This window comes from Ylistrum balloti, unplaced genomic scaffold, assembly GCF_031769215.1.
Source record: "Ylistrum balloti isolate Yb309-2 unplaced genomic scaffold, AGI_CSIRO_Ybal_v1 Utg370416, whole genome shotgun sequence".
Taxonomy (NCBI): domain Eukaryota; kingdom Metazoa; phylum Mollusca; class Bivalvia; order Pectinida; family Pectinidae; genus Ylistrum; species Ylistrum balloti.
The window spans coordinates 1,166,704-1,310,882 of record NW_026782282.1 but is presented as its reverse complement, the minus strand read 5'-3'; the positions used below and the strand labels follow the sequence as shown (position 1 = coordinate 1,310,882).

Here is a 144,179-nt window from a genome sequence, read left to right as displayed (position 1 = left end):
AATTTAAATCAAACTCCATTGAAGATAAAAACTGCATACGTAACGGGGAGAAAATAGTCCATGCTTGTTTTGTGTGCGATAACACATTTGTATACTTCTAATATATACGAGTTACCTCCCCTGTGACATTAGAAGCTGACAACATTCTTGAATACTTTTCTGTTAGCACAATAATCAGCCTCGAGATCTGCCGTTAAAAGACAATCAAGGTCTGCTGTTTGAAGGGGTATGACTCTTGTTTTAAATTGGTCCCTGGTTATGATTAGATCTGACACCGAATGTAAAAAAAAAGTTTTCTAACAGTTGCGATCGTAGCCTTTCGTTAAAGTCTTCCTTGATGCCCTGAGTGTATAAATCTATCTCTGTATTTGTATGACACAAATGAATTAGATTTCCTTATTCAGTGTATCTATGACTTGAAGAGGCGCTGACATTTTTCATGACTTAACTTACATAACCACAAACGAATATGTTGTGATCAACTCTAGACCCTAAAACAGCAAGGTGAGACATTAATACATATATACAATGTATCTATTTTTCATATTTATCTATTTTTCTGTCCGCTTCGAAGAGTAAAATTTAAAGAGATTGTTGATGATAATTTCGATGACGATAATCTTGGCAATGATAGGGAATGTGATGATTTTTAGTGTGTATGATGATGATGATGATGATGATGATGATGATGATGATGATGATGATGATGATGCTGCTGTTGCTGCTGCTGCTGCTGCTGCTGCTGATGATGATGATGATGATGATGATGATGATGATGATGATGATGATGATGATGATGATGATGATGATGATGATGATGATGATGATGATTGAGCGATTGAGTGAGCCTATAAGTGAATCCATATGATTTACTGTTATGTTTGTCATGTGTGGTTTGAAAAATAATAAAAAAAAATACAAAGAAAAAAATTTAAAACGGGTTAACTACATGTAATATATTATGGTGGACAATAAAGCATTAATGACTACGCCCACGACAATATTTCTAGCAGCAAATGATAAAATTGGTGATATCATTTTAATATTTGTATATAGCTGGCATGTCTCCCCATATTTAAACCGTAATATTATATGAAATCATTGATGATTCACTGCATAAAACACAACTCATAGACAAACTACTATCATCATAGACTGTTTGTACTTCTAGCAGTCAAAATAATATTCGTCCAACGACAAAGGGAACAGAAACAGGTTGGAATAATTTTATTAAGTATTAGTGAAATTTCAAGTCTAACAAGAAAATGACAATTTTTCACCGAAAAGCATTTTGGAACCACTTTGCTATAATAACCACGAGTTCTGGTTAGGTTCGGCCGTACAGCTGGTATGCACCCGATGAAGGAACGCGGGAAACTCGGGAGGTCGAGATGGCAGTTACGATTCTGACCAAGAGTAATAAACGGCATAACATCCAAACATTTTCGAGAACTCGGCAGTTTTATTACGATTTGCATTGCTGAGGGTATTATTATAGAGAAAAGGTATACCGATATAGCTCACACTGGCTATATTCGTCCAGTCGGCTTTTTGACATTCTCGCAATATATGTTCATTACACACCATGACTTGCCATTCATGTTTAGGATTATTTGTCGTGTTGCCTACTGTTACGCGACCTTAAATATCTAATTTGTCCGGACTTGTATCGCCGGACATAAAACCACAATAAAGCACACGACTTTAAGTCTAGACCAATCTTGGAGCGAAGTGGCTTGTACCATATGATCCGATCTTGATTAGATCTTGTACCGGAACTTGTGACCTGCGCACTCGTACAAAACCTGATTCAGTTTCAACTTGATAAATAATATATGAAAACCTGTTTTGTTCCAAGCGTCGTTGAACTGTTTTCATAGTATGTTAGTGGGACCCATTATCGTGCATGTAATTGATGTAATTAAAGGATGAATTGTCGCCGTAGGATGTTGATAAATCGTTTCATCTTTAAGTATCGACTTGCAACATATATCTTCGAAGTGTTATTCAGCTAAGATACAACCGAATGTTTTGGATTCGTCGAGTGAATTGCTATCGCCAATCTATTGAAAATTACCTTTTTCAGATTGTTTTTGTCATAATTTGTTTTTGTCGTCACGTGATACAAACATGAAATCAAACTTAAGAAAACTGCAATAGGATTTTACATTATCATTCATTAGTTTCATTTTTTTTTATTTCACTGAAAACAACATACGCTAGCGTTTTCCATATTACATGCATTTATTTTCATAATTCACAGATAACGAACTAAGTGAGGTATACCACACGAAAGCTATTAAAATACCGATAAACACCAGCGATAATTTCTCAATTGTGCTTAAATTTTCAAAGCAAAGTTTTAAAAATCCATCTTTAATAATTGGTGCTGATTTATTTTCTCGTGAAAATGTAACAATATATTTGTACGTATTTTGTTTACACAGGTAATTTGAAAAAGAAATATTTTTGTGCGACACAAGATAAGACATGTTTGATACTCGTTAGTCTGCCTGCTGGTTCCGTTTTGTATACATTGTTTATCTTTGAGAACGTGACATTACTTACTTGGCTTGATCAATGTTTACACGACGAGGGTCGTAGAGGAGGGAAGATTCTTCTGGAACACCTGGTTTTAAATTATCTTTGCCGGATATCTAACATCTTGGTTGGTACCCGCTTCATAAAAATGATACTTTATGAACATGTGTACTCTTTCTTGTTTTTACTTTCCTGTTGATGGATCAAACAGTTTTCAAATCATGAAAGCTACACTGGTAGACCTTGTAAAATAATTCAGTCGAAATCTTCCATCGGCGTTAATATGACTCCGGTAGTTTACACTTTATACTAGAACCTCAAGGTCAAGATGCAATTAAATATCAAGAAATGTATTGAATATTACAACTGTGTAAGTCTTTTCTTCTCGACATTGGTAAAGGAAACAGGACATCACTAAACTACTTGTTTAATTTGAGATTTCCTATTTTGAACTTCCTATTTCTTGATAGTCCAACCTGGGTTTGCCTACTAACGGCACTTACATGTCGCTGCTGTTTCGATAATTTTGTTCGACACAATTTAAGTTGAAAATAAATTTTCTTGTGCCTTATTTAGCTTGGAATGACTATCCTTCCGTCTTTTGGCTATTTTGTTCGATCTCTATTTTCTACGTGTGTGTCGCAGATCAAATTTGGGTGACTTTAACCAACATTTGAACCTTTGATATACATCAAAGAAAAAAATAGTCAGTGTCCTATATTTTACAAAAATGATCACAATAACTACATACTTTGGATATGGGTTCTCCTAGGTAAGAAAGTGTGTCGCGTATCAAAAGTAGGTTACTCTGACCCACATTTTGACCTTTGACCTTTATAGAATAAAAAAAGGTTTGTTCGGGTTCTATCTACTACACTACTACTCACAGGAACTTCAAATTTGGTATATGGATTCACCGTGGTGAGATGATGGAAAATACTCCTCTTTTCTGGGTATTTTTATCCATAATATCTGGGTGTTTTTATCCTTCTATAATTAATTTTTTCACTCTGTTCAGAATTAAACCCTATTCTAAGCTGAAGTGCACGCCTTCTTGTATAAACGTTTTCTTTTCAAATGCTTTTATGTTTTGGTTTTGACAATCCTGTCGTGAAAAAGTTTGTCCTGTTTCACATTTTTCTTCCGGCCATTCTTCATTTCTTTAACTGCTTTTATGCATTCTGTTTTGATATGTGTTGTAATCTGCGGCCCCGATTATTGATATAAGATATATTTACTTGTGGAAAGGGGCGTTTTGAAAATTCAAAGATTTAAAATATACAGTGTAAATACCCTATTGATCCCGTTGATCGTTCAGTGACAAGCTACTGCAAGGAGACTCCGCCTCACTCTTGACCTTTGCTGTTGAAATGGCAGTAAACCTAGTAGACAAAAGACACGAATGAAGCTTTGAGTAACACTAACTAAAAGCCGAAACGGGATACATCGAACAGTGCGCTGGTACGTCTGGGCGGGTACAGACTTTTCAAAGGACGTATACCACAGTACCTGAGCCTGTCGTTTTCATTATTCCGATCATTGATCCGATGGGAGTTTATCGAGTCACAGATCTTTCTCTTAAGTACATATTTTACTAGTGGAAGAAAAATTTATTCGGTATTTTTGGAGTAGGTAAAGGGCATATATATATATTTTTTTCGTTGTGTTTCTTTATTCGTTCAATAATCATTATTTTGGGGCTGGCTTGGAATCGCAAGTATATGTTTCGGATTAACAGGAGATCTGACTTGCAGTTCATTTGTGATGAAACGAAGCAGGCTTGACATTTCCTATGCGTTCGGAAGGGAGAGTACTTCATTGTCCAGACTGCGGTAGACCAATTGATCGTCTCGGGACTATGTGTAGTTTAAACTGCTGATAAGGCAGACGGGATAGGAACATACGATGCAGTATTAAGTAAGTAATGTGTTGGTCAGATTTGACCACTACAGGCGGGGCCGGACGGTCTGTAGATTGGCCGGAATTTATGTCCACCAAGATTAGATTCCAAATCAGTCCTATCACGGTCGCTAGATCGCCAAATTTGGACAAATGTCTTGGTATTGATCCGCAGCCTCTAACATGTTAGTTATTTAATAAACGCCAACACTCTCATCGCCTCGGGTACTCCTCTATTCCATCTGACTTTTTTCCTGTGACCCTTTTCAATTCATTTAGCGACGGATTTAGCACCGATAGAGCCGGATGAAATCTACACGGAGAATGAAATGTTTATTTCGCTATAGATTGTACGTTAGTAAAGAATTTACGATAAAAGTTGATTAGCTGATTACGTTTGCCTGCTTCGGCTTCCCCTCTGATTTATCACTATTAATTAGATCTGACCATGTGTAAATAAACATGCAGATGATATTCCTTTCACCATAAGGTGTTGGTAGGTCTGTGTGTGTTACACAGATGTGGCACAGCTAAAAATCTATAAATAAAGCTGTTTATAGTTGTTAACGAAGAGAAATGGTCCCGTAATCCATCAGCGCGCGGACTTAGCGTCGTAAAAACACGGATTATCAACAAGTTCACACACTTATAGACAATAATAAGGTTCTCTAACGGGAGACAAAGGACACTCCCAAGCTATTGACAGAAATGCCTATTGTGAACAGTGATACACTTAAGCCGTATGTGAATTCCTTATTTCATCGCAAATCGTTAATTCAAAAATCGCAAAACATTTTATTTTGTATCAAGAAAATAATTTTGAAAGTTGTTACGGATAAATTGGAAAATTTGTAACATTTCTTTCAACATTTTCCCTTTTTCCTCAACTTTGAATCTTGAATTTGAATGGGTACGCCAAAATAAAGCCATACATTCATAAAATTCAAGTATATAGCAGACAACGGGCTGGAAGTTACAGCTAGATTTCAAAGTAGGTTTAAACAAACTAAACAATATTTAACCCAGAATAAACATTATCGCACTCTCGAACTGTAATGTCTTTGTACCTCTTATAAACACTGAATATATCCAAGTTAATGAAAGATGCACGGACATGACCATACACATAACTGGGAACGCTTGACCGCAGGATTTTTTTTTATGTTTTTCTCTTTACTGTATGCATGCTATTTTACCGCCTTTGTCAACGGTATCATAATATAAAAATTGATCTATTGGCAATTAAAGCATGCATATCGTCACTAGAATAATGCATATCATACAATTATATTCCTTTCTTGACAAGATATCTATAATTGACGACGTAAAAATGTCAACCAGTCTTGTAACTCGGCTACAATGTAACCGTAACGAGGTTTTCATCTGTTCGATCAGCTGACAAAATAACAGATAATTCTGGAATTACTAGTATTCCATGTGTGAACACGCCTGGAAATTCAATAGGGACATGACAAGTGGAAGTGTTTTTGATAATCCAAATACAATCCAATTTTCAGGAGAAAAAAAACTCCAAATAACGTAAAGGAAATACTTGCATTCCGTCATAATTTCAGCTTCTGTGAATATGGAATCCGTTTTGTTATAAGGTAATGAGTATTCAGTGTACACGTGATACTTGGCTTAGTGTGTATGAGCGAAATTTATTTTGATTTTCCCATAGTTTCTAATTTGTATTTAACAATCAGTCGCAGAAAAGAGATTATCTCATGTCGGAAAGCATGCTAGTTTTATATCGGGACATTTTATCACGAAAAGTACAGCAAATCCATACATATATATATTTTAAAATTTTAGACCAATTGTTTTAGAGGTTATTTTTCAATGAACTTTCCAGGTGGCGTAGGAATATACCATGTGTCATCATAAAAACTTGACTTATTTCTCCTTGCTCCAAGAACTATTTGTCCAAAAATAATAAAAATATATCAACTTGTTAACATAATCACATTCCAAGCTCAAATTAGTAGGACAAAATATGAACAAACGAAATATTTACACGGAGACTCCTTAAAAAGTGCAGGAAGAATAAGACCAGGGCCCGTATTCATGAAACCGTTCTCATGCTCAAGAACGAATTTTGTGCTCAAACCTTGTGCCTTGTTTTTGTTAAAAATTAATAAACACAGCTCATTTTGCCAAAGATTAAAAAAAAAATATTTGAAAGGACTTCAAGTCAAAGTTATATACACTGTTTATATTTGACATTTGTATAATTTTATATGATTTAGGCGAATTATAAAAAAGTTTACTTGAGCAAAAAACCTATGCTTGAGCTTGAGAATGGTTTCATGAATACTGGCCCAGGTGTTCCGGAATAGTAAGTGTCTTCAAAGTATGGCTAAATTTCTGTCAGTTTTAAGTTTAACAAATGCTCCTTCCATTTCGGAAGCGCAAAAGAGAGATGAAACTTCACCTGCATTTATCCATCGTCTTGTTGCTTTCAAAGAAATTCTCGTCACCAGCTGTTACTCTCCGCCGAGCTTGACACTGTTTCATTCTATTTATTGGATGAAATTGGTCGTACATATCATAAGGAATTCTATTTCATAAATTACATTGTGTTTCAGATATATGTTTTAATCATGAAGTAGAAAAGGAAAAATGGACATGCATGAGTCGACTAGTTCGATAATAGACTTGCACGAGTCCCGTTTTGTAAAATCTTCAGAGAAAAACTGCAAACTCAAGCTAGATATAAAAACAAGGATTAAATAACATTATGTTGAGGTTTATACCTAATTAAACTCATTACAACGTAGTTCAATCCTCAAAATAATTTATGTTATTGTGACATGGATAAAGGAAAATTAATATTACGCCTTCCAAATAGCATTATATATCTTTTAACCATCTACAGGTACACCTGAAGTAACTTTAAAGGTTCGATAACTGTTTACTTCGAATGAATAGATAAACCTCTACTAACTGCCATTACCATTCGCGCTGATGATCGTTAAACACGGTCGCCGTAACAGTATTTAGGTACATTGCTGACGATAAAACAGCCATTTTCTATTTCTATAGCAAGATCATGTGTAAAAGAACCCAAACTTAATGACACTTCACCGCCATTACCTTCTTCCTCTCCCCCACTTCTTCGTCAACTCTCCACTCACCGCCATTCGTTTTACTGTCATCCTCTCCCCCACGTCTTCGTCAACTCTCCACTCACCGCCATTCGTTTTACTGTCAACCTCTCCCCAACGTCTTCGTCAACTCTCCACTCACCGCCATTCGTTTTACTGTCAACCTCTCCCCCACGTCTTCGTCAACTCTCCACTCACCGCCATTCGTTTTACTGTCATCATCTACCCCACGCTTTCGTCAACCCTTTACTTACCGCCATTCATTTCACTGTCAACCACTCCCCTACGTTTTCGTCAACTCTCCACTCACCGCCATTCGTTTTACTGTCATCCTCTCCCCCACGCTTTCGTCAACCCTTTACTTACCGCCATTCATTTCACTGTCAACCACTCCCCCACGCTTTCGTCAACCCTTTACTTACCGCCATTCATTTCATTGTCAACCACTCCCCCATACTTTCGTCATCTCTTCACTCACCGCCATTCGTTTTACTGTCAACCTCTCCCCTACGTCTTCGTCAACTCTCCACTCACCGCCATTCGTTTTACTGTCAACCTCTCCCCTACGTCTTCGTCAACTCTCCTCTCACCACCATTCGTTTTACGGTCATCCTCTGCCCCACGTCTTCCTCAACTCTTCACTTACCGTAGTAAGATGGAGACGGCATTTATAAAACTTTCAAAGGTCGGTATTGATAAGATATTAAAAACATATTATCTTCTATGATATTCTAAATATCATATGTATTATATTACATATTCATGCACATAGATGAATGTTAGATTATCGTGATCAATAAACACATCGTGTTTAGGTTAATAACACCAATACCTCATTGAAAAGCGTACATTAAGAAGAAGCCATATGTACAAGGTGAAGCTGAACCAATCATGGCTGATAAAACAGACATTGCAGTAGAAAATCCAAGTCTATACTCACTGCTCGTTTTTTGTGTTAAGAATTCACATCGTAAGCCTACGCAGACTGATTTTATGTACAAATCATTACCATTGGGTGTGGGAAAGTATAATGGGCTGACAAACCACTGTCTGGTCGGCAGAGGACTAAACCATAAGACCCGGCTACATTGAAGTCTCACTTTCTTACCTCCGCGTCAACATACTGTCATCAGGGGAGGTAACTTAAACAAATGTTTAAAATATGCATCGATTCATCTAGACCGCTTTGATTCAATAGATTTTTTCAATGTTTTGTATTACTCAACTGAGTCATTGAAACAATTCTTTTGTCTCAAAATAGACATTCTATTGCAGAAGGATTTCAAATATTTACTATATCAAGTGTACATCGTAATAAAGTGCTCTTTCGTGTGATAAACAAACTATGTAGGGCATGTTTTAGGGATGTTTTGCATGTTACAGAGCAGTTGAAATATTAAAAACACTCATCCCTACGCATACAAGTTTAATTATGACCGATTCACCTCGTCTTGTACATTCTTCTATTTACATATACTAATATATAAACAAAAGTCAGAATTTTTTTATCCGAATTTCCTAACTGCACATTAAAGAATAAATCCTTTATTTATTTATTTATCAAATAAATGCTCTCTTTGTTTGATCTATCTGTGTATGTCAATAACTTTTATTTTACATTGTTATGTGAATGTTAGTCTATTTCCTACCAAGGATTCATTCAGTATCTTTCTTTGACCACTATTCTTAATTAATTGTCCCATTTTTCTCTGACTTTCCACCGGTCAATAGTTAAGTGTGGATAATTGTATTTAATATAAGCAATACTTATTTCACCTGTCAACTTAAGCAGTTACTATGCGATCATTTAAAGCCCCAATATACGTAACATTCACCAAAAATTTAGTGTTGAATCACACATAATTATTGAGATATTCTCTAAGATGTAGTTAAAATTAAGTTATTCAAACAATAGTTACCATGACTTTGTGCATAAAGTATTGATTTATGAGCAGTTGAAACTCGCTCTTTGTAAACACACCTCCATTTTGAACACGCCGCCATCGAAATTACGGTTGTTGCCGAACCACGTCGGAAAGTTCATGACCTGATCTCGTGAGAGTTGAGGTTTCTACTTATAGAGGAAGCACATGCAGATATGTCTATGGTAAGGTTTTATTTACAAACATTGTTTGGGAAGTCATGTCGTAGACTTGAGGTATTCCTGTGATAAACATTCAGTTTTTGGGAAATTATTAGAAGGAATAATTAGTTTAGAAACGATACGACGCACAATTATAACGTAAGAATTCAGAACTGGCCAGATGTATGATTAGAAAAAGGAAGCAACTGGTGAACGTCTGTACTGTGTCTGCCTTGTTTACACACGCGGAATATGCGCATGCGCAATGTCATCGCTACGAGCGGTAATGTATGAATTATTGTGGGTCCCACATTGTTTATTTTCCGATTTTTTCAATTCTTATTTAAATTGAAAACAGTCAGTTTTATTTTCTTTAATTAAAGGAAAGTATTTGTTTTGTTACATATATTACGGGGAAAATAAGATAAAGTTTGTTTTTTTTTATAGTGATTTTTATGTATATTGGGGCTTTAAGATAGCAGAAACATAAGAAACGATATGAGGGAACATTTCCATCACTGATTTTTTTTAACACTTCATAATTTATTTCATTTGTATAATTATTGCATAATTCTTCCTATTAAAGTCTTATCGACATTTTTCCTTTAATCCGAAAAAGAAGTTGCACTTATACATGCAATTACTGTCTCTTTCTTTTTGTTCCTGTAAAAAAGATAAGGTCAATATCATGAATAATTTGTTATATTATGGAATTAAGTATAGAGATAGCACATACGGGGAATGCAATTGATTTTTTTTTGCCTTATTAGATATTATACTGCACTGTTAGAGACTATAATTGACAAAAAGTACTGCTTAAGGCTATATATGGCTTCAAAATGTTGATTAGTTGTTAAAAAAAAACCTATCGTTTATCGTTTGGCAAAATGTGTGTGAATTGAAAGCAGGCGATAACTTTCAGTAGATGATAGTAAATGCAAATTAAATTCTTTCTCAACAATTTTAATGTCCTATTTTATTTCTTATTGTGTTGGCTTATAGATGTAATACGTTTAGACAATATGCTGTAAGGCTAATTCGAACAGGACATGAAACCATGCCTTATAAATATTTTAGATGTAACAGAGGTATCATCTCTTGTGCGTGTCTACTTTACTGTGGGTACCAGGTGGGCAAGTCGCGGGGATGCTGCGTTTGGCAAAAGACAATTCTTTTTATCTCATTAAGAAGCTGGAACTCTGCTAATTGGATGCTGAAACTGAACCACTAAGGACACAAGCATCAGTAGGAATGTGTGAGAGAAGTTCTTTTATTTGGTGTTTTATTAGCTATTACAGCTTGTGCTGACCGTCCAGTAAATGGCCTAAGTATATCATGCCAAGTAGTGACCCATGATGGACTTCCATGCCTTCAGTAATTGTAAAGCAGGAACACCCGATCGTTCCCTGGAATGGATGATTTACCTGAAAAATTATCGCCTAGAACTGAAGTTCCCATACAATTACACCATCGATTTCCCGCAGTAAGACCTGGGCCTCATTGGTATTCACTTCTAGTAATGGGCCTCGCGCACAACTTACTATACATACGAGGTTGCTAACGAAGCCAGTCAAATTCTGCTCCCTTTACGCATGGGAAGCGACCGCCAGAGCAGAGATATGCAGGCACATGATCATACGTTCATGTATGTCTAGTTTTTTTCATAACTTTAACTATCGGTGGTCGTTATTCATCAAATTGGACGATGTTGACACCATACATCACATTTTCTTACACACGTCAGATATATTGGCAAGGGACTTTAGCAATTTTTTAAGTTTTTATTTGAAGCTGTATTTTTATTCTCATTTTAAGGTGAGGCATGGATAGACTTGCTTTAAACTCAATTTCATCTTACTCGATTTAATTTGTATGCTGCCTAGCCAAAGTCGAATCAAAAATCTTTGAATGAGAGAATATTCCGGTCTCTATCCGTCTTATCGGCACGTGTATAATTAGATTACGTGGCAAGTTTAGGGTCGTTACACGAGAGGCGAGCGGGTGGAGTATTCCTGTGTGTGCGAGGAATAACTTGGCCAAAATCCGGGAATATGTTACCTTTGGGCTAGCCACAGACCAGCATGCCCGCAGGCAGTCCAACGTCCGATAAATACGTGGTATATACCGTGGATACGGAGGATAGTAGTTCCGGACTGGAGGACGGACAAATAGTTTTCCGTGATCCGGATGGTATCAATGGGCTTAAAAGGATGCCGCTCCGTTCCCTGTCATCCGACTCTTGGGGGACATATTGGTCTAAAAGAGAAAAATGTTGCTGTTTGTGGAACGTCTTTCTAATCCTTGTCGTCATCTGTCTAGCTGTCGTCTTCATCGTCATGCATAAGACACTGACAAGTCAGCAATCAGAACGAGATAATTCCAGTATCGTACAGACCGCTTCCGGACAACCGGACGTTACGGACAAAAACGTTACTCCGGCACCTCTTGCCCCAAGAGAAACGGTAAGTCACCTCTAATTTCATTTATAAGAAATTCAATCAAATCAAATAAAAAGATGAATCATTTAATTTGATAACAATGCCGATTTAAAGTACAAAGTAGCAAGACTGCCAGGATATATGCAGATGAGTTGGCTTTCGCGACGAAACTGAAAGAATATTCAATTTGAGTACTGCTTTTTCCTATCCTTCTGTTATGTTCTTCACTGACGTTCCAACAAATGTACCATATATCTGTCTGAGTTACGCCCGAGAGAAATTCTGTTTGAGACGTTATACATTGCAGTTGTATTCCATATATCGATCTTTGAAATTACAAACATTTGATTATACACTTATATATGTTAAACTGTCAAAAATTACGACACGAGCCTGTCAGTTGCCTTTCAAATATTGCCAATTTTCTGTTCCGACGTGTTCATATAGCTGCTTCGTAAAGTTAGAAAGTCTTAAATTTCAGATCCATTTAAATGTTTGAAAATAGAAAAAAAAGACGACATTTACGAATAGATAAGTGAAACATGATACAAGCCAGGGATTTGAATATATATGTTTTGTGCACATTGTTTCTTTAAATGGTTGTTATGATGCAGATAAAAGACTTAATTTCATTACAAAGACGTGTATTTATGTCAGTTTGGAAACAATTACAGTTACCTGAAGAACAGTTTATGGTAAATACAAAGAATTTAGGCTAGAACGTAGAAAGTCCTAAACACGAATTTTTAGCACAAATTATGTGTTTTTAGAGACAATTATCTAAGTCTCATTTTCTTCTCCTTTACCGCATTTCCATAACCTAATTCAAACTTAATTAATACAAAGGTTATGTCTTCAACTTTCAATGAATAAGAATTTACATATATTCTCCTCTTAATAGTTTAATCTAAACTCACTTAGACAGGTGATTACTTGTATAATTTAACGAGGCTGCTGAAGTTGCTTTATAAGCAACATGACGCATGCCAACTGCCACATACTTCCTGCCAAGTCTTATAGGCTAATGGAAATACGGCTGCAACAAGAATGAAAATGAGTAGACTAATTATGGTCCGTATGGGGCTTTGGATATTATGTGTGAACCATTTTAATGGCCGACTCTAAGTTAGGATGAAACAGCAATTAAAACAATGCATTTTCATTAACATTTGAATGTCACATCTTTTAAGAAATTAAATGTGCATGTTTCGCAGGTCGTTTTACGCCATCTTCCTTCTTGATTTTGTTATATATTATAAGGCATAATGAGACTTATTTTGGATGGTGAATTCTTTCTCTGACCTTCAGGCCTAATCTTATTTAAAAGATTTTTGTCGGACGTTTCGGAGGTGTCACAGAAGCCATCAACATCCCTAAACCAATGTCGCTAACATTCCTAACCATTACGACCATCGTACAATATCCCACTTGATCGATGGGGCTTTTCCCTATTTAAGATCGGGCGAAGGTATAATTCTCTTTAACACAGAGCGGAAATGTTGTAATTACACATTCAGGTATTTGTCCATTGTTTGAAACCATTTATCATGTTGATGGGCGACTGAAAACACTATGCTTTGTTAGTTCTGCTGGTGAGAATCAAATGAATTATTGTTGCGCTTTAGCGTATCACAAAACTGTTATTATTTCTATTGAAAACTTGAAGTTATGACAAAAACGAATTTGTACGTATATGTTAAACGGGATACCTTAGGAAAAAAACGAAACTGATATTATTTCTTTTGAAAAAAAAAAGTGATATCGTTTATCATTGGAGTTATAACAAAAACCAGTTCGCGCATATATGTTAAACGGGATATCATAGAAAAAAATGAGTGGAAATACATTCCTGACAATAAAAATCGTTACTTAGCGTTTTGACGAACTTTGAGTTAGAAGTTATACTTTGTGTAATGAATCAATTACCACTGAATCAAATTTCTATAAAATAATGAAACAAACTCGAGTTAAATCACATGTTTTTAATATGAATTCATTAATAGACCAAGTCAGGAATCTGCATCATACAACCTCGTGATTCATCAATCACTCTTCCATAAATACTAGGGTTCAAAAAAAAGTGTGGTAAGGATACAAATCTAAATGACATGATAAAAGTGTGGGCGTGGTTGTCCCGATTTGACAGTTTTCAACACACAACAACTGTAAGAAAAATATTACCAATTTGTCAGATTTGTCAATCATTTCAATTTTTTCTTCTGAGGGGTTTAAAGATATTCTTCCAAATCCATAAAAAAATTTATTGAAGATTCAACGGACTCATTTACATTAAGTAAGATTTTTTCTAAACATGCTGATGACAGATGTATTTATATTAAGTCATGATTGTACCAAAACACACAAGATCATATATCATCTCGATACATTTAGAAACATATACAGTAAGGTATGAATGACTCATTCTGATTAAGGATTGCAGAATACTACACTTAAATTTTCGATTAGGGTTTGTCACAAATGATATGTCTTTAAACAATCCGTATTCAACGTGTTTAGTTTACAGCATTGGGAAAAACACTACAGATTAACCCAAAACACACCATGTGTACTGATCCTGAACATATACAGAGTACATAAATAACATGCTTTTTCATGCAAACTCCAAATACAGATGTTCTCACTTTACGAAAACACAAACTAAACATAGCATATGTTTTATAAAAAAAAATACAAAACACAGATACTACGCCTTTTTGCAAACACATATTATATACATCACATCTTCTGTAAAAATGCTACACCAGATAGTCACTCTATTTTATTACATTTTTGGCCTCAAAAATATTAGTATGATAAAAAAATACATTATCATTGCAATGATGAAACGTATTCTTGTTTAAGAGAATGAATTAATTGCCATCATCATTTATATATGTATGTTTTTATTTTTGGCCAATCAGAACGTTGCTTTTTCTTCACTGTATTGAAATCTGCTAAATTTCTTTTTGGAGACGGATGCAGTGAATATTAAATAAGGCCGAGCGAATATTTCGTTTACGAGTGCAATCGGGAACCCATTAAATATCCTTAATATGTCATATTTTGTTTAAAAATACAAATATATATATTAAGTTGTTTTTTTTATACAAACACGAATCAATAATATATTATTATATTTTCGAGACAACGAATGACTTTTCCTTGCTTTACAATTGCAGGGATTGAAAAATGGCTTCGACCCAACCGAAATTTCGACTCTATGAAATTCGGGTCATCCGAATTAAAGTACAAAGATATAGAAGGGAAAAAATCGGGACTTAAAAAATAATTCGACTCAAACAGAATTTCTACTCCAGCGATTTCGAGACAACAAGTTTCAACTGTAGTTTGTCTTACTAACACAAACAATAAACAGAATGTCTTTTATGAAAACATAAAACATACATAAAACATATTAATATATGCTTAAATACTTGCACGCAAAAGTGATAGTATGTCATAATACACATATCTAACAGATCGTTCTGAAAAGACACATCAACATTGCCATACTTACATGTGTCAAGAGAGGATATATCTGGGTATTAAAAGGTTATACATGTCTTAATTCTAAAGACAACAGTGGTACTTTATGTCTAAAAACAAATTTACTAATTACGATATGTCTTAATACAGGATTGATAGAATTTTGTAATACAATGGCACGTTACATACAACACACACTCAAAATCATTGAAGTATATACGGTACCGTGGTTAATTGTAGATATCAAAGCGGAATGGTTTTCCATCGGTTAATAAGTACTGAGCATTATCCGTTTATGTAAATCTATGGGTTTTTTCCTGTTAAAAATGTATACGAAATACATTTCCATGTGTTAGAACATATAACGACCTTGGATGTTTCTTCTGTAGATTATTGTACGATAAAACTGCTCTAATTTGCATATCAATGGCGTGTAGAGAAACCATCGATTTAAACACGATAGCGTAACATGGGTTTCGGTCTATGTCTCACTTCTTTTTTTTTTTATTTAGAGAACACTTTAAAAACAGGATTAGATAGTTTCAAAGAAGTACTATTAATGATATTCATTGGTTTTGTACAGTCTCCGAATTCAGTCTTAGTTTTGGATCTTTTAAATTCTTAACTAGTCTGTAACAGATTATAGGAAATTCAAAACTGTATGTATGCCAGATTGTACGAAATCCCTTTTCCCATCAGGATATCGTAGATAACTACTTACTTATACTAAATTGAGAGAACAGCGCAAGGAAATCAATAAAATAAGGAATCAGGCGAATAAAAGAAAACACGGATACCCGATTATGTGTTCCGGAAAAGTTGTATCTCTGCTTCATATTGGTCCTATCCTCCACTCTAATTTAGGTCAAATCCTATTTTGTCTTGTTCTCGTAATGAATGTCAAACGATTTTCGTTAATAATTCAAGTAAAGTCTGTTCCAAATTATAATTGAAATGTTATTGGAAATTTAAACCCTCATTAATTATCGTCAATATGTTTTATTTTTGTGTTTCCGATACCAATGCATGCTCAGTTTTATAGTGATGCAATTTCACCTGACTAATTGCTCAGGCTTACATCCTTGTATTGCTTTTGCAGTATTGCAGAGCTAAGTAGGGATAATTAAAACGATATTAACGTACCACACAAATTGGTGCGCGGTGACGTGTTAAACCATTTCCTAGATAGAAGCAAATGTAATTGCGTTACACGAAGCCATGAAATCGAATTTGGTCAACAACAGCATCTTACCCTTACAAAAATAGCACCTTCTTTAGTTATGGCTTGTGAAATCGCCAAACTGCTGACGTAACGGTATTGGCAGGCTATATGTGTAAGTTTTGGACACTCTTAGGACAATGTATTGGCTCTCTGTATTTGCATCTTGTTTCGTGCACGTGACTTACATATGTGAGAGGATTGCACAAAAGACCGACACACAAATGACTGGCACATTTCTATACAAATTCAGAATAATTCCATGTAGTGAATTTCACTGCATGATACAGTTGTTTCGTACTTCTAGAAGTATTCAATGTTGCCAATAGCCAAACTCGTAGGTATTTAATTGGAGGCTGAGGAAGCATGGCCATAGTTGGTGGCACCAAGAAGGCGACTGTTGGTAATCAAACTTTGTATGTACTTAGTAGGTAAATATTGGTGTTATCAAGGAGGCGACTGTTGGTAATCAAACTTTGTAGGTACCTAGTAGGCAAATATTGGTGGTATCAACTAGGCGACTGTTGGTAATCAAACATTGTAGATACCTAGTAGGCAAATATTGGTGGTATCAAGGGGGCGGCTGTGGGTAATCCAACTTTGTAGGTACCTAGTGGGCAAATATTGGTAGTATCAAGGGGGCGGTTGTGGGTAATCCAACTTTGTAGGTACCTAGTAGGCAAATATCGGTGGTACCGAGGAGATTACTGTTGTTAATCAAACTTTGTAGGTACCTAATAGGCAAATATTGGTGGTACCAAGAGAGCGGCTGTTGGTAATGCAACTTTGTAGGTACCTAGTAGGCAAATATTGGTGGTACCAAAGGGGCGACTGTTGGTAATCCAACTTTGTAGGTACCTAGTAGGCAAATATTGGTAGTATCAAGGGGCGGCTGTGGGTAATCAAACATTGTAGGTACCTACTAGGCAAATATTGGTAGTATCAAGGGGGTGGCTGTGGGTAATCCAACTTTGTAGGTACCTAGTAGGCAAATATCGGTGGTACCGAGGAGATTACTGTTGTTAATCAAACTTTGTAGGTACCTAATAGGCAAATATTGGTGGTACCAAGAGGGCGGCTGTTGGTAATGCAACTTTGTAGGTACCTAGTAGGCAAATATTGGTGGTACCAAGGGGGCGACTGTTGGTAATCCAACTTTGTAGGTACCTAGTAGGCAAATATTGGTAGTATCAAGGGGGCGGTTGTGGGTAATCAAACTTTGTAGGTACCTAGTAGGCAAATATTGGTGGTACCAAGGAGGCGACTGTTGGTAATCTGTTGGTAATCCAACTTTGGTAATCAAACATGGTACCTAGTAGGCAAATATTGGTGGAATGAAGGAGGCGGCTGTTGGTAATCTAGCTATGTAGGTACCTAGTAGGCAAATATTGGTGGAATGAAGGAGGCGGCTGTTGGTAATCTAGCTATGTAGGTACCTAGTAGGCAAATATTGGTGGTATCAAGGGGGCGGCTGTTGGTAATCAAACATTGTAGGTACCTAGTAGGCAAATATTGGTGGAATGAAGGAGGCGGCTGTTGGTAATCAAACTTGATAGGTACCTAGTAGGCAAATATTGGTGGTATCAAGGAGGCGGCTGTGGGTAATCAAACATTGTAGGTACCTAGTAGGCAAATATTGGTGGAATGAAGAGGGCGGCTGTTGGTAATCCAACTTTTGTAGGTACCTAGTAGGTAAATATTGGTGGTACCAAGGGGGCAACTGTTGGTAATCTAGCTATATTAGGTACCTAATAGGCAAATATTGGTGGTACCAAGGGGGCAACTGTTGGTAATCTAGCTATATTAGGTACCTAGTAGGCAAATATTGGTGGAATGAAGGAGGCGGCTGTTGGTAATCTAACTATAGTAGGTACTTTGTAGGCAAATATTGGTGGTACCAAGGGGGCGACTGTTGGTAATCCAACTTTGTAGGTACCTAGTGGGCAAATATTGGTAGTATCAAGGGGGCGGCTGTTGGTAATCCAACTTTGTAGGTACCTAGTAGGCAAATATCGGTGGTACCGAGGAGATTACTGTTGGTAATCAAACTTTGTAGGTACCTAGTAGGCAAAAATTGGTGGTACCAAGGAGGCGACTGTTGGTAATGTGTAGGTACCTAGTAGGCAAATATTGGTGGTACAAGGAGGCTGTTGGTAATCAAACTTGTAGGTACCTAGTAGGCAAATATTGGTGGTATTGTTGTAGTAATCAAGTAGGTACCTAGTAGGCAAATATTGGTGGTAATCGGCTGTTGGTAATCTAGCTATAGTAGGTACTTTGTAGGCAAATATTGGTGGTACCGAGCGGCGACTGTTGGTGATCAAACATTGTAAGTACCTAGTAGGCAAATATTGGTGGTACCAAGGAGGCGGCTGTTGTTAATCAAACTTGATAGGTACCTAGTAGGCAAATATTGGTGGTACCAAGGAGGCGGCTGTGAGTAATCAAACATTGTAGGTACCTAGTAGGCAAATATTGGTAGTATCAAGGGGCGGCTGTGGGTAATCCAATTTTGTAGGTACCTAGTAGGCAAATATTGGTGGTATCAAGGGGGCGGCTGTTGTTAATCAAACTTTGTAGGTACCTAGTAGGCAAATATTGGTGGTACCAAGGAGGCGGCTGTTGGTAATCAAACTTGATAGGTACCTAGTAGGCAAATATTGGTGGTGGTACCAAGGAGGCGACTGTTGATAATCAAACTTTGTAGGTACCTAGTAGGCAAATATTGGTGGTACCAAGGAGGCGGCTGTTGGTAATCAAACTTGATAGGTACCTAGTAGGCAAATATTGGTGGTATCAAGGAGGCGGCTGTGGGTAATCAAACATTGTAGGTACCTAGTAGGCAAATATTGGTGGAATGAAGGAGGCGGCTGTTGGTAATCTAGCTATGTAGGTACCTAGTAGGCAAATATTGGTGGAATGAAGGAGGCGGCTGTTGGTAATCTAGCTATGTAGGTACCTAGTCGGCAAATATTGGTTGTATCAAGGGGGCGGCTGTTGGTAATCAAAAACTTTGTAGGTACCTAATAGGCAAATATATTGGTGGTAATCAATGTAGGGCAAATATTGGTGGAATGAAGGAGGCTTTTGGTAATCAACTTTGTAGGTACCTAGTAGGCAAATATTGGTAGTATGAAGGGGGCGGCTGTGGGTAATCCAACTTTGTAGGTACCTAGTAGGCAAATATTGGTAGTATGAAGGGGGCGGCTGTGGGTAATCCAACTTTGTAGGTACCTAGTAGGCAAATATCGGTGGTACCGAGGAGATTACTGTTGTTAATCAAACTTTGTAGGTACCTAGTAGGCAAATATTGGTGGTACCAAGGAGGCGGCTGTGAGTAATCAAACATAGTAGGTACCTAGTAGGCAAATATCGGTGGTACCGAGGAGATTACTGTTGGTAATGCAACTTTGTAGGTACCTAGTAGGCAAAAATTGGTGGTACCAAGGGGACGACTGTTGGTAATCTAACTATAGTAGGTACTTTGTAGGCAAATATTGGTGGTACCAAGGAGGCGACTGTTGGTAATCGAACTTTGTAGGTATCTAGTAGGCAAATATTGGTGGTACCAAGGAGGCGACTGTTGGTGATCAAACATTGTAGGTACCTAGTAGGCAAATATTGGTGGTACCAAGGAGGCGGCTGTTGGTAATCAAACATGATAGGTACCTAGTAGGCAAATATTGGTGGTATCAAGGAGGCGGCTGTGGGTAATCAAACATTGTAGGTACCTAGTAGGCAAATATTGGTGGAATGAAGGAGGCGGCTGTTGGTAATCTAGCTATGTAGGTACCTAGTAGGCAAATATTGGTGGTATCAAGGGGGCGGCTGTTGTTAATCAAACTTTGTAGGTACCTAATAGGCAAATATTGGTGGTACCAAGAGGGCGGCTGTTGGTAATGCAACTTTGTAGGTACCTAGTAGGCAAATATTGGTGGTACCAAGGGGGCGACTGTTGGTAATCCAACTTTGTAGGTACCTAGTAGGCAAATATTGGTAGTATCAAGGGGGCGGTTGTGGGTAATCCAACTTTGTAGGTACCTAGTAGGCAAATATCGGTGGTACCGAGGAGATTACTGTTGTTAATCAAACTTTGTAGGTACCTAATAGGCAAATATTGGTGGTACCAAGAGGGCGGCTGTTGGTAATCAAACATTGTAGGTACCTACTAGGCAAATATTGGTGGTACCTAAGGCAAATATCTGGTTGGTAATGCAACTTTGGGTACCTAGATTGGTGGTACTGTTGGTAATCAACTTTGTAGGTACCTAGTAGGCAAATATTGGTAGTATGAAGGGGGCGGCTGTGGGTAATCCAATTTTGTAGGTACCTAGTAGGCAAATATTGGTGGTATCAAGGGGGCGGCTGTTGTTAATCCAACTTTGTAGGTACCTGGTAGGCAAATATTGGTTGTACCAACGGGGCAACTGTTGGTAATCTAGCTATAGTAGGTACCTTGTAGACAACTATTGGTGGTATCAAGGGGGCGGCTGTGGGTAATCAAACATTGTAGGTACCTACTAGGCAAATATTGGTAGTATCAAGGGGGCGGCTGTGGGTAATCCAACTTTTGTAGGTACCTAGTAGGCAAATATTGGTGGTATCAAGGGGGCGGCTGTTGGTAATCAAACTTTGTATGTACTTAGTAGGCAAATATTGGTGGTACCAAGGGGGCGACTGTTGGTAATCAAACTTTGTAGGTACCTAGTAGGCAAATATTGGTGGTATCAACTAGGCGAATGTTGGTAATCAAACATTGTAGGTACCTAGTAGGCAAATATTGGTGGTACCTTTGTAGGAGGCGGCTGTTGGTAATCCAACTTTGTAGGTACCTAGTAGGCAAATATCGGTGGTACCGAGGAGATTACTGTTGGTAATCAAACTTCGTAGGTACCTAGTAGGCAAAAATTGGTGGTAACAAGGGGGCGACTGTTGGTAATCTAGCTATAGTAGGTACTTTGTAGGCAAATATTGGTGGTACCAAGCGGCGACTGTTGGTGATCAAACATTGTAGGTACCTAGTATGCAAATATTGGTGGTACCAAGGAGGTGACTGTGGGTAACCAAACATTGTAGGTACCTAGTAGGCAAATATTGGTGGAATGAAGGAGGCGGCTGTTGGTAATCTAGCTATGTAGGTACCTTGTAGGCAAATATTGGTGGAATCAAGGAGGCGGCTGTTGGTAATCAAGCATTGTTGGTGCACAGTAGGCAAATATTGGTGGTATCAAGGAGGCTGTTGGTAATCTAGCTGTTAGTAGTACCTAGTAGGCAAATATTGGTGGTTTCAAGGAGGCGGCTGTTGGTAATCAAGCATTGTTGGTGCACAGTAGGCAAATATTGGTGGTATGAAGGGGCGACTGTTGGTAATCAAACTTTATAGGTACATAGTAGGCAAATATTGGTGGTATGAAGGGGCGACTGTTGGTAATCAAACTTTATAGGTACATAATATGCAAATATTGGTGGTACCAAAAGGGCAACTGTTGATAATCAAACTTTGTAGGTACCTAGTAGGCAAATATTGGTCGTACCAAGGAGGCGGCTGTTAGTAATCAAACAGTGAAGGTACCTAGTAGGCAAATATTGGTGGTTTCAAGGAGGCGGCTGTTGGTAATCAAACATTGTAGGTACTTAGTAGGCAAATGTTGGTGGTACCAAGGGGGCGACTCTTTGTAATCTAACATTGTAGGTACCAAGTAGGCAAATATTGGTGGTACCAAGGGGGCGACTGTTGGTAATCAAACTTTGTAGGTACCTAGTAGGAGACTGAGGACCCATAATTTGTGGTTCGTCGACCTCATACTTATTTAATTTGAATGATTTCAAAATAGCATCAAGTACAGGAATTGGAAGGTAAGCAGTCTGGTATATTGAATAGTAACGTTGCCATGGAAACTATGTGACTAACTATGTCCTGATAACTCTTTATTATCATCAAAAGTATGAAAGAAATCACATTTTAGGTATTTAGCTTGTTCCATACCAATGGCTCCCAATGGTCCACAATGGTTCCCACTGGTTCAACTTGATGTTAAAAGTTAGTAATTGAGTTCTTTGGACCTTTATGTTCCCGTAGTTGATTAAATAATGTTTACTACTTTGATGTTTACAAACACAATAAGCCTGAAATATTCAATGTTTTTTTTATATGTTGATTTTTTTTTATTGACTAGTAAACTAATTAACTACCTGAAAAAGAATATTGAACGAGATGGTGTGTAAATGTCCAAGTTTCATCTAAAACACAACTGATTAAATATTCCAAACGATTTTGACTACAACGGACAAAACTACACTGTATTACAGACAACTAGAAGAAACATGGTAACTTAGACGATACGAATTTCATGGTTTTACTGTCAACGTCAAGTTCATGGTTGTTATATATATATACGTTTTCTTCTTTTTTTGCTTTTTATTTTTGTTTTCGTTTTTTTTTTTTCTTTTTTTTTTGAAAATCTTCTTGTTGTAGGTTCATTTAGTTATGACTTTTCATCAAACTTCACACATTTGTCAATCTATTTTAGCGAGTCGATCAAGATATTATTTAGCTACAATGTTTATATTTTGTAATGATAATGTTTGAACGTTCCATTAAGAACATTTTCGTAATTTTTTATAATGAGTAAGGAGTAGAAAATGAAAGATATCAAACTCATTTTAACTATGAAAAATGACACAGAACCAACAAAACAAACCATCTGATAACTAAGGACTTCTAAACAAAAGGTGACAAGTAAATAAAATACTACAGTGTTATTGGTTAGTTAATTTCATACTGTTAATGTCCATGTTCTAAGTTGGTACAAATATCTGTCCGCATACGAGATGTTGTGACATAATACCTCAAAGATGGACAAACATACATAGCCAACCGAGAGTAGTGGCAATAACTGTCTTGTTAAGAAAGAACTCTTTTTAACAAATGAAATGTAACATTCAGTTGCTTCTTTATTGTCCTTGTTTCAATGTTCTCGAAATCTCGAGAGAAAAGAACATGTGACATAGGCCGGTTGGTTTTGGAAGTTAATACTTGATATAAAGAATTGTTTTTTTATTATATAACATGATCATTAACACAAAATGATTTGGCTGATTCAAAAGGTGGTATACTGATTTTAACAAAATATTAACAAAAAATATTTTATACAATATTTCAAAACAACTAGTAAGGCAAACAAGATATTGGCGATAACCACCATGAATTTGATACAATTCTACAATTACTAGACACAACCAAACAGACTTATTTAAAAAAACACAAAACTCATTGAGAAGCTAGTAATTTCTACAATCAAAACAGACTAATTAAAAAACACAAAACTCATTGGGAAGCTGCTAATTTCTACAATCAAAACAGACTAATTAAAAAACACAAAACTCATTGAGAAACTGCTAATTTCTACAATCAAAACAGACTAATTAAAAAACACAAAACTCATTGAGAAACTGCTAATTTCTACAATCAAAACAGACTAATTAAAAAACACAAAACTCATTGAGAAACTGCTAATTTCTACAATCAAAACAGACTAATTAAAAAACACAAAACTCATTGAGAAGCTAGTAATTTCTACAATCAAAACAGACTAATTAAAAAACACAAAACTCATTGGGAAACTGCTAATTTCTACAAACAATAAGATCAACAAAACATGGACGACAACACAGAAAGATTTTGATACAATTCCACAATTGTTAGGCCCAACAAAACAGACTGATTAACACCAAGACTCATTGAGAAGCTGATACAATATATCACAGATTTAATAATACAAAGGAGTTGATACAAATCTGGAATGTAGACTTAATTCAAGTCTTGGAGGTACAAAATATTTAAAGTAACCTACTAGACTGACTTAAACGCCATTAGAATCTACCAGGTAATACAAAACTATTACATAAGGTATGCACTAAATTGATTATACAAATAAGAATACCTTTTATTTTTGATAAATTATAAAGTTTTTGACGGTATATTATCAAATTTCAATCATTAATTTAATGTCGTTAAAACAAAAAAATTAAAGTTGTAAGTAAAACTTCCAAAGGTAAAAAGAACTAATCTTATGAATAGTTGTCTCGACTGGACAATGATTAGGTAACAAAAATGATTACAAGGTCATGATTCAGTAGACAGGATTCAACTATGATATTTAGTATTACAGAAATATACACCATGGAATTACGTATCACCAAATGATGTCCATTTCACGATGTTACATAATGTGACTTGAAGGGAAAGAGACAAACAATCTCGTTGCTGATGTATGAGATTAAGCGAGGGATTCAAACGCAACAGTGATGCATAAAGATCAAATGTATTCGCTGGAACTACACCCACATGCGTGATTTAATCGTTTAATTTCTATACAAGGGGGATTGTCCTTGAATCAGATTAGTTAACATTGATGGGAGAGACGAGATTTCTCGAAATGTCCTGCTGCTGTCCTCACAAGATAAACACTTTCGCACTGTCGAGACGCCTTGTACTTGGACTCTCTGTGAACCGCTGGCCGCGATATATGGCCAAGTACCTGATGACGCTCGCTAAGAAACGACTCCCATAAGAAATGGATGGAAACGGCCTAGCGCTTCATACAAGTACATTAACATGGCAAAAGAGAAGTACACAAACGCTGGCTCGATTTTATGTAACTCTGTTTCTAGTGTAGACCATAAAAACATTTTAAGTTGGCCATTGCAAATTTAGGTATATTGTATCCGTGTTTTCTCCGAGACAATAATTAAGTATTTGTGAATTGCTTTTCATTTTCTTTCATACGTAAAGTTTTCGGATATTATGGTCGAACATGAAAAGCTGTGTATATCTGGCTTGGCGTTGCCTGTTGCGCCGATATTACGGGTAGAAGTGGAGTATATAAGAAATGGTGGCCCCAGGGGACTAGAGGTTCGTGCTCGGACAGACAAACACGCACTCCGCGGGCGGACGCGTAATTGATCGGGGCCGGAGGTCAGACGAATGATACATATATGGCATAGTAATGTTTGTTTAACTTGTATAATGTTCAATAAATACATAGATTTGTTAAGAGTTCTTTGTTTCTTCTAGATTGATCATGTTTGATGACATCGGATCCTATGGAATTGAAACAATGAATTTTCGATAATAAATTATTCTGCTTTGTCTTTTTACCACAAGATGACAAAAAACACTCACCGGAGACAGTGAAGTAATAAAATGCGAGTGTTACTCCTATTGCTGTTCGGAAAACACCTCCTGGTGCCATTCGGAAACCCGAATGATACATCTTAATCATTTTAGAAAAATGAACGATAGAGGAAAATGAATTCCAGTAAACTCGAGTGTTATTGGACGATGTAACTATCAAATTCCGATCTGATACATTTGGAATTTAATTATAGACATGTGGTGTGTTTCCTTTACAATTTTAACATCATAGTTAATTAAATATAATTTTACTGTTTTATATGTCATTCTTTCACACATTATGGAAATTATTTGATGCCTTGATGGTATTTTGATAATTTTTTTTATTGAATATTAAAATAGTTTCGCAAGTATGACAAAGTACAGATTTTTTTTCATTTATTTTGAGCCAAGACAAAATGTTATCAGTGTATCAAATGTAAAAGCATTGAGTTACTTACTGTGACCCTTCCATCTGATGTATATTTGTGAATTCACATGTTTTCACATTACCGAATGTGTTCCCATATTATCACGTTACTGTCTACACTCTTTTCGAAACATTTTTTCACATAAAAAATATCGTTATCAGCATTAAGAAACCGTAATGTTTTGTTGGCTTTTTATGAAGTTTTTAAAAAGATTAATGTCCGTCACGACATTTTTTATTTCACGTATAAAAAGCATACATACTGCTTTTAAAAGCCCGACCAACACAAAAGACCTTGCTTGTTATACACAGTGTACGTATAAACGTACACCTCTCTACGTTTGGGGAAAACGACTGACAATCGACCCTGAAAATACAGAAAGGTTCAAGATGTTTGAAATCATAAGACGAAACAAACGTCGCATTATTCATGGCGTCAAAACGATTGATTCACCGGTCTGGGACGTTTTAGTCCCATTAGAATCACAGAATTTTGTGCGTTTTTACCAGTAGTTGTCACGGGGTGACGCATTTATTGTCGAGTATTATATCAACATACATACGAATCAACAATAATCGGACAAGCCAATTTTTTTTTCTCTTATATCGGTATATCCCAAAACATTTTGTCGCATTTTGAAGAATTAAATATGGATGATGGCTTAAGTTTAGCAGTCACATGTCGGTGTATGATACACGCGCGTTTGGCCTCGTTATTCCTTTATCTATGGTAGCAGTTGGCGCCGCATTGCTTGATACATCCTTACTGTATGAACAACCATTCAAGGCGATTCTCTGTATCCCGCCGACTAACAAGGCTTTGATGATGCTTATAAATGTAAAAACATTTCCAGACCTTCTGAGTCAAATTTTATAAAACATTTGTATGAATCATATCATAAGTTACTACTTTCTATAATAAAATTAATCTGTAAGTCTGGCAAAGAATGGTAATTTGTGTTGTTTGTATGCGGTTTAACGTTCTTGCAACACAAGGGGCCATATCAGAACAAGACACTTGTAGTCGTAGGAATTTAAAACACTAGACTTCATACACATGTATGTTTTTGACAGAATTATGAGTATACAGTAACTAAAGTGACAAATAGAAACTCCTAGTGACATCAAGTGATAAATAGAAACTTCTAGTGACATTAAGTGATAAATAGAAACTTCTAGTGACATTAAGTGATAAATAGAAACTCTAAGTGACATTGAGTGATAAATAGAAACCCTAGTGACATTACTGATAAATAGAAACTCTAAGTGACATTGAGTGATAAATAGAAACCCTAGTGACATTAAGTGATAAATAGAAACTTCTAGTGACATTACGTGATAAATAGAAACTCTAAGTGGCATTAAGTGATAAATAGAAACCCTAGTGACATTAAGTGATAAATAGAAACTCCTAGTGACATTAAGTGATAAATAGAAACCCTAGTGACATTAAGTGATAAATAGAAACTCCAAGTTACATTAAGTGATAAATAGAAACTTATTGTGACATTAAATGACAAATAGAAACTCCTAGTGACATTACGTGATAAATAGAAACTCCTAGTGACATTAAAAGTTAAAAAAAAAAAAGATAGACACTTAAAAATCATCTTCATGACTCTTCCCATGGCCGGGCGTTGGGAAGAGTCATGGAGACGATAAACCATCATCATCAGCATCATCATCATCATGTAGCTTCATTAACAAGAATCCCTCTTATCCTTTACATCAGAGATGCATGGATGATGGGTGATTCTTCTTAGTAGAAATATTTCCTCACAAGTATGACATGCTTCACGGTCAACACACAAGGGAATTAAGCCAGATGGCTGGACGTATACATGTGCACTTGTCATCCTACCAGGTGTATGACACTTATTTGACAAGAGACTAAAATGACCACGAGGATTAACCCTGTCTATAAGATAGCTTGAGTACCGCACGGTATACGTTGTTTTGCAGAGGGGCTAAAATGAAAGAGAATTGAAGATGTATTGTGAAATTAAAATATTAATACCCGTCAAACCATGCCTCATAATTCGTATGCTAAATCCTAAAGCAACATGTAATTGGAAACCAAAACAAGTTTTATTCTCGAAATGAATCATTACCAAGTCTTGAAATACAGTAGTTTTGACATTTAGGTCGTCCGTTTATCTGTAGCATGCCCGCGCTAAAAGAATGTGTTGTTGATTCGTGAAGAAGCTAAAGGTGCCGATACCATTGTTTATGTTCCAAATAATCAATAGAAAGAAAATCACCAGGAGATACGACACAGAATTCACGTTATTGAAGTCGAATCGCGGGGGGATAAGGAAGCATCCATGTTTTATGAAGAGAACACAAAGGTTGCGTCGTAAGATAAACACTGCAGTTGATTGGTACCTGATCAGCAGTGAACGGCCGCTATGTGCCATCGTAACTTAGTTTACAACTCCCTGGTATCTTGAAAGGCAGAGTGTTAAACTAAACTACTATTGATCTGCTTTACAATCCGTTATTTCAAACAGGCAACGATTTATAATATTCAAACTCATAAACAGCAATTGGACTTAATCTTAGAATGTTTAGCGAATGTCGCCATCCAAGAAGTACATGTGACCTTTGACTTATTCAAGACGCAGGCATACTTATTAGATGAAATCGATATCATCCAATATACGTTTAAGAAGAAGACACGCTGGGAATACCACGATCTTATTCTCATCAGATGAGGGTTGTCTTCTAAATTATTTATTATCCTAACACGCAAATATTTATGTAACACATGTTTAGCACCACAGAACATGGTGTTGTTTATTTATACTATACAAATCTGTGTTATTATTTTACAAGGCCATCTGGCAGCCATGTTGATAGTGTAATAATTAAGATATGATGTTTCCTATCCGCAAGAATTTATTTAATTTAATCATTATTTTTACTCTCAGTTGTATTTCCGCAAATATGTTGTTAATAATATACAAAACTGTTGTTAATTTCAGAATCAGATGTTGTGTAAAAATCTTGATCTTGAGATTTTTTTTCTGTTTTTTTTCTTTGACAAGAAATTGGCTCATGTTATTTAATTTTACTTGAATTATTTGTAAGGAAAAAAAATAAATACTTATCGAATTTGGAACGCCTGTATATCCAGCTTACTTTAAGTAAAGATTTCTATATGTCACAAATATTTGTAGGATCATCACGTGTCTTCATTCTTGTTCATTTCATCACTATAGGAGCCTGGTATTAAAAAAATACAAACAAAAAAACGGAGAAAAAACAAAATAAAAAACAACAAATAAAAAAAAAAAAAAAAAAAAAAAAACAAAAACAAAAAAACAAAAAACAAAAAGAAAAACAACAAAAAACATAAAACAAAAAAGAATAATAAAAATGGTAAAAAAACTCTATTCGATTAATTTTCCAGTTAATGAGCTTGTAATATTCATTACCAAAGCAACCTAGTTAAGATGTGGCATCCCTTGACCGATGAAGTTGTCTTTGACAAGATCAGCCCCAACGTGTCAGGGTTGGAAGCGATAACGTCCGCAGACTGTGATGGGGTTAGATCAGGTTAAGAGTAAGGTTAATAGTCTGTGATCTGTGTCTAATTCTATCTTTTCAGATCTGTAGCAGTCACGACTGCGTGCGTTTGGCGGGATCTATTCTCTCCCACATGGACACTGACGTAGACCCGTGCGAGGTAACAGTTTTAGCCCCTTCATCCGGTCAGAACCTCCAAAGTAAATGATATGACCGGTCGACTTAACACCGATGCCTCGACAATACAACACTCTGGTCATTTTGGGGCTTCCAAATAAATTGGTTTTCTCACAAGAAGTGCCGCCATTCCATAGCAAATGCACACGTGCATACAAAGGAATCTTCTAATTTATTTATTCGGGGTTTTATTATTGATTAAACACAAAAATATTCCGACGTTTCAATTAACAAATGATGCTACAAGCATTGTCGTCTAAATATGTTATCCTATGTTCGGTAGAAATGGCACTGTTCTATGTTGACCATACACATTTTCATTTTCAGCCTTATGCACTAATACAAAGATTGTTGTGAAAGGGATTTCTTCCATTCTCTTTTAAGTTAATATTGGTGTGACAGTACTGGATAGAAACACACAGGAAATCCCAGCTCGTGAAAAGACTGTCGTCACTTTTATCTGATCAAATCAATACTAACACTGAACAATCATAACCCTAGGCCCAAATGTATCGCATCATTTTGTGCGAAGATGTATTTTTCTCCGTTTTATTAATCAATAAGATGCAAAAAGCGGAAAAGATACCATTTTAAAGACATTCTTTACTTCTGTTATGTTGGCTGTGTGTTGAAGATAAGGACAGCTCAGCGTCTCTTAAGAAGCTTACCTGTAAAACCTGTTTCAAGTAACAAAGGCAACATATAGAAATGAATACAGATATCACACACATATCTGTGTGACTTCAATACTGGCCTTTTTGAAAATAGCTATTTAGGATGTAAATATATTGTATTTGTAATTAAAACAAAACATCAGAGAAAATAAAAGGAAAATTATAACGGTTCTTTCAAAAATAGCGTAAGTCATTGGAATAAACAAGAAATGTACAGGTGGCAACTGTCACAAAGGTCATTGTCAACAAAGGTCACTGTTAAGGTGAAAAACAAATGGTACCAGCGGAAAGGTCTTGTCACAAAGAATAATATGCTAAATATGAAAGCCCTACCTCTTACAGTGCAATAGTTATGGCCAATGTTGAAGATGACAACAGACAAACAAACATCTTTCGATCTGGGGGCATAATACCAATAGGTCAACATAATTATAATCCAAACCCAAATTCAATCAAACTAGGGCAAAATATAAACAAAAGAAAAAAATTACACGAGATTCCTTAAAAGTACAAGGAGAATAAGACCATGTATATATATATAATAATATCACTTTCTTTTCTCTCAGGACTTTTACGAATATTCATGCGGAGGATTTCAAAAAACGGCCTACCTTACATGGGAAGCACCACGTGTCCGAGAAAATCCTGACATACTTCTGACAAAGTACGATGATTTCCTAAAAGGTTAGTATACTAAATATCTTAGACATTTTTGCTATATATGTGTTTTAATTTAAAGTTGGTAAAAATTCGAAGACATGAACATATATACCTGGAAGTGAGACTGTTTGATTGTGGTTCTCCTCAAATCTGTAAACGTGTATTATTATCGAGCCAAAAAGTCACATCAATCTGTATTGTTTGAGACCGACCGACATTAATTGGGATTAAAGTCAAACAGAATCGGACTGAGTGTCGACATTCTACCACAGATCATTCCTTTAATTATGTATACCTATCAGGCCTTCATTGTGATCTGTTTCAAAACGAAGTTCCTTGGAACTGGCAGAGGCTTCACTGTTTTGAGTATTGTGTGAGGTGTGTTCCTGTCTAGACGGTGTTAGTGAACACAAACATCGCCCATCAACTCACCACCAGACTATAACAACAGCTTTCTCACTGCGTAATGAGCACGCCATTATATACACGACAGGCAAGCTGCATCTACTTCCGCTGCCAGCTGATCTTGGAACGACTCGCTCCCGCTTTCTACCGCCTTGAGAGTCGGTACAGTCCAGTTCTAGATGCTGTTGGACCGCGATATGACTGACTAACGCAAGCAAAGGGAAAATTCAAGCGACCTGGTCTAGTTCTGACTTTATGTAATAACCAAATGGACGTAGTGCCATTGTGTTAATACCTACCCAGAGAGGTATGATCTTGCCTCAGGATCTGTCGACTAGAAACATCCATTTTTTACCAGGAGAATCCATCATGTAATCTAATATAATCAGTGTAAACATCATGATATAGAAATAACGGCGATATAGTCCGATGATACGTTATATATAAAAAGTAAAGTCGATAAAGACCGGTTATATATAAAAAGTAAAGTCGATAAAGTCCGGTTATATATAAAAAGTAAAGTCGATAAAGGCCGGTTATATATAAAAAGTAAAGTCGATAAAGACCGGTTATATATAAAAAGTAAAGTCGATAAAGTCCGGTTAGATATAAAAAGTAAAGTCGATAAAGTCCGGTTATATATAAAAAGTAAAGTCGATAAAGTCCGGTTATATATAAAAATTAGAGTCGATAAAGTCCGGTTATATATAAAAATTAGAGTCGATAAAGTCCGGTTATATATAAAAAGTAAAGTCGATATAGCCCGGTTATAAACAAAAAGTAGAATCCCATAAAAAATCAATTATATACATATTGCAGAGGCTAAATAGTAAAATTATATACGGGGACAAGTCGGATTATACCGAGATTATAGAGACGATGTTGTCTGAAAATATACACAATATCTGTATATACACAGAGAATAGAGGTAAAATAATCCGTATATACACAGAGAGTAGAGGTAAATCAATCTGTATATACACAGAGAATAGAGGTAAAATAATCCGTATATACACAGAGAGTAGAGGTAAAATAATCTGTATATACACAGAGAGTAGAGGTAAAATAATCTGTATATACACAGAGAGTAGAGGTAAAATCATATACACAGAGAGTGTATATACACAGAGAGTAGAGGTAAAATAATCTGTATATACACAGAGAGTAGAGGTAAAATAATCTGTATATACACAGAGAGTAGAGGTATAAATAATCATATACACAGAGAGTAGAGGTAAAATAATCTGTATATACACAGAGAGTAGAGGTAAAATAATCTGTATATACACAGAGAGTAGAGGTAAAATATCTGTATATACACAGAGAGTAGAGGTAAAATAATCTGTATATACACAGAGAGTAGGGGTAAAATAATCCGTATATACACAGAGAGTAGAGGTAAATCAATCTGTATATACACAGAGAGTAGAGGTAAAATAATCTGTATATACACAGAGAGTAGAGGTAAAATAATCTGTATATACACAGAGAGTAGAGGTAAAATAATCTGTATATCTGTATATACACAGAGAGTAGAGGTAAAATAATCTGTATATACACAGAGAGTAGAGGTAAAATAATCCGTATATACACAGAGAGTAGAGGTAAAATAATCCGTATATACACAGAGAGTAGAGGTAAAATAATCTGTATATACACAGAGAGTAGGGGTAAAATAATCTGTATATACACAGAGAGTAGAGGTAAATCAATCTGTATATACACAGAGAGTAGAGGTAAAATAATCTGTATATACACAGAGAGTAGAGGTAAAATAATCTGTATATACACAGAGAGTAGAGGTAAAATAATCTGTATATACACAGAGAGTAGAGGTAAATCAATCTGTATATACACAGAGAGTAGAGGTAAAATAATCTGTATATACACAGAGAGTAGAGGTAAAATAATCCGTATATACACAGAGAGTAGAGGTAAAATAAATATATACACAGAGAGTATATACATATACAGAGAGTAGAGGTAAAATAATCTGTATATACACAGAGAGTAGAGGTAAAATAATCTGTATATACACAGAGAGTAGAGGTAAATCAATCTGTATATACACAGAGAGTAGAGGTAAAATAATCTGTATATACACAGAGAGAAGGGGTAAAATAATCCGTATATACACAGAGAGTAGAGGTAAAATAATCCGTATATACACAGAGAGTAGGGGTAAAATAATCCGTATATACACAGAGAGTAGAGGTAAAATAATCCGTATATACACAGAGAGTAGAGGTAAAATAATCCGTATATACACAGAGAGTAGAGGTAAAAGAGAGTAGAAAAATAATCCGTATATACACAGAGAGTAGAGGTATATACACAGAAAATAATCCAGAGAGAAGGGGTAAAATAATCCGTATATACACAGAGAGTAGAGGTAAAATAATCCGTATATACACAGAGAGTATATACACAGAGAGAAGAGGTAAAATAATCACAGTATATACACAGAGAGTATATACAGAGAGTAAAATAATCCGTATATACACAGAGAGTAGAGGTATATAATAATAAAATAATCCGTATATACACAGAGAGTAGAGGTAAAATAATCCGTATATACACAGAGAGTAGAGGTAAAATAATCCGTATATACACAGAGAGTAGAGGTAAAATAATCTGTATATACACAGAGAGTAGAGGTAAAATAATCTGTATATACACAGAGAGTAGTAAAATAATCCGTATATACACAGAGAGTAGAGGTAAAAATCTGTATATACACAGAGAGTAGAGGTATATATATACACAGAGAGTAGAGGTAAAATAATCTGTATATACACAGAGAGTAGAGGTAAAATAATCTGTATATACACAGAGAGTAGAGGTAAAATAATCCGTATATACACAGAGAGTAGTATATATATACACATATACACAGAGAGTAGGGTAAGAGTATAAAAATCTGTATATACACAGAGAGTAGAGGTAAAATAATCCGTATATACACAGAGAGTAGAGGTAAAATAATCCGTATATACACAGAGATTAAAATAATCCGTATATACACAGAGAGTAAAATAATCCGTATATACACAGAGATAGAGGTAAAATAATCTGTATATACACAGAGAGTAGAGGTAATATACACAGAGATCATATCTGTATATATATACACAGAGATATACACAGAGAGTAGAGGTAAAATAATCCGTATATACACAGAGAGTAGAGGTAAAATAATCCGTATATACACAGAGAGTAGATATACACAGAGGTAAAATAGATCTATATACACAGAGAGTATATACATATACAAGAGTAGAAAAATAATCCGTATATACACAGAGAGTGTATATACACAGAGAGTAGAGGTAAAATAATCTGTATATACACAGAGAGTAGAGGTAAAATAATCTGTATATACACAGAGAATAGAGGTAAAATAATCCGTATATACACAGAGAGTAGGGGTAAAATAATCTGTATATACACAGAGAGAAGGGGTAAAACAATCTGTATATACACAGAGAGTGTATATATATACACAGAGAGTTGAGGTAAAATAATCCGTATATACACAGAGAGTAGAGGTAAAATAATCCGTATAAACACAGAAAATAGAGGTAAAATAATCCATATATACACAGAGAATAGAGGTAAAATAATCCGTATATACACAGAGATTAGAGGTAAAATAATCCGTATATACACAGAGATTAGAGGTAAAATAATCTGTATATACACAGAGAATAGAGGTAAAATAATCCGTATATACACAGAGAATAGAGGTAAAATAATCCGTATATACACAGAGAGTTGAGGTAAATCAATCTCTATATACACAGAGATTAGAGGTAAAATAATCTGTATATACACAGAGAGTAGAGGTAAAATAATCCGTATATACACAGAGAGTAGAGGTAAAATAATCCGTATATACACAGAGAGTAGAGGTAAAATAATCCGTATATACACAGAGAGTAGGGGTAAAATAATCCGTATATACACAGAGAATAGAGGTAAAATAATCTGTATATACACAGAGAATAGAGGTAAAATAATCTGTATATACACAGAGAGTAGAGGTAAAATAATCCGTATATACACAGAGAGTAGAGGTAAAATAATCTGTATATACACAGAGAATAGAGGTAAAATAATCCGTATATACACAGAGAGTAGGGGTAAAATAATCCGTATATACACAGAGAGTAGAGGTAAAATAATCTGTATATACACAGAGAATAGAGGTAAAATAATCCGTATATACACAGAGAATAGAGGTAAAATAATCCGTATATACACAGAGAGTAGAGGTAAAATAATCTGTATATACACAGAGAGTAGAGGTAAAATAATCCGTATATACACAGAGAGTAGAGGTAAATCAATCTGTATATACACAGAGAGTAGAGGTAAAATAATCCGTATATACACAGAGAATAGAGGTAAAATAATCCGTATATACACAGAGAATAGAGAAGATGTAACCCGAATATATACAGAGAGCTTATGCAGTATAGACCGATTACACACGGGAAGTAGAGGCGATATAACCCGACATATATAGAGAGTAGTGTCCGCTCTATACAGGGAGTAGCGGCGATATAACCCGATATATTTAGGAGTAGTGTCCGCTCTATACAGGGAGTAGTGGTGATATAACCCGATATATTTAGGAGTAGTGTCCGCTCTATACAGGGAGTAGCGGCGATATAACCCGATATATTTAGGAGTAGTGTCCGCTCTATACAGGAAGTAGCTGCGATATAACCCGACATATATAGGGAGCAGTGTCCGCCCTGTACAGGGAGTAGTGGTGATATAACCCGATATATTTAGGGAGTAGTGTCCGCTTTTATAAAGGGAGTAGCGGCGATATAACCCGATATATTTAGGGAGCAGTGTCCGCTTTTATACAGGGAGTAGTGGTGATATAACCCGATATATTTAGGGAGTAGTGACCGCTTTTATACAGGGAGTAGCGGCGATATAACCAGATAAATTTAGGAGTAGTGTCCGCTCTATACAGGAAGTAGCTGCGATATAACCCGACATATATAGGGAGCAGTGTCCGCCCTGTACAGGGAGTAGTGGTGATATAACCCGATATATTTAGGGAATACTGTCCGCTTTTATACAGGAAGTAGCTGCGATATAACCCGACATATATAGGGAGCAGTGTCCGCCCTGTACAGGGAGTAGTGGTGATATAACCCGATATTTTCAGGGAGTAGTGTCCGCTTTTATACAGGAAGTAGTGGCGATATAACCCGATATATTTAGTTAGTTGTGTCCGCTTTTCTACAGGGAGTAACGGCGATATAACCCGATATATTTAGGGAGTAGTGTCCGCTCTATACAGGGAGTAGTGGTGATATAACCCGATATATTTAGGGAGTAGTGGCCGCTTTTATACAGGGAGTAGCGGCGATATAACCCGACATATATAGGGAGCAGTGTCCGCCCTGTACAGGGAGTAGTGGTGATATAACCCGATGTATTTAGGGAGAAGTGTCCGCTCTATACAGGGAGTAGCGGTGATATCACCCGATATATTTAGGGAGAGTGTCCGCTTTTATACAGGGAGTAGTGGCGATATAATCCGATATATTTAGGGAGTAGTGACCGTTTTTATACAGGGGGTAGTGGCGATATAACCCGATATATTTAGGGAGTAGTGTTCGCTCTATACAGGGAGTAGTGGTGATATAACCCGATATATTTAGGGAGTAGTGTTCGCTCTATACAGGGAGTAGTGGCGATATAATCCGATATATTTAGGGAGTAGTGACCGCTTTTATACAGGGGGTAGTGGCGATATAACCCGATATATTCAGGGAGAAGTGGCTATATATTTAGGGAGTAGCAGCTATATATCTAGGGAGTAGTGTACTCTTTTATACAGGGAGTAGTGGCGATATAACCCGATATATTTAGGGAGGCGATATATAACGATTATAGATGGGAGAATAGAGTCTAATTCTACACGGGAAGTTGAGACGGCTATGCCTTATTGAACATACAAGAATGTAAAACGATAAAAGAGGCTCAATATTCATTGCAACATTTTGCCTTGTGTGACGATTTCTCCGACAACAGTAGGCATTATGGTTCTGTATAAACATTACAGCTAATTTATATAGGACATCGAATTCATTACTTTTCTAAATGTAGAATATATATATTTAACAGCCTGTTTACAGACAAAAAAGTAATTGTACAAAATTTAGTATCGAATGTAGTATATAAACTAACCCAGTATAAAACACTGATATCAGCTCATTGGCAGAAATTGAATTTAACGTTTCATTAACAGTCTTACTGTTGTTGGCATCTTTAAAGTCATGATGGGTAGGACGATAGCAGTCCAAACAGGAATGAAGATTTCAAATCTTATGTAGTGACAAGTTTTCAACAGAACTACGTTTACTTTTTTAGGAAGGAATGAAATGTTTGCCGTTAGGAAACGTCATTTAGATGTTTTGATGCAATGAACTTGCTTTTAGATTTAAGACAAAAGACAGATTCTTGATGTATGTAGCCACACCATGAGCTCTAATGATGCAACACAGATCAATATCCCATAAATATAAACCGATTGTTTTCTGCTTTTTTTGACGGAAAGATTTCACTAGAAGCGTACCTAACGAAGAACGCATGGATACCCAGCTTAGCTAGTTGAGTTTTTCCGTATGTTGCAAATAATTGTAAGACCATGATCTGTCTTCATTCACGGTCATCTCGTTACTGGCGAGAGGTGGTTGGTACTGGCATTAACAAATAAGTAGCCAAGCTTGTGAGTCGTGCAGCAATAACATCACTACAAGGCTGATGGATTGGCGTACGTGCTCCCTATCCATCTCAATACCAGACATCCCTCTGCCAGTAGCCCTCGCGTATAGACTACCACTAAATGTTGAAAATCGAGTAGGAAGCACACAATTATGGCTACATTCTATGCTATTAAAAGGTTTCGATTTATTTGTATTGGTACGATATAGGAGGTTGTTTTACGTCAACTGCAATGGGAAAACCGTTCTTGTCTTGTCCACCGTTTTCGGCCTTTCACGGAGGCCAGTAGAACTATATAATTAAATTAGGCATCAGCGAGTCACTTAATCCCTGTTTATAGATGTGGACACTTTATTGTGGTGTGGTAATAGCTTACAAGTTCTTGGTGTCATTTAATCAAGAGAAAAATGCACTCAGAGAGCAGTCTATTTCGAGGCAGCAATCAAAACCAGTAAAACACAGAAAAAAGAATAAAAGAATTATGTAAATCTTAATCGAGAATTGTTTTAAATCTAGTTGAAACACATTCGGATTTGGATATACACGTGTCTTGGTCAAAGTACATTATCTTTATTGGTCTTTGGTAACACATTGTATAATCTCTGCATACAGTTTTAACTAGATAAAAGTCATATTAATTCAAGTTAGAGTGCAATTTTATTTGTAAACGTCTTTCACAGTTACTATTTATTCGTATTTCTAGTTGGAAACAAATAAAATGTATAAAGATAAGCATTTTTACTATTTCAGATTTTCAATTTCTTTGTTGTTTTAATTATGCATCAGCAATGGATTGTCAAAGTTATATACATGTAAAACGATATTGGTTTTGGACAATGATACTGTAAAGCAGGTTAAGTCGGTTTTATAAATTGTTCTATTTCAAATGTGTTCGATAAAGAACGGCAATGACCTTAGGAAAGGGCATCTTTATGTTAAGTATTGGGCGCCGTCGACACCGTCGGTGTCTTTGATTGAAGGATGTGGTTTTTTTATGTGTGTGTGATAAGTAATGAATGCTGATTGTAAAGAGTTTGGTAAACATCCGATGCATTTTAATATTTGAGTTTGGTTTAAATACTATGATTCTAAATTGGTACATCTTGTATGTATCTTTTTGATAAATCATTTAGGGAACATGACATAATTGGATATACAAAATTTACATGGTAGGGATCTCTTGGTCTTATTCCCGTTGTACTTTCTCACTGTTGTCCTCTAAATTTGCCCTTGTCCCATCGACTTATGTTTGAATTAAGACTTTGCTGACATGTAGGTTATAAAGCAACGTCTTCCTTTTGATTTTCTCTGTTCTCTGAAATTTTGTATTTTGAACGATTTTTGGGATTTTCAAATTCACATATATTTCATTGTAGATCGATTGTCAGCACCTTCTGATCCGTTAGTATCGCGGCACGAGAACAAACTGAAGACCATCTATCGCGCATGTCTTGAGAGGAGGAACAGCCCCCTTGGTACTATCAGGTCTGCAAGTAAGTACTTTTGTTCGTGCAAAAAACAGATTTACAGCGATTTATTCATGCTGGCACTTATATGTATTTTTGTCTGTGAGTTAACCTGTTTGTGCTAATCAATTTCGGGGAATACAGGATGTTTGATATTGTGTGTTGTGGTTTCCAGAAGTATATTCTTATTCATTTTGACGTTCTCGGTAGTAACTATATAATTTGTCATACTAATACACCTAGCTATAAAAATGATATGTATTTTCGCAATATACAATGGCAGACATTCAATGGATTGGTTCTACCTCTCTTGAAGAATAGAAACGCACATTTATTGTGAGGATATCAGTATGCTACAGAGATTTATTGTATCGTTATGTCACGGAAAGATGGTTTTATTTTGGCATTCACAGAAGTCATTGCTGTACACAAATACAATTTCACGAACGTTCATCTTTAACTACTCGAAAGCTTAAGTGAAATTGAATCTTCTGTGCATGAATAACCAATGATGCTGGAGACGATTCGATTTGCTTTCATCACCATATTTTTACATTGCAACATCAACCTTTCCATTAAAGTTCAAGATCTGGTCTCAGTGCAGAACGTTTCCTTGCTAGAGGGTAATGAAATCAGGTTGACGAAACTTGTAGCTATGGTGACAAGAAATTTCGGTGCTTCCCCATTTTTCAAGGTCATGGTGAACAGAAATCAGAAGATATCTGTAAGTAAGAGGAATAGCGGCTATTGGATCTCAAAGCCCTTGATGAGACAATTTCCTTTTGTGATCTGATAAGAACAGTATGTATTTGTCTTGATTCCAATCGGTATTATCCGTCCGCGGGGCCCATCGCTTCTGTATTTTTCGGGGAATAGCATGGATTCTGAAATAGTTAATGTACATTGCCTGGTTCACAATCAACTGTAAAACAATAAGAATATAATTTCTGAAACAATTGATAACAAAATATAAATAAGTTCATTTTATCTGTTTTCTGCTTTACAAAAGAAAACAAATACATAAAAAGGAAAGAAACAATTGCAAATCCTATGTGGCGAAGTACAGTATATCTAATTCATTCTTCTTGACAAATCATATTTTCATTTATCATTTTATGCAAAAGTCTCGAACTCTTATCATTTTACACAGATCATCAACAATTATTCAGATGATGTCGTCAGAGAGTTATTCGGTGACGGTGAAATTGTTTCCAATTTTCGTCACCTGATGCCCAGCGATCTATACTATCGTAGTTACACTTCTGATCAAGTAAGTAACTCATTTTGATTATTGGAAACGGGCACAAATCACTACCATATATTTCCTCTGCCAATACGCCGACTTTTTAAGGAACATAAAATTGGTATACAATATAAACCGTTATTTCTAGTTTGACCATTATTGATGTTATTCTTACAGTTGTAAAGTCATTTGACAAATCAGATGAAGAATCATCATGCAATATACTTTCATGTTTATTAGATTAACGCATTGGTTATAATGGAATAACGTCATTGTCAGTCGTCCAACGCCCTCTATAATGAATCAGTAGTAAATTGACAGTAGAATGTTTCAGTATGGTGAACCTTATTGGGCATAGGGAAGTATTCGATAAGAGGGATTTTATAATGTTCTTTGACAATATATTAAAAGTTCATAGACATAATACACGCATGTCTTCATATTAACATAAAATTATAAGCTGTATAGGTGTTTCAGGCTTAAGTATTAAGATAAATGCAAAGACGAAAATGCGATGGAACATATGTTTAGTTGATCAAATAAACACGCTTAAATGCGTATTAACCCCTTTTAAACAAGAAATTTCAATTTATGAATTTGTGATGTCATCGTGTTATCTTTGTAACGGCATAATTCGCGATATTATGTATTATTTTATATAAAGCTTTATTTTTTATGCTATCTGTGTAAACATTGAATAATGCACAAATCTATATAAAGAATATATATTCCTGTAAACTGTAATGTAACAATTTCGTATTGAATCTGTGGTAATCACACAATGCATCACTACATTTGATTTATTTGTCGCGTCGGTCGGGGAGAATGTACATATATCACGTCATTTCCTGACAATCTTCTCGTCTGCTTTCATTACAGACAATGCTATCCTATAAGTTGTTTCTGAAGACAGTGGCGATGACCGTTCTTCATGCTCCCGAAGGCGACGATTTCATCAGAGGTCTAATCAACAATTTAGATTCGATTTTTGAATTAGAAATTGCACTTAACAAGGTAAGAGATCCGACCATTTGGTGAATGATATGGTATGTAGTACAGGTATCAGGTATCTGACTTAGTGATACACCAACAATGGCAACGGTCTAGCAAAGCCATAACTCTTACCACAATATGGTAATTTACCTATTGATTAATGGGAAAGTACAAGAACAATGAGACCACGTGGTCTCGAAACGTAAAGGTCTTTTAATTCGTCGATGACAATCTGCATGTAAATAAAGGACAAATACAACAAATAATAAAAATATAAGCGCAGGGATCATGAAAACGTTAAGTTGGCGACAAATATTGAACCTACTGACAACGAAGTGAGAATTTCAGAAACGTTCAAAGAGTAACATCGCACTAACGAAAACATCACGTTAAAGTTCAATGATTAAGACAGTCAGAAATAATGTAAATAGGATTTTGCATGGAGTTATCTGCGAGTTTTAATAGAAAACTAAAACGTCTTTGTAGACTAAATTTTACAAATTAAATGAGCTATTGAGTTTTATTGCGTTTCGAAACTGGCCATACATTCACCTGTGTGTGGGCTGGAAACTGTATTGCTATAGCAAAAATCCATCATAACAGTATGTATTTTCCAATGATCATGAATGATAGAATTTTAGTTATTTTAGCTATCCTTTTTTCCCCTCGAAGACGGTTTTTCAGTTTCATGTTTTCGGTATTCTTATATATTAGAAGATTTGAACAAAATACAGATCTACAGGGAGACTCCTGATGTTGAAGAGTCTGTCGTGTCTTTGATTGCCAATTCTGTTTGGTATATACGATGGACGTGGTTAATAAACATTTTGTTATTTAAAGACAAGACGTCATCAATATATCTGACGGTGAAGTTAAACGACTTTGGAAGGTCTTTATGACCTGTTTTAATAAGCCCTTCAATAAATTCCGCCTCTTATGAAAGCAAAAACAAGTCAGCCAACAGAGCGGTACAGTTAATTCCCGAAGGCATGTCAATAGTCTGTTGGAAGTTCGTACCACTACACTCAACCTGAAACTCGATCACTTTTTATGTTTTCATCCTGCATATATTTCTTTGATTTGATATTTTTCACGGAATACACTTCAATAAAAATCAAAACCATGTATACAGGTAAATCAGACAATTAATTTTGGTACTCATAGCTGCATGTTTTCTATCCATTGAGGTATCCATACTAACCAGGAAATGCAGACAGAACTAAAGATCAGCATAGTTTCCCTTTCACGTACAAGCACCTTAACGTCCTTTCGTCTGTTTTGTGAATCTCTAAGAAAGTTAGTTCCTTTTGAAATTTCGCTGACAGCCAACTTATAGCTCCCGAAGAGAGTTTTGGCGTAGAAAAAAATAGTATATCTTAACATGAGGTTTTCGTAAAATTATTTCATACTGTTTAACTTTCCTAACTTTATTTGTTTCTGTTTTCAGAAATGGTACAAAGAAGAAAATAAAAATGTTTTCAGAACTATAGAAAACTGTGATTCAAGAATGAACATATCAAGACTTCAAACGAAATTTCCCAGATATGGAATATCTTGGGAGTTGTTTTTCAGTTTGTTGCTAGGAGAGGGTCATAATGTAACTGGAAAAACAGAGATTTGTTCTGTGAACCTATCACCTTCCGTACAAAGTGTGATTAGCCGAACTGACCCTCTAACCCTCATCCACTATGTGTGGGTACATACGATTCTACATACGGATGTTTACAATATTTATGCAGACAGAACCAAACCTTTTAATTTTTCTACAAGTATTTATAATATTCCACAACATTCCAACGACGAGGCTAGATGTATAGCTTATCTGTCTACAGTTTTACCTTTATCAGCAATTGTCACCGTTCCAAAGTTGGATGTGTTTGAAAAAGAATCTCAAATGTTGTTTGCGAACTTAAAACAGACCTTAATTGAAGTTATGGATGGGCTTTACTGGATACCAAGAAACCAGAGAGAAGCAGTGGCTGCGCATATGGACAATATTACACTCCATTTTGAATGGACAAAGTGGAAAATGTTGATAGAGAGAGGAATGCTTGATATTTCAAAACTTAATGGTGATTACGTGGACAATATGTTAGAGATAACTAGAATGAAACACAAACTATACATAACGGGAATGAAAATCTACCCGACATGGAGACTGACAATAGGCAAGTTCGTGAAAAAGTACCAATCGGTTGGTAAGTAATACAGACCTATAACCCTGTCATCGATGTTGTATAATATCATTATTATATCAACTATCATGATTTACTATCTAATTTACTTATTATTACTAATTTTAAAATGTTTTAAGATGAATATAGTGAGCAAACAGTTTGTATGAATAATTGTTGCATCGTCGTAGCAATTTGTGTCTATCAATTCTTTGTCTTCTGAAACGTAAAATATATATTTCTTGTTTAAAAGTATCAGGAGTTAAACTATAGACTTACATCATTGAAAACTTATCTATGTTATGTCTGTGGTTCGTTACTTTCGTTATAAAAACAGTGATCTTACAAAAGTCATATGTTCAAGATGTCGCCCTTGTTAAGTAGAGTTCTGGTTGATTTTTGCAGAGCTATCGGCGTCTGCAATCCAGGGGCCATTGTTTTACAGCCCAGCAACAGTTCCGGTGACGTATGGCTCCACCGGGGTCCTGATCGCCCAGACTTTAGTCCAGGCATTCGACATCGACGGTAAGTAAGCAGTCATCTGATTCACATTTTTATGAAATAGTTAAAAAAAATAACAGCTGGGAAAGTTTCCAAATTTGTGACTTGGAGACTGAAGAGTCTATCTTACCTACCTAACCGTATCATGGGCAGAGGGGAGGGGGCAGAGGCAGTAGAGTATTGTCCTACGTAACTTCACATGAACGTTGCTGTTTCTCAAGAAGCTAAAATCTGGCCGTTTTTGCTGATATGGTTGCATCATAGGGCTGGATACTTATTGTTTCTATAACGAAAACTGACGGATTTGTGCTTAACAACAACAAATATAATGTAGACTTGATTAAATATCTACCTGAACCGTTTCTTATTAGCAATTTTCGTATTAGTAAATTATGCTTCTTAACATTTTGATATGTAGACTGACGTGTACATGCTCCTTAACTGACTCTCGGATATATGCCCCTTAACCGTTTATGATATGTAGACTCACGGACAAATGCTCCTTAATCGTTTATGATATGTAGACTCTCGGATATACGCTGCTTAACTGTTTATGATATGTAGACTCACGGATATATGTTCCTTAATCGTTTATGATATGTAGACTCTCGGATATACGCTCCTTAATCGTTTATGATATGTAGACTCTCGGATATACGCTCCTTAACTGTTTATGATATGTAGACTCACGGATATATGTTCCTTAATCGTTTATGATATGTAGACTCTCGGATATACGCTCCTTAATCGTTTATGATATGTAGACTCTCGGATATACGCTCCTTAACTGTTTATGATATGTAGACTCACGGATATATGTTCCTTAATCGTTTATGATATGTAGACTCACGGATATATGTTCCTTAAACGTTTATGATATGTAGACTCACGGATATATGTTCCTTAATCGTTTATGATATGTAGACTCTCGGATATACGCTCCTTAATCGTTTATGATATGCAGACTCTCGGATATACGCTCCTTAACCGTTTATGATATGTAGACTCACGGACAAATGCTCCTTAATCGTTTATGATATGTAGACTCTCGGATGTATGTTCCTTAATCGTTTATGATATGTAGACTCTCGGATATACGCTCCTTAATCGTTTATGATATGTAGACTCTCGGATATACGCTCCTTAATCGTTTATGATATGTAGACTCTCGGATATACGCTCCGTAACCGTTTATGATATGTAGACTCACGGACAAATGCTCCTTAATCGTTTATGATATGTAGACTCTCGGATATACGCTCCTTAACCGTTTATGATATGTAGACTCACGGACAAATGCTCCTTAATCGTTTATGATATGTAGACTCTCGGATATACGCTCCTTAACCGTTTATGATATGTAGACTCTCGGATATATGTTCCTTAATCGTTTATGATATGTAGACTCTCGGATATACGCTCCATAACTGTTTATGATATGTAGACTCACGGATATACGCTCCTTAATCGTTTATGATATGTAGACTCTCGGATATACGCTCCTTAACCGTTTATGATATGTAGACTCACGGACAAATGCTCCTTAATCGTTTATGATATGTAGACTCTCGGATATACGCTCCTTAACCGTTTATGATATGTAGACTCTCGGATATATGTTCCTTAATCGTTTATGATATGTAGACTCTCGGATATACGCTCCTTAACTGTTTATGATATGTAGACTCACGGATATACGCTCCTTAATCGTTTATAATATGTAGACTCCCGGATATACGCTCCTTAATCGTTTATGATATGTAGACTCTCGGATATACGCTCCTTAATCGTTTATGATATGTAGACTCTCGGATATACGCTCCTTAATCGTTTATGATATGTAGACTCTCGGATATACGCTCCTTAATCGTTTATGATATGCAGACTCCCATATATATGTTCCTTAATCGGTTATGATATGTAGACTCTCGGATATTTGTTCCTTAATCGTTTATGATATGTAGACTCAAGGATATATGTTCCTTAATCGTTTATGATATGTAGACTCAAGGAGATATGACCCTGAACAACTTAAGGGTGTACGGTACCTTAATTCGGAAGGTGTCTTCGTACTAGTGATTTGTCACTACGAAGAAACTATTTATAAACAATGTGTACCATTTGAATTTTTTTAAATATAACTATTTAAATGAACACACTGCTCGGGTTAAAACTTTATTGTAAAGATTTACGGAAAGTAACTTATAAATATATCAATAATACTTAAAAGATGTAGTTTATATGATGTACCATTAATTCGTCCATGATGCTTGATTATTTGAATTCCTTCAAGCGAGTTTGCACTGATATTGATAACAAAATCTTCCACAACTGTCACGCCTGATAAGATACATAATAATATGCTGGAGTGCTGGGGTTAAATACAACAAACAACAGTGAATTTACGCGAGAGAATACCATTTACAATGGTGATTTACTACAGTGGTTTCTGATTTTTTTTTCTTCTTGAACAAGATGTTCCAATAAAGATGTCTTTGGCAACTGATTCATGGAGCTGAAAACGCACTCGGTATCACATATCGGTCATGTAGTTCGGTAACACTTTTTTAAAGGATAGATTCGTTCAGGAGAGAAGAAATGGCCTTCGGGAAAACATTTTAAAGCAAATTCCCGCAATCCTGAATCAATTCGAAAGTTGATACGATGTGTTTGTAGATGAATACTTTTTGAATTTATGAAGCAAATTTATTTGCTCGCAAAATATCGTTTATTTACATATTGTTTTACGATTCGAAGTTTTTAATGATTTACTCCAAGTGTTGCAATGACATTTAAAAGCGTTCAGTCTTTAATCAATATGTTAACCGATTACTGTCGGTGACACGTAAAGCATTTCAGAACAATTTCTTTTCATTCTAACAAAATCGTAAAGACGGACAAAATTGCTTCATTAATGGATTTTACTTTGTGTATCTTTCTTCATTATCTTCCTTGTTCTTTATCATATTCTTGTGAATAATAAATGTATTGTGGATGTAAATTTACAATTAACTTCAGATGAATCCAGAGGACCAAATACGTTGGCTTGAACAATGTACTGACACAAGTTACGTGCATTTATTATAAAAAACAAAGACTTTTTTACAATCAATCACTTGACATTAAATACCTTCATGGTTGTTTACAGCCCTACTGTTGCACTTCATGACTGGCTTGATCGACCGACGGGTGCTATTTACCATGGCTCATCATCTTCAGTGTTTGATAGATACGTTTGACAGATATTCTCTGATAGACACCCAAGGCTCCAGACACCAGGTAATGTTAACAACTGGGAATGGTCAGTTATCACTGCTGTAATTAGCATTGGTATTCTATTGATAAGAAATGAATTAACACATGTTTAAGGTAACTAATCTCAAGTCTTCTACAGGTCTTAGCAAACACCCTTTGCGTCCTATGTCAGGTTATCTAATCAGTACTTAGGGTCAGTTTTCTGGTTAACTCTATGTATTTCTAACTTAGCTACAGATGTTAATCAACACAGTCGTAAAACCGAAAGTCCTTCTCTTGTAGGCTGTTGTATTGTTTGTTTTTCCTGTCCGTCCCTACTTCGACTCTTTATTCATCCCCATTTGGTTAAGCGCTTCTGATACAGAACTTATTCTTGACCAAGTTCTTGATGCCATTGATACATACTGAGAAAGGTCGACACAACACACTTTTTCACTAAACCAAAATGGCCGCCAACGTGTTTCCTTTTTTAACCTGCTCACTGCATCTAGACATAATCCTTCTGTGATGATTGTCTTCCCAGTTAATCAGATTTGTCTCAAAACCAACTCAATTCATCACTTCACGAAGTAGACATAAGCAATATTCAATCCTTAAATGTATGTATTTTTAACATCCTTTCAAGGTTCGAGGAGACCTGACAAAGGGACAGAATTTCCGTGATACTCTGGCGCTGCACGTAGCATTTCGGGTAAGTTAACATGTCGTGTTTGGAGTCAGAGCCAAAAACTAAGATATCTCACTACAGAGACTGTTGAATTGTTTTCTATTCCATTCCTGTTGATGAACTGATATTCCTGTTTCAACAACCGTGAAAAAAAGTCTTGCGACCAAACATGATTATATTTTTTTAACAAAATGCAAGGTTTGATATTTGGTTCTCATTAGGTCTTTGAAAATGGATGATGACAGTAAGACCTTAAGTTAAGATAGATTATTAATTATTTTTTAAACTTGATAATTATGAGATGAAGTTTTATAAAGCGATATGTGGTTACTATGAACAACAGATTAGTATATAAAGGATGTTATAGCTCAGGATGAAGCTGCTAACGGGTCGTTGTTATGTGGATAGGAGGTGGTGATATACGGTGTTTGTAGATATATTTTTGGAATGGACAGGTGATCATTATAAATAGATATTATGGACAGGTATTCGTTATTGACAGGTGATTTGTAACAAGGGTTTGTCTTAAAGGGCAAAGAATCTGTAATGTTCATCATATTTTATTCAATTCAACTGAAAACCTTTGTCAGACACGTATATTAATATACAATAACAATAGGTTAAATTGGCTGCTATTGATAATGTTGCCAGGCACATTAATATTTTCTCGTATTCTGGAAGAGTTATCTGTGGAAAGATGGCTGCTGCCCCATTTGATGTTGCGTGAGAGCAGATACGGCTTTCATGCAAATTTTGATTACACTGTATAGAGTATTTATAGACTTTCGGACAATTATGTCGTCCGTCTGTCTGGGGGTATACGTGCTGCTGAGTGTTCTAGTAATCAGAATGAGAAAGCAGAGTTCATTAGGAGCAAGATGATACCATATATTGCATCGATTTCACCATCATTCCCAAAGCAACAAATTGTCAAAATTACGAAACTTTCACTTTCCATGGATTTTTTAATTTACAGTTACTTTGTCTATCACTGATACAGCTCTGCTGACGTGACATGCATGAAATATATTTAGAATCAAAAGAGACGAATCACATTACAGTTTTATTAAACTTTTATATGAATTATTTTGATCATGCAGCCTCAATATTTTTAGCTTTTGTCACAAGGAAATAATATAAATTTAAAAAACAGCACATAAACTATAAAATGATCACAAATTAGAATGACAACGCATGTCCTGGTTTCGATTATAATGTCACAGATATAAGATACGTTAAAGCATAGTATTCGCAAGTACACGGCTATACTTATTTAGTAAGAAATGGAGTCCTGACAATGTCTGGCTGATAAAGGGTATACAATAATATAAGGTTAATACGAATCATCAACAAGTCTTTATGTTTAGTTCCCATAAACTACAACCTGAACAAAGTAAAAGTTATGTCATGTAGTGTTTTTGATAGAATTTGTATTATTTACAATTCCATGAGTATCAGATTCTTATAAAATGAGAAAACGTTTCATTACGAAAGTTGTTTATGGGGATGTGGTTGGTTTCTTGATCTATTGATTTGAGAGTAATTGCTGGCTGCAGTTACAATGTATAATGATTTGATTGCACGGGCTCTTTATGACAGCTATAACGTTTCCATACTGTGTGTTGAATGAGTACATTGTTATGTAAAAGACGGCGAAAGCCGGAAAACAATTAACCTGACTGTTTATAAAATTACAGGCCTACAGACGATCTTTTGACCGAGGCTATGACCGAATGGTATTACCTGGTCTTAATCTTACTGATCATCAACTCTTTTTTGTAACATATACACAGGTAAAATATTCGAATTCGTTTGTTTTTGATAAACACTTATCTTATGTGTCACGATATTTGAATATATGATGGTTCATATTTCAACCGATTCAATACCATTACTACTTTTATTGAAACATGTCTGTATTATTTCAAAAACGAATGAGTTAAAGCATTTGCTTATTAATTCCTTTTGTTTTTAATAATCTTTATTTATTAATTAATATCTATCTATTAACACGAAATATTAACATGTCAGCGTTTTTGTATTGAAACTCCATAATGATAAAACGAGGGCAAGATATGAGCAAAAGACAGATTTACAAGGAGATATATTTTTTCAAATTGCTAAGGAAAAAATTACAGCTGTTAAATCGATGACACCCGCCATGTTATTCTTGGTCAGTGCAATGAAGTAATGTCATGATTCGAAGTCATCAGGCATATCAACAATTATCAAAGATCGCCTTACTTCGTATCATATTAGGAGAGAACTACGCTTTGTCCTAATTTCATTGTGAACTGATACTTAATGATAATTCTGTTCTGATCCCAGACGTTTATCAGGAATCCAAGGTCAATCTTTGATAATATGATGCTCATGAAACCCCTGATTGTTATTTGAAAGGTACTAAACTCCCTTCTCCTAACTATAGTTCCATCAAATTCATAAATCTTCTTAAGAATTCTTGTCCAACACTTATTCGGGTTTTTAGGTACTAGACCCTCTTCCTAACCTATAGTTTCTTCAAATTCATGATACCTTTTAAGATGGCAAGTCTATCACTTATTCGTTTTCTTTCATTTTTTTTTTTTTTTTTTCATAACTGACATAATTGGCCAAGATTTATATGGCGGATGTCGTCGATGAAGTAAGACACGCCTACTCTTCACATATTGCCTTATTATCGTTGTACTTTTTCAGGGGTATTCGTATAAACATTACTGTCCATATCTTGCTTTTGGTTTTATTAAGGTTTAGTTTGAATTAAATTCCGCTGACACGTTGTTTTTCATTTGTTTCAAGATGCCAATATTTGAATATAAGACGTTCAAATGAATTAGAATTACCTCCCTGTTACATACAGAATGATGATAATGTCTCTCGCTGACAAATCTTTATTTATAATTGTATTGGATGGTCATTATTGCAGACAATGTGCGAGAAAGTGAATGCCAGAGGTATGGAATTATACTACATGGATACAAATAACCCGGAATTGCCAAGATATGTCAGGTCCGTATATTTGCTTTATTTGAACGCGGTAGACATACTGTTGTTTCGATGGTTCAAATTTTGGGGCAAAAGAGATACTTTTTTCTCGGAAGTAATGAAATGAACTCTGATTTTCTTTATCAATTTCGATTTTAAAATTCATCTCAAAAATAACAGTTTTAACAGTATACACACAAAGTAAGATACATATTATTTATAGATATTTTTAAAAAGTTGTTTAAATATCATTTCAAAGTAATATCCTCAGTGTGTGTAAGGCGTTACATTATGATTTTGTTTCTTTACTATAAAGGGTCACATAGACAAGACCATTTCATAAGGATTAAATATCTAATAATTTATTTCTTCGTTAACAATGTATTATTTTCTTACGTTTCAGAGTTCACGGATCGCTTTCAAATTTTCCAAAATTTTCAACAGCTTATAAATGTTCCAAAAAGAGTCAAATGAATTCCGATTCCAAATGCATTGTGTTGTAAAATGTTTTGTAAATGCTAAAACGATAATTAAAGCTATATTTTCTCAAACTGATCCTCTTTTCATTTCCATTCCAATACTGTTCCTCCTGTTTTAATTAGAATCGTGTATTGATATACGGCGATGTCAGAAACATGCAATAAGAAGGCAATCACCGCATTCCAAGATCTTTCAAAGTACTGTAGAAAAGATACATGGAAGATGGATGCCAAATGCTTTCAGCTGTTTGAGCATCAACATCAACGTCTATTGGGTTCTCATTGAAAGCAATATATTTTTTTCACATTTACACAGAGAATGTTACATGAATGGATGTCGTGAACGATATAATCTTGTATTTTTACATTGTATTGTAATTAGCAATTCGCTATGTTGTCTTTCAGTTGAAACTTTTGTTAATCTGTTGTTGGGTGCTTTCAACTACGTCACTCATGCGTTCTACTAGTCGAATTAAACAAATAAAGAAAGTATTAATATAAACTCAAAATCAATAAAAAAATTATAAACAAAAACGGATTAACATGCAGACCATTCGAAAAGAACATGGAAAAATATCAGGTGTTCCGGAAGTGTTATCGGCTTCTGCTTCCTCGACGACACAAGCGGTATCAATTGTCGCCGTCAAGTTAGCAAAGTCCGTCCGAAATAACAAAGTTAGCAACATCGAAGCCACCAGGTATACTTATGAGCATCAATGATTGTTAAAACACGTTAAGAAATAACCCTTCAATACAAATTCAAAATTAGATGGTGTAGACCTAAAAAATAATTTCAAATTGTACCATTGACCTTTTTCGTTTTTCTAGGACTTGTCAGTGGTGCCAATGATTTTTTTTAAAGAAATCATGAGGCGGCTGAAAAAAAAAAACCCAAATTGATCGAAATAAATATATAAAAAAAACGTCGCGAGAGAATGCACTAACCCGCAAACGCCAAATTATGAAAAATGTAATTTTCAATATTGCATGAAAGTTTAAAAATAGCCAATTCATGTGGAATATGCGATAATTTTTTTGTATGAATCACATAAGAAAACGGAATTTGTATATGTTCGTAAACATAATGACGAGACGCATTATGGTATGTCGTTGTTCGACTGATCGTCCGTCGTAAACTTTAATTTGTGCGAAGATCGCTCACAGTATTACACCGATCGCTCTCAACTTTCGCAGGCTTAATCAAACTGACGTGAAGTTGTTTTTTTTCTTTAGCGCCTGGTTGATTCGAGCGTATTTAGAAAAGATAATGTCTCTTGTTGTTTTCATAATATAAATCTTATTCGGAAATTTTCTGTCTGTTTTCTCATTCAAACTAGGTTTACATGCATCACCGTGACATGAAGTTGAGATTTCCTAAACGGCAGTGTTAATCGAAATGTTTTGAGGAGATACTACACCTTTTTTATTTCATATTCTTGATCTCGTCTGGATATCTTCACTCATTTTGTAATAGATTTCTTCCTTTTTTACTGTGACATAAAAATGTGTATTTTTTCCGCGACAATTTGATTCCATAGTTTTTGGTAGAGTCTCTTTACACTTTGAACGTTTTTTCATAAAATCATATAAAACTATTTTCCGCTGTAGGGTTTTACTCAACACGTTTTAGAAGAGTTATGGCCCTTTTGCTTTGTTCATCTTTTTGATTTGCAGATCCTCTCCCTCACTGTTGTCCAATTTCGTTCAAACTTGGTAGACTTTGATATAATTTGATAAAATTCCACTTTTTAGTGGCATCTATATGAGATTGTTTTTATTTCTCGATACAATAATCTGTATCTGTTAGCATGGGACAGGGACATATGGTAACTACCTGTGATATCCTTGTTTAGATACAAACAATGCAAGATCTTACACAACTTAAATCGCTGACAATCTCGTTAATATAGATAAGACGAAAACACGTAAAAAACTACAAAAATATTTTTTGTATTTCAGCATTGCTTTTTTACACAAACAACAACAAATTATCTACAGAGCACAGATTTGATGTAGAATATAATGTCGAATGGATTCACAAGATCATACGAACACCGGACACATCCATCCACAAATGTGGAGTGAGAACATCAAAATAGTAACCAAATATCACAGTTAGCTTCACTTGTTCTGTTTAATTGAATATAAACACCCAGTCTAACAAAGTAAACAAATAGATATCCTGGATTTGGGGATTCATTTGTTTAAAGAAATATACGAAACACGGATCAATTATCATTTGTGGTATCTCGACATATGTTGCCCACTAGTGAATGAAAGAGTATGATAACATTACTTATCTCATAATTGCATTTTAAGAGACAGTAGTACATGTTTTATATCAAACATAAGACAGCATCAAAAGTGCCAACGACTAAGGCAAAGGAAAAAAATATTTTAAAAATTCGCCTGGAAACCCCTGTATATATAGTTAAAAAAATATGACCGTGTTTTGAAGGTAACAGATTTCTGCATTTACTGATTGTTCCGTCACACAATATGAAAACAAGTCAAGGTATGTAGTTTTTAATCACCAGGAATTAATATAGTCGTCAGATTATTATTGGTTCTATGTTTCTCGCAGGTTATGCAAGAATAAATGAATCGAGGTTTTCAATTAAGTATGTTTGATAAAACTGAAAAATATTTCTTTAAAAACAGAAAGAACCATATTTTAACATTTTTCAGATTTTTTTTTTCTTTTCATTTTTTACTTTTCTAATTTTGATTTTTATTACAACACATAATTAGTTGTTTATTTTGATTTAAAATATTTATGATTCCAATTTTTATCAAGTGCATCATTGGGCTGAAATATACAAACCAACAGGTTCCCCTTTCACAGGATCTGTATGTACAAAATCTGCTTTGCTTTACAAATAAAAAAAATTATCACAAAATACACTTTTTCCACTTGAACAACGACTTAAGCGAAATTATTTATCAATGTCCACAAAATCAATTAATTAGACAAATCTGTTAATTAAGGTACAAAATGCTAAGAAGCAAGAACACTAAAAATGCATGGATCATAACACATTTATGACCAATAATGGAAGGATCAATAACAACCTGTGTATGAATCGGTGCGAATCTCATTGTGTTATAGTCAAACATTACTAAGCATGATGGTCATTGTCAATTAACTCTTAGCGACCGCGACATGCGATAGCCTATGTTTACAGAAGTTTGTAACAATATTGTGTACATTTCCGCACTTTCAATCGGCCACAGTATGCACCATGGTATATCACAGTATAAAAATATCTACAGGCAGAGACATTCAGAAACACTATAGTTACTACACTTCTTCATACGGGTAACCCGATGTTCGACTCGTTCCTTGGGCGGATGTGATTAGAGGGGACATTTCTACGGATACACGGTTATTCAAACCATCATGATCCTTGTCCTCGTTATCACTGTCAGAGAAATGAAGCTGTTTCCATGATCTAGGTGAAGCCATCTTGTTAATTTGTTTCTGAGGCCACATCTTTAAGAAATGCTGTTTATTTGATCCTGGATTCGTGAAAAGTGGCACAGCGTCACCATTTTGGTTAAGGTATTGATTGTTGCCAAAGTTGTTCCGTAGAGGGTCGGTATTATCCTGGCCTCTACAAACACATTGGATATCAGACAGCCTGTTGTTATTCCCGGAGAGGGACGGACTCTTAACTGGGCTATCACTTGCGGACAGACGTTTTACTCGGTGACGCTTGTCTTCGCCAATCAACCAATAAGTCAATACTTCACCCTTTCCCTAAAAAAACAATATGGCAAATTCTTTGTAAGATCACCGACATTTAAGAGAATATCATGATATGTTACAAGGTCAGTGCACACAAGGGTGTGGTCAGACTCGCATTAAATGGGAGATCGACACAGTTTCAAACTAATTCAAACAAGACGATTCGGCGAACCACAGTCCCCAACCGAATTTAAGATCATATGCTTAGAATTCTGCTTTTGATCCCATGCTCCAAGTAAGACGTCCAGAGACCAGAGTTTTAGGGATTAGATCTCGGACAAACTTTTTCTTTGATGTAGGTCAAAGACTAAAGTGTGAGTGACCCAGGTGAACCTTTACCCCAAGTATGAAGTTCCAGTGAGTTATTTAAGAGATAGCAGAAGAAAGAATGGACGGACAGGCACAATAGCAAAATTTACTTAAATCTTCCCGTTTCCCATTGAGGACTGATGAAGTTATAAAACATATACCAAAATCAATTATTATAGTTAAAGCTGAACTCAGGAAATTATAGTTAAAAAGGAGCAGAGGATTGGCATCTCAAAGTATATGTCTGTATATAATATACATGCATGATTGTTTGATATCGCGGAAGATATGGCAAACACTCCTGTAGATCGTCACACAAATAACACAGTGCATTAAGTCAATAATATCGACAGCTGAATTATGTTTTAGAAAATATTTGGATAATTTCATCTAGTGATAGATGATACGAACGTGGAAGCAGACTTCAAACATGAATTATGTATGTATCTTATGTTCATAAAAAAGACTTGATTGTCATTTTATAGAAACACGGAAAGCGTTGCCTAGACAGTGAAAGCCCAGATAAATATGATTTTGCCGTTCATAAATACCTTCATTGTAACCATGCCCCGTTCTGTCAGGTGGTAACCGCCCAGATCCTCCAGAAGCATACGTGTTGTGTTCGAACAATGAATCTTCAAGGCTGAAATATTGGTTTTTATCCACATCATTACACAATTCCTGGCAAACATCAAAATAACGATTAAATTATTCTTCAACATACATGTGTTATGTAAATGTTCTATGTGATGCAGTGATATATTCGCACCATTACACACTTAGAAAATATAAAAAACAGGACGTGTTTATGAAACACAGTAACCCCGGTTACAACAAAATTCTGAAGTGGGATCTTCCAAACTTTATTCTGTAAGACATGTGCTAACTGCGTGCACACTTGTGAAACACTTATGTTTTTATTGTGGTAATAATTTGTTTAACATTCCAATTTAGGTCAAAAGGTTACAGTCAAGGTCTTGTATCACCAGAAAGGTCTTGTCAGAAGGTACACACATGCCATATATGAAAGTCATTCCTCTTATGATGCAATAGTTATGACCGATGTTATTTTTTTTCTTCAAATGTGGGGTCAAAGGTCACGGTCAAGGTCACATGGTAAAACAATTCTGTACTACGGAAAGGCCTTGTCACAAGAAACACACGTGTCAAATATGAAAACCCTTCCTCTAGATAAGGGCAAGGTTAAAGTTGACAACACACAGACAGCACAAAAACAATGTGCCCCCGATCTTTCGATCTGGAGGCAACAAAATATTTTTTGACTATACTGAAAACATACTTATCCCGATAAAAGATTGATTTTTTTTCTTTTGCGCAGAATGAAATGATGTGAATATTTTGGTAATCAACCGCTTACCTTCCCCCGTAGATTCCATCCGTGACGCAGTGTTGACTGTATCTCCAAACAGACAGTACCGCGGCATTTTAAGTCCCACCACCCCCGCCACACACGAACCAGAGTGGATTCCTACCCTCAGACGGATTGTGGCATCTGGACGGTGACGGATCTTGAACTTTTTTATGGCGTCCAGCAAATGAAGAGACATTGACGCTATCTCTCCCGCATGATTGATGCCATTCCTCTTTGGCAAACCACTAACAACCATATAGGCATCTCCTATCGTCTCCACTTTGTACACGTCATAGTTCTCAACAATAGAGTCGAATAGTGTATACAAATCATTCAGTAGATTAACAACCTGAAGACAAAACAAAATATACAATGATAAGATGACAACTCCTTACAGGCCAAGTCTATAATAGTCAAAGGATCAAATGGTACACGCCATCAGATTCGCCAAATTGAAAACGATACCAGTTTGAACATCGGCGTAATTCTGAATGAAATCGGTAAGAAATATGGCAGACAAAATAACAACGAGGAAAATAATAATATACCATACTGTCGCCTTTATCAGATTCTCACAAAAATAACTTTCTCATTTTTTTGGGAATCATTTTTTTTCACAGAATTGACTATACTAAAATATCTGGTATTTCTAACTTCAAATAACTCCATAGATGTCAGAAAAAAAGGTTCTAACGAAATTTTAGTTTTCAGAACCTTGCAAATTCTTATTCTATAATACTGATATTTAGTACATGGTACACCAGTCTTGGTCACGTTAATTCCGTTCAGTATAATAGTCACAAGTTTCATTTGCAATCGAATCGAAATTTCATAAACAGGATATAAAACTCTTACTTAGTAAGGAAAACAAATATGTTGTTTGATCGTTATTATATGTACATACTTGCATTGGGGTGCTTTCGGAGGACATGGCGGTAAATCCGCATATATCACTAAAGTAGATCGTCACGGAATCAAACGACTCTGCCTCCACCTCTTTGCCCCGCTTCAATTGTTCTGCAACGTATCTGTCGGAGGAAGATTAAGACCGTCAAAGTAATCTCCCTTTGTTTTGATAGAACAACGATTTGGACATGTTTTCATTTTGCATAAAGATAACTTTCTCGACTGGGTTATTTTTTTCATTAAATGAAGCAATTTAAATTTTCCACGCATGACTGATTATCTTGGATTTTCTCACTTTTAAGGATATAGCTGCAAATGTTAGGGTAAATGAGAAGAAAGCTGCTTCAAAAACACTCTTACTTCGAAGAGTATAATTATTATTGTCTTTATTTCCTCCAAAGATGAAGAGCATTACATACAAATTACAAAATAAATCAACTTGAAAAGCATACAATTAAGGTGGAAATTAATGTAGATTTTACAAATTATGATTATACATTTTCATATTCTTGATAAATTGTTGATTTGTATATATTTTCTGTAAAATATATCCAAAATGTAATTTACAAGAACCTGTTCGGAATTAGAGGGAAATTTAATCATAACCATTGCACTGATATTACTCTCTATACGCCAACTATAAAGGTCATAATGGACCCATAAAGATACTACTATCAGCAGGAGCTTTAATCAGAGTAAAATTTATCAGTCGTTGATCCACAGTCCGATTTAAACATTCCGGTGTCCGGCATCAGGTTTCCGATGTTGCTTTTTACCTTGGCAGCATCTGTTGCAGAAGTTCCTCGGTTTTCTTCTTTTCCTCAATAAGTTGGTCGGTACGTTCTTCCACAACCGCTTCAAGGTTACTCGCATACTTTTCCATGATAGCTATCATATTATCGAAAATATTTGGCTTCCTGTTGGAATATAGAAAATAGAGAAACTTTGAAATAGTCTCTGAATTTTAATCAACATTGATTATTTGTTTCTTTTAAATATATGGTTTATTCACTTTAATCTGAACACGATTTATTACAAATCTAAAAAAAACTGGGAAACATACAGTAGTCCTCAAGAAATAGCAATAACTAAAATTGTTTACGGATGGACGGACCGACGACGGACCAGGGCCGACGGGCGATTTGAAACACGTAGGTCTGTTATATTCATAAAAAAAACTGCTAGACTTTTGTCTTCGAGATTGCAGGTGGTAGACACTCATAAACGTTTAACCCCAATGTGTGCCGTAACCTGAATGTCACGTTTTAATTCATACACTTGTATTTGACGTTCTTTAACATTATCATAATGTGAGAATTACGAAAATTTGACTTTCGAGGTAGTGCACCTCCCCATCATAATTTTGACATTTCTTTTGATCACTTTCAAATTTCCTCAGTAGTCTCCTCGGCTTCCAGATTTAGGCCCCTAGCATTATTGACGAGTCCTAGAAGAACGAAACTGCTGTATGATGTAGTTTGATTGATTGCTTGGCTCGACTGTATCTTACGCTAATTTTTTTATTAAAATTGTTGTCTTGTATAATCTGACATCATCACAGTAATGCGCGACATCTTCAACGAAAAGAAAACCTATCTCACATACAACAATGACGGGAAATCGACGGTTATAGCATTTATTTTAACAGTACATTGTTAGATTGTTTCCTTATCAATTTCCCAAAGTAAGTGTTAAATTATTATACCAAAGACACACAATCGAATAACACATTTTAATTAAAAACTTAGTTAGATACAGTAGGACCGAACCATGAATTACTGAATTTATTTCCTCAATGACTGTAGGTTCAAGGTAAATACTTATTACGAGTACATACATTCCTTTCTGTAACGGTTTCAGTTTTGTTCGGATTGTCTTGAAGTCTGGTCGTTTGATAGGATCTTCGTCCCAACATTCCTTGATCACATCGGTCACAAATTTGGGTGTGGTGTCAAGTTCAGCAAGACGAGGGCGGAAAGGAGGATCGACAGTCGTAGAAGCTACTCGTTTGATTATATCTGTCGCAGTAGAAATAATAAATGTTTTAACATAATAAGCTCATTTATAATTATTATTTCAATATAAGGTTACGAGTATGGATCAAGCTAACGGAAAAAACGACAATTTTATGGGTTTTTTTCGGGCCTAGAAGTAATTTACACACAAGGTACTCAACTCACATGAATCAACTTTATATTATACCAACTGGATACTTCTGTAGAAACTATATTATAGCAATCATAATTCCAATGTTATTATATTGTAATATGTTATATTATATTATGATATTATATTATCATTATATAATATTATTTTATATTATTATATGTATTACCATTTAATATTATATTATAATATCATATGTCATTATTATATTATCATATTATATTGAAAGCCACATTCTTTGCAGTTAATCACATACATAAATTTCTAATTAGTATTATGTTTTCATATTTCTTATATTCATGAAAGATAACACATTACTTATACAGAGCTAACACACCAAAGAAAGTACAAGTACGCAGGTACTTGTTGTATAATGCAACCTTTTGTTTAAAAGACAAGACAACTAGAGTGACATACCTTTGGGAGATAAGGTTGTGTTACCGTATGGTCCTCGTCGGCTGTGTATTTCATACAGAATTATAGCGAATGAATATACATCTCCTGCTTGTGTGCCAGATATCCGACGAAATTTAGTCCTTCGTAAGATCTCAGGAGCTAACCAAAGCAGATCTGATAATTAAAAAAACATAATTATTTATAAGTATCTTTGGCAGACACGGATCTTGTTTTTTATTCGCCGGGGTGTTTCATTGTGTTCTAAAAATTCTAGTCGATTTGGCACTGTATCAGATCAGCTTTTCTGCATATTATCAGACTGCCAAAACCTTAAACTTTATTTAAACTGTGATATAGAAAGTCTGTTTACTTTGTTTATGAGGTTTTCAGTTAAGACCTTTTTGAAGTTACCTCCCTTGAAACAGACGATGAGACTTATGAGAACTTCGTTTATTGCCTTGACCTACGAGAGGCTTTATATGCTTTTTACTGATATTTAAACAGATTTTCAGCTGTGTCGGAGTCTCTGGACAGATACAGCTACGCATTTTTTGCAGTTTATTGGTCCTTTGATCTATGTTATAAATATCTTACTTCTATAGTAAGCGTATTCTTCTAAGTTTTCCTCCGCTCCAGCTACAAATTCGTTAAGCCCGAAATCTGTTATCTTGACCACCCACCGACTGTCCACTACACAATTAGAAGATCTCAGTTTGCCGTGGTATCGAATCTCACTCCCGTGAAGATATATCATTCCCTGGATGTTAAAAGACAAATATTTTTGATAATACAACATTGTAATGGCCGCCTAAAGCAGACAGGAATTTTATATTCATGTAACATTGATTTACGTTACACAAATTAGAAATCTGTTCTATGTAAGAACAAGAAATGGAAAGTATATTCCGCTGTTTTGAATTTCTTTATGCGGCGAAAACAGCATTAATCGCACAGATAAATACAATTGTATCTACAAACAATATTGAAATAACACTTTCAATCTCATATAATTCGAACCTCGTTATCTCGAAGCGGACGGGACCGTGGAAAAACTTGGAGTTATCCGGGTATCCATTTTAAGTTAGCTGAAATGTTCAATGTGACGTTTGGTCGTATCGACGAAGTGCTTCGAATTAAACGGGGTATTCCAGTTATAAGAATTCGATATAACGAAGTTCGATTGTATTCGACTTTAAACATTTGATTTTATGAATTATGAATCACTTATATTGGTATTAGATGACCTGTCGGATCGGTACTTACCCGAAGTATATCAAACACCAGCGACGCTATAAACATACTGTCTAATTGTAGATCATCATTCTCTAAGATGTCCTGTAAAACAGAAATTATTTACAGTTGGACGTTTAAGTACGCACACAATATCTATTTATCAGTTTATAATTAATTCTTGAATGGCTGCTATTAATTTTCACCAAATTTGAGAAATTGAAATATATTGATAAAGATCCGCGTAAAACTTTTGTAGGGATAAAACTGAAATAAATGAGGATCAATTGCGTATGAAAACTTTATCAATATATCACGCTTATAAATATTTTATCTGAAATTATTTGGTACATATACAAATCAAATGGATTCAATATGCCAGTAATGTAAGTACCTGGAGACTGCCCCTCGGACAGTAGGCGGACACGATCAGTATATGTGGGGAATCGATACAAGCTCCGATAAATGGATTGATATTATCGTGACGTAATTCCCTCATCTAAACAAAATATAACACCAATTAGCCAGAAAATATGCATAGAACGTGTATAAAATAGGATATATTTACTAAGATGTCCGTGCAATTGTAAGCTGGAGTTGCCTCCCTTTTGGTTTTCAAGACCCGATGCAAAATTAGATTTGATGACTAACTATATTGTCTTTTCACTATGTGTTTATCTTTTTTCTAAAGCAGAGAAAACATCATCAGTATATTAGACTGCAAAAGTAAAGCAAAAATCATCTTAATGCAAATATGTGTTGATATCTGCCATTAGCATATTTACCAATTTGAGTTCTTTCCTGACATTGCGTGTTAATTCCACATTCTTCTTGTTGACAATGCGAATGGCAGCGATCGTTCCTCTGTACGTTCCGACTTTAGTGAACAATTGTCGGAAGTCGATCTCGTTCTGGGATCCTAATGATATCTGACTTGTAGTTCTTCCCATTCTTGTCTAAAACACGTTCAGAGATGAAAATGTCAAATTTATCGAAACGTTAGAACAGTACTTTACTCAAGTGTTAAGTGTTATAGACTAAAAGGTAATTGACCTTTTTGTTCAAGTTAATGACTGAATTGCGTTACTGGTGCATTACTGATAACTGAATTACTAGAGACACATGTTTAACAATACTTGCATTCCTCAGTTAATATTTAAAGCTTATTTTTATTATGCAGTATGAAAATTGGAGTGTATCATGCTTACTGTTCGCCTCGTCACTAATCTGGTTTTGATTCTTTTATGATAATATCTAGAATTGTCATATATAAACACGAAGGGTCACATCTTTTTAGCAGAAAACGTTTACTCTTCCGTAACACCTGGTTTATTCTCACTGAATGTTCTAATGTTCTCTTGGTTAATTTTGTTTGACCTGTTTGTGTTAAAAAGAGAAAAGTGTTATTACATGCTAACTGTTAATAAGTATTTACATGTTAGTGTATTTAACATGTAAATTTATCTTAGAAATGTCGGGCAGAGTAAAAAGTTTCACAGCTGAGCTTCGAACCTAGTCATAACCGAGTCATTGTTTAACACAACACTGTACCATAAATTATTGACTGTTTGCACCAAATTACATTCCGGTAGTAGTTTGCTTCGTAAGGAAAACGTAGCCGATAAATTTCTGGAATAACTTCAGTGTCGTTTAGAATCTTTGCAATACTGACTCTTTCAAACGCGCAAATGATCGAGTACATGATGAAGCATTTTAAACAAAAATCGCGACCTTTACAGACCGAGGACATTGGAATTTAATAGCAAATATTTCGGCAAGTAAATATTGTACAATGTTCTCGAATGGTCAGGTCACCTAATTAAGTTAATTGGTACTCGGATCAGTCGTTGTATAGTCGCTTTGGTCACGAACATAATAAAAAAATAATATTACGATATAAATACTTATTTAAGTTGGATAATGATTAATTCTCTCTTTGCTTTTCATTATGTTTTTGTTCACGAGTGGTGCGTGACAAACAGGTCCTTAACACCACCACTTTTAAAAAACATTACAATATGATATATCGACATTTCCAGGAGACTTTAGTCATTCAAACCTCTTGTAGCAGCTTTCGATCATTGTGTCCATCACATTTTAAATCCAACGAACGACGGAAAAGAATCTTCAAAATAATTGACGTGCTACTTAATTACGCTCAAGGTTGTCTAATTTAATTCTTGGAAGCCTTCAGCAAAAATGTCTGTGTTCATCATACTTCAGTTTCTGACAAAGTTTCAGTGTTACTCATGTCGACTAATAAACTATTGTTGGATTTGGACTAGTGATGTAATTAATGGCGTTGAAGTGTTTTGTTAATAAAAAGCAAACTGAAAGCGTCGAACTTTGAGCGAGGTACTGTTTTGTAAAAAAAGAAATTAATTTTGTTTCTCTATGCAGCACGTTTGTTCTAGATAACATCAAGAAAACACATAGATGTCCTTGTTATTCATTACATCACACTGTCTGACGCATTACAATAGCGATACATACAAATAACGATTGTGATACTGAAAATGTCTTGTAGTGAAATACATGATCGCTATAGGCGTTAAATTTTCTTGCATATAATGCTCTTAATCTTCTAGCGGTGTTACATTCGCCCTCAAATGGTATATACATAAATATATATTTACATTTAGCTACTCTTTTACGATATAAAGTTGCAAAGGGCGAAACGGGCAAACACTTACCTGCATCGAAAATGACCCCTAAAATTGTATGATGTTCTAGATGCGACGACTTTGCAAATTTAGCAAAACCTCATTTGAACACAATACCTAAAACTTTTGAATACGGCAACATTTTTTTGTTTCTAGACCTCATGGATTTGATCAGATAGGTGAGACTTGAATAAATACGATGAGTCATGTATGATTGCTCCAGCACTGGTTAATGTCACTTACTTCCAATGATTACTCGCAAAAGATAATTCCAAAATTCAAAAGAACTTTAATTTTCCTGCCGTTCTTAGTCACGTAACATTAAGATTATATCTGTACCGTGCCATTGTGTGAATATGGAGTAGTGGATGAACATCCCGTGCAGTTATTTCATGAGAGCTGTACTATAGTTATATCTAACTGTTTGTACAGTCCTTCTTTGATTGTCATTTCAATAAAGTTATGTTATAGTAGAGAGAAATGATTGCTATGTGCCCTATATATGACTAGTTAATCACCGGAAACAATATTCCCAATGAATCACTGTTTTATTTGACAATGAATTTAATTGAACGTCCGTATCCTTAACAATCTAGACCCACCTCGTCAGTCTTGTTTATCATCATTACAACGAACGTTTATTTATCAACTCTTAACAGCAATTTAATCACCCAGCCAGCCAGACAGAATCATCGTTATCGATATATAAACTGCATGCTTTATAACAGCACTTATGAATACAACATTATCGTCTGTTGACGACATTACTGAAACATTTACATTGTTTGCGCATGCGCAAATAGGGAATTAAATTTATTTCATTTATTACTGGGTACTTAGATATTATGTAACAATTGTTAGACTATTTATCGTTTAATGATAACACTGTACCTATCCTCTCTACACCAGTTGTGTTTTAACCGTTGAATTATGTTTTTTACCATTAGTAGAAGTACTTGCCCATATACCTTAGCGTTGACCTCTTGACCGATGAATGTTCAATGTAACACTTTTATGTCACTAGGATATATTTGCGAAAAAACTCGTTTTTTTTTACCTACCTGTAAATAATAGAAGATGCATGCCATATATCAGGTCATTAAGACAAAGTTTTAGATTGATATTTGGTTCTTCTTTATCTAATTCTAAATTTTTAATTAAAGGTATGTATTTTGTACAACCATTGCGATATATCAACTACATCAATGATGACGTCATATTCTGTACAAAAGACACAAATGTGAATAACACCTTTGGTACAATAATATAGAGTTAAATAAAATGTAGCCAAACTGTGATTTAAACTGATTCATCTTTTTAGGACTCATCAGTGATGCTAAGGGCCTAAATATATTCAAATCTAGGGGTGGGGGGCGATTTGGGAAAATCCGAAGTGATCAACAGAAAAGTCAAAATCCAGACGGGAGAGATGTACTATTCTTATGATTAAGTAAATTTACAATTTAACGATTTTTCATGATGTATCTGAAATTCCAATATGTGGCTAAAACATGGATGTGAGAACTTGGAAAGGACTATATAATTCCTTGTTGAAAGGTTAGGTTCGAAAGATTTAGAGTTGAGTCATTCTATTAAATCAATCAAGATATAAGTACACTAACATGAACCAGGGTTTCTGTGTATCTTAATCATATCTCCAAAGTTAATTAACTGATTCGGTGATATTTAAGTCTATACAAACACATCAAGAAAGTGAGTTATTGTTGTCAGAATATCAAATTGGAATAGTTTGAAGTACAATATCAATTTCTGCAGTATTTAGGATGTTGCCGTAATAAACGTGCTGGCAAGAGTAGACATGCTTTTGTCATTAGTCGGGACCCAATTGGCACCGTCTCCCTTATAACTGTTCAATACTGCAGCTAGATGTAATAATGATGTAAGTAGAAAAACCAGAAGCTTACTAACGTGCTAGAATGTCAAGGAAATAGCAGACAAAAATCTGGAAATCCTGTTATGCTGACAGAAAGGGAAGTAATTTATTTCACAATCATTGAAGGTTTGAGAATATTAAAAGACCTTGCTACTAGCGTTATTGAGTAAAGAAAACTAATTACTACAATTCCTTACCCTATTTGTTGACAACATATGGTTCATGGTGCCGCCGAATTGATTTTGCATTGATATATCTTTATAATCTATTTTCCACAGCAGGCTTGCAAGGTCTTGTTCATATCGCCAGTTCCTGGAAACAAAATAGACCTACATACGAATTTGACTCTTCAGCAAATATCAGTATACTATTCTAACACAGTTTTATATTTACTTATGTCGATTTGCATGGTCTTGCTCATATCGCCAGCTTTGAAATCAGACCAGACCTACATACGAATTTGACTCTTGCCTTAAACATCTGACGGATTATACGTCAAAATACACTATTTATCATGTCTCTCACTGATGGTAAGGTGGCAAACACACAGTCCAAATATCTAGTCCCAGATAATAGCATATACGGAGATAGGTAATTATGTTCACTTACTCTTCTATATGGTGATAGACACCACTAGACGTTGTTGATGACAGTAATGTCCATATGTTCAGTAAATAACAATTTACTGCCATTATCTGTTCAAACGTGCGTTCGGTGCGGTGGTACAACTTACGAACTGTTACATGTTGGATTTACAACAAACACGTGGCTTTAAAAGCGCCTTAAACCGAACGAATGGCACTAAGTACAAAAAAACAGCCTTTAGGTTCGTTCGCAATGTCTCAACGTGTAAAGTACGTATATGACGATGGTCATCAAAAAGGATTTAAAAACCCTTTTTTCATTTTTATCCCATTTTAACGTTGAAATTTTTGGTCGATTTTCAAAGTAAACTATAAACACTATAACTATTGGTTTCGCTGTATTTATACTGCATACACAATATATTTTATTCACACTACTAATAATAATAACTTTTTAATAACTGCATGGTAAGCAGCTTCTACCAGAGACGTAATGTATTATAGTAATGTCCAGGGTTATATCATTATAAAACGCCCTTTTTGGGGGGAGGGGGTGGTGGGTAGGGAGCGTTAATTTCATGCAAATTCCAAATATCTCGTATTTTTAAACTGACAAAAACAAGTAATTTTAACACAAACCACTTTTATTGAAGAGACACACAACTAATAGTAAACTGTGAAAAAACCCTCCTACGTCGATTTAAGACATATACGCCATTCGTTTCTTATTGATAAATTTATTCGCACATTTCCAACGAGAGTGAAATAACGCACAGTGATACTAACGATGAACTCTTCAATATGGAAGCATATTAAAGGATGGTTAAACATATTACATCACATATCTTCACGCATCATGGTTTATGTAGAACATCCGATCAATTTAATGGTTTATTGTACAAACTACATCGTGATGACAGATTGTTTGGTTTGAATTCTGTTTCTGTTTGTCATCTATGTATGTTATATATGTATGTCATATAAGTATGTCTTTTGTTCATTCGTGTTTGTGATATATAAAACAGATTGCATTATCCTTTCCTTCAGGATTTCCAGAAGATGGAATTGAGAAAACAAAACCTTGTAGATGGTGTTTATAAAGGTTATCTTAACGGACCGTGTTACACAGATATATATACAGTTTGTCCCTTGACAATCAACAGCGAGATATAAGAGATGATTAAAGATTAAGGAAAAGATCAATATCTTTGACTACATTAGTATATATCAATAGATTAAACAAAACAATATTCTTTTCCTTGACGCAATGACACAAAACAAACCGAAACGCAAACTTGAAAGAAATCGATACAGAATTCATAAAGACGATGGAGTTTTAAAAGTTTTAAATACACCTGTATAATGAACGCGGTCATATGATAAGATGTATATATCTACAAGCTGTGTTCAGTATAAAGGATTGATGAAGCTCTATTTTCTAGAATCAGGTAATGCTACTCTTAAGGGAAACTTTCAATAAAAATTAAGTTGAAACTTGTTTTGTAACGGATAAAATATAGCATTTACAGTTGTCTGTTTACTTTAAGCTTAAGACCATCTTATGGTTTCCTATCCTGATTGAAAAATAGATCTTACCCTCAAAACGTTGTTGACTACGGTAAACTGTTAGTGTTTGTAACATATTCTTTTCTTTGAAATGCACTCGACATACTTTGCGTTAAACTTTTCTTTTTTTTTTTTTGTTAAATTGGTTCATTTTTTTTTTCTAAACTGAAGTTGGTAGGTATGTGCAGTATATACCCTTTAAAAATATTTTCTTGTTTCAAATTGTATTCAATTTCAATTCTTGGCGTTACTCATCTATGTTGTTGAAATTTCTAATTAAACACTTACCTGTATATAAGGATACTGATGATAATGACGATTAGCAGTATACCTCCCGCCACGCCAAATAAAATTTCGGTAGTGTAACCTGTTAACAGAAAACAAATATGAAATCTTCAAGAGCAGAACAGTTAAGACTTTAAGTCCCCTTTGTAATACAATGACAGATGTACTCGACACTCGTCCTTATGCATGATAGTCTCACAGATGTTCAAAGAGGTTTTCTTTTGAAGATATTGTTTACTTGGATTGGATAAGATTTCTATGAAGGGTACTGTGAATGAAGCAGAAGATGCTTACTTTTTCGATACATATTTTAAATATAAGTGCAAATCTTCCAGTCAAATTTTTCTTTCATTTCGCCGATTTCATTCATTATAACTGTCGTCATCATCTTGTTGTTTTTATCAGTGCTTTCGATGTCTTGCACAACAAACACACACTGATCCCACAGACAAATGATGGATGAGAAATACATCGTGTTTGGGGCAAAGACAATGATTCAATTAGATTTTTTCTAATTTCTATTATATATAATTATGTAGTTTCCTTTCAAGAGATCATGGAATTACACATTGTTACTACAAAACATCTATATGTATTTGGTGAAATAATCACAGGACTATGAGATTTGCTGACAAAAATGAGACACGAAGCGCACGTAATCCTATCATTCATCACACGAAGGTGACTTGAGTCCCCTCTCGAAAAGTAGGTCAATACTATGTCTGGTGATCACAATTATACTACAGTTCGGCTTTTCCGCAAAGACATCAACACAGTCTGAAGTCTCATTTTGTTTACAATGTCTTTAATTATTTAACATTTTGTGTATATGTACTTTTGCTAAAAGCTGAATACAATTACCATATTGTCAGGAGGATTCATTGTTGCTTTAGGAATAAGAAGACATTAGTGTGCAAACGACATCTACGTCAAAGCAAACGTATGTATAAATTCAATAAAATAAAAAGACAATACCGACATTTTCAGATAATCTAACAACCCAAATTCGATGAAACAATGCTAACATATGAACAAAAGATTGATTTAGACAAAGACCAGGTGTTCCCGAAGAATAATCGTCTTTTACTTTATTGACAACATGCGCAACGAAAATCTTGGTCAATCCAAGTAAATCATGCCATATACCCAAATGAGAACTAGGTAAACAACTACAGAACCAACAGGAGATATACCGCACAAGGAAACAGAAATAAATCAGTATGACTACATAACTTCCATATTATTTTCATCAACCAGCATCTGTAGTAACCCAGTGTTGTGAGTTTAAGACAAATTGCACGAATATCGTGATATCGGGAACAAGCCCTTGAATATCGAATCAACGACGACATGTCAACACCATAGGTTGAGCATTTGAAAACGCATTGTACTAGTTGCATAAGAACATAGAGCTATGTTTCCTGTTCATCCAACTATCAGGAATATATGAAATTAAAATATTTACATTTATGCTTTGTTTTGGAGAGTCAGAAGTACACGCCATCGAGAATATCAGAAATCAGAAAACAAAACAGAAACGTTATCACAAATAAATATTTCACTGTTTCATTAATTTAATATGTAGTCATCGCGGCGTCCTGCGAGAAACCTTACACCACAAACATTCTAATGAATTCTAATGTTTTATACATTCCTAACGTCATTCAAATCCATTAAATTGTAAAATTACACTGATATTTCGAAGGCGCTAGTTCAATTGTGACATGGGTTTTCAATTATGACGCAAGGAAACGCCCATTCATCATACAGACAAGTCATTATCGTTTAAGAGTGGCAAATCTCTGATAACGGAGAGAAATACGTTTCTGGAATTTATATATGAAATCGACCTGAAGAAACGGATGGTTTCATCACTTGACAGGAAACCAGTTTTACTCCATATAAGAAAACTAGGCTTACTTTTCGGTCTGATGCATTTCTCACGGCGAAATCCACAAGCTGGTTCGTCTACTGGGAGTTTACCATAAGGCCAGTCAAATGATTCTCCGTCATACAAACGGAATTCCTGTCAACCGCCAACAACAGTTAATAAGCTTATATCAGCACAAATAGTGAACAAACGAAACACTGAAAGAAGATTACGAGGGAAGAGTGATGCTAAATCATCGCGTTTAAGGTTTAAAAAATAGACGGTATTATGCCGAGCAAACCCACAATCTTAACGAACGCACATTCGTAACAGATATAAAACCAAAATCATTCGTATCAAAAATAACTTTAAACAATAATGCATTAAGATACAGATAATTGTACAATGAATGACATTTCTCTGTCTACAAACGCTTGAGCAAAGAGCATTTGAATTTTTCCATGAACACTATATAAATGTGTGATATGAGTTCTTTCATCATTTATGAGTCATTGTATGCTGTCGGTATAGTCCATTTAAATAGTATTTTTTATCTCGTTTGCATGACTTTTTCTCTTCAGTATATGTTTGTTATGAATGAACTCCGATTAACATTCTTACTTACAGATAAAGAAGTTGCAGAAAAAAACATTGAAGTTATTTGTGTTGATACAATGAAAAAAAAAATAAATATATACATTTACGACGTCTAATATCATCTAAACAGCAAAATCTATTAAGTTTAAATTTCTAATATTCAAAAGTGTGATCAATACAAAATACATAAACCAACTGTGCTGGATATATTGGAATATATTTGATGTATCGAAGTATTTCCCGCTACCTACCGGAAGCTCGGAAAAATTTTCGTGCAGTTGGAATACGCCGATTGGACTAAGATGCCATACAGTATTGTTGTCAACCAGAACGGACTTCCGGGCGATCAGAGAGAAATTGCCCATGGCATCACCATTTGAGTTGATGCTATTTTCATAGCCCATAGCACCTGAAGTCAGTATGAATGCCAAAAATAGGTTAATGAGGAAATCAATGGGAAAATACCAAGAATAAAAATAATTCGACAATTTATGGATAAATTTGCAGATCTTTTCATCATTAAAATCAAATGTTATGCTAGCGATGCATGTACTATATTTATACGCACGTGCACCATCTGAGTACTTTAGTACTTCTTGGATTTTTTTATACAATATGTAACGGTAAAACTTATCGTGTTTTTTCTGAATATCGTGTTTTTTCTGTATATGAAAATAATGCCGTGCTTTGGTAAAAGTATAAGAAAGATCCCACACGCAATGTAACATGTACATGTTGATGTTGCCCTTAACCCATTGATTACATAACTCTTTTATTTACTGGATCAATACTGACCTTTAAACCAACACAAGATATCACAATTGTCAAAGAAAACAATTTGTGCTTGTCAGTCAGAATTATTATTCTAAAAAGGGAAATTCGTATTTTATATGGACGCAATGTAAAAACAAAAAATTATATGAAAATGGTTACCTTGGGTAAAACAAACATTACATTTTAGTTTGACTTCTGCGAGTCATTCTGAATTTGCATGAAGCATTCATTGTATCTCAAAACTTACTTTTGTAGGTTTTAAATTTGAGCTTTGACGCAACCAAAGTACCATCCTTTGGATCGCCCCCTTCGATCAAAACCTCATGAACAGCACGTGCATATAACCATACTGCGTCATAGAGGAATGCAGCTTCCGGTGGAATCTAGAATTACAGCAATAGATGACACTTAAATGATGGGTGATCCTTTTTTTCTTTTTCTATTTTTTAAACGAAACGAACAAATACATTATAATACAGATTCAAGTTTCTAATGATTGCAAATCAGCCAAAGACATGGTTTGTGTACGTCACAGTTAGCATACATTTCATAAATTGATGCATTTGAACAGCCCTTAATCGCCGATTGGAGCACATCTCTATAGAATCAGGCAAAAAAAATGAACGATTGAGAGAATATTGTTTTCAATATAACCGATTGTGTCTTTTAAGGTTTGTTTTAAATTTCGTCATAGATCACTTATGGCTAAGAGTTCGTCTTTTTATTATGTTCACAGCAGGATACTCAGGAAATACCTCTCTTGTTTGACGTGTAGAGCATTGACACAGGCAAAGGCATTCGGGTTTTTGACGTGTTTGAATTTATAATGCATGGTTACAATGAAGCTTGTCAAAGCGTGTGAATCTGAGTTTGTCGACTATCAAATACAGACTGACTTCCACTGTTTTTATCCAAGTTGACAAATCCCTTGACAAGAAAAAACACCCCTTGACAATAAAAAAAAACACCCCTTGACAATAAAAAAACACCCCTTGCACCATTCACAGTAATATCTGATTAATGCAACGAAATATCATTAAATTATTTCATATTGCATTGGATTAGTTGGATTGTATAAAATTTAGAAATAAGTACATTACCTTTAGATAACTGATAATGCTCCAATACAAAATGTATTGCATTAATCAATTCAATTTAATCTCATCCAAGATACTAAGATGACATAATTCTCACACACTTTAGTTATGAAATCATTCAATTATAGAACAAAAATTAACAACCCCAGATGACGTAATACAGTTAAATAAAGTACTGCTACTTTACAATTGGTCAAGAAGACAGCTATCTGCTATTGAGAATGGATTGCCAATCATGTCATCTGATAATGTATTTCAGAATCACTCAATCAAAAACACAACGAAGAAAATACCGACTCTCCAAGAGAATCAAAACCTCAATTTAGATGAAATTAAGGCAAAATATGAATAAAAAATAGTGATACGAAGACTCTTGAAAAAGTACAAGCGAGTAAGACCAAGTTCTCTGGAAGGTTAAGCGTCTGTTGCTTCACAGACGACGCCCACTATGTGAATCTCGGTCAATTCAAGTATAAACTGTCACGTTCTCAAATGAGAATTAGGTTAGCAACCTCGTAACCACCAGACATAATCACGTTTCTCATACTTCTTAATGAAAAGCTGTCCCTATTGATTTCGTTTTATGAGAATATCTTGGTAAAATCTGTCGTGTCCATCGTTTATAATACTGTGGGTTTATACGATGGAAATGCGTTAATTAACTTCTTGGTAATGAAAGGCAAGACAACGTCTATATGTCTGAAAGTGAAATTGAAGGCGTTTGCACGTTATTCGTGACCTGCTTTGATACGCTCGTCGATAAATTCAGCCGCATATGATATAATATGAGCTCATTACCGCCGATTAATAATTTGAAAACAAGTCAAACTCATCCTCTACCTATTGCAACATAGACAAAATTTCAATAACAGCTTTGGCGAATGTGTCTTGCTGCATGTAATCAATAGCGGATCGAATGAGAAAAGAAATTGGTCTATCGATGGTTATTCAATCTTCATAAAGCATGTCTGATGAGTTCAAATAACGTACGAAAAAATAAAGGACAGAAATATATTGCTACGAAACAATAATGATACCAATCATTGCTCATCATCATGGCGAAGTGATACTACGTTTATTCCGTTATTGTCTAGGTAGGTGTTTCGGATAATGTTTTCTGTATTATATATAATGGGTATATGTAAAGACTCACACGTTTCTCGTCTGCTTTTCGTATCTATCACATCGACAAATGATTGGTCGGTTAAATGGTTGACTGGAAGTTTGCTTATATTTCATGTTGTATGGAAGGATTATACCACTTTATCCTCCAGAGTTTATACACGTAGAAATTGAAACTAGTGGGATATCAGATAATTAGAAAAGCGGCAAAGCCTCGCCAAACGTGCAAGACATTAGGAAGTAGTCACTTTTCATCTAGATCAATTCGATTCTTGCATACAATCAGTGAATATACGGTACATGGTCATTATTTGGCGCTGGACGACAAGACATTTTCGATACAAGGTTCATCTCTGGAGGCCCCGAGAGCAAGCGACGGTCGACGTATTGATGTTGCTCTTTTGTATGGTCCAGATATTTAGAGTAATGACCACAGCTGTAAATTGACAGTTCCTTATGTGTAGACCATATCTATGAAAACTGACCACACTTAATAATTGACAAGAGGATGGAATAACTACATTAACGATTGATATATCTGTGATCACTGACTGAACTTGCTAAGGGTCAAATGACAGATTTATTTTTTGTGTGATTGCTATATATGGTTGTATCGACCCTGATGTTTAAAGTAGGTATACAATTTTTACAGAATACATTTCATGATACATAATTGAATTCAGTGTGAATTTCGAAAATCAATAAATATTTTCTTTGTTTTATATCCACTTCGTTTAACCTACATCAGATTTCGAATCAGTATTTGGTTAAAGTGCTAGTCTCCTAGCGTTCCTTCCAGCCAAATTAAGTTAGGATTTTGTCCTGTATTTTGACGCAATTACACATCTTGACATGCAGTCTGCAAAACTACAGATAAGTAATCCCACTATTTCTGATTAGATACTTACTATTTTAAGAGTGTAGTTCTTCAGCGGGTTAATATAATTAAAAGGCGGCAACTCAAGGTAGTGATTAACCTTTTCAGAAAACTCCATATACTCCTGATACACTGGAGGTGACTGAAGTACTCCCATGAAATATCGGAAAGCCCTCACACTTGTCAAGGACACATTACTGGAGAAGATACCTGTTAAAAACAAATGATATTCCAACGTAATAAAAAAATTCCAAATGCTTAGAATTTTTTTTTTTTTTCATTTTCAAACCAAATTCCAATATTAAATCTGAACCTTTACAATGTCTTAATCTTGTACTTCGTTAAGATTACCCATGGAAAACGTTCCTACAACTAAACTTTGCCTTTGTGTTTATTATTTTTGAGGTAAAACCGTGGTTAAATGGGTATGTCAGGAAGTATTCGGTCTGATACTCAGTGATTGTACAAAAGACACTCAAGAGAATAGCATCCTTTGATACAAATTTAGAGTTAAGTATATTAGAGCCAAACAATGAATTAAAATGCATCATACAGCTGTTTCGTTCGCCTAGGAATAGTCAGTGATACTATATAATGCAGCTGTTTCGTCCTTCTAGGACTCGTCAGTGATGCTCAGGGCTAAATCTAGAAATCTAGAAGGCAACCGAGGAAAATTCAAAGAGATCTCGTAAGAAAGTAAAAATCAAGACGGGGAGGTGCACTAGTACCAAAATTAAATAAATTTCGTAAATTTCTCATCTCGGTTATTTTGTAACAGCGTTAAGTATATGCATTTATTCAAAACCGTTAAGTTTCGTATCAAATTTTGACCAATGGGCTATCAGTCTACATTAAATGTGCCGTATGACCATACATTTCGTCACTCCACAATCATTTAATTACAATTACAATATAACTTTGACCATTGAAAAAAAATTGACGGAGAATGAGACTAGCATGCTGCAAACATAAAGAGCATTTTTCGTTCTGTAGTGTTTAAAGTGCTGACGTGAACAGAGTAGAATGATTTCCTTCCTTTCCGACATGTAATAGGATGATGCCGAAGAAGAAGTCTTACAAAACTTTGCCAACAACCATAATTCTAGACCAAAATATGCCGTATACTCAGACAAAAAATAAGCCTGCTGTTTTTCTTTAAATCAATCCTTGAAAGTTTCATAAAACCCACAAAATTAGCATCTTTAAACTTCGAGACGGTCGTCTCCGTTTGTTACTTCATACCATTACAGTTAAATTTTACACCTTTAATCTGCTTTATTAAGTTTTTAATTTAAACAGATATCGTTAGCCTCTATGACACGTACTGCAGCCCTCGTGAAGGCGGATATGAGTGAAATTGTTAAGATAATGTTGCATCATCGATTACCGTTAAAGACAAGATGGAGAAAATGTTGGGAACCCCATTAAGACATAAAGATATTCATACGGAATTCACACTCTATTCTTTTTGTCCAACCAATACTTCAGCAACGTTCAACCTTCCGCATATGGCAATGTTGAAATAAACTAGTTTTTTATCAAAGGAAATACCGAGATAATGAAAAGCTTTCAGCGAAAAAAACATTTACGGGAACATCAAACTCGTACGATACGGGAAATTGATTCCCGGAGTCTGGAAACCTCAACAGTACAATGCACTGCCATTAAGATGAATCGGATTAAAGACATTGTAAATTAAGATAAATTAATGCTGCTAAGAAAATCATGTCCCAATAGAACCCTGGAGACAAACGCAACTCAGTTGAATTATCAACTTTGAGAGTCTAGAATGCAACAGAGTGTGTTCCGTGATAAGACCGCTATGAAATGACCTATATATTACAATCACCGCAGGAATTATATCGGTACGATTCCTCTTTTTATGTTCCATTGTGGTTTGTCGACACGACTAATCGCTGTTTATTGGGCCTTGTAAAGATATCCCTTGAACTGAAGCAAGTTTCGTATTTCTGCAAATTTATCTTTATTCCCCCCACCCCCGTATCAACCCCAGATTTTATGGATTTACACAAGATAACATGTGTGATAAGTCTTCAAAACAATGCGTTAGATAATAATACAATCTTTGATAATTACCACGTCATTTTATACATGCATGTCTACAATTACTAGGGGCATCCTGTTCAATCGGTACAATGTACCTGGTATTTTTTCAGTGTGCAAAGTACAACACATGACGAATGAAGTAACAAAACTTTGGCCAAGAAATAGTTTTTTTCTTACCGAAACGGGTCTCTCGATCCCATACGATAAAGCAAAGTCAAGAAACCTGATCATTATTGTCGGATTATAAGCAGTGGTGTATCCAAAACTATGCTTTCCCTCTCTGAACAGTCTTCATTAACACTTACTATAATATACTTATCAGTTGACGTTGGGAAATAATCTTGTGATATCACACTCACCTTTGATGATTTGCTGAGGGTCGTTCTGGTCATATTGGCCGAGAGTGACCCCGACGACGTAATACTCGCCAGTATCCAGTAAGCCGCGGTCATATAGGTGATCCATCAGACCGATAAAGTCATAGAATTGACCTAACATTACGTAAACTGGAAAAAGAAGAAAAAAATGCCATTGGTGATCAATTGGTCTCATTTCCATAACTTAGTTACTGTAATGCATTATCATGCCAAGTGATATACATTGCTTATTGTTTTGAATAGAAAATATCGGTCGTCAGAAAGGAATGAAGATTCGTATTGATATGATATGAGAATACTGTAAATCACTTATATTTCGCGTGTGGTTTATTTTCGCATTAATGCTCAAGGAGAGCCAATCGCGAATTCGAATCCCTTTTTTGTATATATAAATAATAATCCATCAATCGCAAATTTAATGTCATTTCTAGATCATCGTTCGCGATATCAAATATTCGCGAATATGTCTGAAGAGGTTAGTTCGCAAAATAAAATGTTCGCGAAATTTAAGTAATTTACAGTAGCATTATGAGGTAACCAGATTTAAAACAAACAAACAAACGATGTTTTTGCTATAGCGGGTAATAAAACCACGTGCTTTCTTAACATGCACATTCGAGTAGAACATATGTGTTTTTCTTTGAAATCTATTGAATTATAACGCTAGGGTATCTCTGGATGTTGATATTATTGCGAGCAGTCTGTTTTTCTCGGTCCCATCCTACGTTTCAAACGTTAGACCGATAGCTAGCTCCACTGACGATTGCAAGACTTAAAAACAGCTGAATAATGCAGTTTTATTCATTTGCTTCTACTGAATCAACTCTTTAATTTGTAATCAACTCGTTCTTCACTTGTTTGTCTTTCAAACAATTCTCAATACGTGAGGTATGCTGTTTTATAATGACCTTTTTTAAACTTATTTATTCACTTGTCAGAAACCATCAGAGAATTATAATCATAAATATATTTACGCAGTTGCAACGTTTAAACTCATGTAAGTGTATTTGTATCCGCATATTAAAACCTTGAATCGGTGCAACAGGACTATGTTTCGCAGATGCAGTGATTGAATCTGACAAAAGTGAGTGTAGCACATGATAAGTTCGCCCAGTATTAAATGCAGTGCTGACTGACGTATGAAAGCAAGCACCAGACTGGTGCTCAAATAAACCAGACACTGCTAGGGCTTGGCTATCAAAGGAGAGCAGGGAATGATTACACAAATGCTTTACCGGACACGATACGATAGTACTCTAGCTCTAGAAACGTTGACAATTTCGTGTCGGTCGTTTTGTTCGATTGCGTCGAATGTATGAAACTGTTTCTTTCCCGTGGTCATTAATGATTGTGCGGTCTTCGATGTCCTGATCTCGTAAATGTTGATAACTGGAATAGCCAGACACTCAGATATTGATGTTATCCAATCCCATTACTAGTTTTATTTCATTTTACTTCCAAGTCTGTGATTCTTATTCCGTGCATTTGACTCTTCAGTTCTGTCAATCTTATAACGATTTAACACACAGGACGACCACAAAATCCTTGCCACCAAGCGTTGCTTGATAAGATCAATCCGAGTTAAAATATAAACATTGTTTATGAAAAAAACGTTCTACTCCCACGAGAGTCCTTAAAGAAGGATAGTCTACCATTGTAGGATTGATCATCATCAATGTCATTCTTGTTTGTACTCTACTGTGTTGAAATTGTAAACAATTTGGTGGTTTGTTAAGTCAGTTACGCACCATTAAATGAAGTTTCGTTATTAAAGTTGACAGCATTAAGATGTTTAAAGAACATCTCTGGACAGAAAATAAAATTTTGATTTTTTTTTTTAAAAACATAAATGCCTTTATCTTCTTTATATAGAACAGCATTATACATTAACAGTCCATGACACCTTAATACAGAAATAGCCCAGTTGTCTATAAATGTCTGAAGTTTTTCGTCTGGTTACGTGATAAGCATGAACATACATGTTTAATGTCAAGGGCAGATAATCCTCAATCACAACTCTTGTAAACCGCGTCACTGATTTGGTGATGTTGACCAAGTTATGTTATCTGAAACACACGCGTTTCACACAAACATATTAAAACTGTCTTTATTACAGCGGTTTGCCGATAACCTCTTAGACTTTTCGCTAAAATTCTTTCAGACGTTTCTTGTCGTTTTTTTTATTGTTATCTTGAAAAAAAGTCAAAACAGATTTAATGTGTTCCTGAAGACCTGCACGAATTGTCAGTCAAGGTCGTAACGCTGAAGATAACCAGTGTTGAACTATATCGTTCTTTATTCGTTCCTTACTTTTTTCCCCGGAATAACCCAACCTTTAAGCAAAAAAGATGTTTATGTATGGAAAATTCAAAAAAGGAAAATTATTTTCTCTTTATATTCCATGTTTTTAATGGAGGAGTATATGTAAATAAAAGTATTTTCCGTATCACATCTCGTTGAGATGCATTAATCTGGATTTAAGGAGCAGGAAAAACACGTCGTTGTTTTGTGATACCAAACAATTTTCAATATTTGCATAATAATCTAAACCTAGAGCTGAACGTTCCCAATTAAAACATACTTCATTAAAAAAAATCTTGAGGTCAACCAAATTAACACATACAACCACAATCCTTTATCTCTTTCGGAAAGAGCTGATTTGAAATGTATAGGAATTTTTGTACGGTTTCTGCAAGTGGATATGGTTAGATAGGACTTAATTTGAAATGAATTAGTCAACACGCCTGTCTTAATCAAAGAAGTACAATGAGATATGAAAAGATTCCCTACGATAAATGCCTGTCTCTTTCGTGTCATAACGCGCTGAGACAACAAAGGCATCCCGAAATTCTTCAGCTATCATTTAGATCAACGCGTCTTTCGTGGTTCTTATATCACAAAACAACTGATGATCTAGGATAGATCTACAGTGTTTCAAACTAATGAGGCCAATCATTAAATCTAGGACGGAACTCAGCAGTTATTTTCGTTGTAAAAATAGCAAAAAAATCTTTGACAGAATAGAATATGTACCTCGATTAAATCGGTGGCAGAAAAAGCCCGGAGGAAAACAGACTTCTCTAAATTCCACATCGTGATTAGGAATAGGCATAAAACAGTCACGAAATTTACGTGTTTTTGTTTTTTGGATTAAACTGAACGTGATGCTGTATTGAGTAATTTGGACGGTCTTGTTTCTGACAGTAATCGTTGTTTTCTGCAAGTACAATGGCGTTCATTTAGAATGCTGTCGGATGTACTTATCGTGAATATTTCTTCGTTAAAGCTAATGGTCTTTATCCTAGATTAAAACAAAATAGGTTTCAGCATTATGAACAAACGATGTGCGATAATTATACATATATTGTTCTTTGATACACCAAAAATAGCACGTGTAAAACAGAAATGCTCAAATTGCAAAGAAAAGAAGCTTTTCGTAAATTCTCTTGTGTAAGATATTGAAATGAGTCGACATTGGATTCATCCAGGTTGACTAACGCATTTCATAAATTATGAATTCCTACCATTGCGGTATTTCGGTTTCTCCTCAAAATTTGATTATATATTGGAAAAATACCAGATTGCGTGAGGGGAAAACACCTTCATTTCTCGATATTATGTCAATGTATCTGGGATTAAACATTCTAGGTACAATTAAAAAGACCATCTGAAGACTTGTGTCTACGATCTCAAAAGGAAAATGTGGATAGGATAGTTAAGATTAAGATTTCATGTTCTGCAACGATGAAGCAATGGGACAAATTGGTTCTTTATCCCTACCATACAGGAAACAAACATTAACAACCAGCATGTCAACATAATCATAACAAAAGAAAGACAACGCATGAAAAGTGCAAGGAGAATAAGACCAGATGTTCCGGAAAACTAAGGGTCTTCTGTTTCATCCAGAATACCCATCATGTTAACCTTTGTCAATCCAAGTAAGTAACGTCACGTTCACAAATGAGAACAAGATATAAAACAACGGAACTAACAGGCAAACTAACGAGCTTAAACACGTCAAGTTTCATATCGCACAAAAGCAAAAAATACAGCACTACCAAATACTAGGAACCTTTGATTATAATTCTTGTTTTGTCTTACAATAACTAGTAATACCATCTTATGTAACCAATTTTGTTGACCTTGGTGGAAGCACAAAAAGGGCCTTACCATGGACAATCAAAAGTAGCCCGTGTAAATCCTTACAGTCGAGTAGCTGACCCATTTTTACGTCTGATCCGGAAATCAGACCACGATGCATGTAGCCAAAGTGGGAGACGAGCGCGTTACCAATGCACAATCTGGTTTTATTTAAATGTTATAAAAGAGAGTCACTATATCTAAAAACTACACGTATTTGCAGTTTAAACAATATCTTTAACAAAATATGTTTTTAAAAAGCTGGATTATGATTCAGTTTCAAGATTCTAAAGTTATATAGTGTTGTAAAAAACTACTTGTAATTTTATTAAGACAATTTTAGTAGAATAATACTTCAATCATTTTTGTTTCCAAGAAATAAAAACTTAGACGAATAAAGATGGATTTTAAAACAATATAGGGGCATACTTGTCACTATTCCAGAACTGTGCAACATCTAACAGTAGATACAGCCAATTCAATCGCAATGACATCACACCAAATCAGATCACCTAGAGATAGATATAGCTGTTTCTATATAAATGAACGGATTCTGGCGCCGTCTTTGCCATTCTGATATTACGACTCGTCAAAATAGCCTTCCGGGCTACGACAGCAAGTTTAATGAACATTTAGTAGTCCGTGTGTAATGTATTTCATTCCATTTGACAAATTTCCAAATTACTATATTACTGAACTTCGCCGGTGTTTGGCTTATACAAGAGATAATCAAGATTGTCTGTGAAAACTTGAAGACCGTCATGAATTATTTTGTGAATATTAACACCGAACGTATTTTTGAACGTCAAATTGTTTCGACATCATGTGATTTGAATAAAAAAAAAATCGGTAAGGGCTTTTACATCTCCCCCTACCATATTTCTTATCAATTATGTAGGTCACATTATTTTTCTTTATTCGCTTTTTAAGTTTCTGGCCTTTGGGACTCTACCATCACTGTCAAGTCACTTACAGAATAACACCTTTTTATAATTTAGAGTAAGATAAGTATAGCCAATCAATGAATTAACTACATCATACAGCTGTTTCGTCCTACTAGTACTCGTCAGTGATTCAGTAATATTACATCATACAGCTGTTTTGTCCTTCTAGGACTCGTCAGTGATGCTACATCATACCGTAGCTTCATCCTTCTAGGACTCGTCAGTAATGCTACATCATACAACTGTTTTGTCCTTCTAGGACTCGTCAGTAATGCTACATCATACAACTGTTTCGTCCTTCTAGGACTCGTCAGTAATGCTACATCATACAACTGTTTTGTCCTTCTAGGACTCGTCAGTAATGCTACATCATACAACTGTTTTGTCCTTCTAGGACTCGTCAGTAATGCTACATCATACAACTGTTTCGTCTTTCTAGGACTCGTCAGTAATGCTACATCAAACCGTAGCTTCGTCTTTCTAGGACTCGTCAGTGATGCTACATCATACAACTGTTTCGTCCTTCTAGGAACGTGATTCCCATATATCTGTTATCTTCATACCTGATCATACAGTTATCAAATATTCTAAGGTATTGATCTCGGGGTTCAATCATTCATATGGAAAAGGTACAATAGCTGAACCATGCCTTATATGTTATGAAGGAATGTCATGGTAATTGCTTATGTGTACTGTTAATTTCGTCATTATATGAACTTGTGTAAGATCTTTCCAAACCATTATGCACGCAAACTACTCATATGCGCTTCACTTCGAACTTTTCTGGGATTGACGACGTAATATTTTATACGCAATAGTGGTTCACTACAGGGATTTTAATGCAAAAGACATCGCGGAAAAAACTGATATGATTGCGACAACTTTCTGTGAATATGATTATCAGATTAGAATGTAAATACTAAAATATATATATAGATTAGTCCGTTATTTCCCTGTAACGAGAGAGATGATAAAATTGTGGATAGTTTTTATTCAGATTTCCAGTATGTTTGGGCGTTTTACGGTTATTCACGTGGCAGTCCAACATTTTGGCACTCATCGGAAGAGAATTTAGTCATTTTTTCATGCGCTTAACCCTGAAAAATGTCTAAAATGACTAAATAATTTTGTTTTGTTCGTGAATAAAGAATAAGTTTAGTTTTCACAAAAATCATATGGCTTTCAGTATCAAAGCATAGAATAAATTCAAACTATTATGCGGTGACTTAGAAGGAATACCTACTGCGAGTGTCGATGAATGTCTCGGACACGATCCGAACGAAGGGGTTCTCCGTATGAAGATGGAAGTAGGGTCCTTTGTATTCCTTCATGAAAGTCACTTCGATGTCATGTTGAGGAAGAAGCTGTGGAGAAAAAGGTGGAAGTTTTAATCAAAATAGAACACAGTTTAGATCTCAAAACAAGGCAAAACCAAACTTCGGCCGTGATGTGATGAAGTCTGCACCTAAGACGGGATGATGACGATTCTTTTAAAAAAAATTATCGAGGCGAGAAAATTGTAAATAAGACGCTCTCTCTTCCGGAAAACCTGGTATTTTCCTCCGTGTACTTTGCAGAATTATCCATGTAGATTTTTCTTTTCTTCGTATTTGTCTTAATTTGACTGAACATGAGTTTGGATTATGATTCTGTTCACGTGTTGGTATTTTCTTTGTTGTTTTTGTCAATGCCGTACTAAAGAATTGCGTTCGGAACAGAAACGTCAATAAAACACAATGTTAATACTAGGGATCATGATTCACGCAATTAACGAGTAATCTGACAAGCTTTATACCTCAATCAACTTTAGTGAATAATCCCCTAGAAAAGTTTATTAAACATTCTGTTCATGATTACCAAGCAAAGTACATTTATTGATTTCCTTCGGCAACTAACCTCAAATGCCATGAGCGACTTTTGCAGACATCAAATTGAAAAAAAAATAGCAATTTGAAATGGTTCTTTCGAACAATGTACTTCACCACAATCAACATACTTATGATGATACCAACAAAATGTATTGTTTTCGTAGTTTGTGATGTGGCATTCTATCCATTTATTTTTTTTTTTGTTTTGTACAAATGAATACCATTTATCAAAGCATATGTGACATTTTTATTCTATATGATATAGCCAGCAAAAATACAACTGATCATAAACAATAGATGTCTTACTTAAAATTTATGATAGATGATTACTCAAAATCAATCATTAGTTATAAAATTGATAATCGCGTCAAATCGATTCTAGATTGCAAAATAGGAAGAAAAGAAAGATTGACACGGAGATCATAGAAAATCTCATAAGGGAACACGGATAAAATGAATACATCAGCAACTTCATATCGCACAAGAAAATTGAAAATATCCTCATGCCAAATTACTTACAAACATAAGCCTATCCCCATAACACTACTTGTCAAATTATCGGAGACATTGTTCGTTTGATACAGATAATAATACAGACGATTTTGTACATCTTCTTCAATTTGTGCGTTAAGACTGTACAGTAGGCTGCCCTGTTAATTTGATTGTGTGGTCTGAGTAAATCAAGGCGAGATTGTCGCCAGACTGTTGTCGGGAAATGTGATAAATTTGCTGACATGGAATCTGATGGGAAATCACTTTGCATACCTCTCCCTTTTCTCTGTATATATTTGTCAACATTGATGGACAACATCAGTCAAATATGTCGTTGTCGTGTGTATTGAAAACGACACACGTCAGCACATCTTTTTGTTTAAGATATAAGATCATTTTTTTCAGGATAAAGGTCCCGATTACACAATGACATAGTGACGTATATTTGGTGAAATGTCGAGTTGAACCACTAGGATAGGAGGAAATATAACGAAATAGCAGATTATTATGTAGGTCATGGAATCATAAAGCAACTTTGCGTCATGGGCAATTGATTCTTTCATCGAAAACTCTCAGAAATTGTCTAAATTGCTACGTCTGGTGTGTAGAGGACAGATAATACTCTGACTGTGTAGTTAGTTTAGAGTTGAATAAATTGCCTATATTGGACAGTAACTGGTGTGGTGTGATCGGAACCAGCACAGCCATTAACACCCCTGGTCAGATTACACTAGACAGTGTGACAAAGATCCCAAGTAGGTTATATCAACTTCTCTAACGACAAACCGGTAATGACCGCTGTTGACCAGTGATTATTGTCCCTAATTGCATCAACAAATGACAATGACCGCTATTTAACATCTAATAACCACACGTCAGAATCACCCAATATAGCACGGCTTCAATTAGAAACATTATTCGGATGTCTTGCTCTGTACAATGAGAAAATTCATCTTTTTTGGCCTACCATCGTCAGATGGAGGGCTGATCAAATTAAGCAACACTTCTTATCGCTGTTTCATGAGAAGAATTGATAGATCTTTCAGAAATTTCATATGCAAGTTCCCTTTGCATTTATTGAACATTTTTGAATTCTTGGACTGATCGGAAAACAAAATGGCTGATTCGTGGCCATATTGGAATTGACCGAAAGTTTCGTATCGTTATTCATTGAAAACGGAATGAATCTTCCAAAAATACCGTATGTAGGTTTCCCTTGTTCCTTTGTTGTCCCCTTTTGATTGATCGATTAAACAAAATGGCTGACAATGAAAATTTATTATCGCTCTTTCTGGAGAAGAATTGGATGCATCAAATTTCATATGTAGTCTCTCAACTTTCATTTTCTCGAGTTACGACCTTTTGATTTTGAAACAAAATGACTAACAGGCTATCATCATTGATTTAGCAGTTAGATATCATTTTTGTTATTTCATTAAACATATTCTAAAACCTTATAGAATTAAGAGCAAATCTGACAAAAGAAGAAAATTGCAGGGAAAATAAAGAACACACAATGGAGATCAAATGATGGTTGGTGCTAAAATCCATTTTAAACATCTTGTTATTCTATGCAATATTTTTTGTCTTCTCATTTCCCATATCTAATCAGGTTCTGCACCTTTAAAACGTCCCAAAAATGAAAACTTAGGGAAATGCTGAAAACAATACACAATATATATCACGAAAGTTAAAATTGATGAGAAAGAAAATAGATACTTGATGGCGGCAAGTAGTGTCAAATAGACATACGTGATGTTATCTATCTGATCTGTCTCATTGTCACAGAAAACAAGTATAAGTTACATATAATGTATATCAAACGAGGTTTGACAACAATTTGTAATACATGTATGAAATAATTTGCACAGCCAAGTGAGGAATACTTTTTGTCATCGATAAAAAAAGATAAAGACATGCATTTGTCTATGGAACCGTTTTGTATCTTTAGGCAACATATACTATTCGATCAATTTGGTTATAATATTTCGATTAACCAGAGGCTTTACTACTTAAATGCACATTTGAAAAAAAAATTATAGACCATAGCGTTACATAAAAACATATATTATTTATTATCAATGTTTTCAGCGACGCTGCTATTGCATGTCGCTTAGGCGGTAATAAAAATCAATTATCTTTCTCGTTCTATCCGATTCTTGTCGTCCGTTCACGGTAGACCAACAGAGAATTATGATGTGATCAAGCGTCGACTCGAACGAGGCTACTGTAAGAGGAGTAAATATTGCCATGGTAACCGAACATATTGTCCGTAACTGGTTTGTAATAACAGCTCTGACGGCTTGTCTTAATATTGTAAAGTAACTAATATTGAATTAACTTTTAACTTGTGAATGGAATGACTGTTTAATTAAGTGAGAATTCCCAATGACTATGTAACTGTAATTAAATCGCCAAAACAATCACCATGGGAAATTAAACAAAACTCACCTTGCTGATGGATTTGGCGGTGTGGACAAATTCTGGTTCACTGGAATGTACAAAGGTCACTTTTCTCCAGTTTAGATGACGTAGTATAGATACAACACTCCGAGACACATGCGAGGCGGTTGGGCGGGTACTGCAGAACGTCGGGTATAATGTCTTTGCACTCACTTCGGATTCTGAACAATACTGAAGGAAAGCATGACACATTTTCTGAATAAAATTACATACTGTAAATTATTAATTTTGGTGAGATCTGAATTTTCACTGAATCTATTTGTATTTATCTACAAATTCTTATGCTTAAAAATCAAAAAGCTGTTAATCAGTACATAGTTTTCTAATTTCATGAATAGAAGTACCCACGAAAAAAGTGTTTTATAAAAAATTGACATGAAACTAGAACCCCATGAAAAGAGAAATCAAATCAAAATGTAAAATCCTTTTCCATTTCATTACTTTGCATGTCCATGATATTTCAAAATGTCTAGTATATTTTGCTATATATCAACCATGTTATCAGTGGTGGAAGACACTGATATCCCTTTAATAATATCAACTGAAGCTGTGCTTTGGGAAATCATATTTCCATAATTTCATTCGTGACGTTAATATTTGTGTGATGTTATGACTTTACTAAAAGAAACAGTTATGATTAAGGAGTCAAAATGTTGTCAATATAATATTTCTGTCAGTCCTAAAAACCAATTTCACAAAAGTGTTTTTAAAATGTAATTTGATCAACAGAGACTTGTATTAAAATTTGAAAAAAATGATATAAAACGCCTTTTTATTTTTTCTTCTAATATATTGCTTTCGCTTCGAGTTTCGAGTTGGTACATTAACAATTTTCATAATATGACAAGTAGATAGAACTGCTAAACAGGGACAGGAATAAAGAAACCTTATACCTATAACACAATGCTTCAGTCCCGTATATGGAAACACGTGTTGCGCATGCCCTGTTTTCCGAACTCAATGTATTTCCCGCAAAGAAAGTGCTTGTGAACTCAAGAAAATACTTGGTATATGTATTTATAGATGTAGAACAATGCAGCAACACCAAGCATCTGATATATTCAACAAATAATGTGTATGGGGAAATATCGGCGATCCAACGTGTCAAGTCACAAAATATGTAGGACCACTTAGGGTTTATGTTATAAGTGTTTCTATTTGTGTCTAATTGTAAAAACATGCACAAGCCAAAACGATCTGGAATCAGTACAAGCAGGATGTGATATTAATATAGCGCCTTTAATTCTCAGTTATGTTATGCATTGAGAAATAGGAGTCAACTTGACTGATCTATCGAAAGGTACATTACCCCGCTATTAATTTGGTCGGTGTTCTGAGGATACTCCTAAACCTCTTTGTGTGCTGATGTGAAATACCAAGATCTTTTGCTTTAAGTGTTCGTCTCATTTATGTTGTAGGTCTTAAGTGGGATATGTAATCCTCGATGCAAAAATAAAACCTCCTACCAAGGTCCTTGATGTGTTTGATGATATCCTACATAGGTACATACAGAACAAGCTGTTCGTTGACATAGATCATAATCATCACTAGCAAACTCTATTATTACACGATACACGACTGAAGTTCACTCAAAATATTGCTGAGAAACCTACAATTGAGAACGTTGCTAATTTACAGATCATCCTTGACATAAATGTATATATTATCACTGACACTTTCGAAAATGTTCTTTCAATAATATGCCAAAAAATCATCAAGAAGATACCAACATGTCAACATAATCAAAACTCAAATTTCATTCAACAAGGGCAAATATGAACAAAAGAAAGATTTACGCAGAGACTTCTGAAAAGGTAAAAAGAGAATAAGACTCGGAAGGCGATTCGGAAGAGTAAGCGTCTTCTGTTTCATCGACATCCGCCATGTAAGTCTTCGTCAATCCACGTATGGAATGTCACGTTCTCAAATGAGAACAAGGTATACAACAACGGAAACAACAAGCAAACTAACGAGCATCAAAAAATCCAGCTTCATATCACACAGGATAACTATAAGTTGGGAAATTATCGACCCCATTCGGAATAGTGTTAGAAATGGTATATTAAATACATTGTATGGGCTGTTGTGTCAATAAACAGACTTTCGCTTTCTGAACATGATGGTCATCGAAAAGCAACAAAACGTACTTATATAAAAAAAATATATATATATATATTATCGTTATCAATAACAGGAGAGACAGATCAAATGGATATGCTCACAATGGACAGAGAACATTTGGTAAATGGTTGATTAGCTCTATATATAAAGGTGTATTTAAGGAATGTTTCAAACCACAAATATCCGCCTTGTGTTTTGTCAAATAAAGTATATCTGTTTTGACAAAATCATGCATCCGTAAACTCGAATCACTACTTCACTATGGCACAATGTTAAATGTTAGCCGGCTGACTATCTTGTTATAAATAGGTACATTGTATGTTAACGTTTACAGTAACCGTGTCATTTATACATCTAGCATTATATAATTGTCACAGTTCATTATAAAATATCATCTTTTAGTGTGCATCCTACATTAATATTGTATGATAAGTTGACTCATAGATGCTTTGTACATTTTTGCAGTGTTGCAAAACTATAAGCACCTCATAATTTTAGCAACTCTCCTTCCGTAAATCACAACTGAATTTTAAGATCATGCACAGATAAATTAAGTATGAAATGTATAAAATTTCACAAAAAAGATAAATGAAATATTTTTACCACACTGAATACATGCTTCGCTGGTTTAATTCCGAATTTTTCATCACGAAAATAAAGAACTACAAACACAAAAAATATAGTATGCTGCACACACCTACGATTTGCAGACTTATTGTTTGAACAATATTCCAACTTAATAATCGTGTACAAGATTCAAGAGTTTTCAGGCTGTCGCCTTGCGTGAAGATCTGCTTTAAATATACAAAAATGGCAACAACTAAACACTAGCATAAAACCCAAAATCGTTTCTTTATAATCAACATTGAGTAAAAATCAAACATACATGAAGACCCATTTAAAAATACCAACAGAAGACCTAGTGTTCTGAAGGGTAAGCGAAATATATCTAGTGAACTTTCACCCTTGAAAGAGTTTAAGATAAACATAAGAGTACACCTTACTCTTCGTTCTTGGATTACATAAACATCTCGGGTTAACATACCATAACATCCACCTCACTGGAGGTTAACAATTGGTAAATAAAGACGGTCGTGTCACAGATATTATCATATGATATCATTTAAAGATGACGTCAGACACAACAGACACGAAACACACAAAATCAGATTAATTACAAATATACATTTAACTCGAACTTTAACCTTTACAAATCTCAAATTATACATAATATATTCTCGACACTCAAATATATGCTTAGTAGCACCTTGAAGACAGCTATATGATACGGCTTCGACAGCTTGACAGTTGTCACGAAGGTATACCATCAAAACGTAAACACGGGCATACGTGAACATTCACACATTCTTATACTCCTGAAGTTTTGGTTCAAAAAAAGAATCGTCTTTGTGACAAAATTTCAAAGACCGACATTTGTATGTTGAAAAGAAGTATGTTCTTTTCAATGATGGTCGGGTTTCATTTATCATACCGGTCACTTCAAGGTCTGAAACCAACATCTCGGAGGCTAGGGACATAACGATGTTTCTCATTTGATAACGGAGAAACATTATGATTGCAATATGTTAACTTATCGAAGAGATATTTGTTTTATAGATTCCACCATCCATTGCTTCATATTATGTCATGATCTTCACCTAATGTAACTCAACTGTTCTCGCTTCTTCACGCTTAGAATGCTTTGTTAAATATGGATTTTTTTTTCTCACTTTTTTTTTTAATTTTCCCAATTTTTAAATTATTTAGAGTAATAGAATTAAACATTAAATAAAAAAAAAGTCAATATTCTTAAATCTGCTTCCTTCTATTTTTATCTTTTTATTATTATCGTCATCAAAATTGCCTTCGCGATGTGCACACCTCCGATCCCTAGCAGCACTGAAAAGAGCGAAACAGCTGTATGATGTAGTGTCATTGATATACTTACTGTTTACAACAATATGGCTGTTACTACAATGATGTCGAAATGTGATATTTATTTGTGTCTTTCGTTCACGATGTTCTCTGTTAACGAGGAATCATGTTTGCAAACATTTGTTCAAAATATGCATACAAGTAAATATAATTCTTGAATTACGAGCTAAGGCCGTGTTTTTGTCATACACACAAGTATGCTAATTTGGCGGATTTGTAATTCCAAATTGTAATCTAAACCCCGAAACCTCTAAATAAAAAAGGAGCTAAATCCTTTCCAGAGGTAAACATTTCTTTACACCTGTTGTCTGCTGGCTATCTCAAGGTGTGGGAACGTATTCCCGTCTGAAGTATATAGGTTTAAATGTATTACCTTTTTTTGAGAGTTATGATGCGTTCTGTTTTGTTTCGGTGCTTCATTTACGAAAGTGGTATTGTTTTAGAATCGAGGTAAGGTTCTGAACGTTTGCATGTGTTGAATCATTGATGTATTTGTTTTGTGTTTTCTAATAACAATTTGCATTAATAATAATATTGCTCAAGAAGTGTACTGTATCTGACGAACTGACGTCACAATAATATCTGTATCTGACAAACATATACGACTTCCAGCGGTCTGTATCTAATGGACTGAAGCTTTTACCAGTGGTCTATATCTGACCAATTGGTGTCATTAACAGTGGCCTAAATCTAACGATCTGACGTCACCATCAGTAGTCTGTATCTGACGAAACGCCGCCACCATCTGTTGTCTGTATAGGACGAACTGACGTCACTACCAGTGGCCTGTATCTGACGAACTGACATCACCATTAGTTGTCTGTATAGGACGAACTGACGTCACTACCAGTAGTCTGTATCTGACGAACTGACATCACCATCAGTTGTCTGTATCTGACGAAACGCCGCCACCATCTGTTGTCTGTATAGGATGAACTTACGTCACTACCAGTGGCCTGTATCTGACGAACTGACATCACCATCAGTTGTCTGTATAGGACCAACTTACGTCACTACCAGTGGCCTGTATCTGACGAACTGACATCACCATCAGTTGTCTGTATAGGACGAACTTACGTCACTACCAGTGGCCTGTATCCGACGAACTGACATCACCATCAGTTGTCTGTATAGGACGAACTTACGTCACTACCAGTGGCCTGTATCTGACGAACTGACATCACCATCAGTTGTCTGTATAGGACGAACTGACGTCACTACCAGTGGCCTGTATCTGACGAACTGACATCACCATCAGTTGTCTGTATAGGACGAACTTACGTCACTACCAGTGGCCTGTATCTGACGAACTGACATCACCGCCAGTTGTCTGTATAGGACGCACTGACGTCACTACCAGTGGCCTGTATCTGACGAACTGACATCACCATCAGTTGTCTGTATAGGACGAACAGACGTCACTACCAGTGGCCTGTATCTGACGAACTGACATCACCATCAGTTGTCTGTATAGGACGCACTGACGTCACTACCAGTGGCCTGTATCTGACGAACTGATATGACCACTAATGGTATATGTATTAACACTATGTATGACTAATAAACGCGACAACTAGTCACTGTATCTGACTAGTCAACGCGACAACTAGTAGCCTCTAATTGACTAATCAACGCGACAACTAGTTGTCCGTATCTAACGAACTAACGCGGCAACCAACTAATAATCTGTATCTGACGAACTAACGCGACAACTAGTGGTCTTTATCTATCGATTGGGCCTGACAACCAGACTTCAGGTCTGTATCTGACGAACTAACGCGACAACCAGACTTCAGGTCTGTATCTGACGAACTAACGCGACAACCAGACTTCAGGTCTGTATCTGACGAACTGACGCGACAACCAGACTTCAGGACAGTATCTGACGAACTGACGCGACAACCAGACTTGAGATCTCTATCTGACAAACTAACGCGACAACCAGACTTCAGGTCTGTATCTGACGAGCTGACGCGACAACCAGACTTCAGGTCTGTATCTGTCTGACGAACTGACGCGATAACCAGTGATCTGTGTCTGACGAACTTCCATGACAACCAAAGGTGTATTTCTGATGAACTGATGCGACGATTAGTCTGTATCTACCGAAGAGACATTAAAAAACAACACAACCAGTCAGAACGTGTCTTCTTTGATGGGTTGCTGCATCATAAGATATGTGTCAGGACACAGACTGCGAGACAGAGAATCAGTATTTCAATAACTTTGTACTGTGTATATTAGGCAGGCTCACAATATCAACAGAAAAGAATACTATACAGAATTAATATACCACTGTTATTGGCTATTGCTATTACAGTGCTGTAGACAAGTTTTGTCCAAGTGATCAAATAGCCTGCGGCACTATGAATATTGCCTTCGTTTTACAAATAGAACGAGGGCTCTGAAAATAAAACCGTTTGTCATCAATGACATCCAAACCACAATACATCTTTAATCTGATTGGATATCTCCTAATGCACATAACTAATAAGGATGATAACATTTCAATTAAAACGATTAATGATAATTGACATCCGGTAAAACATCGTGTTCTCATCCAATACTAATTTCGATGTAGTAACTCGTACACATACGTCGGGAGCTACCATTAGGCCTATCGATATGCTGCGTTGCATTTCATCTTTTAATTAATTGTACAACTAATTACAAAGACAAAACGTATTTCTCTTTTACAGAAAAGGATTATAGCACTGTCACTCCCACTGGTAATATCTTGTGTCATATTGTTTTGAGTTTTCATTAAAAACAGCACCATATGTTTCTGATTAACGACAATACATTGCCTATCCTATAGATATCCCTGGAAACTTTCCACTCGCCATCTGCTATCGCCGTATCAACCGTTCTAATCCCGATAATACAATCTATACTTCACTTCAGTTAAAGGATCCGCGTACAAACTCGTCATACGTCACTTCCGGTTCATCAATACATAATACTTGTATGACAACTGCTAACGATAATATAATTGATATCAAAATTGACAATACGCGTTCAATTATTCACGACAGAGGGAACACATCCGGTCATACATTTAATTCCCAGTATTTCTCAATTAATCTGATTGCCATTGGAAATATCACGTGATTTAGAGAGTGGATATTTTAGATTCTTGTCAGGTCTTGACCGCAATTCAAGATATAGGATATGAATTTGATCATTAATATCCACTACAGAACAATTTGCGAAATATTGCCAACATATATCCATTTTTCTCTACCCGCTCAACTTATCTCTCCCATCATGTCGCCCGGAAGTGTTCTCTTCACACTTTGCGGCTTTTTATCGAGATCTTTGAAGATTATTTTCCTAATATATAATATTGACATTTTATATGAAAGCACCACTGATTTCTGATGAGTGAATGACACTTAAGTGTATACAGACACCAGGCAGATCAATACCGGAAACTGTAAATGATGTATGCTCGGCTTATCATTTTATATCTATACATAATGTATCTAGCTCCATATGTCTAATATAGATTCCTCTCAAGATCTTCCTTAATGTCAGTTTTATGTTACTTAGATTTGTTAAGGTTTCTTGGTCTACAAACGTCTCTTTGATCTAGAATATTGTTAATGTAAATCAATATACAGTGTACATAGAGACGTTACACCAAACTCTCCCTGGATCATTTCGCTCAATAAGCCCCTAAGGTCGAAAACACTTCATGTTAGAATAAGTCAAATTAAAATAAAATAATTTGGTAAACAAACATCAGATATCACAAACTATTTTGAAACCGTGACACCAAACACCATCTAGACAATTTTGTTTAATACGTCCCTATGGCCCTAAATATCATGTGTGGAAAGAAATTAAAACATATTTCAACTGAAACAAGATGTATTTATGAAACACTCTGTCCACGGTTGCAACAAAGTGGGACATTAAAACTACCCTGTGTAAGGCATGTGCTAATTGTATGCACTTTATGAAACACTTATGTCGTCATTGTGGTACCATTTTTTTTATTTTGTACATTCAAATATAGGTTAAAGGTCACGGTCAAGGTCACTTGGTCAAAGATTTTGGAACCACCAAAAAAGACTTGTCACAAGGAACACACATGCCAAATATGGAAGCTATACCTCTCATGATCCAATAGTTGTGGCCAATGTTATTTTTTCACATTTAGGTCAAAGGTCACGGTCAAGGTCACATGGTCAAATATTTTGGTACAACAAGAAAGGTCTTGTCACAAGGAACACACATCCCAAATATGAAAGCTCTCTATCCCTTACGGTGCAATAAGTATGGTCAAGGTTAAAGTTGACAACAGACAAACAAACGGACAACACAAAAACAATATGCCCTCTAAACTTTTTCCATCCGGGGCATAAAACTATTGATGTAAAGAGACCAGACATAAAAGAGTAAGACGAAACATAGTCTAGGTCTTTGTGTTCATTACTTCTCAATTTACCACAGATATTCCCAAGGCTACAATAAAACAAAACTAATTTCAAGAAAAAGATATATTAATTTATATCTATGTGCCAGTCACCTTATAGGTATTTATGTTATTTACTTTTGTTGTTGTTTCTTAGCATTGTTCGTGGTAATTAATCAAAGCACACTTCAACAAGAAACTATTACTAAAATAAGACATGAAATATTGCCAATCTATATGGAAACATTATACGGAACATCACCTTCATCTTTGTTATAATGAGCGTTCTTTAGTCTGTGAAATTTCATCTTAATACACACATTTGATCGCAGAAACATCCGCGCTACATGTATGTATCCAATTATCCAAACACAACCCTGGTGATTAGATTGCCTGTGTGTGTAAATCTATAACTAACACGGAAGTGGCAATACCACATGTCCGGAAATCTAAAGGGAGCCTTGATCGGCACCTTATGCCATCTCCGAAAACAAAATGTGCTTTTTGTTATAAATGCAACCAAGTCTGAATCGGTGGTGTTAATCTGATACAGAAATAATGTGCAAAAAGTAAAATTTTATGCGGTTGTTAAAATTATCACTCTCCACATGCAGTGTTTCAACGCCTTCATAAAATGCTAGTCCGTCTGTTGTGCACGTGCTTAGTCTTTATGTTGCGGCCTTCTAACTTTTGACGCGATCATAAAAGCATAAACACTCTTTTAAAAAAAAAGTGGAAAATATATCATTTCGATTCACAGTTCTCCAGTCCTACTAAAGAAATAGCGAGTGAGTTATCGAGTAGAGAAGATTATGACATTTCGGAATGACAACACTATGAAAATGACATTAAGTGGTACCTTCATCAGTGAACACGTTTTCTTCAAATGACCTTGTATTTGGCGATAAATTAAACCCCGACCAACACCGCGTCAAAATGAATAATTCAGCCCTCTAAGGATTTTGACGTACTGGAAACGAGAATGAAATAATTCCAATACCTTTTTGTTCATCTTTTTCATATTCATTTTTTTTCACTTCCCCACATTATAGTATTGATGTCAGGATTATCATTTTCTCATTTCACAGACGTATTACTTTCGTTACACTGTCCTATTCACAAAGTTCGTTTTTCATGGTCATGTGACCTGTAATGGGCGGCAATTAACTCTGCTTTGGGTCTTTTTTATTTTTTAACGCAAAAGCACAACCACATAGAAATAACGTGCTTTTGTCTTAAAAGTTATCATGCGTTTCTAATGAGAAACTTTTGAAACGTTTGAAGCAGAATAAAACGCTAACCCTTCCGAAACGGTCACATTCTCCTGTAACTTTTTCATAACTCTCCGTTCTAGTCGTCCATATTTTGTTAGTATTTCGTTGAATTCTGTTTACATATGTATTTTCTTTCCTTTTGTCGGAAACATCAAATCAAAATATGAGAATTATTCCGGAACACTTTAAGCATTGTGTATGTGATTAAACAGAAAAACAAATACGGAATGTTGTTCCTCAGAGAAAATTCATTTTTGATTAACTTCCAGACGTAAGATTTTTGGTACGAGAAGTAACTGTGAAGCATCATATTATATGTATTTTAATGAAATAATAGCTCTCAACCTTTTAAAATGTTTCTGAGCATAACTTAAGCATCGATTGAAGTAGCACACAATGTCATTAATTAGAAAGCTTAAAAACTTTATTAACATAAATTTAATTGCCATGGTACGTTTCATGGTGAAATGTGTTCTCCCTTCAACGAAAACCACAGGAGAACCGTTATTTAGAAGAGAAAAAAAAATAAAACTTGAAAAGCTAGCATAAATCAATAACATGGCGCCACTAGTCTCTACTCGAGACAAATTATGTTTAATGACAATAGACAATAATATAAGAAAACAGCAGTTTGATATGTTAATTGTAGAAACGGCATACAAAACAATTTACATAACAAAATCTGTTTAAATGGCACGTAATAAGCCTTAAAATCCGAAATCGCCATCAAATTGCCAGTTATATTGGAAAAGTAGAGTCATTTTACCTTGACCTGTTGGTGCTAATGTTACAATATTGTCCCTATATATCGGCCGGGAAGAAAACTCATTAGTCTGTTTGTTGTTGTTTAGTGACTGGCCCACCTAATCTATTATGTCATATGAGGACAACAAGACGGCACGTGCCAACTAATTACGAAAAAATCAATATAGACTATGTGATATCTATATTGAAATATACAAGGTCGGGTTGGAAGGACGTGGTATCGATCGGGAAACAATTGTCATTATTCGTTTATTTAAACTTTAATCAAAATAATATTTTAAAGACCTGACATCACCTCTAACAACACTTTTGACGTATCAACAAAATCTCACTAAACTTCATCCAAATCTCGTCGTAGAATTTGTATTTGTTATCAAAAATGTCTTAGCAATATCCTGAACATTAAATTGTTTACGCCGCTATATTAAGACTTTGGTCTTTTTGATAAACATGAATTTAAAACCTTACCTGTTACGCAGGAAGATGTTCGCTGATATTGAATTACCAACTACTATCCTAAAAAAACCTAATTGCGAAATTAAAAAAAAAAATTATCTATATTTGATCAAATGTGTCGCTTTAAAGAAGACATTGATATTAAGAGGTCAACATCAAATTGAATTTTTGACATTTAAAATTCAACATTAGATCAATAAATCCTCCCACATGGGTAGTAGATAGGAATGATAAGTATACTTAAATACATTACTAAATGTGGTTTTAACATCGCGTCAATCAAATAAAGAGTACGAAGAAGACTTTGATAGGAACTGGAGGAATACATCGATAGATCTTACATTCCTATAGTAGGAATTATTTGCCCTACTTTAAGTTATTCAGCTGTATTGCGTGTTACAATATAATGCATAACTAATGAAGACATACGACCGGTGATTGGGGCATGTAATCGAGACATTTGAAACATCACGACATGGACATGAATAGAAAGTATCATTATATACATTTCCAATTCTGATTTCAGATTCCACTACCACAACTGTCAAAATAGACAAAAGAAAAATTCCAAAAAATAAAAAGTTGATAAATAAAATGTCTGTGAATTTGCGACTCTCTCAACTTAAGGGTTTTTCCCTTCAAATCCATGACGTTTACTACAACTGAACGTCTGACCTCTGAGAAGCACATTTCAACGCAAATTTAGATACAGAATCAGTAAAGCGTAAACGACAGATATTCCGTCTGTCTATGTCTCGTCAGTGATTAGTCAGTGACCAATTGGTTAGATTCTGTTATTTTTATTTATTTTGTTTTTTTTTTTTTTTTTTTTTTTTTTTTTTTTTTTCATGATTTTGATATTGGACAAGGGCTGTTATACTGAAAATTAGATTATATTCACAAAATTAAAGCATTTTTTCAGAAATAAACGATAATCAGTTTCAGACTAACACTGGTCGAAATTTGCTGTTGTGTCTACCGTCATTCGCTGCTTCGATCGGAGATGGCCAGGTTCATCACATGACCTTTCGGAACCTCCTTTTAACCCGCCGATTTGTTTTGATTTCTAAATGTCCCCCCATCGCCCATGTGCAAAGATGTTGTGTACACTTTCCGTACAATAATGATATGCATCATTGTTGGGTCGTTCCTGTTCTATTTTTATTTTTTTTTTTTTTTTGACTTTTTTTTATAAGAATTATTATGCAAACTTTTAAATATTATAATAAACAGAAAGTTCACAATTTTTAACAGATATTTAAAAAAAAAAGTTGTCATGCTTTATTATCAGTTACGAAATGAAAATCTAACCATATATTCCATTTAAGATGGATAAAAACTAGGGGGAAATCAAAAGTGATTGAAATAAAGGCGAAAATGATGTCGGTTTACACTGATCGCAACTAGTGTAAACATTGTATGTTTCACTGAATGTTTCACAAGAACATCAAGTACAAATGCATATTGGTTACGGTAAACCTCCGGGACAAACGCCCACCTTCAGTGTTTACAATCTGTCATCTCAAAGGTTGTACAAAGAATAACACCTTTCAACATACATACAGACAAAAGATAATTACCACATCCTCTGTCTAATTGTTGACATATTGCGATTTTTTCGGACTCGAAAATTAGGAGCAAAGCCATTCTCATTACACTCGCCATGATCTCTGTTAGTAATCAGCATTCCATTAGACTGCATGTGTTAAAGGAACTACGAAAAAAAAATAAAGATTATCCAATATTGTCAGGGAAGCTGATACTTTTCTTCAGAGTGAAAGAAAAAAATAATTTTCGAAAGAAAATAATCATCATTTGTGACGGGTCGACATATTTGTCCCTGCAGAGCGTATAATTGTAAAATTAATCGGACATAACTGCTGTCAATAACAACAGAGAGCTTATTGACATATCAACAGAAACTTAATTCAATGTCAAATTTGATAAATTAACTGCAAAATAACAACAAAAACAAAAAAGATTTACACGGAGAATCCTGAAATATTATAAGAATGCCTCGGAAGAGTAAGAACCATCTCCTTCATCGACAATACCCGATATGTAAATGTTTGATAAACCATGTAAGTAAATCTCACGTTCCCAAATGAGAACACGACAAACAACAACGGAACAATCAGACAAACCTAACGAGCATCAAACACGTCCAGATTCGTATCGATCAAAGATATTTCTCAATGCTGTAACTATGACGGCCTAAATTTTCCCTATCTTTTTCATCTTTCGAAACCGTCAGCTACCAACTTTTTGCACGAAACTCGTAATATTTGGACCGACACATTGAATATCAAATCACCTCTGACATGTTAAAACCATAATTTGGTATTCAGGGATGTTGCAACCTGGTAATGGAAAAATCACAAAATCAAGATTTTACCTAAACGGATGAGAGAGATTTGCTTCATCCACAACCATATCAAGGTTAATATGAGAAATAGCACGTTCTCAAAAAGAGAACCAGATATAAAGGCAAAACTATCTGGCATATTAACGGACATTCAACACACCTTTCTTTATATCGCTTCAGGAAATAGAGCATATTCCAGAGAGGTCGTAATGAAGGCCATAAAAGTAGCTAATAGTCCTTATCAATAAATTGTTATTTTTCGACAGTTGTCAATATATACCAAGTCGTAGAGATTTAACGTGAATTAGATGGAAATTCCAGCCTAAAAGTGATCCGAACGTGATGTATAAAATATACACAGGTTAATAACAGTTAGCAGTACATCAAGGAAGGCAAATGAAATTGGTCAGAAATGTACACATAAAGGCATGTTCAATATTTTGTTACATCTAACAGTAAATCGTATGTATATATTATGTCCTCGGGGACAAAGTAGCAGAGAAATACGACCAAGCAACTAAAGTGGATTGCGAAGAAGATAAAAAAATGTCAATCATTCAGAGGTAAAATTTTAAAAACAATTCTTTCTGACGTTATGAATAAACATTTTTGTGGCTTTATGATTTGATTTAAGAATGTCACTACATGCCAACGGTGCCAAAATTATTCCTGCAAAGAAATAGATTGTATTGTATTTTGGCATGAAACCGGTATTTATGAAGAATTGGCAGGGATGTGTATGACCAGAATATTTTACAAAGAACACACGGTTGAAAAACGACTTTAAATTCAAATTTAGAATCTGTAACAGTAGAACCAAATAATGAATCAAACTGCATCTAATTCTTGCAGCCATTTCTTGGATTCGTCAGTGATGATGCACCATACAGCTCTTTCGTCCTTCTAGACATGTCAGTGATGCTGTACGATACAGCTGTTTCGTCATTCTAGGACTCGTCGGTGATTCTAGGCCTGTCAGTGATGCTGCACCATACACCTGTTTCGTCCTTATAGGACTCGTCGGTGATGCTCTGCACCACACAGCTATCTCGTCCTTCTAGACATGTCAGTGATGCTGTACCATACAGCTGTTTCGTCCTGCTAGACACATCAGTGATGCTGTACCATACAGCTGTTTCGTCATTCTAGGACTCGTCGATGATGCTGCACCATACAGATGTTTCGTCCTTCTAGACAAGTCAGTGATGCTGCACCATACAGCTGTTTCCTCCTTCTAGGACTCGACGGTGATGCTTCACCATACAGCTATTTCGTCCTTCTAGACAGATAAGTGACAATAATGCTTAAATTGTCTAAACCTCGGAGACAACCAAGTGATATTCATTCGATGAGGGGGTGAACTAACCACACATATTTAGATACAAGTGTATAAATTCAGCCATGTGAAATAGAAATTAAAACAAAAACAAAACAGAAAATTTGATCACGTAAAATTGTATTTTTGACATTCAAGTCCTAATACGTTTTAAGTTGCTCACTTCCGTGACAACCCTAAAGCTGCTAAGCTAAAATGGTTGATGATTAATGACTAACATTAAAAATGTCAAAATTGAAAAGTATCAACGCCCCATGAAATCGATTAACCCCTACCGCCACTCCTTTATCAGATAGGATAAGATCAGTAAAGTTCAGTGCCTCACACTATGGAAGGGCTTTAGTAATGACAGAGTAAGGGGGAATTCGATACATAATACTTACTTATAGAATACTCCTCGACCTGCCTGTCATGGTAAGTACATGTCAACCGGAAGTGACATTAATTTTCATTTCATTCAAAATCCAATTATCTTATTTTTATCACGTCCTGGCCATCTTTCTCGGCTGCCAGTCCCTCGCCAACAGATGTTAACTGCTTTTGCCAAACTATGTTGATTTGAGATTTTTTAGGAGCAATGTGAGTCAGATTTGCTACAGTGGTTTTGTGTAATACAGTAACTATATAGACGCCAACGTGAAAATATTTCTACATCGTGATTTTGGTCTCTGTAATTACTCCACAATTCACATGGATATAATTATGCCAATGTTTTATGAATGTTATCATATTACTTATTTGGAACAGCTAATTGTACCGTTGTTTTATATCAAGTAATAACAACATTATGTTTTGGCATACATGAGTTTGGGGCCTCGTGTTACCGAGTTGGTAAGAGCCTACGTACAGAACTTCAGATGTAGATCCGGGTTGCGTGTTGAGACGCTCCTTACCATGGCGGTTTGTGTTTCACAGGAAGCTGAGAGACTGATTGGTCTCTGCTGTCATGGCTGTGTCCTTGTAAAACACACTTTACTTTAATTGGTTTGGATGATATGCGACGGACCTCCCGTATGTTGTTTAGTGAGATAGCCACCAGATACTATAAGGCGTCCATACCATCGGCTGTTGTTTTATAACGACAAATAATACAAATGTATGGCAACTCTGGCGTTGGTGAAATTTTGTAGAAACCTCTACAATAAGGAAGGATATCACATATGTTTTACATAAACAAACATAAGTAGTTTTTGAAGAATCAAAAGACACTACTCAGAATGTCCACAAGAAACTGACATGTCTTTCATCATATCATACAATATTTGAAATTACGGGGCTAGTTACCTTCCCATCTTGACTTTGATATTTGACCTACTTTGACTTTTCTCTGTCGCCTCTTAGATTACAACACTTTAGACCCTCAACACCACTGACGTGTGCCTAGATTAATGGAACAGCTGTTCGGCGCAGTAAATGATTCATAATTTGGTTCTACTACTACTGTAACTTCTGAATTATGTATTCCATGATGATGTTACTCTCTGTTGTTTGATATAAAGAAAAGGACAATTACGACAACGTATGAATGGTCATTGTTCAGCAGTGAACCGCGGAGAGAATCAATGTGTGTATCAACATTGCAGCCTCCCGGACCATTCATCACTGTCCGTATTTTGGAAAAACTTTACGATCGTACAAATGACCCACACTGAGCACGCCCTTCCGTAGACAACGTGAGGAACACTTTATTAAACTGCTTGACACTGCTGCGCCATATGGCTGCAATGACCACGTGAACTCTGTATGAAATTTGTCAAGACCTGGATGCAGTAACAATAACGTTATGGGTTTATTCACTCATCAGACTAAACGTAAACTGTCACGTTTGAAAATCTAATGGACACTTTACAGAAACCACTAGGTGTCCATCATGTTCGAACTACGTTATATCCCCTTCCTCTCTCCGTAATACCATAGCTTCAAGTGGATTCAGCTAGTACTAATTCTGGTGATCGGTGGAAACTAGCTTGGAGACTTTATAAAATTATTGATGATGTGGCATAAATGAGGCTCTTTAATGGCCGCGATCATTCAACAACTCGCCAATTTATGAATGTTGAGTTTGTTTATAACATTCACTCCCTTATTTACAATCAGCAATATTTTACACCAGAAGTCTATTCAGGCTACCATTCCACAATATTTTCAAAGTAGAAACACCACTGTGATTTCCTATAGTTACTTCAAGCCCAATGAATTCAAACTGTTCAACAACAAACAAACGCTGCAGCAACTGGATGTAGATGACCTTACAACTAGTCCTCCGTCAATTTGTTCATGTTTTAAACATAATTCAAAATGTTAAACTAGGAGAGCTTTTCGTGAAGAGTCCTAAATACCATGCAACCCTGTTCGTTAAATGGAATGTGAATTTCAGGATACTTATGGATTCGGTTGAAAAATATGCCAGAGAATGGGCGAAACGAGAACACGCTGCGTTGGATTCACCTTCTGAGTGGGTTAAATCCATTCGGTCCATCATTCGTACAAGACTTTGCAATTTGAAAATGAACACAAAACACAGGTCCGCTTTCTTCGATCACGATGTTCAATCCACACTCCAAGATTTACAACTGCAAATATACCACTCTTCCTGTATACAAAAAGAATTGGGCTTGCTTGATAACGAAGAAAAACCCTACCTATACATTGTACAAACTTTCAGAAGATTTCAAAAGCTAATCGGTATTACAAACCCATTGGATACGGACCTCCCTCGTCTATACTGGATCCTTAAACTTCAAAAGAATCCATATAAACAACGTTTTATAGCTCACTCGTCTAACTGATTAACCAATCCTTTGTCTAAACTGCTAACCACCATTTCAAGTACTATCGAATTATTGTGATACTGTTTACGCAAAAAGTTGGAATTAATAGTACGTGGGATTTGAAGAACTCCATAGAGCTTTTGATGAAGCTTCAGCACCTAAAAACATTTCTTATATAAGAACATTTGATTTTTTCATCCCGTACACAACAAAACCCCCATTCTAAACTGAAGGAACGCCGTCCTTCTCCTGTCGCGAGAGCTCTCTTTTCCCGAGAAAGGTGAACAGCGCTATAAATATATGGTTGTGAACTATTCTGAAGCGCATTTCGTAAAAATTACGTTCAAATCAAAGAAGAAATATACGGAGGACGAAATCATAACAATGATTGAGTTTCTGGTTGACAACATTTTCGTCGGATTTGGTGGTACGACCTTCCAGCAGACCATTGGCATACCTATGGGAACCAACTTCACCCCTTCTGTTGGCTGACTTGTATTTATTTTCATACGAGGCTGAATTATTAAATGCTTATCAAGACAGGTCACAAAGACATTGCAAAGGCGTTTAATTTCACTTTCAGATATATTGATGACGTCTTGACATTTATTGACCACGCCCATCGTATATACCCCACATAACTCTTCTACATATCTCGATCTTTGCCTACAATGAAATCAACAAGGACAACTTTCCATCAAGCTGTTTGATAAACGTGATTATTTCAATTTCCCTACTGTGAATTTTCCATTTCTGGATAGCGATAATCCTGCATTCCCAAATTATGGTAATCACATGTCACAGATGATTCAATATCAAAAGGCTTGTTCCCATTATCACGATTTGCGTGTAGGTAGTAATCAATTGACTGACCAACTCATAACACAAGGGTTCAAAAGATTCGATTGATGGAAATTATGGGGAAGTTTTACAGTCGCCATAGCGATCCCTTTCAGAAACATTCTATTTCTTTGTGTGACATGAAGCTGGGCATATTTGATGCACGTTAGTTTGCTTGTTGGTTCCGTTGTTGTATATCTTGTTCTCATTTGAGAACGTGATATTACTTACTTCGAATAGCAAAAGGTTTACATGGTGCCTGTCGATTACACTTCCGGAACACTTTATCTGTTTCTCCTTGTACTTGTTCGGTCTCGTGTAAATCATTCTTTTGTTTATATTTTGTCCTAGTTTTATGGAATTTGAGTTTAACTTATGATTATGTCATAATGTAACACTCTTAAGACCAGTATTAGCGTTACAGATAGTAGTACATACAAAATGTATCACATTTTGAATGAAATATATTGCCCCTCTCCCCCGACAAAATCAGCTGCTAAATGGTCAATTTAACTTTGTGTTCCATTGGTGCGATGGTATTGCTTTCGGTCAAGAACCTTAAGAGCGGTGGTTGGCAATATACATGTACCTGAGAGCTATTAGAGATGTGGGATTTAAAGGTGATGTGACTTCCAGACATTTTTGCGTTTTATCACCCAACAAACTTTTCCCCGCGGAAACACTTTAGTTCGGAAATGTGATTTGAGTTTTTGGAACGTAATTCATGTTGAATTTCACCTTCACAAATACTTTCTCTGCTGGGAGAGATAATTACTTATTATAGGTTTTAATCAAATTATTCAAAGATTCCGACACAAAAATAGGACAGGTGTACCAACCCCAACCCCCACCCGGTTGTAGCATCGTGAATTATCACAACGCACACCCGTCTCAGGTCGATTTATGTCGTTGCGCTCGGTAGGAATGAGGTTTTTCGCTCTGCCCGGCAAAACCTTAGAGCCAGACACGATACTGCACTGCAATGCCCCAGAAAATTCTTAATATCTAGGGCAGGTTTACAATGAATTTCCCAACAGCTACCGTAATTTGTTTTAACGTCTTCACACCTACGTATTGTTATCACTACCCTGGTTCTCATTTTGAGAACGTGGCCTTGCCTACATTTAATCGGAAACACATGGTCCAACTGCACATGTATCTTTTAAAGATTAACGTGATCATTATTTTGCTAATCTTTTGCCCTCATTTGATTTATTATGAAATTTCGTGTTTGCTTACATATATGTGATGTATTGTTGTCTTGGTTTTTTCACAAAATTAACTAATATATATTTGTATTGACGACTTATTCAGACATAACGTAGTCAGCTTTTCTTGATGGAAGATATCAAAAAGCTGGAGTAGATTTCTACATGTTTACTTTCTGTTCTTTTAAAACAAACGGATGTTATATTTTTAATATCTTTATTTTTTTCTGTTTTATGAAATTGGAACAGTTTTCTTAAATGTTATCGGAAAAGACAAAAGCAATTAATTTACTTACGTAGGAGATCATTGGAAGATTGAAGGCAGCCGCTACTCGTCCTTCGTGAATACATGTTTCCTGTGGTCCGATATAGGCCCATATCCCTTTACCTAGGAGTTCCACGGTTTGCTTGATGCTAATACGTTCCATTCCATATGTCTCTGCTATCACAAACTCAAGAGTGTGGTTTGGAAGAATGGCAGGATCTTCGTTAACTTCCTTAACGGCCAGAGTTATCGCCCCGGAAATAGACTGTCCTGGACGATGGTAGAACTGGTGAATACTGTACCGTTCTGAACCGGTAATGTAACCCAATTTTATCACTTCCTTGTTTAGTAATCCGGAAACATTATTGATCAAACACGTAATAATTACAATAGCACTATTCCAAGTCGAGATCGCCATTTTGAGAATAAATCCTGGTATCTATGCCAACTTATTCCAAACTTGCACTAAATCTATTCTGGCCTCTGTAATAAACAAAACGAGTCATTCAAGCAAAGAAAATAGTAAATATTTACCAAGTTTAACATTAAAACAAATTTGGTATGTTAAACTAGAAAACAGGCAGTTTGTGACATTTTCACATGATGGTTTTGTTTTTTCAGTATTTCAACAATCAATGATTACTCAAAATTAAAAAAAAAATTGTTTTACTCTTTTGATGTTCCAATAACGTTTTAAACCAGATAAACAAATTGTATATTCCGTCCGTTCTGAGAAATTTGGCTTAAGTGATCTGTGATCTGCTCCAAATTTTCATTCTAATAACAACACATAAACGCGAAGTCGACAACCATCCGCATCCCTAATGCTTGTCGCTTAACGACCTCAATAATTCAGAAGAAAGTCAAATGTCTATCAACACCAGTTGTCTAACGTGTTGTAGCTTCTTCCGCAGTACAGCAGCAAATGGCCACAATCAGATGAGTCTGTTCATCTGGTGCGGACAGCTTCATCGTGCATAGCATTGGAGATTTACTTTCGTAATAAACAGCAAAACAACATAATGAAATATGAGACAAAAGTCATGTTAATTCGTCATAATATTATCAGACGTCCGTTCCCTGGTCACACGTATAGAAAACGAGTGAGGGAAGAGGTTCAGAATTTTAAGCTAGTATATTCTACTTACAGTACAGAATTCACGAAAAAAAAATCGAAATAATTTTATTTCATCAATCCAACAATGCTTTCCAGTCACAAAATATCTTTGACGTTAACGCATATAAAACTCGTGTCAGGCCATACACTTACAGCTGTACCAAACAAAAACAGGATAATTTACAACATTTAGAAAACAATGAATGATAATTATATGTCACTTCTGTGATTAAAGCGCATATGTCAAGGACGATTTTGATAGCTGCTTGAGTATGTGGTATCTTTTGGTCCACCATCATCAGATCATGAACTTTTCAAATCGTTCTTTATTCGTCGCCCGTCCTTAAATAATTAGTGTTTTCACTATATTAGTTGATTTGTTCAATGAATCATTCTCAAACAACATACATGTATGTAGTTTCGCTTTAGTCCCTAGTTGTGCATAGTTCATTTTAGATCATTCGTAGCTATAGTTACTGCCATCTTGGGTTTTTAGCCAATAGCCAATATTTAGACAAACTTGGTTTCCTTTCCCTAAGGATGCTTCTGGCAAAATTTCATGATTAATAAAGATTTTTAGTTAAAAGCTGACGAATGACGAAAGACGGACGACGGATGACGCACCACCTTCGGAGAAGGTGAGTCAAATTTTTTTTCTTTAAATTATTAGAAAAACAAACTATCTGACACGCGACCATCTTGAATTCCACATTTACATGCAAAGATTATTACCACTATTTTAAGGGGAATTTTCAATTCAAATTATTACGAGCGACAAGAAAGAAAAAATGAAAAAAAAGATAGATTTTAAAGATCAGGTAAAGATAACAGGTGCCATGCTCCCTCAGGGATATCTACGTTTTATAAACGCGATGTAAATTGTACACCAATAATACGAAAATGTGGCTATGGGTAACAATACTGTTGTCAGACTGTCGGCTATACTTTTGTATTAATACATATCAGTGTACATATATATCCTTCCGGAATCGTTAAGTATATAATACACAATCTTGACTTAAATGGGAAAATACTCGATATTTAAGAGGTCGTATCATTTATGGTTACTACATAGGTACAAAGCAGTCTCGTATGTTGATCATCAACAATTTTATGTCGTCACTGAACGAGTATTCGGTTTTCCCATTTTGATATTGTTATAATGATATACTATTCAACCATTCAATTACCACGTCAAGACTTTTAAACATGTACAGGAAAATAAAAAGTTATAAACAGACAAACCTCATAACTACACATCCAAGTTCCTCTAGGGAATTTTAAACACAGTTTATCCAAGGGTGTCCAACTAAGCGAAAACACATGCCGCTTTGTAGTGAATTAAACGGAACTCACACTTCCCTGAAAGAAACGAGCTCATGATTGTATGTACTGTGTGTACAGCAACAAGTTCCTTCGGCATCGGCTGGTTACATATACACTAGCAAACTTAGTTTGTATATATATTCCACCACAGCAGTCGGATGTTGAGTAGAGAGTATAATGCGCGGCATGGCTGAGTGACCATGTCGTTCGTGACCCATATACTAACAGAGGAAATACCTGCACAAGGGGGAGGAGACCCGGAGTTCAAATTACACTGGTTATCTGATCGTAGCTAAAACAGACTTCTACATCGTAATGTATTTATGATGTGTGAAAAGCGAACCAGAACGAGAAAATGGCACACACAGACAGCTGTCGCTTGAGGCGGACCGGAGTAAATTTACAGATTTTAAAAAAAAAAAAACTATAATTTGCGTGACATATTGATTACATAGCGCCGTAACAAGTTATGTGACAGGACAAAATGCTCCTACACAGTTTTATTAGCTCCGGCTTGAGAGACAGACTTTCTCACAAACTGATTCACTTGCACGCGCTTCGGAAATGTAAGGTCGTCCTCCACTGCGATTTACAGGCTTTAGAGATCAATAATGAAAGACAAATGATCAGATAGTGTGGCGGTCTGTGAACTATTGTTTACTGTTGCATAAACTAAATATATTTTTATTCTCCGAAATATATTACAAATAAATGCAAAATCTGATAAACGTTTGTATCTTCTATAAAAAAATCAATAAACTGCAATTAATTATGACTAGTATCCCTCTCACAGCGTCCTTGTTGTGTGGTGTGGAATACGTGACTGATGGGACAAAGTTTGGACGAAATCAAACGTCCAGTAGGTTTATATAGTATCGTTCAAGTGATCACGAGAGTTAACGCCATCTATTCTAAAAGAAAAAATTCGTCAATTTGCATAATTGCACTTCCGCTAAGACAAATGATGACTCCATTTAGCACATAATGACTAGTCAATGTCGTTCATATAAAATGACTCCGCTTACAGACAAGACGTCATGATTTCTAAATGATCAGTACGTAGTGTTTCCGCTGAAACGTTCTTACAGTTTGTCAAGTGTCACGTACAAAACCTCTTTGAACAGACTTGTTATTGTCGGCCAGACTGTTTTATCTCGAACGAGAGAGGTTCCGTTTGGTTCCAGTTTGATCATAACTCTCATAACTTTTCCGCCAAGACATATGGTCCATTCAACTTAAGACTGGCTAGCTACACGGTTTGCTTTCTCATTGAGGTTTAGGTATCTCTCACCAAAATTACGTCACTTTTTTTTGCATTGTAAAAAGCAAATTGCTACCAATCAGACAAGGTTTCCTACATAATTGTATTTCCGCTAAGTTTCGTTCTAGTGATCAGGGTTTTTTTTTCCGCAGACATATGAACATATGTAGTCTGTAATGTTCCATGAGCAAGTTGTATTTACGTCTGGTCGAAATTTTCACCACATACTTCAAATTTTGTGTATCGTCAAATAGATACGCTTAATTTCTTCTCTGTCAATAGTTCAACACAATTTTGATTTTATAAGCACGTAAATAACCTGAACAAAACTTAGGCAGTAAGACGAAATGCTTATAAAGCGGTCAAGTTTGGATGCCGCCGTGTCTTTGCTCTCACGTGCAACATGTGCCTTTCACCTATATGGAGTCATCGGTCAAGTGTCTTAGGACCAGAAGTTACATCCCGACAAGACATCTCCACATGTAAGCGCTTGATGTCTACAGTGGCGGAAACCTACCGGAGTACCCGGGGAACCCCAATTGGTCTCCCCCACCTTCCTCCCACCCTCCTTTCACGTCTGTTCCGGAAATCGATCCCCAGATGGCTAGGTGAAGGCGAGTGTTACCACTGCGCCATCCGACCACCTAATGATTTATTTTAGCTAAATATTAGTCTGTATCAAATTCCTTTAATGAAAAAAGAAGATGAAAAACAAAACAAAAACAATCATAAGAAACTAGATGTGTTTATCAAACAATATGCCCCTCAAACTGCAACAAAGACATGTGTTAATTGCATGCACTCTGAGAAACACTTATGTCTTCATTGTGGTAATGTTTTTCTTACTTTCTTACAAATAAACAACACCTGAAACGTCTGAGGTAAAACACAACCTGGATCTGAACTCACACTTATGTATACGTAGGTAATGAATGACGCTGCAAATTGTTCAAAATGTGCACATGTGTGATATTTGAGATAATGAACGGAAACTATGAACTATTGGAAAGATCAAGGGATGGAACTCTGTCAAATATTAAAGCCTACCTCTTACAGTGCAAAAGATAAGGCCAATGTTTAAGTTTTTTTCAAATGTAGGTCAAAGGTCACGGTAAAGTCACATGGTCAAACCAAGGAACTCACATGCCAAATATGAAATCCTTACTTATTTCAATGCAATAGTAAAGGACAAATTTGAAGTTGACAACAGACAAATAACAGAAAAAACAAAACAATATATCCCGACCTTTCGATATGGGAACATAAAAACATTGTTATACCTTTACTATATAATCCCTATGCTTTTTATAGTGAATAAAGTCTGAAATTCCAGAGGTCAACATCTGGATGTTGACTGCTTACATCACAGCTCAATACTATTCGGTACTCTTCGGCCGTTACTCGACAATTTTCAGTTTTAAGCACACACAAACACGCCATCACGCCTACAAGGAAGCATTGCTAAACATTTGTAGACTGGACTTTCGGTCAGAAGGGCCTCGGGCAACAGTTTAGTCCTCTGGTTCAACATAGCACATGTTGACCTCAAACCCAGTCAACAAATGTATAGTATGTCTCATGGAGATTCTATACCTCAGACACCTACATAAGCAGATAACTGTCAAAAGTTAAATGCATTTATTTCATTTTGGGTCGATATAAAATGCTTTAGTATCGTTAAGATGAATAAAAGGGAGATGAAAATGTGTTCTCGCTTTAGTTTGTCTACATGTCAATAGAGAACTTATCGATTACATCAAATCAGACACACTTTGGTGAAATAATGCACGTGCACGTGTACTTGATAACCTTAAATCATGTTCCAATTTGATTGGTGAACGAAGAAAATAAAGTACGCAGTGCAATAATCACGCATGACTGTGTTTCAAGATAGCCGAAATATCGTCTTGCTGAAATATATTGACGAAATTCCGCTCGCAATGATTTCAGAGGTTGTTCCGTCGAGAATATGAAACTTCAAAGCCAAAGACTATGTCTTCGTCAAAATTATGAATCCTGAATCACGCAAATGTTATCTACGTTTCACGTTTAAAATCAATTTTATAGAAATATGTTTTGAGGAAAAGCCGTCTTTATCAAATATAAAATAAATAAACAGGTATTTTTTTTGCATTGGTCAAGCATTACAGTTCTACACAGTTTCAGAACGTTGAACTACAGTTTCCTAAAATTAGAACACAATTATTTCCTTCTCGATAGAATTGTCCTGGCAGTGTTTCAGATGATTGTTACCAGCATTCAACAGATTCCATATAAACACCATACAATATTAACGCGTGTTGGTGTACACGGGAGTAGCCCGTGGTGACTTGTTCAAAGTACATCAAATAAGACCGTGGATGGTCAAACGTGTAAAGGCTGACGTCTGGGAGTCCACATATGATCGTATACTCAGTAATGATACAGGACTGTACAATAACCGGATAATTTGACCCCGGGCAAAGTTCCTGGTATAAAAGCAATGCTAATAGAGAGAAATTGATTTTATTTAACAATCTTATCCAAACAAATAAATCTGACACCATGTAGCTGTGTTAGGCTAATTTCCTTGAAGGTAGAACTCAGTCAATCTCGGAAAGAATACACAAACGCTTGAGTTATTAGAAAAGCTTGGAGAGTGGACATCTTTTTAAGCAAACAGAACATTGACTTCTGTCGACGACACTAAACATCGTCGCACGCCATGTCATTTAGGCGTGAAACGTCACCAGCCAAACAGAATGTTTCTTGGCAACCAGAACAAGTTGATCTCCGATCCAAAGACATTCGAAGAAAAACGGATAATTGTCAACCATAAGACAAATGTTTTCAATATTCTTCAAAATTCTAGCTACAGATAGGACACTTTCTAAAGCATATGACAAATAGGTACGGATAACTTGTAAGGTCGCATTTTAATTATTTTTTTAATAATAGCTCGGATCAGAATATGCACATATGCTTGATATTGTTCTAGAATTATAAAAAAACACCTGTAATTTTATTCATAGAGTCACTAGGCTAGTATATATTCCCGTCTAGATTTTGACACTTTTCTTGATCACTTTGGACTTCTTCAGTTTGGAATTCTAATTTTAGCATGAACGACGAGCCACTTAATTTTACGGTATCTACATTGAAACTCTAAATTTATATCAACAGGTGCCATTCACTTGATTTTTTATATCCAACCTTTTCTTTTTCTTGAACTTGTCAGACACATTTCTAAGAAACTTCTTGGTGGGTTGCACTGGTATTTTAAACGGACATTGACAGTTTTCATCACCTCGTCGAATCCGATTGGCTGACAAAAAAAAAACCCACAAACAGACAAAAAACGTAAATACCAACATGTCAACATAATCCCAATCCAAACTTAAAATCAATGTGTTCCTGAAGAATAAGCTTCTTGGAGTTTCATCGACGGCACAAGCCAAGTGAAATCCAAGTAAGTAATGTCACGTTCTCAAACGAGAAAATGATTTAAACGAACAACAAACACGCCCAGTTTTATATAGCATACAAAAATAAAATAGAATTTTTCTCAATGAGATCAATATATCGACCGTTAGACTTCCTCAATATTTCCAGCGACCTGCATCGATAGAACCGTGTGTTACGAGGTTGTCTGTCAGTTGACGTAAAACGTAATTCCCTGTTCAGAACTAATTTGCTTGGCGTTATATATTACGGTACAACAACAGAACCCCAACAATAAAAATCACCCTTTACAGTTTGACACTCCACTAGTTAGACTCATTGTGACTTTAAGCAGTTAAAATACAATACGATTTACCAAAACTGGAAAAGATGTTTTTATTTACATTATTGTAGCTGAACACATCTTCACTGTGTCTTAGAAACAATACAATTCACGAGCAGGTTAATATGCTGTGACTTTAGAGAGGGTCAGTTTTCAATACTTGTCAGAATTGTCATCCATATTACATTTATCCTAATTATGATTTATTCTACATTAATGTTAGATGTTAAGCATATTTATTTACTTATTTTATTCAATTATCTATTTATTTGTTTATTTATTTATTTATTTATTTATTTATTTATTTAGGGATTTTCTTCTAGGCAACCTCCATGAATTTGATATTATCCCGTTGTAAAAAATTGCAACTATCTCCTCCAGAAGAAACACGCAAGAGCAATAATTGTTTCACAGAATAAAAAGAAATATTTCAAAAAAACCAAAACCCAAGTGCCATGGCATTCCAACATAAAGCATTGTTTTTGTCGGGCTTGGAATCCTCGAAGACAGACTCTGATGCGAACATTTTACCTAGTTTAATGTACTCAAAATTGTCACGAAATTCTAGACAAGACGATCGGTTTTTGGTCTGTTGCTATTCTCCAAGTCATTTTCCCATGTCTAGTTTGACAGCGACCGTATAGGTATTCGGATATCGTCTAGAGGCATCTAGCAGTAACACTACTTAAAAGCTTGAACAGCTTGAAAAGATTGAGACAATGTCTTGTTCCCGACATCTTGTCTTTATCTCAAAATCTTTCTTTCCTTCATTCATTGTTTTTCTGTCATTTCTTTCTTTATTTCTTCTTTACATTTCTTTCTTTCTTTTCCTTCTTCCTTCCTTTCAAGTTTTTTCTTTCATTCTTTCTTTCTCCTTTACATTTCTTTCTTTCTTTATTTATTTCTTCCTTCCTTTCAAGTTTTTTCTTTCATTCTTTCTTTCTCCTTTACATTTCTTTCTTTCTTTATTTATTTATTTCCTTCCTTTCAAGTTTTTTCTTTCATTCTTTCTTTCTCCTTTACATTTCTTTCTTTCTTTATTTCTTCCTTCCTTTCTTTTTTCTTTCTTTACATTTCTTTCTCTCTTTTTCCAATTTTGATATATATATATATATATATATATATATCAAATTATTTTGTATTACCTGATGCCTATATTACAACATATGGAGTGAATTCAACTCGGCCATGTTCTACATTGCCATAAAACCAGTTATTTTCCTGGGAGTTAAAATTTCGCCTATTCGACAAATAACGATAACAGAATATACATTCTATATGATATGCATATTGTTATAAAAATGACAAACAGCTGTTTCGTTTACCACGTGTTACAGAGGTGATCTTTACATGTCGTGTCATCGCGGCTGTCCATCGACTACAGTTTCAAGAATTCACTAAGTGTGCATGACCTCGGGGATATCAGTAACTTGTGACTCTTCGAGCAATATTTCTCTTGAGATCTTAATCTTGAGATTAAAAATATTATTGATCTTCCTTAAGTAATGACAAGCTTTCTAAACTGGCGTCAGATTAGTATGGACATGTTATAGAAGAAAATGTCGCACTCTCTTCCTGTTCCGGTCTAGACACCTGGCTAACGTTGATAATCACCCTGAAATCATCGTTTGTTTTCTGCTCTATTTCTGTGATTACAAATGTTGTCTTGACAGTGTAGTTGTCTTGTGAGTGTTGCAAATCTAACAGGATTGACGTGTTTGATTCCTGATTAGACTAACAAGCGAGATAGCCCACTTATTGACACACATTCCCGTCCTGTAACAGACCTCGATATCGGATCCTCCACTAATCATTGACTAATTCCCGTCCTAAGACAGACCTCGATCTCGGATTTCTCGCAAATTATTGATGAGTTCCCGTCCTAAGACAGACCTCGATCTCGGATCTCTCACAAATTATTGACGAGTTCCTGTCCTAAGACAGACCTCGATCTCGGATCTCTCACAAATTATTGACGAGTTCCTGTCCTAAGACAGACCTCGATCTCGGATCACTCACAAATCATTGACTAATTCTTGTCCTAAATTATTTCTCACAAATAATTGACGATTTCTCGTCCTAGTCGATCTCGGATCCTCCACTAATCATTGACTAATTCCTGTCCTAAGACAGACCTCGATCTCGGATTTCTCACAAATAATTGACGATTTCTCGTCCTAAGACAGACCTCGATCTCGGATCCTCCACTAATCATTGACTAATTCCTGTCCTAAGACAGACCTCGATCTCGGATTTCTCACAAATAATTGACGATTTCTCGTCCTAAGACAGACCTCGATCTCGGATCCTCCACTAATCATTGACTAATTCCTGTCCTAAGACAGACCTCGATCTCGGATTTCTCACAAATAGTTGACGATTTCCTCGTCCTAAGACAGACCTCGATCTCGGATCCTCCACTAATCATTGACTAATTCCCGTCCTAAGACAGTCCTCGATCTCGGATCTCACACAAATTGTTGACGAGTTCCTGTCCTAAGACCGACCTCTATCTCGGATCTCACACAAATCATTGACTAATTCCTGTCCTAAGACAGACCTCGATCTCGGATTTCTCACAAATAATTGACGATTTCTCGTCCTAAGACAGACCTCGATCTCGGATCCTCCACTAATCATTGACTAATTCCCGTCCTAAGACAGTCCTCGATCTCGGATCTCACACAAATTGTTGACGAGTTCCTGTCCTAAGACCGACCTCTATCTCGGATTTCTCACAAATTATTGACGAGTTCCTGTCCTAAGATTGACCTAGAACTGGGATCTCTCAATTACCAATTACATATTCCCGTCCTAAAACACGCCTAGATTTCGGTTCTCTCGCTTATCATTTACGTTCTGAGACAGGCCTAGAACAGGGATATCTCATAGATCATTGACGTGTTCCGCCCAGGTATATAGATAGCATTGTTATCTTAGTCATGTTATGTTCTATTAAAACCATCAAGCATCGAGCGTAAAATTAATAAACATAACGTCCTTTCACAGAAATGTTTATCTATCAGCTGTCTAAGTGAGTACTATCGGCTATTTGGATTTAGAAATGAGATATTAATTCTTGATATATTGACTTTAAGCTAAAATCCTTCACAGGGACAGGCGATTACAAAACGTGACATCTATATACTCCAAGAAACCAAAATCTATCCGTGGTTCCAATATCATTTACCATTGAGTTATAGTACCTACAGATAAGATCTTAAAGTTCAAAACCAAAAAACGTTTAGATTTTTAAGTGAAGAACAAAAAAAAAACGTTAAGATCTTTTAGTGTACAACCCAAAGACTTTTAAGATCTTTAAATGAAGAACCCAAATACTTTAAGATCTTTTAGTGTAGAACCCAAAGACTTTAAGATCTTTTAGTGTAGAAACCAAAAGACTTTAAGATATTTTAGTGTAGAACCCAAAAACTTTTAAGATCTTTAAGTGCAGAACCCAAAGACTTTAATATCTTTTAGTGTAGAACCCAAAAACTTTTAAGATCATGAAGTGCAGAACCCAAAGACTTTAAGATCTTTTAGTGCAGAACCCAAAAACTTGCTCTGATCTCACCAACATCTGAAAAAACAACCTATCAATTTGTTTTTGTTTTCATTTACTAGTTTAGGTTGAAAGCATCAGTACACTGCACCCCTATGTTAATTAATTCTATGTTATGAATTACTGAAGACTGGTCTTTATCTAATTATTCGATATTTTACCCGAACACAAACAGGTAATCTGAATCTGTTTTCTAAGGTTTGGTGCAAACCCTTTTACTGTACTCCAGTCGCTGCCTCCTCCCGTAACTACCAGGTACACCCCTTCGACTGATCTTTATTGTGTGCAATCGCTGTTTAGATCTATCACCGCTTTGTGTGTCAGACTTAAATCTCGGCAAAAACTAGAACATGGTTAGGACTGTCCAGCCCTTATGTCTTTTGTCAGGAATGTCAGCAATTCCATCAACAAACTTTCTCAATTAACACATTTACAAAGATGTAAAGTATCTTTGAAATAGGTAATAGAAACAAGTATTTTGGAAAATAGAAAACGCCATTTTCTGAAGTGCTTTCAGCTGTCTCTCATACCAAAGTGTGTCGGCAAGGTAGGGCAAACCGTTTGATAAATGCTTGGTCTTCATGGACGTTTGGATGTTTTCGGGCACATACGTTAACTATAGTACAGAGAGGGCTGTCTGAACAAGGTCTTTCGATACCAAAACAGAGGAAAGAAAATCCCTATCGTCACAAATAAAACAAATTTATCTATCACGAGCTCAAGAATCTGTATAAATATTCAATAATGACAGAACGATCCGGATTTCGCTGTACACAGAAGATAGTGCGATCGATACAAAATTCTGAGAGCACTGAAAAACTAATTTTGGATGTTGTTACTTTCGAAAACGATCGTTTTTTTGAGATGGACGCCAAAAAAATTAAGAAATACCAATCATGGAAAAGAAAAAGAAGAAAAAAGGTTTCAAGCAATTAGTTCTTAGCAGCGAAGTAAAACCATGATTAGAAAAAGGCAATTAAAACGGAAATTACGTTAAAAGCAATATGTGGAGAACGATTTCATTTATATCAACGAAAAGAAGCAAATGGGAAAGTTTCATTGCCTACTTAGAGGTTTTTACTTTCTGTTGTTGTTTTATTTTAAGGTAAACTACAATATATATATAAATATATTCATTGAATAGGTGTAAAATTGATGTGTAAGATAGATCAAAGTAAAATCAAAGGATTCTATTGTGGTAAGGTGATGCTGACATCGATTCCTCTCCTTATAACACGTCGAAAATAATTTCTTAGGAATACCAAATGACACGTGGTCTTTTTTTGTCAACAACACACACTTAATTAACCTCTGTTCCACTTTAAATACGGTTAAATTAGGCCTGATTATCTCCCCAACGATATCTAAATCGGTTCTTTGAAATATAACGAAAACATAATCACTTATTTACGCAAGATTGAAAAAATGATTTTTCGCTCTTTTTAATCAGAAAACATGACATGCAACACTTATGAATAATCTTGAAAGTAAATAAAAATGTCAAATTATAGAGTTAATGAACGGGCTTAAGTTCGTGTGTTATTTGAGGGTTATCGTCTTTGTGATTGTGAGGCCTCGCGACTGGTTGAAGAGGTTATTTTGAACACCGGCATTACTCCAGACCAACCGTAGTCTCCCAGCGAATTAACATTAGCGCGATAAACCGGCTGTATCATTCAAACCATCACCATGAATGCTCTACGGGAAGATATGTTTTGCCATATGTTCTATTTTATTATCTTAAGCGCTATCAAAATGTTCTCTTGAAAGCTAATTCAAAATGATATACATAAAATAGATGTGATGTATCTGTCAGTACTTACTGCAATATATATATTTTTCGTAGAGTTTAGTAGTTATGATATTACACATTAGTGACTAAATTCCGCTCTTCAAAACACTTGGGATATTTATTTTTTCAATTCTTGTCCGAAAGGTTTTACGTTTCTACTGTAATGTTCTACCGATAACAATACATATATATAGCTTATTCTATCCTTTGCAATTTCTACATTATACATATATAATTGTGATATCCTACCCTCACTAATTTCCATATCCTACCACTATAACAAATTGTGATATCCTACCCTCACTAATTTTGATATCCTACTCTCTATAATTGTGATATCCTACCTTCACTAATTTTGATATCCTACCACCCTCATTAATTGTGATATCCTATCACCCTCACTAATTGTGATATCCTTCCCTCACTAATTGTGATATCCTACCCTCACTAATTGTGATATCCAACCCTACTAATTGTGATATCCTACCCTCACTAATTGTGATATCCTACCCTCACTAATTGTGATATCCTACCACCCTCACTAATTGTGATATCCTACCACCCTCACTAATTGTGATATCCTACCACCCTCACTAATTGTGATATCCTACCACCCTCACTAATTGTGATATCCTACCCTCACTAATTGTGATATCCTACCCTCACTAATTGTGATATCCAACCCTACTAATTGTGATATCCTACCCTCACTAATTGTGATATCCTACCCTCACTAATTGTGATATCCTACCACCCTCACTAATTGTGATATATCCTACCACCCTCACTAATTGTGATATCCTACCACCCTCACTAATTGTGATATCCTACCCTCACTAATTGTGATATCCTACCACCCTCACTAATTGTGATATTCTACCACCCTCACTAATTGTGATATCCTACCACCCTCACTAATTGTGATATTCTACCCTCACTAATTGTGATATCCTACCCTCACTAATTGTGATATCCTACCACCCTCACTAATTGTGATATCCTACCACCCTCACTAATTGTGATATCCTACCACCCTCACTAATTGTGATATCCTACCACCCTCACTAATTGTGATATCCTACCCTCACTAATTGTGATATCCTACCACCCTCACTAATTGTGATATCCTACCCTCACTAATTGTGATATCCTACCCTCACTAATTGTGATATCCAACCCTACTAATTGTGATATCCTACCCTCACTAATTGTGATATCCTACCCTCACTAATTGTGATATCCTACCACCCTCACTAATTGTGATATCCTACCACCCTCACTAATTGTGATATCCTACCACCCTCACTAATTGTGATATCCTCCCCTCTCTTATTGTGATATCCTACCCTCACTAATTGTGATATCCTACCACCCTCACTGATTGTGATATCCTACCCTCACTAATTGTGATATCCTACCCTCACTAATTTTGATATCCTACCGTCACTAATTATGATATCCTACCCTCACTAATTGTGATATCCTACCCTCACTAATTGTGATATCCTACCACCCTCACTAATTGTAATATCCTACCCTCACTAATTGTGATATCCTACCCTCACTAATTGTGATATCCTACCACCCTCACTAATTGTGAAATCCTACCACCCTCACTAATTGTGATATCCTACCCTCACTAATTGTGATATCCTACCCTCACTAATTGTGATATCCTACCCTCACTAATTGTGATATCCTACCCTCACTAATTGTGATATCCTACCACCCTCACTAATTGTGATATCCTACCCTCACTAATTGTGATATCCTACCCTCACTAATTGTGATATTCTACCCTCACTAATTGTGAAATCCTACCCTCACTAATTGTGATATCCTACCCTCACTAATTGTGATATTCTACCCTCACTAATTGTGATATCCTACCACCCTCACTAATTGTGATATCCTACCCTCACTAATTGTGATATCCTACCACCCTCACTAATTGTGATATCCTACCCTCACTAATTGTGATATCCTACCCTCACTAATTGTGATATCCAACCCTACTAATTGTGATATCCTACCCTCACTAATTGTGATATCCTACCCTCACTAATTGTGATATCCTACCACCCTCACTAATTGTGATATCCTACCACCCTCACTAATTGTGATATCCTACCACCCTCACTAATTGTGATATCCTCCCCTCTCTTATTGTGATATCCTACCCTCACTAATTGTGATATCCTCCCCTCTCTAATTGTGATATCTTACCCTCACTAATTTTGATATCCTACCCTCACTAATTTTGATATCCTACCCTCACTAATTATGATATCCTACCCTCACTAATTGTGATATCCTACCACCCTCACTAATTGTAATATCCTACCCTCACTAATTGTGATATCCTACCCTCACTAATTGTGATATCCTACCACCCTCACTAATTGTGAAATCCTACCACCCTCACTAATTGTGATATCCTACCCTCACTAATTGTGATATTCTACCCTCACTAATTGTGATATCCTACCCTCACTAATTGTGATATCCTACCCTCACTAATTGTGATATCCTACCACCCTCACTAATTGTGAAATCCTACCACCCTCACTAATTGTGATATCCTACCCTCACTAATTGTGATATTCTACCCTCACTAATTGTGAAATCCTACCCTCACTAATTGTGATATCCTACCCTCACTAATTGTGATATTCTACCCTCACTAATTGTGAAATCCTACCCTACCCTGATATCCTACATCTATATCCCTGATATCCTACTTCTATAACCCTGATATCCTACTTCTATAACCCTGATATCCTAACTCTATAAACCTGTAATCCTACCTCTATAACCATGATATCATACCTCTATCACCCTGATATCCTACCTCTAAAACCCTGATATCCTACCTCTATAGCCCTGATATCCTACCTCTATAACCCTGATATCTTACCTCTAAAACCCTGATATCCTACCTCTATGACGCTGATATCCTACCTCTAAAACCCTGATATCCTACCTCTATAGCCCTGATATCCTACCTCTATAACCCTGATATCCTACCTCTAAAACCCTGATATCCTACCTCTATGACGCTGATATCCTACCTCTAAAACCCTGATATCCTACCTCTATGACGCTGATATCCTACCTCTATAACCCTGATATCCTACCTCTAAAACCCTGATATCCTACCTCTAAAACCCTGATATCCTACCTCTATGACGCTGATATCCTACCTCTATAACCATGATATCCTACCTCTATAACCCTGATATCCTACCTCTATGACGCTGATATCCTACCTCTAAAACCCTGATATCCTACGTCTATGACGCTGATATCCTACCTCTAAAACCCTGATATCCTACCTCTAAAACCCTGATATCCTACCTCTAAAACCCTGATATCCTACCTCTATATACCTGATATCCTACCTCTATAACCCTGATATCTTACCTCTATAACCCTGATATCTTACCTCTATAACCCTGATGTCCTACCTCTATAACCCTAATATCCTACCTTTATAACTTTGATGTCCTACTACTATAACCCTGATATCTTACCTGTATCAACCTGATATCCTACCTCTAAAACCCTGATATTTTACTTCTTTAACTCTGATATCCTACCTCTATAACCCTGATATTCTACCTCTATAACCCTGATATCCTACCTCTATGACGCTGATATCCTACCTCTATAACTATGATATCCTACCTCTATCACCCTGATATCCTACCTCTATAACCCTGATATCCTACCTCTATGACCCTGATATCTTACGTCTATGAACCTGATATCCTACCTCTATGACCCTGATATCCTACCTCTATAACCCTGATATCTTACCTTTATAACCCTGATATCCTACCTCTATAACCCTGATATCCTACCTCTATGACCCTGATATCCTACCTCTATAACCCTGATATCCTAACTCTATGACCCTGATATCTTACGTCTATGAACCTGATATCCTACCTCTATAGCCCTGATATCCTACCTATATAACCCCGATATCCTACCTCTATAACCCTGATATCCTAACTCTATAACCCTGATATCTTACCTTTATAACCCTGATATCCTATCTCTATAACCCTGATATCCTACCTCTATAACCCTGATATCCTACCTCTATAGCCCTGATATCCTACCTCTATAACCCTGATGTCCTCCTCTATAACCCTGATATCCTACCTCTATAACCCTGATATCCTACCTCTATAACCCTGATGTCCTCCTCTATAACCCTGATATCCTACATCTATATCCCTGATATCCTACTTCTATAACCCTGATATCCTACTTCTATAACTCTGATATCCTAACTCTATAACCCTGATATCCTACCTCTATAACCCTGATGTCCTCCTCTATAACCCTGATATCCTACATCTATATCCCTGATATCCTACTTCTATAACCCTGATATCCTACTTCTATAACCCTGATATCCTAACTCTATAACCCTGATATCTTACCTTTATAACCCTGATATCCTACATCTATATCCCTGATATCCTACTTCTATAACCCTGATATCCTACTTCTATAACCCTGATATCCTAACTCTATAACCCTGATATCCTACCTCTATAACCTTGATATCCTACCTCTATAACCCTGATATCCTACCTCTATGACGCTGATATCCTAACTCTATAACCCTGATATCTTACCTTTATAACCCTGATATCCTACCTTTATAACTATGATATCCTACCTCTATAACCCTGATATCCTACCTCTATAACCCTGATATCCTACCTCTATGACCCTGATATCTTACGTCTATGAACCTGATATCCTACCTCTATAGCCCTGATATCCTACCTATATAACCCTGATATCCTACCTCTATAACTATGATATCCTACCTCAATAACTATGATATCCTACCTCTATAGCCCTGATATCCTACCTCTATAACCCTGATATCTTACCTTTATAACCCTGATATTCTACCTCTATAACTATGATATCTTACCTTATCTCTATCAATGTAACTATGATATATCACCGTATATCTATCAATGTCACTGTGTACCATCTCTCCGTAAGTAAAATCTGCCATTCGTGATAGCTAAAAACTAACAAATTCTGCACTTTTTATCTCTGTATGTATGACACCTTAGTCTTAATAATAAAGTCATATCTTCAGCCGTGAATCTCAATTCATTACTACAGGAATTTACTGCCTTAAGTATCAGCTCTACCATAAACTATTAATCACCAAGCGGACCATTCTGTATATATATATATACACTTGTTACACTGATGATTATGGGATAATTGATACTGTTCATTGGCCGTCTGTTATTGATTAGCATCATAGTGAATCACTATAGAACTAATGGATTCCCTCTTGACCAGTGTCCGTTGTGACGAAGAGAATTCTGGACAGGTCAATTGTAGTTTACAAATAAGTCTAAATACTTGACCTCCAATTACGTGCAATGGAATTAAATATTCATAGACCTTGAATTAGTGTCTGCGTGTGTATACACAGCGAAGGGATTCCGTGTAGGTTTAATTGACATATGAACGCAAGGATGTATAGAACACTGCTTACTGTTGTTATAAACACAAATACATTTCCCAATTATATGTACTCTTTTCCTGTTGGAAAGCAATTCTATCAAATACCGTATGTATTGGTTTTCAATTCCTTCGGCGCGTCTGGACACCCACTTCAAATAAATCAAACACGCGTAAAGTGAAAGAGTCCGGGGTGACCTGTTCAACAGCGAATTGATTTCAGCATATAGCAATAATTTTGTTATATCTTTAAGTAAAATTGTGATTTTCACTGGAACAAATGGGCTAAACAGGGTTTGAATCTTGATTTTCCTTAACAGTAATTGTTTAAAATGAGATATTAAGAATCAAAATATGTAGACCTGTTACATTGTAGCCCACGCACAGACAAAATTACACACAACAAGTGAAACAATAAAAGTATTATAGTGTTGCTTACTCACCAATAATCAGACAAGGCAAATATTATCTTTGCCATCACTCCCCGTGTACTGGAGAACCGTAAATTTCATTTAATTGTGGTAGAACACTTGGTATCAGTTTAATGTTTCCCATCCTTTCGTGAGTAAATAGTTATCAAGTTTCTTTTTCATCATCATTATGTCTCCATAATTTATTAAAAAAAAACTCTGATGCTCAAAACCACAGATTTGCACAGGACTTACATATAGAACCGGAAGTTACATGTACAGATATGCAGCCCAAAGAAGCGCTACCGGAAGTTCTACGAATATATATCATAAAATGATGAGCTAGGAAAGAAGAGGTCAGTCAAACATACCCAACAGAAAGCTGAAATTGAAATTGAATAGATCCGAACCGAAAGACCAAGCTTCAAATTCCAGTCATATACAAACGGAGCATTGTCCAATCTTATAGATCCGGACGCTTTTCACGGAAAAATCAGTCATATACATATCAAATAAAAGTTCCTGAACTGGAAGTTACACATTGAAACCAACATTATTATCGAAATATGATATTTACATTAAGTCCCACAGACCACCCACGTTCTAGGCGGGCCGATAGTACTCCACGATTCATTGCAATATATAGGTATACCTGAATACCAACAGTTACCCGGAAAGCTTGTCGCATTCGTTTCCCAAAGGTCAATCCGATTGTTCTAGTAATTTCCGCGTCCTACAAAATTTTTGTGTGTTCGCCCGTATAGATACTTTCTATAAAGACTAAATCTGTCCTAAACAGCCAAATGGCTTTCAGCGTAAACGAGAATATAAGTGAGGATCAAATTTCAAATACAAGATATAGGTTCCCCTGGGCAGTTCTTACTGCGTGTGTTCAGCTCACATGCATACGGAAAGTACGTTAATTACCATCTAAATAAACAGCACTGACCATGGCACTGACCATTACCGGCCGATGCCGCGTCATTGGCATATCTGAAATAACTCCCCGTCAAGTGATATCGGTAACATTGTAAATATTGGAGCCGATGAGCAGTTCAAATATAAGTTATCAGGTAGATAGTGGTGTTCGTTGTTACCAGGAAAAAATCTCTTCACCTCCGACCGACATTGGAACAGTTCAAAGGAGTTACTGGGAAATCGGGTAAAAAACAAACAACAGTTCATAATACCGAAAAAATGCATAACTTATCGAACGTTTTTACTAAAACTTTTAATTTATCCCTTTCTTTGATTAATTTGTATATCTAGGTCAATAACCGATTACCTCCCTTTTTATTCCCTGACCCGTTTTATTGGAGGGAAATGGTTGTACGTTCGGTCTGTCACGTGTCGAGTGTGACATCGTCCCGAGCAAATTGGTCATTAAATATCACATACGTTACTTACAACTATCATAACTTACATGTTTAAGTACCCTTTTGACAGTGGACTAATATTTATTCCCATACTCAGTTATACGAAGAGTTACTGCCCTTTGTTTATCGTGTCTCTCGAGAACGTAACTCCTACGCATTGTTACAATTGATCATTGTTAAAACTGGCTGCCTCTCAGTAGATTGGGATCGCTGGAATGGCTGCTAAAATGGGTTGGGTTTGATTATTGTGCGAACAACAAGACCGTCTATCCAATGGCAAAATGTTTGAGACCGTTACATTTGACCATTTTGCCCCTTTGGTACTTGACTCCGTTGCAAAAATAATGAAAACAAAAACAAAGCAAAACAACTCACACATACCAAAAGAAAAACAAAAAAATGAAACACAAAAACAAAGACCAGAAAAAAAAGAAAAGAAAGTGAAAAACATCACATACAGACACAAACAAAAATGAGAGAAATAAAGCATCATTTGTAATTCGAGTTGTTATGATAAAAAATATTTGTTTCTTAACATCAGTGTGCTAGGGTTTCAATGTCATTTATCACAATCACAAACCACGTTGTGGTACCACCACACTGGCTGTTCAATGTACTCCAATCAATCATTCCATTTTTATTTGTTTTATTCTGTTTTTCTATTGATAGACCTCCTCAAGGACTTTTCTGTATGTATCTTGGTAAGATTTGACACTACATCCCCATAAATATAACTATAGCCTACACGCGAACGAATCGCAATGCTTCCTTCTTTGTACGTTAAAGATGTCAGTCACTCGTGTAAACCACGTGCATGTTACGTCATAATTTTTGAAGCTAAATAAGTTTAAAATATCAGTCACTTGTGTAAACCACGTATATGATACGTCATCATCCGTAAAGCTGAATTACCTTTAGTGGTGTAATCGATCTAGTTGTGCAAAGATATACACATGGAAGTAACTTGCGAGAGACTGGTGTCCCTGTAGCCGAAACGCAATGACCTAGTCACAAATCCCGCCAGCAGAAATCTGACTTTAGCAACCTCTGGGCTCAGCAGTATGCAACCCTTTCACATTTTTCAGTCTTTATATAATGACTCGTGTCACTATAGTATTAGTTTTGTATGATTGATACAGCACTGTCCATTATGATGATAACACAGTCGAGGAATTTCGATATTTCACGACAGTATAAAGCATCACATCAACGGGAGCATTTGACTTATATCAAAAACCTAACATTTGTGGAGATTGAAACTACGCTTTTAAAAAAACCGTGACATTTTCTGTGTCGCGTTTGCACTTAACAGACGAAAGTGTTCCCTAGCCATTTTGCTTATCCTTGACAGCAGATGGGGATTTTGCACGGAACACATTTTTCTCTTAAAATGCTTCAGCTGGATAAAACGTGACGTGGAAAGAGCATTTTCTGTATATACCGCAACCTGATAGATGAATTCCCCACAGCCACGGATAAAGCGGCTTTAAGTTTTATCGAACGTTTTGTTGAATGCTCTTGTAAACCTCGGTGATACCTTTGCTGCCTCGTCCGAGTATCAAACAGGTCATTTGTCTTGTAACAGCACAAACCTTTTACTGTTTGTAAGGGGCAAATTTCACACCATTGATCCATGTGTCTGTATGTACATCTAAACCTGTGTTTGCAAAAAAAAAAAAAAACAACTGAACCCATTAAAATACAGATATTAATGATTGTTTGCTGTTTTTCTGGGTCAGTTTGATTCAGAGGTCTGCTTTTCATTTCGCAGCGATATTAGGAAAAGACGCCATTATTCACTCGCTGCGAAATGACAATAATTAGCGATGGCGAAAAGACGAAGATTATCGTTCAGTCGGGGAGACAAAAACGGAACAATGAAATGGTAGAAACCATATAAAATAATCTAGATAAACTATAATTTGTAAGAGATTATCTCTATGATAAACTGTAGCAAATGGCCATGCGTGGAAAATGTAGAAAGTTTCGTGTGAATATGTCATTTTTTGTTCTACGAAAGGTCCAAAAGGCAAGGGTTTTTCTTGGTCTCAAAAATAATAATCTATTATCTGATTTGATGAAATGCGACTGACTGACGATCATTTTATTTATTTATTGATTTATTTATTTATTTATTTATTTATCTATTCATCTATCCTATCATCTAAAACATTTACCTTTATTGCTGCACGTTATTGAAACAATACTATACACTGGTGCAGTATTTGGACTGTCCTGTTTCAAAACAGTCGACTATAAGCTTTATTTAATTTCACGAACGTAGAATTTCCACGGAAAGTGCACTTGGTTTTTACCTTTATTTGATGTTTGTTTTTTATAACAAAACTAATTCTCCGGCACTTTCTGAGGAAAACAACGATCAGTCCGTCAGTTCTCTTGAATCCGATCCGATAACCTTGGACTCCAGGAAAACAAAAATACGTCATGTACGCTTTTTGTTGATTGATGACTGAACAGCACGTGCCAAAGATTGTAGAAGAAAACAAACAAATGAATAGCACATTTTGATGTCTATAAAGAATATGATACAGTTTAGCAACCCAATTAATTGTATTGCATCATACAGCAGTGTCGTCCTTCGAGGACTCGTCAGTGATGCTACGTGCTTAAAATTTGAAGCCTAGGACTTAACTGAGGAAAATCGAAATTTAGTTGAAGAGATGCATTAGCCTCATAGTTTAAGAAAATTTGTAATGTTCATATTTGTGATTATTTCCGAAGAACGTCAAGTACATGTGTATATTCCAAAATTATTCGCATGGGTTAAAACATGACATGCGTGTTACTGAAAACCACGGGGACTAAAATATTGTACTTAGCAAATAGAGTTAAATCAATATGATGAACGGTCATGTTCCCGGAATTCTATCAGTAGAAGATGAATTTTTGATACCAACTAGATCCAACATGCAAGATAAATCCGATTAGGCCCAAGTACATACACGCCTACAAAAACGATAAATAAAACGCCAAAAAGCCCCATGATGGTAACAGCTAAAATCGATAAATCGACTTAAAAGATTTGACATCGGAGTTTATACAAATTGAAATTAATGGAAGTATTATTTACAAGGGGCCATTACAGCAAATATAGCAATGAATCAATGTGTAGTAGCATATTGGCTCAGTTGCTCTATTTTGTACGGGACATCGGTGGTCGTCAGTTTGTAGATTTCACTCAGACATTATCTGTCAACACTGTTCTATTTTATGAGTTTTCCAAGAAAAGTGCCAGAAAAAAAAAACGTTGGAAATCTTAAGATTGGTGAAAGATAATATTATAGCATTCTTACAAGAAAAGTGAAAAAAATAACCCGTAACTGCTGTGTGGAAGATAGGCTGTTTGCAAAAGAAGTCAAAATAAGCTGTATAGCTTTCAAAACTTTTTGATAACGTCTAACGTTTTATTTGTATTAACTTTATCAGGCATTTATTCTTTATCAATAACGGAGTTCGGAAAGACTTGTGAACAGACGTGGAGAGAAGTAGTATGATGTGGACTTAAAGGCTTCTAACGCCATCTCATCATTAAAGTTTGAATAGGTTTTTTTTTTTTTTTTTTTGGACTAACTGAGTGATCTGTATCTACCTCACTGGACAACACATGGGAAGGCGGGGGTGGGGTTGGGGGTGGTTGTGTGGGCGTCGCATGTCATCAGGAACAACTGTGTTAAAACGATCATTTTTATGCCACGGAAAATCAGATAATTGTATGACGTAATGGTTAGTGTTACCCGCCTATTACCATTGCAAGTGAGTTTCGAACACTTAATAGGACGTTTGAAAGCAGTCGCTCATTCGTTTCGACGTCATGGGTTTTCTCTTGGCATCCATAATCTCCTTCATACCAAGATTGTCTCCATAATTTCATTCAATGTATTTCCATTAACCAAAAGTCTCGGATTTTAAAAAAAAATCTAAGGTTTAATCATTCTTGGATAGATTCACAGACAATATGTCAATAAATGCGATAATCGCGTCGTTTTAAGTTTCGAGCACATATGTCTGTGACACATATTCAATCCCGATATTGCTTCGCTGTCTCCACTCTCCGATAGTCTCTAATAATCCCATTTACTTGTATCACAATCATATTGTCCCTTGAGACTTATCATGGAAATTTGTCCATACAGACTAAACAAATATTAGCGGGTTTGATCAGGTATTGACATACATATCTGAAATAAATTAATTCTATAATGAAGTGACAATATTCACGATGTAGATAAAGATAACAGTCGAGTTAACCGAGTATTTGATTTAAATGAGTATTGTGAACAGTTTGGTAGGGACCGACGAAATGCTACGAGTTAAACGGGGTCTTCGAGTTAAACGTGTTCTAAACAACGAGATTCTACAAATTGTAATTAACCGTGTTCAGGTGACCTATGAAGGCAGAATATAGCGGAAAGAAGTGTGATATCTCCAAACACAAGAAACGGCCAGCTGGGACTTTTAACGTCATAAAATACTGTCGTTGTCATTTAGAATGATTTAAATCTCCAGCCGAGATCATACTTATTCAAGAAGACGAACCGAGGCTTTGAAATAGTCAGATTGTAGAAAGAGATCGGACGACGATTTTCCTTAACCAAATGGCTGCAAACGAAAATGTTTCAGTCATTCCGTATAGGAGCACTTTTGGTAAAGGTACTGCTATAATATACTTCAAGTTCTTAACTACTATATGACGTCATCTGAATGTGATGACGTCATTATAACGTTCTCCTTATAATATCGCAGAAAATGCTCGGTGCTCTATCTTAGGGTAAATGAAGACGATCTACTATTGAAAGTAATAACAAAATAACAAACACATCAAACCAGATAACGAGAAACAATAAGTCCTTATCAAAAATAACCTTATACTTATGTTCTCCATTACAAGAAATATCTCCTAGCTCAGACAATTGACCGTGGTTTTTTGTTTTTTTTTTTTTTTTTTTTTTTGTTTTTTTTTTTTTTTTTTTTTTTTTTTTTTTTTTTTTTTGTGTTTTTTGAAAATCTTGATCGCTGTAAAAATATTCGTAGAAACATAAACCTCTCACAGGGTTTATGTGTTTGGATTCTGTTTTTAACATATATCTTGGTCGAGATTTCGGAATTTCTTTTTCCGAATTCTAGAAGTGCAGTTGGCAGATAGAACGATGATAAACAACTTCTTACGGTGTTTATTCCAAAATGATGCAAGAAAAAGATAAAAGAAAGTATTTGTGTTATAAATTAGTCCTATCGGATAGCTTGTTGCCGGCTTACACAAACAGCAATAAGGATCAAATGGTAATGTAACGCTGTACAGTATATCAGCTGGTCGACAACTGCCACAGAAAATATGTCCATACGAATTAGGAAGACGTGACACGCACGGATATTTCAGATTGGCAAGAGTTATCCCAAATAGAGAAAATAGAAAACTGGATGGGGTTTAAGATTCCGTGTTCACATTTGAATATTCCGTCAGCAAAATTGGGTCAGTGTATTTACAGCTTGTGTATTGCAGGAGCAGACAGAACAAGGATATTACGTTAATTGCTTTCACAAAAAACTGGTCGTAGATTTCCATACGAAGACATGTCGCCATGCTGTCGCGTTGAACTGGTACCGCGAAATGACGTGACATCATTAATGTATTTGAAAATGACTGTCGTGCATTGAAATGCGTTTGCGCGACCTTTTGGACCAACTATGAATGCGATTCCATCGAGATGTCCATTTCACTTAAAACGTATGTCTGTTTCCTCACCTCGGACGTGGCCAAATATTTAAATATACCCTCCGTAAGGCGAGACTAGACATGGCAGTAAATTGATGTTGTTAGGCTCGGTCTCTTGTCAAATGAAGCACGGAAGATTCCTCTCAATATTCAATTTCGTATTCCCAGGTATAAAAATATCGGTCACTTTTCCGACAGTTTTGAGCAGCGATTGACTCATATTAGATATACAAATATACTGTGACTTTCGATTGGGTTTTTTTTCGAGAATGGAATAAAAACGCATACACTGAGACACAAAGAGAAGATATATTGAAGGAATCTTAGATCTTCATATGGCATTTACATCCTTTTTGTTTAAGCTTTAAACAAACCCGCGAACTTTTGAACCACGGAAAAACAGTGTTTGTATTTGCCATCGGTGTTGAAATGCATAGTTACACGTTCATGAGGATGTGAACGCAATGGATTTTATCATTAGCCCATGTTATATTTATGTATATGTCACTAATGTTATATACCCTGGAGAGTGTTTTCATTGACTGCACGAGTCAGAGATCGATTGCTATGTCATATTACGGAAATGGTTGCATCCTTTTGAGTTTAACTTCCTCATTTTGAATTTTAAACCTGTCAAAGTGTAACATTTGTTTTCATTTCAACACTTTGTCTCAAACTTTAAAATTTTGCTCTCTTATAGGCTCGCAAAAATAAAAAAAAATCTTGTATGACTCGTTTAATTAATTATCATATGAAATAAAAAGTTAGTTAACGTATATTGTAGTCTATCCTGCAACTGGCACTGCCATTGTCAGAACACACACCTGCCACAAATGTTTTTGCTGTATTCATTAGTGACGGAAAACAGCTGTATTCTAACACGTGCGGTAATTCGACAGAATTGCTCTCTGAGTTCACTTAGATATTACGTTTAGAAATATGAATTGTTGTTGAAGTAAGCGATTTTACATGTTGTAATGAACAAGCTGATTTATGAAAATTCATAAAATCGCTGTTATATCAGATGAAGTTTGTAACTATATTTCCGTGCGGAGTAATTACTTTGGCGTCCGTCATCAGGCAAAATTCAGCGTAACGTAAACATTAGGTAAACACAGACTGGATAACAAAACTGCTTAAGTTTCAATAGACTGATTTTAAATCAACGTTGCAGGATAAATAGAATACATGACCAGTGTCTTAAAAGATAAGCCGTATTTTGGCTCTTCGGAGATGCCAGTTTTGTCTTTCTTTACCCTCGCCAAAATACAGCCTATATTTTAAGACACTGGCTATTTATTCTCTATGTTCTACGGTTTATAACGTGAGATCTAAGAGGGAAGGAGTCTGTTAAGATATTAGTTAAGAAGTAAGGATACAAAGTGTCGCGCTGAAGAATAAAAATAAAACCTCATCTCCATTATTAATGTTCATTGCATTATGAACGAAAAAGAAACAAGAAATAACAGCACGCAAATTTAATCATAATTCAAACTGAAATTCAATAAAATCAGAGCAAAATATGAACAAACAGAAATATTTTCCCCTGAGACTCCCAAAAGAAGTACAAGGGCTGTAAGAGAATAAGAAAGAGGCTGATAAATATGTGTAAATAAATAAAAATGTGAAAATCGTGCATCGTAAGATGAAATCACGAACGTACTTCACAACATAATATAGGACATATACAAGGCCGTTGAATATTTTCAAATCTGGGAGATGGATAAGCAATAGCACCAGCTTCCTCTTGCCTGCAAGAACGATCCTTTAGTGCCATGAATTACTAATATGAATAATAGCAGAGCCATTTGGAGCGAGAGTAGTATCATAACTAATGTATTTCATTTGGCGACAATAATGTTTAAGGAAATTTTCTTCCCTTGAAGATTGTGGGTTTTTTTTTGGGAAGTCCCTAACTAGTTCATGGCTTTATGACTTACTTCGCAACCGGCCCATAAGGGCCCGCTCGTGCTACGCTACGCTCGCAATAAAAAGTAAACCCTTTACTGCTCTTTACTGAAAATCTGATGAAAAAAATTGAATTTAACATTGGATGATGATATTAAAACGTGACTTCATAATCCGGACAAACGTCATGAAGCGAGGTACTTTGATAGGCCTATTGCATATGACATACTGAAACTAAACATTTAACTGGATGTCGAAGATTGCACGTATTGAGAAAGAAATTATTTCACCGGAAGCAAGAAAAGATACGGGGTCAATTGAAAACAGCATTCAATATTAAAGCTAAAAGATATATTTTATTTAGTCCGCTTCTCCAAAGACATGAATTATATAGTGTGTAGTAGTATCGTACTGTGCCGCATGTGCGTTTATATTTGGTACTTTTTTTTTCATTTCCTTTAATTTTCATTTTTTGTTCTTGGTTAAATTCAAACCGGAGAAAATGTCAAGATTTTTATTTTTTAAGTTGGAACGATTAAATAATGTGCTTATGGGGTTAGATATTGCTGTTATGCTGTCACATAAAAGGATAAGTGCATATTTAACTATTGCTGCTTGGATGATCGATTTTTTTTCCATTTGGAGGAAAGTGGTCTACTTCGGGTTTGATCCGTCTCCAGGGTGATTTAGACAGACCAATGCATATTAACTATTCACGACTTTACGCTGAAGTTAACATATTATCCACGTGTCAAATTCAGTACGATAACCCATGGTAAAAACAACTGTCCGAAAACAAATACTTCATAATCCCAGCGGTAGAATTATTTCTAATAGGTGTAGTGCACATGCGCTACAATGCGAACTCGAAAAACAGAATAATAAAATTGTTTACATGCAACATAGCCCAGATGGCCACTTTGTTGTCAAAACCTGTTTACTTTGATTGTGCATGTTTTATGTGTACATGTGTAAAACATGTGGATAGAAATCACCTTGAACACCCACGTGTACACATATGGACGAGTTTTCGTGATAGCCCCCGTTAAGGAATATCGATAAACACCCACGCTGTTAGATGGAGCAACATGTGGTCACAATGGGTAAATCTTCTCAAGAACAAACACCATCAGAGGGACACCAATACACTAAAACTCATGTAAAAATCACCTATAGCGATATTATTTAGTATACCTCAGAGCCAGCAGTCTCGATGATGCAGATACGTCTTTAATGTACGTATGCTACCATGACGCATTACATATATAAAGTTATTTACTTCGGGGAAAACCAATAACATTTCATTTCAAACGTAATTTGGAGAATTTCCAATTCCAAAATATACATTTACTTTCCAATAAATTCGATAAAAAGGAACATCATACCAGGTTTTTTTTTTTTTTTTTTTATTTTTCATTTTGCTGAATATTCAGTAGGTCTTCTTTATGTGTTTTCGAAATTTCGAATTTTATTTGGCATCATGACAAATCTGTTTTAAAATTTTTCATACTTCAAATATTTAGAATGGATGTTACATTCCTTGCACCTGTTCTTGCATAGAAAATTGCACATTATGCTAGTAAAATCGTGGTAAGAACATGCCTTTAACGAGAATGAAGTCTAACGTAACTTGAAAACCTTGATAGCCAGACAACGTAAATTTCAACAGTGATACTTACCTCAATTCAAAAACTTATTATTTAGTATGAGACAAGTAAACAGGATGCATGTGTTCTAGATCATATCCTATTGAAAGATTGTTGCAAAATTTGATGGAAATATTTCAACAACAAAAAAGATATGCGAAAGTTGAAGTCTTAACAGATCTGCAATGGGCACGATAGGGTCATTGAAACGCTTAATTTCTCAGAATTCTGACCAAAAAAATCAACACAGGTTCATTGAAACGCTTGACTTCTCAGAATTCTGACTAAAAAGAAATCAAGACAGGGCAGTTGAAACGCTTGACATCCCAAGAAAAAGTCTATAACTGCGTAGATTCTTTAGACAGATTGTTTATGTTTCAAATAAACAATTTATAATTCGTCCCGGATTTTACTCATGAAATTATTTATTTTTGTTTATTTTTTTTTTATTTATAGGGAGGGGGGGGGGGGTTGAAAGTGAAAAACACCAATGCGGATATGCCAACGATAAAGATTTTAAAAAAACTAGAATATATTCTACATACTACATTCAAAGACATTTTACTGAACGTTATAAACTATTTACTGTCTGAATAGAACTTGTGTTATTTCAGGGTGGTACATTTGTATATGAATCCTCAATTAGCCTTTTGTAAACAGCTTAAATTTTCCTTATATTCTTGAGCTCCATATTCAACCCAATAGATATACATTATTTGAAAACATTTGTATGTGCTGTTGAATGTCAACCTTTAAATCTTCTTCAATCATACATGTAATCTGACATTATGTACAGGTTAAAATTTCAAGAAGTATCACTTGCCAACTGTGTTTATTATCTATAACTATATACAGATGTCATTTGACGATAATGTCATTTGACGATAATGTCATTTGTCGATGATGTCACTTGTCGATGATGTCATTTGAGGATGATGTCATTTGACGATAATGTCATTTGTCGATGATGTCACTTGTTGATGATGTCACTTGTCGATGATGTCATTTGAGGACGAAGTCATTTGTCGATGATGTCACTTGTCGATGATGTCACTTGTCGATGATGTCATTTGACGACGATTTCACTTGTCGATGATGTCATTTGAGGACAAAGTCACTTGTCGATGATGTCACTTGTCGATGATGTCACTTGTTGATGATGTCATTTGACGACGATGTCATTTGACGACAATGTCACTTGTCGATGATGTCATTTGAGGAAATCAGTAACGAGTTACAGACCATTATTTTGAAATGAAATGATTTTACCAACTTGAATAGTTTTCTTGAATATTGTAATTTTTTGGTTTCTTTTCTCGTTTATTGGTGTTTATATAACACATATCAAAAAACTAATAAAAAAAACCAAATCATTCATTTATGAAAAGATTGACTGCATATCTCCAAGATCGTTCAACGTAACATCGACGTTATACATACTGTAAATTGTGTTAATTTTCGAGAGTTGTGTTAATCGATTTTTCGAAGATAGAATAAAACCACTAAAATCAATACCTTGAATAAAATTAGATAAATATATGGTTCGTTACATGAATTCATTCTGGAAAAACTGAACATTTAAACCATCGGGAAGAAAAACAAGAAAAAAAAACAACGAAAACAACAACAACAACAAAAATGAAAGAAAGAAAAACAAACACTAAAAAACAAAAAATAAAACTTGCAGTAAAGTTTTCTCTCGGAATTAGAAATACTAAGATAAACTACTAAAACATACTTAAAGAACATTAGTTTAAGAACGTCTCTCGTGCTGATCACATATTGACCATATAGTTAAGTTATCGTCGCCCTCGTTGACCTCTAACTGACCTGTACGATTATCAGCATAGATATTATCGAATGATAGAAAGAACACTTGTTCTGAATAATGGTATCGTTTTCAATTTCACCAGATTACAGCTAGAAACTATTCATAGTTAATTTTACCGTTGATGATTGCAAAGTATGTTTTTTCTACAATAAAATTTCTTTCAGGTTGCACCGGATTCGATTTCGCTAAAAAGAACATGTCATGCTTTTCCTTTTCAGGGCATGTCTAGGTTTTGTTTATCCCGACACCATTGTGGGATTTCTTATGTTCATTATCAAGTATAAGCGATCGACCCATACACAATTATTTCATAATAGTCTTACTTACGGATCAGAAGCCGTATGACATTGATACGTGTCGTCTGCTACCGAGGACGAACGTGGTGATCAAACAATAGGGAAAACAACACGAGAGGTGATAACATGAACTTTCATGGTACTGACAGTCTGGGTTACTCCGAGAGATTCAATTTCTTGTAATATATGCGCAACAACGATAAGGACAAGAAGCTAGTTAGCTAGAGGTCCCGGTTCGACTCCTGCCGAATGCGTTGGTATAGATAAAGGCCTCTGTGAAATTGGCACCTATACCCCTGGGAACACGGCGACGAGCCCCAACCATGGTAAATACATCGCTCGGACAGAGAAAACTTCTCTTAAGCTCGATCGGTTAAGCGTAAGACTAATAAACCGGAGGATCTGGTTTCGAATCCTGGCGGCAGCATTAAAATAAATACTGACTTTTATTTCGTAAGATTATACCCAACAATGAATACTTGATTGAAATGGCTAGACCAAACAAAACTATCACTTTATCAAATCTTCCCTATTTTAAACGCGATACATAACTAGTAAGATGAACAGTGTTTTAATTTCTCTCAGCGCTTCTGAAGATTTATTTTCTTTCTGTTGAATGACAGCTTAGGAGCATGTACTTCGTTAGCGGTCGTTTATATAGTCTCATTTGGAAAAGTGTTATTTATATGTAAAGTTGGACATCGCTCATTACATACGCTATGTCTGGTGGTTGATTTGGGAAAGTATTTTTTTTTTTACTTACATGGATTGACCAATGTTAACATGGCTTCGTGTCGTCGATGAAGCAAAAAACACTTATCATTCCATATAAAGGAACGGCTGCACGAACTTCAATCTCAAAATTTGTCGTATAATACTGAAAAATATACTACATTGTTTATTCTACAAAAAAACAGCAAAGGAAATATCAACCTGTCAACAGAATCTTCATTCAAACGAAAATTCGATGAATCAAGGGCAAAATACGAACAAAAGAAAGATTTACACGGAAACCCCTGAAAAAATACAAGGAGTATATGATCAAGCGTTCCGGAAGGGCAACCGTCTTCTGAATCCAAGTAAATGATGTCACGTTCCCAAATGAGAACAAAGTATACAACAACGGAACCGACAGGCATTTTGACGAGCATCAAACACGTCCGACATCATTTTGCACTAGTGAATAGAATAAAAATCACTCTTCATTTATTGTCGGAAAAGACATCATATTCCAGTTTGACCAATCAATTGCTAATTTTCTTATTTCGTAAAATATGTCTAATGATATAAAAATCCAGTCTGTTACTTGTCTGTCTGAACATCGGTTGCACGTATAAATGTAACGTGTTAACATATATGTGTTGGATATCCGTCCGACTGTTGCAGCTTTTGTACGTCTATATAGGAATGTTTTTGTCTGTGTAATCACACATATGTGTTCGAATTGTTGACATAATTAATAGTCATTCTTTTTAGAGGATTCGCACATTTGAAACAACTTTTGGTGTTTTTAAATTTTTATTTTTGTTTCAGGAGTTAGAGTTAGAGGAGTAATGTTTTAACAGACCAGCTAAGCTCATGTCTAGAAGAAATTGGTTTATTTCCATGTAGACAGGGACTCCGTAATGTATACAATAACTTGTCCATAATCTCTCTCCCGTATGTACATATGACAGTAAAAATATATTAAAACTAAAAAGAATCTCTTAGTGCCTCTCATAATTTACCAGTAAAGCTAGAAGTCTGAAATCGGTGAAAATGATTTTAACATCAAAGGGCTGAGTATAGGCGTTGTACCACCTGTTTCGTTGTTTCTGCCGATTCAGACAACGCCTAGAGTAGAACAGCATAAGCCATGGTAAAAAGAGATCCTTATGTATACTCGACTTTGCGATGAATCTCTGGAAATAATTGCCTTGTCAATTGGTTTGGTATGTAAACTACCTCAAACCAGACTTATTGCTTTTTGTTTCGACAGGGGAAAATGTGCATTGTTGTACAACTCTATCACTGGCTTCAAACAACATACATATTATGTATTTGCTGTAAACCAGAATTAACGATATTGCCGGCGAGGCAGTGAAAACCGCCGAGGAGATATGTCTATAATGTAGAATGATTTACAGACAATGTTTGTAGTCATGTTGACCTCTTGCCTTGAGCATCATGCTGATAATTAATTGTTTGCTTATTTATTTATTTGGTGTTTTTTTGCTCGCTCCTTTTTTCCTTTTTCTTTCTTCTTTTTTTAAATGCTGGATAAGTGTTCTGTTAATTAGTATACTCTCCCCCTCCTCTCTCTCTCTCTCTCTCTGTCTCTCTCTGTCTGTCTCGCTCTCTCTCTCTCTCTCTCTCTCTCTCTCTCTCTCTCTCTCTCTCTCTCTCTCTCTCTCTCTCTCTCTCTCTCTCTCTCTCTCTCTCTCTCTCTCTCTCTCTCTCTCTCTCCTAGTCTCTCTCTCTCTCTCTTCTAGGAGGAAGAGAGAACAGATGGAAGAGGAGGGAGAGGAGGAGGATAGAGATGAGGAGGAAGAAGAAGAGATAGATGAGAAGGAGGAGGAGAGATGAGGAGAGAGAGGAGGAGATGAGGGGGAAGAAGAAGAGGGAAAGAGAGAAATGAGGAGGAGGAGGATATGTCGTAATTTGTAGGCCTTCACACGTGTTTAAATACCCACGGCAATAACTCAATAAATGTCAGTCCATGTGGTGGTATTTACATTTCTCTTTATCATGAAAAATCATAAATAATCTAGCTATAAAGATCACGGCTACATAAACAATTGTTGCGGCATTACATGTCCATTACGACTTGGTTTACAGCGTATCACAATCACAACTCCATCACTGTTATCTTGAGAGATAAACCACAGCTGTATTGACAGACAAACCATGCGTGTCACAAACACAGACATGAAAATTAAACAATAATGACACATATATTTCACACTTGACTTAGAAAAGTAAACATCGACAAATCAACATATGTTTACAAATGTTTGTAGAGGATATCGACAGCAACAATCAGATAGGCAATATTATTGATACATTTGTTCGTCCATTCCATGCATAACAATACCCAGACGTATTTAAAAGGATTTTTAAAAGTCCCAACAAGTACCCTGACAACTGAATATAGATCATTGAGAAATACATATTTGCTGTTGTCGGATTTCTATTGGACGTTTTATTTCTGAGGATGGTGTTCATAATACTGTGAATCCTTTATTTTTCGCGTTTATTTGCGAACAACATCATTCGCGAATTAGAATCCCTCGCGAATATACTTTTGCTGATGTTGTCCTTAAATTAATTACTTTTGTAGTGTGGTACCCGCAAAATCATGTAATCGCAATTAAAACAGTCATTTACTTTTCGCGGAATTAAATCTCGCTAAAATAAAGTGATTTACAGTAACTGTGTTTGATGATAAACTTTAGACTGATTACACAAGATACTGTACAGTTGATAATATTCGCGGGGGGTTATTTTCTCTATAATCAGTAAACATTTTACATTAGTGCCTTATTTCGCCCGTTCAATTTTTAACCTGATTAGGAAAACGAAATAGCCGGCAGGCTATAATTTTTTCAGTAAACATTTTACATTTAAATTTGTTATCGCCTATATTTTGGTGTGTAGGTTCTCCTTCGTTTACAATTTTTAACCTGATTAGGAAAACGAAATGTTTTCTTGAAAAGTACTTGGACATTTCTTTAACGTTATATTTAGGTTTGCCTCGGACCCTTGTTGTGATTTTGTTTTGATTTTGAGTATGACCTGGAAAACAAAATGGCAGGCAGACGACCATTTTGGATTTGACAGGAAAAGTTTATAAGTGGAATTTTCAAGTTCCATATGATTAAAAGGAGAAACAGAAGAAAAATCAGAAAAAGGGGAAAGATGGAAAGAGTAAAGAACAAATAATGTTCATTTATGTAATTATTTACAAGCAACTTACTAAAAAGACGTGTTACGAAAATATATAAACATATGCTTATTATGATGTTACTATCAAGGTCAACACAAAGGTTCAAAATTAAATCAACGAATTAGTGAAAAACAGTATTTTGTTTACTTTATAAAATTCATTATCGTTTTTACATTTTAAAAATCTATCATAACGAGATCGTGCGGAGGCAAACTCCTCAATACCAAGGTCAGGGGTCAAAGGTCAAGCAGCAAACCATAGTTGATTGTGTCGGTACAAAAGGCAAGCAATGCTTTTAATGTTTCTTCATAGCTTTTCAATAATTAGTAATCTCGTTGAAATAGTTAAAGCTTGGCTTTAATAATGTAATTTGTCTCCATGCAAGCACTTACATTATCTGTAACGTGACAAATGATGAACCAATCGGGAAGAGAGATGTCCCTCTTCACAAAATACACTGGTTTAAAACGACGGCTTTTCCAACTAATCTTTGGCATTCAGATTCTATAGTTCCTAGCTCCATTAACGTAATGGAAAAGGACACATTAAAAGTACTTTATCCTTCCTCGTTTGCTTGATTTTAGTTGGGATGAAGAGGAGGGAGAGGAGGGGGTGGGGAGGGGGGGGTAGGAAGAGGAGGGGGAGGAGGGAGATTATCAACTCTCCCAGAGTGCATTGCAGTACCTCTGTAAACGCAATGGAAGTATTACATCACTTTATAATTTTTCTGTTTTGTTATTTGGGTTATTATTTCGAAAATAGATGTTCGTTCATATGGAAACTGACTACATTAGTTGATAAGGTTATAAACGTTATG

General features: G+C 35.5%; 2 protein-coding genes across 3 annotated transcripts; one reads left to right on the top strand and one right to left on the bottom strand.

Moving 5' to 3' along the window:
- Window positions 1-11,711: 11,711 nt before the first annotated feature.
- Window positions 11,712-49,601, top strand: LOC132554574 (neprilysin-like). The gene is made up of 12 exons (XM_060218900.1): window positions 11,712-12,092; window positions 29,989-30,066; window positions 31,324-31,441; window positions 39,952-40,068; window positions 40,623-40,765; window positions 41,192-41,311; window positions 42,164-42,298; window positions 43,725-44,475; window positions 44,857-44,976; window positions 48,101-48,231; window positions 48,833-48,898; window positions 49,494-49,601. Exons 1-12 carry the CDS (start codon window positions 11,712-11,714, stop codon window positions 49,599-49,601), a joined length of 2,268 nt encoding a protein of 755 aa, XP_060074883.1.
- A 4,668-nt stretch (window positions 49,602-54,269) lies between these two features.
- LOC132554528 (guanylate cyclase 32E-like) lies at window positions 54,270-110,414 on the bottom strand. 2 transcript variants are annotated; one of them, XM_060218849.1, is made up of 22 exons: window positions 110,267-110,414; window positions 107,936-108,387; window positions 88,137-88,319; window positions 84,569-84,689; window positions 78,221-78,367; window positions 75,826-76,004; window positions 72,946-73,081; window positions 72,176-72,333; window positions 71,378-71,483; window positions 69,461-69,539; window positions 67,220-67,334; window positions 63,251-63,421; window positions 62,860-62,964; window positions 62,499-62,570; window positions 61,830-61,992; window positions 61,257-61,409; window positions 60,511-60,691; window positions 59,450-59,590; window positions 58,672-58,795; window positions 57,774-58,116; window positions 56,947-57,038; window positions 54,270-56,098 (listed from the first exon to the last, which is right to left on the bottom strand). In XM_060218849.1, the coding sequence occupies exons 2-22, from the start codon at window positions 108,320-108,322 to the stop codon at window positions 55,640-55,642; spliced, it is 3,615 nt and encodes a 1,204-aa protein (XP_060074832.1). In that variant the 5' UTR covers window positions 108,323-108,387; window positions 110,267-110,414; the 3' UTR covers window positions 54,270-55,639. The 2 variants fall into 2 exon arrangements, with proteins under 2 accessions (XP_060074832.1, XP_060074833.1); XM_060218850.1 differs by lacking the exon at window positions 110,267-110,414 and adding an exon at window positions 108,575-108,633.
- Window positions 110,415-144,179: the final 33,765 nt, after the last annotated feature.

Coding starts and splice junctions, on each gene's coding strand:
- LOC132554528 (XM_060218849.1), bottom strand. CDS start 108,322: ATGGCGATCTCGACTTGGAATAGTGCTATTGTAATTATTACGTGTTTG. Junction 63,422..67,219: donor ATATGTTGTCAACAAATAGG/GTAAGGAATTGT, acceptor AACGTGTTTTAG/ACAAGAATGGGAAGAACTAC. Junction 58,117..58,671: donor CCGAAAGCACCCCAATGCAA/GTATGTACATAT, acceptor TTTTGTCTTCAG/GTTGTTAATCTACTGAATGA.
- LOC132554574 (XM_060218900.1), top strand. CDS start 11,712: ATGCCCGCAGGCAGTCCAACGTCCGATAAATACGTGGTATATACCGTG. Junction 30,067..31,323: donor CTGACGTAGACCCGTGCGAG/GTAACAGTTTTA, acceptor CTTTTCTCTCAG/GACTTTTACGAATATTCATG. Junction 40,766..41,191: donor ACAGAAATCAGAAGATATCT/GTAAGTAAGAGG, acceptor CATTTTACACAG/ATCATCAACAATTATTCAGA.